At 42.9% G+C, this 144,179-nt stretch overlaps 3 protein-coding genes across 4 annotated transcripts; 2 read left to right on the top strand and 1 right to left on the bottom strand.

The window, feature by feature from the left end:
* The first annotated feature begins 52,857 nt into the window (after positions 1–52,857).
* irak4 (interleukin-1 receptor-associated kinase 4) lies at positions 52,858–58,349 on the top strand. Of its 2 annotated transcripts, none has more exons than XM_020456912.2 (12): positions 52,858–53,010; positions 53,109–53,270; positions 53,397–53,542; positions 53,691–53,876; positions 54,209–54,369; positions 54,501–54,565; positions 54,912–55,026; positions 55,159–55,268; positions 55,404–55,590; positions 57,427–57,489; positions 57,805–57,963; positions 58,152–58,349. In XM_020456912.2, the coding sequence occupies exons 2-12, from the start codon at positions 53,110–53,112 to the stop codon at positions 58,221–58,223; spliced, it is 1,425 nt and encodes a 474-aa protein (XP_020312501.1). In that variant the 5' UTR covers positions 52,858–53,010; position 53,109; the 3' UTR covers positions 58,224–58,349. The 2 variants fall into 2 exon arrangements, with proteins under 2 accessions (XP_020312501.1, XP_020312503.1); XM_020456914.2 differs by having other exon boundaries at positions 52,879–52,997.
* An 83-nt stretch (positions 58,350–58,432) lies between these two features.
* On the bottom strand, positions 58,433–69,600 carry LOC109867658 (twinfilin-1-like). Its single transcript, XM_020456915.2, has 9 exons — positions 69,466–69,600; positions 68,001–68,081; positions 67,613–67,791; positions 63,576–63,671; positions 63,154–63,258; positions 60,741–60,866; positions 60,183–60,333; positions 59,859–59,980; positions 58,433–59,547 (listed from the first exon to the last, which is right to left on the bottom strand). The coding sequence occupies exons 1-9, from the start codon at positions 69,488–69,490 to the stop codon at positions 59,383–59,385; spliced, it is 1,050 nt and encodes a 349-aa protein (XP_020312504.1). The 5' UTR covers positions 69,491–69,600; the 3' UTR covers positions 58,433–59,382.
* An 812-nt stretch (positions 69,601–70,412) lies between these two features.
* tmem117 (transmembrane protein 117) lies at positions 70,413–136,395 on the top strand. The gene is made up of 8 exons (XM_020456762.2): positions 70,413–70,857; positions 72,328–72,634; positions 100,414–100,546; positions 112,402–112,501; positions 113,652–113,749; positions 119,427–119,586; positions 128,487–128,616; positions 132,778–136,395. The coding sequence occupies exons 2-8, from the start codon at positions 72,355–72,357 to the stop codon at positions 133,452–133,454; spliced, it is 1,578 nt and encodes a 525-aa protein (XP_020312351.1). The 5' UTR covers positions 70,413–70,857; positions 72,328–72,354; the 3' UTR covers positions 133,455–136,395.
* Positions 136,396–144,179: the final 7,784 nt, after the last annotated feature.

Genomic DNA, 144,179 nt, shown 5'->3' with positions numbered 1-144,179 from the left:
CCAAGCAAAGTCAGCCTCTGAATGTCAAAGAAACAAAACAATGATATGCCATATTTAAAAAAAAAACTTTATTTAAGTCTGTTAAGAACAAATTCTTATTTTCAATGACATCCTGAGAACAGTGGGTTGTTCAATGCACATGGCAGAGCAACAGATTTGTACCTTGTCAGCTCGGGGATTCGATATTGCAACATTTCAGTTACTAGTCCAATGCTCTAACCACTAGGCTACCCTGCTGTCCCATAATATGCATGGGATGCACGTCTTTCCAAGGTATTTGAACGCTTGTTTCTAGCATAAAGCATTGCGGACCAAAGCACTGTCATAGCTGAGCAACAAGGCACAAGGGGTTGTGGTATATGGCAAATATACCATGGCTAAGGGCTGTTCTTAAGCACGACACAACGCAGAGTGCCTGGATACAGCCCTTAGACGTGGTATATTGGCAATATACCACAAATCCATGAGGTGCCTTATTTTTTATTATAAACTGGTCACCAATGTATAATAAATGTTTTGTCATACCTGTGGTATACGGTCTGATATACCATGGCTTTCAGACAATCAGCATTCAGGGCTCGAACCACCCAGTTTATAAATCACTTTATATAATCCATTTTTTTTTTCTAAATCTAAAACTAACAAGGGGTAGGCATGTGCTTTTTGTCATTTTCTTTAATAATAGGCCAGTGGCATACCCTTTCAAACCCCCTCAATTCGAGTTTTAATTTAATTGCCCTTCACTGACACGCAGGTAGGCTATTTAAAGAGTGCATGGTGGGTGGAGGAATATGGATATAGCAGCCTATAGCCTCATTTCATCAGTCAAACAGGTAGGCCTACCTCTTATTTCATAAATAGGAAGAAATAGGCTCCAACACACACAAATGTTTTGGTCTAGGCCTAATCAAAATATATTGATTTATTGACACCTTAGCCATAGACACCACAGCAACAGCCAAGCAGCACACAAAAATATTTTTTGGATCAGCAAGAGCAGAGCAGGCCAGGGCTCAGCTTGGAATATCCATTGCAGTGTGTAAAGCAGTCTAGTTGAACTTACACCATCCTGCAGCTATCTTAGAAATGTAAGTTGGCTATGTGCTTCTCCAAGCATGCACTTCGTAGCATATAGCCTGTATAGCCTATGGCCAAACTCAACTCTGGACCTCAAAGCCAGTTCCACTGCTTTCTTCAAATGTCTCTCTAATCAGGAACTGATTTGTGGGTGCCATTAATTATCAGGTAGAACAGAAAACCAGCAGGTTCCGCACCTCGTAGGGTAAGAGTTGAGTACCTCTGGCCTATACTCTATGGATTATTTGATTGAGACCACACTAAATAGCCTATAGGCTATGGATCATTTGATTGAGACCACACTAAATAGCCTATAGGCGCATGTGATATTGCGTGCCAAGCGGAGAATCAGAGAGGAGGGGCGGCATCGGGCACACATCGATACATTGCCTAGTAAGCAACTAACTCTAAAACACTGAGAAATGTTGAAATTTCATTGATTTACAAATGACATGACCCTCCCCTGGATTAGATGGAAAAAAATATGAAACACTCCCCCTGACTGAAATTGGCAACGTATGACCCTCCCCATTTCCCTTTGTTGAACGGACTGTCACTCTGGATAAGAGTGTCTGCTAAATGACCAAAATGTATATGTGAAAATGAACAACTGCAAAGCACACTGGGTATTGTCATTGGCCTTGTTTTACTCAACATGCTATGAAAATGTACATTTTTACACATACGTTTACATTTCGGTCGTTTAGCAGGCGCTTTTATCACACCATCGTGCCATCAGACCTTTGATACCAATGTAGGGTGAAAGGGGGTCACAAAATTCTGAACTGCAATTAAGAAATGGTATAGAAAAGTGTTTTTTATTTTGAAAATACTAATTACAGCTTTAGAAAGTATAATACATTGGAGTGTAGTTCAGCCCAGTGTAATACAAAATACCAAATACTAAAATGCATATTTCATATACATGTAACAGAAATACTGCCCATCTGGTCATAGCTCAATAACCCAACTAAGCGGCCAAACTATTGGGTCAAAAATAACCCAATGTGTCTTCTGTCCACTGTTTACCCAGTGCTGGGTTGCTTTTGAACCTTGTTAGAGTGTGGGTAGTTAACCTTACTTGCTGCCTCTGTTTTGCAACGTTCGGTCTCTGTGACCTGCATTTGCACCTTTTAGAATACAAGACAATTATACTCTATTGATCCCCAAGGGGATTTTAAGGTGTCACAGGTTTAAGAGGTTTCCTTATAAGGCTGAGACAACACTGAGTATATGAAATGTAATAGATTATACTAATTGTTTAATGCAATTGAGATGCACACAAATATGTACTGTTATAAATATGTATAAATATAAATATGTCTTGTTAACCACTTTATGTTTTATTTTGTTTGTTATTTTATGGAGCCATCTCTGGTATCATTTTCTAGGCCTCCCAAGTATTTGCATTGAAAGTAATATATATATATATATGATTACTGCTGCTAGGGGGAACTGTGACGTCAATTGGGAGCGTTAGTGGGACCGTCAGGTCTTGGATGAAACTTCAATCTTCGAGAATGCCTAATACTAACTTTTCTCCATCTCATCATTCCACCCTGTTAATTCAGGTATGTGATGCGCAAAAGTACAAAATGACAAAATATTGAGAACATGGTTTATTACATAGTCCATTAGTTTGTTGATGTTTGAAGGCAATTGAAGGGAGTTTTAACCGAGTGAAAAACTGGTTGGTATATTCCCCATTATAAGTAATGGAGGTCCGCTCAGTTGCTAGCTAATGATTTATATGCAAGAAAATAAGATGGTGTCCTAACTTTAAAAAAAACCTTTTTCTCAACAATGTTTTTTAGCTCCTATTTGTTTTATTTTCTATGAGCAAAGGCTCAGTTTACTTCAGGTAATATATGAAAATATGCAATGTGATGATAAAATGTGTTGAAAGTGTCTACATTTGTAAGAAAATAGCATTGAACAGTTTGTTAGCTTTATGCTAACCGAATTTAGCTTTGGTAAGTGCTAGCTAGCTAGCTAGCTCTAGGTGAATTTACATGACAAATAGCTTTTGTTGCTAGATGCTAAATACTACTGATTGAATAGACTAAGATTAAATGCACTATTCATTTGACTATTGGTGAGAGGTCATAGGTGAATGTGTTTGAATGTGTGGATGTATAGAGATAGCTTTTTGAACTTGAGACCTTTATTTTTGAAAATATTTCATACAACAATGCAGTTGTAATGTATAATTCATTTTGACAACAAAAATATGGAGAATTTTTATATTTTAATATTCTTGGTGAATGCCTAATACTGAACACTACTAACTTTTCTCTGTCTCATCATTCCACCCTGTTAATTCAGGCCTATTATCTGCTGACCACGTCTCAGTCCGAGGCGTGTAACACAATACTGCTGAGTATGAAACTGAACATTATAATACTGCTACTACAGTATTACTACTTGTAGTAGGCGTACAATACTGACATTCATTCTTAAATTAACCTAACAAGATATTCATGCTTCAAATTTCTCTTGCTTTCTGTCAATGCACATAGTTGTACATAGTTACATCAGTTTAAAGTATGCTGAGGAGAATGAGAAGGCAGTGGGGTGTGGAAGGAGGGTTACTGTGTCACACAGGGAGTTACCATAACAAGGTGACCAGACCGTGTCTTCCCTGCCTCTTTCACTCCCCTCTCCTCACCCCCGCCCTTCAAACCTCCCCTCTCCTCCCCCACTGCTTCCCATTTCAGGTGGTTCTCATGGTGGATGATCAAGGAGCTGCACAGCCAGCCACCTGAGACCTGTGTTGGCTTGCACTCCAGATTAAGGCCCCCTGAAGAAGTGGAGCTTTTCCGCCCCCAACGAGGCACTGCTGCGCTGAGCAGAGCCCAACTTCATAAGCTGTGAATTCCAAGGCCTTTTAAACACAGTGGTCTGTCAGCTTCTGCCCATTGAGTGGAGCATTGTTAGTCTTAGCCCTGGAGACAGCTTTAAAACACTGTCAAAACAGCTCTTTCTCTCCTAGTACTAAACCCAACTCTTTTCATGCATTGTATTGTCTTCCCCAATGACTCATCATATTATAGGAGAACGCCAGAAAGGAAAACTAAAAACAAACAAACCCTTTAGGTTTGGTTAGATTTCCATGAACAAAAACGGCATCACTGATAGACAATATAGGGCTTTTACAGAATAGAGTTCAGGTTTCATACTATGTTGTGATGATTGTAATTGAAAACAGTAATGTTCTCACATGATTGAATGGCGCTTTTCAGAAATGTATGTCTTGTATTTTGAAATCCCCACACATCTTGACAGGAGTCAGGACCAGTGTTTACTCTTGAGAGAGTGTTGAATGGCTGTGGGAGAAGGGGGAAGAAAAGCTGTTGATCAATATTGTGGTGCTGGACCTATTGCATCACAGGCGACAACTTGTTGAGCAAGCCTGCAAAGAAAAGCTCAATTAAATTAAGCTTGCCCTCTCTAAATATGCCCTGATACAAACCCCCGTCTCCAGGCTGGGATTTCTACGCTGATCCCTTCTCGGGGCAAACACCTACTTAGCTCTGTTTTCCATAGGCCACCACCACCACAATGCACTGTATGGATTCTCTGAGCTTAATGGGGAGCAGGGGGAGAGAGCACTGGGAATGTTCCAGTTAAAGATTGATGCATTATATATTATATAGTCACACTGATTAGCCCACTGCTGATTGCGATACGTTAAAGTGGAAGAAAAAACGGACCACACAGCACATGCAAACCACTTTAAATTCTATCAGATTTCATTTAAATCAATTGTGAACAATGACTGAAAGTCCCCCTTTAATAGAAATTGAATGGCGTTGGAGTGAAGCTTGAGGTAGGAATATAAACTTTATGCGAAGCTTGCAGAATACCCAAAACAGGAGCCATGGCTGGTCTGCAGTATATTAACCCTGAACATAGCCTGTCTCTCCACCCAGTGTGATGCCTCTGCTACATGACGCATGTGAATGTCTCAGAGTTATCGGGTTTCATTGAGAAAACATATTCCTTGCAGCAGCTGTCTGATTTGTTGGCAATCACGTTTCTATTTCCCCTACAAGGCATAGGGACCTAAACAGTCACATGAGGAACGGACACTGGCGTGCCAGTCCTCTTACTCTCTACTCACAACGCATGCTTGCCAAGAGATGTTTGTTTGGCCTGGATATGCAATTATTTGATGGGTGTGGGAAATATCTTTGATATTGTGTATCTAACCATCATTTAATGCATATTGTCTGCATTATCGACTGTCCCTAAAACTCATCATTTTTTGGGTCAAAGTATGACAAAATATGAAACACTGACAAATTCATTTGGAGAGCTTTACATTTTCTAGTGTCACATAGAGCACTAACACGCTGGTGATAAGTGCCATGGTCCATGCCAGAGACAGCTGCCCAGTGTTTGGGTTATTTACAGCTGTGAACTTTCAGCTGTACTGTCTCATGAGATTTGATGACAGTCCAATAGGGGGTCCTCCATTTTCTTCCGCCTGTTTTTTTGTATACAATATCCTGAAAACAGTCCCTAGAAGATGACCTCATGGATAAAGACAGCCCTGGTCTCGGTTCTGTTTCTCAGTTCTCTCTGTGAGGTAGTTACGCAGGATATGATGAATACTACGCCTTAATGGTTCTACATCTGGTGAGGGGGCTATTATAAGTAAGTCCAGTACTAACAGTGGTCATGTTTTTCTCATCTCTACCACATCAAAATGTCTCACTTTCTGTCTCACTTCCTCTCTCTCTGTTTCCCCCCCACCCCATTTTCTAATTTCCCTTGCTAAATGTCTCGTTCTCCCATTTCTCCACTCTCTCCCTCAACCCCCACCCCCCTCCATACTCTCTCTCCCACATTCCTCCCTCTCTCACCCTCCCTCGCTGTCTCTCTCTCAGTAAGTTAGGATCAACAGGTGATGTTTAGATATCCCAGAGAGCAAAGCTCAGGGGAAATGAGCTTGCTGTGTGTACTTCCTACTGCCCATGGCCTGGTGCTTACAGACGACTTCCACCGCTCTCACATTCATATCCTTAAATCTCCTCTTCTCCTACCTACCCTATGAGTTACCCCCATCCCATGGGTATTGGTGTCCTGCAGAGGAGGCTGGTGGGAGGAGCTATAGGAGGATGGGCTCATTGTAATGGCTGAAATGGAATCAATGTAACTGAGTCAAATACGTTGTTTCTGTGAGTTTGATGTGTTTGGTGCCATTCCATTGATTCCATTCCAGCCATTACAATGAGCCCGTCCTCCTATAGCTCCCCCCACCAGCCTCCTCTGGTGTCCCGTCCACTCAGGCAAGGGTCAGTTCTGATGTCCACATAGATGAAGGTAAGAGCAGGACAAAATGTAAGCCTATCCCAGTATGTTCAAATACGTGTAAAATTTGCATACACCCATATGAAAATATAGACCTAATCTCTGAATGAGCCCAGAGCATGGACATGGATAGTGGCTGGTGTATGTTGTCTTGCTGACCGGTCTTGTTTTCAACTGGTAAGAGACGGGAAAGCAGAGCAATGCAGGTTGAAAGCATGAAGCCCACCGGCGAGACAACTTCTGCACTATTTGTGAACTGAAACCAAAATAATAGGGGAGCATATTGGGTGGGAATGGATCTGAGTACCCATTAAGAGGCCCTATGGATTGCCAGTTTATACTGGGAGAATTAATGAATGCCCCCTGGGCCTAGTGTCTGCAGCTCCTCCTGCATATTGCCACACTGGGGAGAGGCTGGCTGGCTCAGAGACTCTCATCATGTCCTAACAGTCATAGACAGAAACATGACGGCAAGTGCATTTTGCCTTCATACCGGTGGAGGGTGTCCAAATTACTGTAGGTTTTCATAATCATACTAAAAGTTGACTGGCCCAGAAGGGAAATTTATAGTTATTCTGCAAGGAGAAATTCACTGACAATAACATAAATGCAAAGCAGTTATGTCTACGTTTTAGATTTTTTACTAGTACATTGGTCGAGATTATTCCAGAAAACAATAATTATTTTATCGTCCTTTATCGAAAGCAAGGTAATTCTTGGCACAGCAAAATAGACACAGCCACACAGGTGAGAACGCAAGCCAGTCCTGTAACCCTTTAAAAGAAAACACTGACACTTTAGATTTGAACTTACATGAAATCCATTAGTCCTCAGCGCCATCGACCTACTCCTCTATCATTCTGCCTCTTAACGCTGATGGGATTCATAATAAAAGTGGGTGTTTATATTTCAAATCAAATCAAATCAAATTTATTTATATAGCCCTTCGTACATCAGCTGATATCTCAAAGTGCTGTACAGAAACCCAGCCTAAAACCCCAAACAGCAAGCAATGCAGGTGTAGAAGCACGGTGGCTAGGAAAAACTCCCTAGAAAGGCCAATACCTAGGAAGAAACCTAGAGAGGAACCAGGCTATGTGGGGTGGCCAGTCCTCTTCTGGCTGTGCCGGGTGGATATTATAACAGAACATGGCCAAGATGTTCAAATGTTCATAAATGACCAGCATGGTCGAATAATAATAAGGCAGAACAGTTGAAACTGGAGCAGCAGCACAGTCAGGTGGAAGTTGAAACTGGAGCAGCAGCATGGCCAGGTGGACTGGGGACAGCAAGGAGTCATCATGTCAGGTAGTCCTGGGGCATGGTCCTAGGGCTCAGGTCAGTTGAAACTGGAACAGCAGCATGGCCAGGTGGACTGGGGACAGCAAGGAGTCATCATGTCAGGTAGTCCTGGGGCATGGTCCTAGGGCTCCGGTCCTCCGAGAGAGAGAAAGAAAGAGAGAAGGAGAGAATTAGAGAACGCACACTTAGATTCACACAGGACACCGAATAGGACAGGAGAAGTACTCCAGATATAACAAACTGACCCCAGCCCCCCGACACATAAACTACTGCAGCATAAATACTGGAGGCTGAGACAGCAGGGGTCAGGAGACACTATATTTGTCCTGTTCCACACGTGAATGATACGCATGCATAAATTGGAAAATATTTTTTGGCATAACCCAACTCCCCCTAAGACACCCTCGGCGAGTGGGGTTACGGCCAAGGTCTGCCGTTATCAACGGTGAAACCCTGGAGCAATTAGGGCTAACTCCCTTGCTCAAGGGCACATCGGCAGATTTTTCACCTTGTCGGCTCTGTGACTAAACTAGCAACCTTTCGGGTTACTGGCCTAACCGCAAGGCTACCTGCTGCCCCTATGGTAAAGCATTTAATGCAAACCACATCAAGGGTTGCCTCTATGTTTATTATGTTCGCTTAGCATTGTCCAGACGCTGTAAGAAGTGAAGCAGTCATCAGCTGCTTCTTTACATTAGGCTTTGAGAGGACTGAGTCATGGCACGCTGTGTCTGGACCATGTAGCCGTGGGGCAAGTTAGAAACCAACCAGGTGGACTAATTAGGAAAAGTAACATAAACAGGTGTGTGTGGGTGTATCGTTAGTGTGATGATGCATAATTTTAAATGAGAGTCTTTGAATCATTTCAGTCAGACAAAAGAAAGTTAATGGACCAATCGGACTGCTTTGAATTACAGTGTTTCCCAGTTGTTTACACACTAAAATTGGAACTTGAAACACAGTAACCGAAACCTGAAACTCATGTACCAAATCCCTAAACCAAGACTGCAAAATTGCAAGCACAATTCCTGCTTTACACTCAGTTTTAAATTCTATATCACACTTTTTGAAAAACACTATACCCAGTTCTCTACATTAGGCACAGCATTCAAAATTAAAATCTTGTTAGTCCCTTTGGAAAGCAACGCCAATCACAATGCCAGGCTCTATACACCAATTGGCAACACTCACTCCTCACAGGTGTAAACACTAGTTGCTGAAGTGTTCACTTAGAAATCAGAGGTTTAGTGCTATAAAAGGCTACAGATGGGCTCTCCTGTTTTGGAGTAAAATGGAAGTCAATGGTGAAGCAAGAGCTAGAGGTGAAGGAGTTAGAGGAGGACGAGGAAGGACAAACAAACAGACAGTTGGCTCAGATGAGATCAGGGCCACATTGGTTGACCATGTTTTCAACCATGGATTGAGTATGAGGGAGGCTGGGCAGAGAGTTCAGTCCAACCTGAGCTGGTTGCATCTATCATCCGTTCATTCAAAAATGACAACCGCTAAGTTACCTACCATCTACATTATAATCTTTATGTATGTCTACTGCAGTCTGACATATCACTAGGCTTATGTTACTCAGTGATTGTTGGCGAATGTTACAGTTATGTAATTTCATATTGAAAGAAAATAGATTATTTTAGCTTACTGTAACCAATCATATCATATTTGTGGATCTTCAGCAGAACTGAGATACGTCCAGGCCATGGTGGAAGACACCGGCTGTTGGGAACATGGTGGTGGCAAACAATACCATTAGACTACAAAAAATCCAGAACCACATAATTGCAGAATACAATAACATTCACCAGGTGGGCTTGTCTACACTGGACCGTGTATTACAGCGCAACCAAATCCGGATGAAACAGGTTTACAGGGTGCCATTTGAGCGAAACTCAGAGGGTTAAAGAACAGTGTTATGAATATGTGCAAGTACTATACTGTGAATGTACTATCATATCAGCACTGTATAGACACATTACAGTACTGTAATCCAGTATATTGTGCCTCACCATATTGACTGCTCTAGGTCTATGCCACATATTGTCTTGTTGTCTGTTTCAGAGAGTCTTGGAGCTGGATGCCACTGCAATTCAGCACATTTATGTTTACATTGATGAGGCTGGCTTCAACCTAGCCAAAAGAAGGGGACGGAACATTATTGGCGATTGTGAATGTCCCTGGACAACATGGAGGGAATATCACCATGTGCGCAGCCGTTAGCCAGCAAGGCGTCCTCCATCACCATGCCAACCTTGGTCCCTACAACACCACCCTTCTCATCACATTCCTGGACACACGACATGGCATCCTCATTCCAGCCGAGCAGAGGGTGGACCAGAGCAGCCCAGGTATTTTTTCATCTGGGACGATGTGAGTTTCTACCGGGCTGCAAAGGTCCGCAACTGGTTCATCTACCACCCACAATATATTCTATACCTCCCACCATGTTCCCCTAAACCCAATTGAAGAGTTTTTTTCGGCATGGCGACGGAAGGTGTATTTATTTTACCTTTATTTAACCAGGTAGGCAAGTTGAGAACAAGTTCTCATTTAGAGAAGTTCGACACATACAACGACACAGAGTTCCACATGGAGTAAAACAAACATACAGTCAATAATACAGTATAAATAAGTCTATTTACGATGTGAGCAAATGACCGCCATGCGGAGTATGACCGCCATCCCTTCACACGCATGCCTCTATTCCAGGCAATGGAGGATGCATGTGGTGAAGGTGATGTGGGGGCTTTCGGTGGCTGGATCCGTCACTCCAGAAGATTCTTTCCCCGCTGTTTAGCCAGGGAGAACATGGCTTGTGATGTAGATGAGGTGCTGTTTAGCCAGGGAGAACATGGCTTGTGATGTAGATGAGGTGCTGTTTAGCCAGGGAGAACATGGCTTGTGATGTAGATGAGGTGCTGTTTAGCCAGGGAGAACATGGCTTGTGATGTAGATGAGGTGCTGTTTAGCCAGGGAGAACATGGCTTGTGATGTAGATGAGGTGCTGTGGCCAGAACAAAATAGGAGGCAGGATGCAGCCTAATGTCTTTCATTTTACATGTGTTTTTGTCTTTTTGTGTTTAGAATTTGAAAGTTTGAGCCACTTTCATTTTAAATTTTTGTACAGAAAACCCTTTATCTTACTGAATGTTTTTCCTGGTTTTCTCCTGTTGGGTATGGAAAGTGTTACATACAAAACACAAGTGTTAAAAAATACTGCATTTTGGAAATAAATGACAGATTTTGCTACTGTATTGCACTTGTGTGTGTTTATTTATGTATATTTGAGTAGTTATACATTTAGGTAACAATATTTTACAACCGGCTACAGTGTAACACTGAAAATGTAAAAGGCATAAACCTACTGATGGGATTTTCACAGTAGTGTTTTGCATTGAGCACATCAGTGTGTTGGTTGGTAGAAAGATCATTGTCATTTTGATGCAAAAAAAAATATTTTGGAAAGAGAACCGTTTTGAATGCAGTGTTGGCTTTTGCTGGAGGTTTGATTTTTGGGAAACCAGCCCAAAGATTGAGCAAACGTGTGGAAACTGTAAGAACCTTACACCTCAGTCAAGACCACCAGCCAGTGGTTGGGTATACATCCACCTGACAGAACTGTTCTAGGTATTACCAGTATCAGTCCATATAACCCAGAGCTCATCCCTTTACACACACTCAGAGTGAACCGTGCTCATCCCAAAGCCTATCCATCCCTTCACAAAGGATCCGTCAGCTCGGAAGCTCATCCCTTCCCCTGATGGCAGGATTACAGCTGTAAACCCCCTTCGAGGTGTTGGGCATTCCTCCTCTCACTGGCCCCTGTCACTCTCAGACAGGTCTTCAGTCTATCAGACCTTGGTTCAAATACTTTTTGAAATCATTTAAATTACTGTGGTTGAGCTTTCATGTTACATTGAGAGCAAAACAAATTTCCTAAAAGTGCAAACCCTGCCCACCTGGAACTTGAACCCCGCCCACCTAGAACTTGAACCCCGCCCACCTGGAACTTGGACCCTGGCCAGGTCTTTAATTTCCCAGGGTGTCTCTTGATGAAGACCTGGTGGCAGCCCGTCTCAGTGGACGTGACAGTTCTAAGAACCTCCTGGGAGATAACGCCCTGCTCCCAACTCACCAGATACTATAGTGCTAAAATTAGTTGTCAGAAATGCTAAGGAGATAAAGATGTTGGAGATTTCACGCTGTATCGTGGTAGTCACTTTGTTCAATTCCCAGAGCCAGTGTGATATCTTTTTCCTGGATGGCATTTTGACAGATGATATTACCTTTTACATTATTGGACAGCATCCAGGTTTTTTCATTTTACAGTCCCAGAACCACAGCAAAGCAAATCAATTTTCTACACTCGTTGAATCAAGCTCATTCGGAGGACACGGGGGCTTTTATGTTTTTTTGTTTTCTCTTTTGGTACATGGACTGCCTGTGGCCAGAGGAAATTGGTGCCACACCTGTTAATATTAATACTCTGCCCAGTTTTACCAGCTCTGCCAGACATTGGTAGACAACCAGTCCCTATGGACTATTTGATCACATATTTTGTGTGTGTGTGTGTGTGTCGCAGATCTATGTCATTTTAATTTGGTGAAACAAAGTAAAAGGAAAACCGATATTATCATTGCCATTACTGTACTGTGTCAGCAAATCTTATCTGCATTAAATGCAATAAAGCACAGGCATTGGAAACAGCTGACCTGTGCAAAGAACAAATTTGAGAGAAGAAACAAACATTGTATAATGCTTAGGGCCAGGAGTTTTTCCTGACCGCTTGACCTTCCTAGGTAAAACTCCTGGCCATAATAATGACCACCAAGAGGTGGGACCAAGTAATTGTTTTACAAGTCACAAGTAAGTCTCAAGTCTTAGCACTCAAGTCCCAAGTCAAGACAGGCAAGTCCGAGTCAAGTCTCAAGTCAAGACCATAAAGTCTCAAGTCCTGAACTTTGAGTTTCGAGTCCTAAACAAGTCATAATGTGCTCTTTACCAAATGTAATACCATTTCATATTTTTAACAAGAGTAATAGTTAGTATATTACGTTTACGCAAATCATGAATGCTTTTAAAAATATATTTAAAAAAAATATTACTTTACTAATAAACATTATATTTCCATGTAAATACATGGGTAGCCATGAGAAAGATACCCCGCCCAATAGTGATTGACTATCGAGGATCGCTATGGGGTGCAATCGGGCGATGTAGGCTTGTACACAATCGCCCAACCCTAACACACACACACACACACACACACTGTCTCTCTCTAGCCAGTTGTAGTGCAATCTTGGGTGCAACGATCATGTTCCCGCACTGACTGACTGTGTGGAGGCTCATTGATTTAACGTTATGTTGCCTACATGCTACACTTGTACAGTTATAAATTATATAGCTGTCGGCTATATTAGCCACAAATTAGCGTTCTTTGTGCAGCTTCAAATGTCAAACAAAGTTGGAAATTGTTGCGCTTCCGTCTGTAATTTTCTTCCCGGATGTTTTGTAAGGTGCAATCCGTTTTTTGTTGATACAGCGTCGTCTTTATATCCGAAAATAATAATTTTGGGTATCATCTTTCCAAGGGCTCCATCTGAATTCCCCCTCCAACGTTCTTCTGCACTGCCTCACTACTTTTATAGCCTCGCTACCGTTTATAGCCTGTCTTTTTACTGTTGTTTTATTTCTTTACTTACCTATTGTTCACCTAACACCTTTTTGCGGTTAGGTGAACGGTTAGAGGCGGTTAGAGCCTGTAAGTAAGCATTTCACTGTAAGGTCTACACACCTGTATTGTGACAAATAAACTTTGATTTGATTTGATCCGTTAAATTAAGAGTTTTTTAATAGCAGAATTTTTTATATTTGGGCTTGGGGAGGGTATCAAGTCAGGTCGAGTCAAAAGGCTCAAGTCCAAGTCAAGTCACGAGTCATTGGTGTTAAAGTCAAAGTCGAATTGCAAGTCATCCTATTTGTGACACGAGTCTGACTCGAGTCCAAGTCATGTGACTCGAGTCCAAACCTCTGATGACCACTATTCCCAAAAGGAATGTAAACATCCAATTCAGATGTTCGTATACACTGAGTCTACAAAACATTATGAGTGTACAAAACATCTTTCCATGACATAGACTGACCAGGTGAATCCCGGTGAAAGCTGTGATCCCTTATTGATGTCACTTGTTAAATTTACTTCAATTAGTATATATGAGGGGGAGGAAACAGGTTAAAGAAGGATTTTTAAGCCTTGAAACAATTGAGACATTGATTGTGTATGTGTGCCATTCAGAAAGTGAATGGGTAAGACAAAAGATTAAAGTGCCTTTGAACGGGGTATGGTAGTAGGTGCCAGGCTCACCGGTTTGTGTCAAGAATTGCAATGCTGCTGGGTTTTTCACACTCAACAGTTTCCTGTGTGTATCAAGAATGGTCCACCACCCAAGGGATATCCAGTCCACTTGACAACTGTGGGAAGTATTAGAGTCAACTTGGGCCAGCATCCCCTGTGGTACTCTAAGAAAACCAATGGTCCAGACTTCATGTCTCTATCATAATCTGTTGAAATGTTATTGGAGTTGGTACCCTTGTAGGATAGACAATATTAGGGTGACTAAATCAATGGAGGCAAGAGGAAAAAAAGGAAAATTGCACGGCATTGCTTCAGCTAGGCTGGATGCTGTGTGAGAGTGAAGGACGCCTGACAGGCTCACTTTCCCGTTGAACTCATTATCTTTCTTCTCGAATCATTAAACAATATATTCAAATCAGATCCAATAACAACATTAGAGGATTAGAAATCCAAGGCTTAAAAACAAAGGTGTCCATGTATGCCGATGACTCAAGTTTTATGTTAAGTCCGCAAGTTAGATCCCTGCAACATCTCATTAAAGATTTAGATAACTTTTCTGTACTCTCTGGACTAAAACCTAATTATGATAAGTGTACAATATTGCGCATTGGATCCTTAAAAAAAACAACTTTTACATGACCCTGCAGTTTACCTATAAAATGGTCTGATGGTGAAGTAGACGTACTCGGTATTCATATCACAAAATATATAAATAAGCTCTCCACAATGAATTTCAATAGAAAACTTGTAAAAATAGACTGTAACCATGGAGAGGTAAATACCTGTCTATTTATGGAAAAATTGCCCTGATTAACTCCTTAGTCATATCTCAGTTTACTCACTTACTTATGGCGCTGCCTACTCCTGATGATTCATTTTTCAAATCATATGAGCCCAAAAAGATTTAGCTTTATCTGGGACGCTAAACCAGACAAAATAAAACGTGCCTATCTATATAATGAATATGAATTGGGTGGGTTGAGATGATTAAATATAAAAACACTAAACCTCTAAAAGCTTCACTCATTCAAAAGTTTTATCTGAATCCTAAATGATTCTCAAGTAGATTACTAAGAAAAGCTCATCCATTGTTTAAAAATGGCCTTTTTGCCTTTGTGCAGATTGCCATGTCTCATTTTCGATTAATTGAAAATGATACTTTTTTCAAAGTGTCTGTCTTTTTCAAACAAGCAATTGCAGAGCTGGCTACAATTTCAATTTCATCCCCCAGAAAAGATAGAACAAATATTACAACAAATATTATGGCTGAACTCAAATGTGCTGCTTGATAAAATACCTGTATTTATGGGAAAGGTGTTTGAAAAGGGTATTTTGTTCTTAAAAATTGTAATGGTATTATTATGAGTTATGTCCTTCATGCAGTTCAGAATTGTACGGTAAAGTCTGCTCAATCCAAGAGTACAACCAATTGATTACAGCTTTGCCCCAAAAATAGAGGAGGCTGGTGGCAGCAGGAGGAGGTAGGGAACTGGTCTGTCTGCCCAATATAAAGGATCAAAACTAGTGGAGGAATAAAAATAGCATAAATAGGATAGTATACCAGTTTCATTTGAGGACCAGGATGTTGACAATTGTGCCATACAGATTGTAAAATAGCTGGGAAGAGATTTCTGATGTACCGATTCCATGGTACAGAGTGTATGAGTTCATATATAAAACAACGCAAGATTCAAGACTTCGTGCTATTCAGCAAAAATTATATAGAATTCTTGCCACCAACAAAATATAAGAATATTTGGGGCATAAAATCATCGAAGCTCTGCAGATTTTGTTGTGAGGATACAGAATCAATAGACAATTTATTTTGGTATTGCCCTCAGGTAGCCTGTTTCTGGTCTCAGGTTCAGGAATGGCTGAAAATGCATAGCATTGATCTAAAATAGACCCTATAAATAGTACTGTTAGGAGATCTGGAGAGACCGGGTCAGTCAATTACTAATATACTAATACTCTTAGTAAAAGTATTTATCTTCAACACGCAATCTGTAGATTCTATTCGATTAGATTGATTGAAATTGTACGCTAAACATCATAGCATAGTTGACAGATACAGTACGTGTTGCGTAGAAACACAAAGTGGGTGGCCAGCAGAGATGTATGGGATGGGCTGAGAGAAGCTGAGGGTTGGGATGGGATGGGCTGAGGGTTGGTATGGGATGGGCTGAGGGAAGCTGAGGGTTGGGATGGGATGGGCTGAGGGTTGGTATGGGATGGGCTGAGGGAAGCTGAGGGTTGGGATGGGATGGGCTGAGGGAAGCTGAGGGTTGGGATGGGATGGGCTGAGGGAAGCTGAGGGTTGGGATGGGATGGGCTGAGGAAAGTTGAGGGTTGGGATGGGCTGAGGGAAGCTGAGGGTTGGGATGGACTGAGGGAAGCTGAGGGTTGGTATGTGGAATTGGAGACAAGTGGGAGTGGAGTTGCTGTGTGAGAGAGAGAATGATGGGATGGACTGAGGGAAGCTGAGGGTTGGTATGTGGAATTGGAGACAAGTGGGAGTGGAGTTGCTGTGTGAGAGAGAGAATGATGGGATGGACTGAGGGAAGCTGAGGGTTGGGATGTGGAATTGGAGACAAGTGGGAGTGGAGTTGCTGTGTGAGAGAGAGAATGATGGGATGGACTGAGGGAAGCTGAGGGTTGGGATGTGGAATTGGAGACAAGTGGGAGTGGAGTTGCTGTGTGAGAGAGAGAATGATGGGATGGACTGAGGGAAGCTGAGGGTTGGTATGTGGAATTGGAGACAAGTGGGAGTGGAGTTGCTGTGTGAGAGAGAGAATGATGGGATGGACTGAGGGAAGCTGAGGGTTGGGATGTGGAATTGGAGACAAGTGGGAGTGGAGTTGCTGTGTGAGAGAGAGAATGATGGGATGGACTGAGGGAAGCTGAGGGTTGGGATGTGGAATTGGAGACAAGTGGGAGTGGAGTTGCTGTGTGAGAGAGAGAATGATGGGATGGACTGAGGGAAGCTGAGGGTTGGGATGTGGAATTGGAGACAAGTGGGAGTGGAGTTGCTGTGTGAGAGAGAGAATGATGGTCAAAAGTCCAAATGAAACATAATGAAAGTACATTTGATTGACACTAACTGGCAGTGTTTTTACAACTAATGCCGGTTTGCCTGAGGCTGATGCCGTGCAGGTGTTTGTACACATGCATATACACACACTCTCATTCAAATAAACATATACAAGAACACACACATACATGTAATAGTGCCGGACATGAACACGAACATATACAGTTGGCATTGCTGTTATGATTGTCCTTTGTTTTAAATGTCTTTATTATTATTTATTTTTTGGCATTGTTGTTTGCTGTTTTCTTCTGTCTTTTCCTTTTTTCTCTTTAGTTCATTCTCTTGGTTGTTGTTGCATTGGGGGGTTCTTGGGGGAATGGAATTCATTGTATTTTTTCTTTTTTTTCTTCGGGGGGGGGGACTGTGGGAGGGGTCTCGAATGGTTGAGGGACAGCTATTGGGGAACTGTGGGGGGGATCTTGGAGGGTTCGGGATTCACAAGATTGTGATCATGAAAAAGGAAACTATGACATATTTTATGTCACTATCATGAATACGCACCCTCACACACAAGGATGGCTCTGTTGCGGAAAGACTGATACATGTTTGATAGTGTCTTGATGCTGTATTGTTTGTCCTTCATGTTCTAATACTTTAATGTTACTCCTTCCTTGTGTTTTTTGTAATAAATTATGAAACAAATAATTTAAAAAACTATATAGAGGTAAGACATTTTCCACTTTCCTATTTTCCTATCATTTTCCCATCCGCTCTTCATATGAGTTTTTTTTACAATCTCTTCCACACTTAAAGTGGTACTTGACGCACTCTCAGTGAAACCATTAACTCATGTACCTCATCTTCAGACCAAGTCTGCAAACTGCAAGCACATTATCTGCTTTACACTCAGTTTGCAATTGTAAAACACACTTATCGCAAAACACTAAACACAGTTCTCTACATTAGACACATTCAAAACTAACAGGTCTTGTGTTTCATTTGGAAAACACTGCCATTCAAAATGCCTCACTCATTTATTGATTACCTAAACCCAGTGCTCACGGGTGAAAACACTTATAGCTCATTTCTTCACTTAGAAATCAGAGCTTGAGCACTATAAATAGGCTTCAGGTTGGCTTTCTGGACAACAATGGAGACCAATTGTGGAGAGAGAGGTAGAGGAAGAGGAGTGAGAGTAAGAGGGGGACGAGGACAAGGAGGAGGATGAGGACAAGGATGAGGACGAGGAGGGGGATGAGGATGAGAAGTGGGACAAGGAAGAGGAGGACGGAGAACAGTCACAGATGAGATCCGGGCCACTTTGATTGACCATTTGGTCAACCTTGATTTGAGTTTCAGAGAGGCTGGGCAGAGGGTCCAGCCTAACTTGAGCCGCTACACTGCAGCAAGTGTCATCCGGACATTTCAAAATGAGATCAGGTAAGTAAACCTACTTACCATGCTACTGTACGTACAGCACTACAGCACTTACAGCACTACAGTAACATTTCATACTGAAAGAAATCTTGCACCGTAACCATTCACATCATGTTTTTGCAGAATTGCTAGACGACCCTTCAATGGAGGAAGAAACCAGCTGTTCACAGCAGAGCAGGAACAACACATAGTGAATATGGTCATTTCAAACAACATCATATGTTTACGACAACTGCAACACCACATCATGACTGACAACACAACATTCAGTAACATAAATAGGGTGAGTTTATCCACGCTAGGCCATCTCCTGAAACGCCATCAGATTCGTATGCAGCAGCTCTACAGAGTACCATTTGAGCCAAATTCTGGCCGAGTGAAACAACTGCGCTATGAATACGTACAAGTAAGCTATACTATTCTGTCATTGGTACTGTATTCCAGTGTATTGTGCTACATATTGAATGCTATATGTCTATTCATACTACAATAATGTTTTGTCTTGCAGAGCATCATGATTTTGTCTATGTTGATGAGGTCGGCTTTAACCTAGCCAAAACAAGACGCAGGGGAAGAAACCTCATAGGACACCGCGCCATCGTCAATGTCCCTGAACAGCATGGTGGCAACATCACAATGTGTGCAGCCATTAGTCAGAACGGTGTCCTTCATCATCATGCCACTCTTGGTCCTTACAATACTGCCCACATTATCACCTCATTGACACCCTGCCTAATATCCTCATTCCCAATGACCAGAGGAATGGGCTAGAGCAGTCCTGGTTTGTTGTCATCTGGGACAGCGTAAGTTTCCACCGGGCTGCTCTGGTCTGCAATTGGTTCATTGACCATCCGCAAGTTTTGATGCTCAACCTGCCACCATATTCTCCATTTCTAAACCCAATAGAAGAGTTATTTTCAGCATGGCGTTGGAAGGTATTCGATCGCCAACCCCACCAACGCATACCCCTTCTCCAGACGATGGAGGAGGCCTGTGGTGACATACATGAGGGGGCGTGCCAGGGCTGGATACACCACTCCAGACGCTACTTCCCCCGCTGTTAAACCAGAGAACATCGCTTGTCAAGCTTTTCATTTTCAAAGCCTTTCACATTTAATTCAGGTCGTGTCATGCTAATTTATCTTTTTTGTGATCCGTGGAAACAACTCTGAATATGACCACCATAACATGTAAAATCCTCAAGTTGCAGCGAGAAAGCTGCACCACCCTGTCAACAGAGCTCAGTGCTTATTATCAGATGTATTAGGTTACCAAATCCCACTTTTTATATATACTGTTACGGTAATGTTAGAGACAATCCCCACCGAAGACGATTCAGAAATGTCATCACCGAAGACGATTCAGAAAAGGCATCACCGAAGATGATTCAGAAATGGCATCACCGAAGACGATTCAGAAATGGCATCACCGAAGACGACTCAGAAATGGCATCACCGAAGCCAACTCAGAAATGGCATCACCGAAGACGATTCAGAAATGGCATCACCGAAGACGATTCAGAAATGGCATCACCGAAGACGACTCAGAAATGGCATCACCAAAGACGACTCAGAAAGGGCATCACCGAAGACGACTCAGAAATGGCATCACCGCAGACGATTCAGAAATGGCATCACCAAAGACGACTCAGAAATGGCATCACCGAAGACGATTCAGAAATGGCATCAACAAAGCGTGTTTTCACCCATTCTGGGCAGAGTGGGGAAAACACATATCCCATATATCTTGAGTAATACATCAACCAGTAGATTCTCCCTAGGAGCTGATTCGGTAACTGACTGTACAGCATACATAAACTATGGCCTAACCCAGTTTCATGTGTGCCGTGCGCCCTTTCCCATCAAACCAAAACAATTCCCAGGTCTGTTTCAAATCCCAAACTGTGTAAATCTGATGGCATGAGGTGTCATAGGGGATGGTGTCGGGGGAATTAGCCCTGTTCCAGGTGGTCATCGTTTAGATCCCCTCCCCCCTCCATCTGGAGGAGGGGTGCGTGGTTGCATGCTGCAGCATCACAGCTCCACCTGGCCTGTGCACCCAGTACAACCGTGGCTTAATTTCCCCATTCACTCTCCACCTGCCCTTGAGAGTTAGGAGTACAGTGTGCTGTCTGTGAATTGATGCCTGACTGTACAGTACAGTACTTTAGTTTCATAGCATCTTCTATTAGGCTACTTCAGGGACTGATACTGGCATGCATATGATGATGCTGAGGATGATTTTGAACTTTTATTTTGTGTCCTGCGTTAACATGTTTAAATTCACTGCAAATAAAATAAGCTTTCCCACATGCAATCCCAATCTCACCCCTCCCTTTGCACACCCCTTTTAGTTGGGGGAATCCAGGTATTGTGGAGTGTAGTTGTGTAAACACCTCTAAATGGCAGAGGAGCTGAAGAAGATCTGAGCCTGAGAGTGATTAAAGCCTGCTTACCTGCAGCCGGTGTCAGGATCTTTGTGTGTGTGTGTGTGCTCTGCAGTGGGATGATGACAGACAAGGATCTCTGCTCTGTGACACCTCCCCGGGGCCCCGGGGCCCACTGCATCCCGATTGTTTCCACAACACAAAACCAGGGAGCAGGCAGGGAGACAGGCTCCACCAGAACCAGGCCCTGGCCTGAACACTGCACCCAGGATCCTTCACGAGGATCTCCATCAGACTCAGGAGACCAGACCACCATGACGGAGATTATGATAGATCTACATAAGCTAACTTAAACAAGATTCCATGACTGGCAAGAACTTTAGGCGTAAGTGCGATATATTTCTCATGTTGTTATTTTACATTTTTGTAATTCAGCAGACACTCTTATCCAGAGCAACATAAAATTAGTGCATTCATCATCTAACCACATATCACAGTCATAGCGCCGCAGGATTAATTGAAGATACTCTTTGAAGAGGTAGGGTTTCAGATATTTTCGGAAGACGTGTAGGGACTCTTCTGTCCTAGCTTCAGGGGGTGCCAGGTCAGAGAAGAGCTTTGACTGGGCTGAGTGGGAGCTGACCCCCCATAGGGTTGGGAGGGCCAAAAGACCAAAGGTGGCAGAGTGGAGTGCTCAGGTTGGGGTGTAGGGTTTGAGCATAGCCTGAAGGTAGGGAGGGGCAGTTCCCCTTGCTGCTCTGTAGGCTAGAACCATGGTCTTGTTGAGGATGCGTTCTTCGACTGGAAGCCAGTGGAGTGTGCGGAGGAGCGGGTGACATGGGATAACTTGGGAAGGTTGAACACCAGGAGGGCTGCAGCGTTTTGGATAGGTTGCAGGGGTTTGATGGCACAAGCATGGAGCCCAGCCAACAGCGAGTTGCAGCCGTCTAGATGGGAGATGATAAGAGCCTGGATTAGGATGCGCGCCGCTTCCTGTGTGAGGAAGGGTCATACTCTACGGATGTTGTAGAGCATGAACCTGCATAAATGAGTCACTGCGTTGATGATTGCAGAGATTGACAGGGTGTTGTCCAGGGTCACGCCAAGGTTTTTGCATGAGGAGGGGGACACTGCAGAGTTGTCAACAGTGATGGAATGGTCTTGGAGTGGACAGGCCTTCCCCGGGAGGAAGAGCAGCTCTGTCTTCTCGAGGCTTTGTGGATATTTGTATCATCAAGACACATTTTTCTTGATAGATCAAACAAACATAGAGAGAGACTCTCTAGGAAAACGTTTCTGCTCGGAGAGAGAGAAAGAGGGGTGGCTTTACAAATCAGACTACAAAGAGTGAAGGCAAAGTGAAAGTGTTTTCAGGAAGTCTAGAACTAAGAAATTTCAACGGATTATTGTCTTGGGTGACATTGCTTGAGAAAGAGAGAGTTCATTTGGCTGTGCTACTGCCATACAGCAGTCCATTCCTGACATCCAGAGACCACCCATTAGTCCTTTCTGACTAGATGCCTATTCAGGCTTCACGCCTATTCACAGACCTGTCTGTCTGTCTCTCTGCTCTGCTCTGCTCTGCTCTGGTCGGTAGGGCGGAGGGCTTTGTGTTGTGCTGTGCTGTGGGGATCTGGGCTGGGAATTGAGGAAAGCTGGGCTGGCTGTCCGCTGCGGGCTGCCTGTTCTCAGGCCAGAGCAGGCTGGAGTCAGGGGGGGGACTCCTGCAGAGAGAGAGTAGGCCTTTGGTTCACCACTCCACTCCACGGCCGTGTAACAGAACAATCACTGGAGGAACGGGAGACAGCCTCAGTGAGAAGAGAGGAGAGGAGGGCCTGAGGTGGGTTTGGCCTGGATGGGAACACGCATGAAGGTGATGGTGACATTAACATTGATGTGGGGACAATGTGGCAGGGGCTGCAGTATCGATGTAGGATGGTAATTTGAGCCAGTTTGCTACAGCAGGTAAGTAATCCAGTAGCAACAAGAAATGTGAATTATTATGTGTTTTATAATTAAGGGACATTTTTAAAGTGTTACATTTGTTTGTTAGGGAAAATCAAGTCTGACATTTCAAAGTGGAAATGACCAACTTTAGAAGTCTTTTAAAACCTTGAATACACTACAAGTTTGCATTCCTTAATGTCAATATGTCTTGTCCATTTCTGTTCTGGTTAGTGTTTATTGGCTTATTTCACTGTAGAGCCTCTAGTCCTGCTCACTATACCTTATCCAACCTATTAGTTCCACCACCCACACATGCAATGACATCTCCTGGTTTCAACGATGTTTCTAGAGACGATATCTCTCTCTTCATCACTCAATACCTAGGTTTACCTCCACTGTATTCACATCCTACCATACATTTGTCTGTACATTATACCTTGATGCTATTTTATCGCCCCCAGAAACCTCCTTTTACTCTATGTTCCAGACGTTCTAGACGACCAATTCTCATAGCTTTTAGCCGTACCCTTATTCTACTCCTCCTATGTTCCTCTGGCGATGTAGAGGTGAATCCAGGCCCTGCAGTGCCTAGCTCCACTCCTATTCCCCAGGCGCTCTCTTTTGACGACTTCTGTAACCGTAATAGCCTTGGTTTCATGCATGTTAACATTAGAAGCCTCCTCCCTAAGTTTGTTCTATTCACTGCTTTAGCACACTCTGCCAACCCGGATGTTCTAGCTGTGTCTGAATCCTGGCTTAGGAAGACCACCAAAAATTCTGAAGTTTTAATTCCAAACTACAACATTTTCAGACAAGATAGAACTGCCAAAGGGGGCGGTGTTGCAATTTACTGCAAAGATAGCCTGCAGAGTTCTGTCCTACTATCCAGGTCTGTACCCAAACAATTTGAACTTCTACTTTTAAAAATCCACCTCTCTAAAAACAAGTCTCTCACCGTTGCCGCCTGCTATAGACCACCCTCTGCCCCCAGCTGTGCTCTGGACACCATATGTGAACTGATTGCCCCCCATCTATCTTCAGAGTTCGTGCTGCTAGGCGACCTAAACTGGAACATGCTTAACACCCCAGCCATCCTACAATCTAAACTTGATGCCCTCAATCTCACACAAATAATCAATGAACCTACCAGGTACCTCCCCAAAACCTTAAACACGGGCACCCTCATAGATATCATCCTAACCAACTTCCCCTCTAAATACACCTCTGCTGTCTTCAACCAAGATCTCAGCGATCACTGCCTCATTGCCTGCATCCGTAATGGGTCAGCGGTCAAACGACCTCCACTCATCACTGTAAAACGCTCCCTGAAACACTTCTGCGAGCAGGCCTTTCTAATCGACCTGGCCGGGGTATCCTGGAAGGATATTGATCTCATCCCGTCAGTAGAGGATGCCTGGATATTTTTTTTAAAATGCCTTCCTAACCATCTTAAATAAACATGCCCCATTCAAGAAATTTAGAACCAGGAACAGATATAGCCCTTGGTTCTCCCCAGACCTGACTGCCCTTAACCAACACAAAAACATCCTATGGCGTTCTGCATTAGCATCGAACAGCCCCCGTGATATGCAGCTGTTCAGGGAAGCTAGAAATCATTATACACAGGCAGTTAGAAAAGCCAAGGCTAGCTTTTTCAAGCAGAAATTTGCTTCCTGCAACACTAACTCAAAAAAGTTCTGGGACACTGTAAAGTCCATGGAGAATAAGAACACCTCCTCCCAGCTGCCCACTGCACTGAAGATAGGAAACACTGTCACCACTGATAAATCCACCATAATTGAGAATTTCAATAAGCATTTTTCTACGGCTGGCCATGCTTTCCACCTGGCTACTCCTACCCCGGACAACAGCACTGCACCCCCAACAGCAACTCGCCCAAGCCTTCCCCATTTCTCCTTCTCCCAAATCCATTCAGCTGATGTTCTGAAAGAGCTGCAAAATCTGGACCCCTACAAATCAGCCGGGCTAGACAATCTGGACCCTTTCTTTCTAAAATTATCTGCCGAAATTGTTGCCACCCCTATTACTAGCCTGTTCAACCTCTCTTTCGTGTCGTCTGAGATTCCCAAAGATTGGAAAGCAGCTGCGGTCATCCCCCTCTTCAAAGGGGGGGACACTCTTGACCCAAACTGCTACAGACCTATATCTATCCTACCGTGCCTTTCTAAGGTCTTCGAAAGCCAAGTCAACAAACAGATTACCGACCATTTCGAATCTCACCATACCTTCTCTGCTATGCAATCTGGTTTCAGAGCTGGTCATGGGTGCACCTCAGCCACGCTCAAGGTCCTAAACGATATCTTAACCGCCATCGATAAGAAACATTACTGTGCAGCCGTATTCATTGATCTGGCCAAGGCTTTCGACTCTGTCAATCACCATATCCTCATCGGCAGACTCGACAGCCTTGGTTTCTCAAATGATTGCCTCGCCTGGTTCACCAACTACTTCTCTGATAGAGTTCAGTGTGTCAAATCGGAGGGTCTGCTGTCCGGACCTCTGGCAGTCTCTATGGGGGTGCCACAGGGTTCAATTCTTGGACCGACTCTCTTCTCTGTATACATCAATGAGGTCGCTCTTGCTGCTGGTGAGTCCCTGATCCACCTCTACGCAGACGACACCATTCTGTATACTTCCGGCCCTTCTTTGGACACTGTGTTAACAACCCTCCAGGCAAGCTTCAATGCCATACAACTCTCCTTCCGTGGCCTCCAATTGCTCTTAAATACAAGTAAAACTAAATGCATGCTCTTCAACCGATCGCTACCTGCACCTACCCGCCTGTCCAACATCACTACTCTGGACGGCTCTGACTTAGAATACGTGGACAACTACAAATACTTAGGTGTCTGGTTAGACTGTAAACTCTCCTTCCAGACCCATATCAAACATCTCCAATCCAAAGTTAAATCTAGAATTGGCTTCCTATTTCGCAACAAAGCATCCTTCACTCATGCTGCCAAACATGCCCTTGTAAAACTGACCATCCTACCAATCCTCGACTTTGGCGATGTCATTTACAAAATAGCCTCCAATACCCTACTCAACAAATTGGATGCAGTCTATCACAGTGCAATCCGTTTTATCACCAAAGCCCCATATACTACCCACCATTGCGACCTGTACGCTCTCGTTGGCTGGCCCTCGCTTCATACTCGTCGCCAAACCCACTGGCTCCATGTCATCTACAAGACCCTGCTAGGTAAAGTCCCCCCTTATCTCAGCTCGCTGGTCACCATAGCATCTCCCACCTGTAGCACACGCTCCAGCAGGTATATCTCTCTAGTCACCCCCAAAACCAATTCTTTCTTTGGCCGCCTCTCCTTCCAGTTCTCTGCTGCCAATGACTGGAACGAACTACAAAAATCTCTGAAACTGGAAACACTTATCTCCCTCACTAGCTTTAAGCACCAACTGTCAGAGCAGCTCACAGATTACTGCACCTGTACATAGCCCACCTATAATTTAGCCCAAACAACTACCTCTTTCCCAACTGTATTTAATTTTTATTTATTTATTTATTTTGCTCCTTTGCACCCCATTATCTTTTTATTTCTACTTTGCACATTCGTCCATTGCAAAACTACCATTCCAGTATTTTACTTGCTATATTGTATTTACTTTGCCATCATGGCCTTTTTTGCCTTTACCTCCCTTCTCACCTCATTTGCTCACATTGTATATAGACTTGTTTATACTGCATTATTGACTGTATGTTTGTTTTTACTCCATGTGTAACTCTGTGTCGTTTTATCTGTCGAACTGCTTTGCTTTATCTTGGCCAGGTCGCAATTGTAAATGAGAACTTGTTCTCAACTTGCCTACCTGGTTAAATAAAGGTAAAATAAAAAAAATAAAAAAATTCCCTGCTGTGCAGGAACATCCTCAGCATAAAAAGTGACACAATTAAGATCCTACATCTGTATGTGGGGTTGTGAGGTGACAGAGGGGTATGTCGGGGAGACGGCACTCATGAGGTTCTCTGGTTCTCTGTGGGGCAAGGCCAAGGGTGACTTGAATCAGGAGACTGGAGTGATAATTATTTGTGGGAGGTGGGAGGGGAGACTGGGCTGCATTTGTGAGGAGGTGGCAGCAAGTTTGAGTGCAGGGTGAGCATATGAGGATTGCGGGTGACAATGAGTGCCTACGTGTATATTACTGACAATGGGACAAACGCATCTCTCAAAGTGTTTATTTTGAGTGTGGGTGAATACATGATAGGGCTGAGAGAGTTTGTTCTCAACGACAGATGTTGTGCATTCAGATTTGCGACATGAGTGCACTGTATGATTGACCGTTATGTGTGGGAGTGGGGAGCCCAAGCTGGGCCCTCATGGCCCTTCCAGATGGGAGCAGGGCCCACCTGAGAGGAGCTTCACGTGTCTGCTTCAAATCACTGCTCAAAATGGCTGCCAATGTGGCTCGCATTACATGAAACGTGCTGCAGCTAGATTGGACATTGATTCAGATAGTGTGCATCGAGGAGGATGACCTAATTACATGGACATCTGCCTGTGACAGCACCCTCCACCACCACCCTGATCTAAAAAGTATTTGCAAATAGACCCTTAATTATTTCATTACATTTTATGGGGCGATCCCTCAAAACAAATTCATTTCCTCCCTCGGATTAAAGGCCTTTGTGATGTTTCCTGCAGTACCTGACATCAAGCCAGGGAGTTACAGAGAGTCCTGTATGACGGGTTCATGTTTCAGTGCAACTTCAACTCAAGGTGAAGCAGACGAAGCAGAACAGACCATCAAATCAGTCAGTCATAGAAGCTAACTCTAATGTCTAATGCTCCTCCAGAAACAGCCCTTCAGTTACTACAGTTACTGTAGAAGTAGTCTTCAGTTTAAGATGACATTGGCAGAGTCCAGATGCAACAATGACAATCATGTTCAGGAAGGAAGGGTAAACTTGAAAACGGTCAGCATGTATTGCTTGGAACCATTTCAACATCCTGTAACCGAGTCTTACAGGAGGATTTTGCTGGCCGCTCTTCCTCGCTCTCCATTCCATTGCATGCATCCATACTAGAAAGACAGTGATGCGTTGCCAAACATCTTGAACGACCTGTATGGACTGTCTGTAGAAGGCAATAAACAGGTTCATGTTCACTCAGCAGTCATTATTTCTGTAGTTTATGTGGATCCTTTTCATGTAACACTTTGAATCACAACAGTGATGGATATTTGGTGTGTCATTGTGCCGTGAGAAAGACTGAATGAAGAAAAGGCTGTCCTTTCCTTCTGTGGACAGACCAAGGGTAAGAAGAGTGACCCAGATCTTATCTGGGATCACCGGAAGGCGGAAGGAACAAAGCATTGCCTACAGTAATAACATTTACTATTGGCCCCGAATACACAGACACAAACCTAGACACACAGGAAGGAAGAAAGGAAGCATTCATGCAATCACACACACACACACACATACAGTGCATTCAGAAAGTATTCAGACCCCTTGACTTTTTCCACATTTTGTTACGTTACAGCCTTACTCTAAAATGGATTCAATTGTTTGCCCCTCATCAATCTACACACAATACCCCATAATGAAAGTAAAAACAAGATTTTAGAAATTTTAGCCAATGTATTAAAAATACTCAACTTAAATATCATATTTACATAAGTATTCAGACCCTTTACTCAGTACTTTGTTGAAGCACCTTTGGTAGCGATTACAGCCTCGTGTTCTTGGGTATGACGTTACAAACTTGGCACATCTGTATTTGGGGAGTTTCTCATATTCTTCTCTGCAGATCCTCTAAAGCTCTGTTAGGTTGGAAGGGAGTGTCACTGCACAGCTATTTTCATGTTACTGCCATACAGCAGTCCATTCCTGACATCCAGAGATGTTTGATCGGGTTCAAGTCCGGGCTCTGGCTGGGCCACTCAAGGACATTCAGAGACTTGTCCCGAAGCCACTCATGCATTGTCTTGGCTGTGTGCTTAGTGTTGTTGTCCTGTTGAAAGGTGAACCTTCACCCCAGTCTGAGGTCTTGAGCATTCTGGAGCTGATTTTCATTAAGTATCTCTCTGTACTTTGCTCTGTTCATCTTTCCCTCGATCTTGACTAGTCTGCCAGTTCCTAACGCTGAAAAACATCCCCACAGCATGATACTGCCACCACCATGCTTCACTGTAGGGACCAGGTTTCCTCCAGATGTGACACTTGGCATTCAGGCCAAAGAGTTCAATCTTGGTTTCATCAGACCAGAGAATCTTATTTCCCATGACCTTAGAGTCTTTTAGGTGCCTTCTGGCAAACTCCAAGTGGGCATTCATGTGCCTTTTACTGAGGAGTGGCTTCCGTCTGGCCACTACCATATAAATGCCTGATTGGTGGAGTGCTGCAGAGATGGTTGTCCTTCTGGAAGGTTCTCCCATCTCCACAGAGGAACTCTGGAGCTCTGTCAAAGTGACTATCTGGTTCTTGGTCACCTCCCTGACCAAGGCCCTTCTCCCCCGATTGCTCATTTTGGCCGGGCGGCCAACTCTAGAAAGAATCTTGGTGTTTCCAAACTTCATCCATTTAAGAGTGATGGAGGCCACTGCATTCTTGGGGACCTTCAATGCTACATAAATTCACTGTCAACTGTGGGACCTTATAAAGACAGGTGTGTGCCTTTCCAAATCATGTCCAAACAATTGAATTTACCACAGGTGGACTCCAATCAAGTTGTAGAAGCATCTCAAGGATGATCAATGGAAACAGGATGCACCTGATCACACTGACTGGACCAGGCAAGTAAGTGATTCCTTCCAAGGTGCACCACAGAGCAAAGACATGCTAAGTCAGTGGAGGAGGAGAGAGTGTGTCTGCTGGTTATGGGCAGGAAACTTTTATGTAGTTAGCTTTAGCTAACCAGCTTGATAGGTTCCCAATCTTCCAACCTCATATAACCAAGCCATTTGAGGATGTCAATCAAGTTAGAGTATCTTGTCTAACTGTCTTAGCTGGCACGCCACTTGGCAAAAGTGCTATACTTTTCTAAATACTAAAATGCTTTCATTCTTAGGTTATGATATACCAGTGTGGCAGTCGTACTAAACTCCTGTGGCATAAAAGTCTTTAAAGAATCAATGTGCTTCATTAATTAAAATGACAATTGAACAGGTTAAGAGGTACGCTTAGACAACCTATGCATAGACGTAGAATTAGGAATAATGACTATGGCTCCAGATTCAGGGGTTTGAAAAATGGTCACAAAAAAATGCAAGCCCCCCTGCAGACCACCCTCCATCCTCACGTCCTTCGTGCCCCCTCTAAAATAATGGGTGCATGATGCCCCTGAAGGAGTGCATGTGAATTTTGTCCAGTGTGGCGTGTCTAAGCCATACTTAGGCAGGGACACTATACACATTTGCACCAGAAATACAATCTTTAAAAAAGCCTGTCACTCAGTCCCACCCCAGGAGAGAGAGACCCCCCAAAACAGCTAGCTACCCTCTCTCTCCCTGAGCCTCTTTTAATGGGCCTGGCTCAGTCCGGGAGAAACTACCCCCAGAATGCTGATAAGTCCACCATTCAACCCGGTTGGTTCATATTTATGTGGAGGGTCCATTGACTTTCTCCTAGTCAGGTTCACTTTAATCCGTGTGTCTGTGTCCTCGGTGGCTCTCCACAGAAGACCTATTATTCAGGGACTTATTACTGCGCCCCTCGCGGCTTATCTCCTTCCTGGTGACAGTCTTTTCAAGCCCTTTTCCTAATGACCTGGGGAAGTTCACATGCTCAACTTCCCAGGGCTGCGGGGCCCTGGTGATGTCAGAGGGGGCGGCCCCTGCGCCGGGGCTCCTGGGGTAAGAAAGGAAAGAGGCACGGAGGGGTCCCGCAGCGTCACACGTTCACACATTCCACCCTTCTCTCTCTCTCTCTCTCTCTCTCTCTCTCTCTCTCTCTCTCTCTCTCTCTCTCTCTCTCTCTCTCTCTCTCTCTCTCTCTCTCTCTCCATTGCTCTCCATAAAGGCAGGGACCGGGAATGGTGCTGCCTAGTCGACCAAGGCTCAGGGGAACAGGTCACATTATGATTCAAATGAGCCCAGAGATTCAACTCCTCCAAGGTGGCTGGGTTGTCACGTGACGTGGGTAAATGTATTTCCATGGTTTGGTGTTCACTCATGGAATGGAAAGGAGTCCAGTATGTTAGTTACCACTACAATATTTGAACTGTTATTCAACATTGCTCATACTGTCCTCGTTTAACTCCCTGATAAATAAAATAAGGTAATTCCTTAAAGGTTACAGGCACTGCTTGACATTGAAATTCTGGAGCTTTCCGTGATGCACGTAGTATCTTTATGTCTCGATCAAGTCTCTCAGCAATCCATATATCTTAGTTTGTATGAGTGAACGCTTTTCATTCTAATTACATGGAATTCTGTGTTCCAGTAAATGAAAAGAACAGTAGATTACTCCCTTGAACAACTCAGTACACTACACTCCATTACTAATAGCCTCTACTTCAAATGCTTTGAAGTTACCAGTGAATAACTGGCAACTGTCTTTACCCATTTGATATTATTGGTTGTACATTCAATTACATGATCAAAGATGAATCAGTGAACGGGAACAAAAGGTGATTCAATGTTGATTGTGAGTTTTTAACACGAGCTCCAACGGGTGCTTGTTGTGCTCTTACTCATTATCATCACAATCTCCCAGTCAGCTACCTCGCTGCCAGGGGCCATACAGAGTTTGGGTTGAGCAGAGCTCCTCTATTATCCACTCACTCTGGGCTGGGCCCCTGGAGAACATACTTACAGACCTGTGTTCAGACCTGTGTTTAGGACATACTGACAGACCTGTGTTTAGACAATCATGGCCTGGGCAAGCCACCGCTAGCAGCTTCTCCACAGGAACCTAATGTGGTGCAGGTGTCTGTCTCTCTCTCTCTCTCTCTCTCTCTCTCTCGCTCTCTCTCTCTCTCTCTCTCTCTCCTCTCTTCTACACTCTTAGAAAAAAAGGAACTATGTAGAACTTAAAAGGGTTCTTCGGCTGTCGTTTGAAGAACCCTTTTGGTTCCAGGTAGAACCCTTTTGGGTTCCATGTAGAACCCATTCCACAGAGGGAACTACCAGGAACCAAAAAGGGTTCTCCTATGGGGACAGCCAAAGAACCCTTTTGGAACCCTTTTATCTAAGAGTGTATCTCTCTCTCTCTCTCTCTCTCTCTCTCTGTCTCTGTCTCTCTCTCTCAGATGGCACACAGACCCAGTCCCTCCCTGGGTGACTAAAATGGTGACTAAAACACACTGTACCGTAGTGCTACTCTACTGTACTGTAAAAACATACAGGGGGAGAATACAGGACGATAGCAAATATTAATTTCTCACTCTTAGCTGACAAAAGCCAAGGTTATTTGATTTTGTTACGTTTGGAAGGTTGCTAGGGAGCTTTTCTATAGCTAGGGGAAAGCAAGTAATATATGTTGCTGGAGAATACTGAGACATGAGCCTGTAAGTAAGTACATTATATATACAAAAGTATGTGGACACCCTTTCAAATGAGTGGATTTGGCTATTTCAGCCACACCTGTTGCTGACAGGTGTATAAAATGACATTCTAGACCATTCTGTGCTTCTACCTTTGTGGCAACAGTTTGGGAAAGACCCTTTCCTGTTTCAGCATGACAATGCCCCCGTGCATAAAGCGAGTCCATACAGAAATGGAGATTGGTGTGGAAGAACTTGACTGGTTTGCACAGATGAATGGGATGAATTGGAACATCGACTGGGAGCCCGGCCTAATCCCCCAACATCAGTGCCCGACCCCACTAATGCTCGTGTCTGAATGGAAGCAAGTCCCCACAGCAATGTTTCAACATCTAGTGGAAAGCCTTCCCAGGAGAGTGGAGGCTGTTATAGCATTAATGCCCATGACTTTGGAAGGAGATGTTCGACGAGCTAGTGTTCCACTCTTAATTACCCCCAAACACTGACCTCTCCATCAGCAAGGGTGCCGAGGGGACAAAAGAATGCTCCGCTACAAAATGGTAATGTCCACACCAGATCTGTGTGACTAGAACTAACCCATCGTTTAAACCCCAATCAATGGTGGCTGAAACCACACACCCAAGACCTCAACAAAACACCTTGACATTAGCGAAAAGAGAAGGATTATGCTTAAAAAGTACTAATAGGCTATTTGAATTTGGTGACACTCCATTACTGGTGGGAATCATTGGGGCCTTGTACAAACAAGTAACTTCTCTTAGAATTGGTAAGTGCCACATTTACTATTAGTTCAGCCATGTGCATCACTGGCTGTACTTAAAAGAGGCACAAGACAGTTAAAGACTTAAATGTTGAATTAGCTCTCTAAAGCCTGAGGGGATTTCCCACCACTTAGAATGACAGTTACAAAAATAAACACTAAACATTGCTTTGCATTTATTACAAAAACAAGGTTCTCATCACAAAAATACAACACAACCCCAATAAGTTAGGTTCGTTTACTTATGTTTGTTTCTTTCACAGTCACTGCGTTGCATATTTTCAAGCTCCTTACAGAGTGCAATCGCTCTACATATCACTCAGTAATTCACAATGGATTTCTTGGCACGTTTAACCAACGTGGCAAATAATCTGCCTCTGAAACACTTGATTATGCATTAATTAAACGTACATACGGTACACAGTTACAGAAATATTACCAAGTAAGCAATCTATCCCGAGATCAGAGACATATTGGTCTATCCCTTGGGTTGGATTTAACGGCTATGGCTATGAATCAAGTGAGTTTAGCTAACAGAGGCCTCTGGAGTGTGTTCCTGCACTGAGTAATCAAACAAAAGTGGAGTGAGAAGAATGGAAACTGTTTCCACATCCAGGTTGTAATTATTGTATTTAGATAAGAGGGGAATTCCATCCGGTGCGAGCTAAAACAAACAAAACAGGGGATTGCATTTTATTCCACAGGCAGAAGTCCCCCCCCTCTAGCCTCTAGCCAGGGATGTTACATGTTAAGATTACATCATGTACTAACGTGGTCTCAAGGAAATTCGTATTATTCTCTACGTAAATCTGTGACTCTCCATTTAGTATGATATATTACGTTATGTTAGGTTACATTATGAATGGATGCGTGGTCGTGCAATGTCATACAAATTATAGGACGTATAATTACAATATCATACGTCATACTCCAGTCGTACAATATCCCATCACACTAAAAAACAATGGAAACTTGCATGTACATCCTTGTAGTCTGTCTGAAAGGTCAGCAATAGAAGACGAGATAAGCTCTCAGATATGTCCTACACGAGTGAAATACATCTCTAATATGCAAGAGTAACTTTTACAACAGTAGGTCTAGTTTGGACCAGCACCTCTGAGATGTTTGTGAGTGAACAAGACGCTGTACTTTTTTTTTTTGCCTGTCTGGCTGTGCCCTTCCCTTCCCTGCAGTACTGTCTTTTTGATACACAACCAACTCTGACTCATCTTATTCCATATCCTCCACCCATTATGTGTTCTCTAATTAAGAATCTTAGATCGAAAATATTAAACAGCAACGTATCATTATCGACCTGTGAGCCATTTGTCTATTTTCACATAACTTTCAGAGGTGGAGACAAACGTGCCCGCCCCCGCAGAGAAATAACTACAGAGCTGTGCTTAGTATTGACAGAAACCTAATCTAAATCAGAGCCATGCATTTATCTACAGTTGAAGTCGGAAGTTTACATACACTTAGGTTGGAGTCAACCACTCCACAAATTTCATGTTAACAAACTATGGTTTTGGCAAGTCGGTTAGGACATCTACTTTGTGCATGACACAAGTCATTTTTCTCACAATTGTTTACAGACAGATTATTTCACTTATAATTCACTGTATCACAATTCCAGGCGATCTGAAGTTTACATACAATAAGTTGACTGTGCCTTTAAACAGCTTGGAAAATTCCAGAAAATGAGTCAATTGGAGGGGTACCTGTGGATGTATTTCAAGGCCTACCTTCAAACTTAGTGCCTCTTTGTTTGACATCATGGAAAATCAAAAGAAATCATCCAATTCCTTGGGAAAAAAATGGTAAACCTCCACAAGTCTGGTTCATCCTCGGGAGCCATTTCCAAACGAAGGTACCACGTTAATCTGTATAAACAATAGTATGCAAGTATAAACACCATGGGACCACGCAGCCGTCATATCGCTCAGGAAGGAGACGCTCTCCGTCTCCTAGAGATGAACGTACTTTGGTGCGAAATTGACAAATCAATCCCAGAACAACAGCAAAGGACATTGTGAAAATGCAGGAGGAAACAGGTACAAAGTATCTATATACACAGTAAAACTAGTCCTATATCAACATAACCTGAAAGGCCACTCAGCAAGGAAGAAGCCACTGCTCCAAAACCGCCATAAAAAAAGCCAGACTATGGATTGCAACTGCACATGGGGACAAAGATCGTACTTTTTGGAGAAATGTCCTCTGGTCTGATGAAACAAAAATATAACTGTTTGTCCATAATGACCATTGTTATGTTTGGAGGGAAAAGGGGCTTGCAAGCCAAAGAACACCATCCCAACCGTGAAGCACGGGGGTGGCAGCATCACGTTGTGGGGGTGCTTTGCTGCAGGGGGACTGGTGCACTTCACAAAATAGATGGCTTCATGAGGAAGGAAAATTATGTGGATATATTGAAGCAACATCTCAAGACATCAGTCACGAAGTTAAAGCTTGGTCGCAAACGGGTCTTCCAAATGGACCCTGGGGCGGCAGGGTAGACTAGTGGTTAGAGCGTTGGACTAGTAACCGGAAGGTTGCAAGCTCAAGTCCCCGAGCTGACAAGGTACAAATCTGTCTTTCTGCCCCTGAACAGGCAGTTAACCCACTGTTCCTAGGCTGTCAATGAAAATAATAATTTGTTCTTAACTGACTTGCCTAGTTAAATAAAGGTAAAAAATGACCCCATGCATACTTCCAAAGTTGTGGCAAAATGGCTTAAGGACAGCAAAGTCAAGGTATTGGAGTGGCCAACACAAAACCCTGACCTCAATCCTATAAAATACTTGTGGGCAGAACTTAAAAAGTGTCTGCGAGTAAGGAGGCCTACAAACCTGACTCGGTTACACCAGCTCTGTCAGGAGGAATGGGCCAAATTTCACCCAACTTATTGTGGGAAGCTTGTGGAAGGCTACCCGAAACATTTGACCCAAGTTAAACAATTTAAAGTCAATGCTACCAAATACTAATTGAGTGTACGTAAACTTCTGACTCACTTGGAATGTGATGAAAGAAATTAAAGCTGAAATAAATCATTCTCTCTACTATTATTATGACATTTCACATTCTTAAAATAAAGTGGTGATCCTAACTGACCTAAGACAGGGAATGTTTACTCGGATTAAATGTCAGGAATTGTGAAAAACTGAGTTTAAATGTATTTGGTTAAAAGTGTATGTAAACTTACGGCTTCAGCTGTATATGGATCTGATCTATTATGTATAAAGAACAAACAACATCATGATAGTCATAATTAATCACGTGCAATCTTGACACCAGACATGAGATATTGCTCCGTTTGATTCTCCTCAGAGTTCACTGAGGTCTAAATGAGGTCAATAACGTTATAAAGAACAAACAATGTGAAACAACGAGGATAACCAAAGTGGCAAGAAACTTGATAGTCATATTATAGTCATAATCAATAATGTAAAGGACTTTGATGTCTCTGTAGGATATCTAGACTGGCCCATTTGTTTTGCACACAGAGTTCACTGAGGTCTGCATTGCATTACGATTCAGCGCCAGTGCTGGAATGCTCCCTCAAACAAACAGACAGACCGACAGACATACCGACAGACAGACCGACAGACAGACAGACAGACAGACAGACAGACAAGGCATATGTGACCCAAACAAAGATCTGAGTCACTTAGTAAACAAACACATGCAGGAAGCAGTCTGCAACAGTTTGTTGCTCGAACGCAACAATCCTTAAAGTCTCTGGTCTGTAAATTTAGTTCAAATGTCTTGAACAAATGACTGCTTTTCCTCAAGAATAAGTGGACAACCATCACTGAGAGGTCTGTGTTTGATGCTCTCTCTGCTCTCTCTCACTGAAACTGGGTGCTGTCGTTCTCTGTCTGTACTGTCAGGACTGCCTTGTTCTGGCCTGCTATACCTGCTCTCTGCTCTGCTGCTCGGCTGTCTGGGAGCAAATCTGTCCAACTCCAGCCTGTCTAGCACAGCACAAAGTGTATACTATATGCCCTCTGACTGACCTCATTGCCCAGCCTGGTCTTATAGACTAGATGTAACATAGTAAATGTAAATCTGGGACACTCAAATTAGTATGACATGTTACATTTGGTATAACCTTAACCCTTTTAGCTAACCTGTCCCCTAACCCTAATCTTAACCCTTTAACCTTACCCCTAAACTTAACCTTAACCTTAACCCTTAGCCTAGCTAACGTTAGCCACCTAGCTAGAATTCATAATATATCATATGTTTTGCTCATTTGTAACATGTTGTACATTTGCACCAAATTCGTAATGTATTGTACGTTTTACAAATTCGTAACATGAAATAAGAACAAGTTACGAACATACTGTTTGTAACATCATACGAAATGAGTAATGTACATCCACAAATTAATACATACCATACGAAACGTAACATATCATACTAAATGGAGTGTCTCAGATTTACATACAGAATAATAGGAAATGCTCTGAGACCAGGTTGCATTGCCAACTGAGAGGACATCAGAGGTAATGGGTTAATGACATATTCCCAGCAGGCATCAAGAGAGATCGCTTTGTTACCTGCAGACATTACCCTTCACATACTGAATTACTTTACAGACTTAAGTCTCCTCGCTCCAACCCACCTTCAGCAACACACATTTGATCAAACACACTGACCCACTCCATCCCTACACTGTGAGGAAGGCACGCAGCATCATCAAAGACCCCACACACCCCAGGCACGAGCTGTACTGTCCCTTACCATCAAGCAGACGGTATCGGAGCATGAGGTCTAATACCAACAGACTCAGAGATAGTTTCTATCTACAATCCATCAGACTGCTGAACACTTGAACTGGACTGACCACCTGTTTATTCTCTGCACCTTAGCACACATGCACTCACTCATGCACACACACACACACACACACACACACACACACACACACACACACACACACACACACACACACACACACACACACACACACACACACACACACACACACACACACACACACACACACACCTCACAACCGCTGCTACCAGACTCTTATTATACTGCTCAGCACTGCCCCTCATCTCCAATACACGTGTAAATATTGGACTATAGATTGTGCATTCCTGTATTATACTTATGCAACAAAATAATATATATTCTTAAGCCATTTACTTTATGTCGGTATTCTTATCTTTTCTTATTTCTTATCGTTGTTACGTTGTAGAGAAGGGACCTGCAAGTAAGCATTTCATTGGACAATGTATACCATGCGTATTCCGTACGTACGACTAATACAACTTTAGACTAGATATACAGTATGACCCTGTGATGCCCTAGTAAGTATCCATGTTAGTTAAAGCACAACTGATACATTACATCTCTCCAGTCCACAGCACCTCAATTTGTCTTCCTGATCCCCGAGGACAAGTGTAAACCATGTCTCTATAGAGGGGATATGATGTGTTTACAACAGAGAATTATCTGCTTTGCTAGGACTTTAGGGGTGGCAGGTAGCCTAGTGGTTAGAGTGTTGGGCCCGTAACCAAAAGGTTGCTGGATTGAATCCTTGAGCTGACAATGTAAAAAATCTGTTGTTCTGCCCCTGAACAAGGCTGTAAACCCACTGTTCCCCGGTAGGCCGTCATTTATTAAATAAATAAATATGTATTTGTCCCTCACCTCTTCTCTAATTGAGGAAGAACAAAGTTTAGGCTGCAGTTGTGAGAGATGTTGTCTGAGGATGAGGAATACACCTGTACCACCATATGGAATCTTGGTATGTATCAGATGTTTCCTCTGACTTCTGCTGGTGGTCCAGAGGCCTGGTTGTAATGTTCTGACACACTCTGTTATCTGGGGGTCAGATCTGGAGCCCTCCCCTGTCTCTAACAGCCAGAAAAGGAGAGGCGTTGTCACGCCCTGACCTTAGAGAGCCTTTTTATTTCTCTATTTGGTTAGGTCGGGGTGTGATTAGGGTGGGCATTCTAGTTTTTCTATTTCTTTGTTGGCCGGGTATGGTTCCCTATCAGAGGCAGCTGTCTATCGTTGTCTCTGGTTGGGGATCATACTTAGGCAGCCTTTTGCCACCTTTAGTTTGTGGGATCTTGTTTTTGCATTGTTGCTGTCTAGCCCTGCAGAACTTTTACATTCGTGTTTTGTATTTTGTTGTTTTGTCGGAGTTCAATATTAAAAATCATGAACACTTTCCACGCTGCGCTCTGGTCTCATTCATCTAACGACGGACGTAACAGGCGTCCAATGCAGCGGGGAGCAGACAACAAATAAAACCCCTGTCCTGTCCAGCAGTGTGGCGGCAAGACATCCCTGATACTGATAGGATCTGTACACTCTCACAGCCAGGAACAATAAGAGACAGGGTGTGTCCACAACCTCAGACATATCAGAGGGTCTAAAGGGCTGAAGGACTAACTGGAGGGTCTACAGTCAGACTAGAACAAGACAGTCCACTCAAGGTGATCCGTCTCCAGTCTACTGCTCTCAGGAAAGTGGCCCACCGACCATAACTTACATTTACATGCACTTTGAAGTGGTTGTGAATGGCACCATTGACATTTTTGTGACCACGTGTGTAAACAACCTCTAAGCTTCTGGGAAACGGTAAAACACAGACCATGGTAGTTTCACGTGATGACCATAAAATATAATGGAGGTGAATCTCCAGTTGATTGCCTCTTGACCATAATGACAGGAACGGAGACACACAGATGTACAGATAAACTCAGATGTTCTTTTTTTGGGGACCAAATCTTTATTCATATTGGCATTTTCAGTCGTATGTAAAGGGAAAAAACAACAAAAATAATTGAGCCTCCACCTCCCACCCTATTCCCCCAACCTTACCCATCCAACATCCAACCACCCACCTCCATTAGTCATATTCATGAAACTGGAGCTAAGTCCCATGTTTTCCAAAACTGACCAACGATACAGTAAGACCATACTAGTCTAACAAAATCCTCCGGAGACAGTTTATCTGAGGATAATAGTTTTTAACAAACCCGCGTTGGTCCAGATGTACCAATTTGAGTGTGTATGTTTTCGAGAAGGGACAACATAATTTTCCGAAAATAGTGTAATATCTATTCATCAAACATAGTGAGAACACTGGGTGACACTTTTGTAGAAATATGTACTGTATACTGTGCATTCGGAAAGTGGATTGTTTTTCAAACTACACACAATACCCCATAATGAAAAGCAAAAACAGATTTGTAGAATTTTTGGCTGAAATATCATATTTACCTAATAAGCATTCAGACCCTTTACTCAGTACTTTGTTGAAGCACCTTTGGCAGCAATTACTGCCTTGAGTCTTCTTGGGTATGACACTGCAAGCTTGGCACACCTGTATTTGGGGAGTTTCTCCCATTCTTCTCTGCAGATCCTCTCAAGCTCTGTCAGGTTGGAAGGGAGCGTCGCTGCACAGCTATTTTCAGGTCTCTCCAGAGATGTTTGATCGGATTCAAGTCCGTGCTCTGGCTGGGCCACTCAAGGACATTCAGAGACTTGTCCTGAAGCCACTCCTGCGTTGTCTTGGCTGTGTGCTTAGGGTTGTGGTCCTGTTGGAGGGTGAACCTTCACCCCAGTCTGAGGTCCTGAGTGCTCTGGAGCTGGTTTTACATCAAGGATCTCTCTGTATATTGCTCCGTTTATCTTTCCCTTGATCCTGACTAATCTCCCAGTCCCTGCTGCTGAAAAACATCCACACAATATGATGCTGCCACCACCATGCTTCACCGTAGGGACGGTGCCAGGTTTCCTCCAGATGTGACGCTTGACATTCAGGACAAAGAGTTCAATCTTGGTTATATCAGACCAGATAATCTTATTTCTCATGGTCTGAGGGTCCTTTAGGTGCCTTTTGGCAAACTCCAAGCGGGTTGTCATGGAGATTTTACTGAAGAGTGGCTTCCGTCTGGCCACTCTACCATAAAGGCCTGATTAGTGGAGTGCTGCAGAGATGGTTGTCCTTCTGGAAGGTTTTCCCATTTCCACAGAGGAGCTCTGGAGCTCTGTCAAAGTGACCTCCCTGACCAAGGCCATTATTGCTCAGTTTGGCCGGCTCTAGGAAGAATCTTGGTGTTTCCAAACTTCTTCCATTTAAGAATTATGGAGGACATTCAATGCTCCAGAAATGTTTTGGTACCCTTCCCAAGATCTGTGCCTCCACACAATCCTGTCTCCGGAGCTCTACGGACAATTTCTTCGACCTCATTGGCTTGGTTTTTGCTCCAATCAAGTTGCAGAAACATCTCCAGGATGATCAATGGAAACAAGATTCACCTGAGCTCAATTTCGAGTCTCATAGCAAAGGGTCTGAATACTCATGTAAATAAGGTATTTCTGTATTTTTTTGTCTAAAAAACGTTTTTCTTTGTCATTATGAGGTATTGTGTGTAGATTGATGAGGATAAAAAAAAAATCTATTTTAGAATAAGGCTGTAACGTAACAAAATGTGGAAAAATTGAGTTAAGTTCCCTTTTGAGTTCATGGTGAGAGATTTGGGCTCCTAGCAAGACGGCTTTCTCAGTTAAAGAGAAGAGGAGTTCTTATATCTTTTAAAAAGGACTCAGTCTGCCCTGGTGTGGATTTACAATCAGAGGTGTACAATTCTTTATAGAAACGGGAGAATCTTTAGCTGATTAATCTGGGTTCTGATAGTAATTCACCTGATTCAGATTCAATAGTTGCAATATACTGTACACTAATTGATCATTACTGCGAAGCTTATAGTAATGGTTGACTTAACTTAATGGATGGCAAATTCTGCTCTCTGTTTTATCAATAGATTTAGTTCTGTTTTGACTTTGGAGAGAGTAGTCGCTACCTAGTATGAAAAGAGTGTGTGTTGAATAGGATTTTCTGAAGACATTCACAACATACCTTTAGTCCTCCCAGAGGTTTTCTCCTAACACTTCTACAGATTGGCCCCGGTTAGAGGAGGATTTGATTCCCATTCGGCTACAGTAGCAATGATAATCTGAGGCCTATAATCTCCTGAACACAGGTACGTTCCTCAGCAGTGCTTCCTGTGTACAGGGCTGGCTGACACTTCTGGGACCACTGCTATCTGTGCTTTTGATCTACTCCTCAATCATCTTTCCATGCCAACGATGGTGATTGAAGCTAAAAGGATCCACACGGATAAATTAGCAGCACACTATGCTATTTGAAAACATCTTACCTGTCAACTCTTGGGTTTTGGTTATTTCTCTGAAGTATAAGAGGAACATTATACTACAGCTTTACAGAATGGATAAAATGGGCAGAAGAAGTGTACAAAGCCGCAGGATAACAGTCCAAAAATAAAGGTACAATGCGATCAAGCACGTTCCAGTCCAACACCCAGGGTGTGCCTCAAAACATGGGAAGATTCAACCGCAGTCAATACATGTTAGAAGCACCTTTGGCAGCGATTACAGCTGTGAGTCTTATTGGGTGAGTCTCTAAGAGTTTTGCACACCTGGATTGTGCAATATTTGCCCATTATTATTTTCTTCAAGTTCTGTCAAGGTGTTGGGGATCATGCCTAGGCAGCTATGTTCAAGTATTGCCATAGATTTTTAAGTCAAAATTGTAACTTGGCCACTCAGAAACATTCACTGTCTTCTTGGTAAGCAACTTCAATCTGGATTTGGCCTTGTGTTGTATGTTAGGAAGGGGAGGGGATACCTAGTCAGTTGTGCAACCGATTGCATTCAACTGAAATGTGTATTCTGCATTTAACCCAGCCCCTCTGAATCAGAGAGGTGCCGGGGGGGCTGCCTTAATCGACAACCACGTCTGTGGTGCCCGCTTATTGTCCTGCTGAAAGGTGAATTCCTCTTTCAGTGTCTGGTGTAAAGCAGACTGAAGCAGGTTTTCCTCTAGGATTTTGCCTGTGCTTAGATCCATCCCATTACTTTTTATCCTGAAAAACTACACAGTCTTTGCTGATGTCAAGCATAACCATAACACGATGCAGCCATCACCATGCATGAAAATAAAGAGTTAGTTACTCAGTGATATGTTGTGTTGGATTTGCCACAACCCTTACAGAAAAAACACCAGTCTCGACGTCAACAGTGAAGAGGCGACAACAGGATGCTGGCCTTCTAGGCAGAGTTGCAAAGAAAAAGTCAGGCTGTCCAATAAAAAGTCTCGGGCTGTCCAATAAAAAGAAAACATTAAGATGGGCAAAAGAACATAGACACTGGACAGAGGAACCATGCCTAGAAGGACAGCATCCCGGAGTCGCCTCTTCACTGTTGACGTTGACACTGTTGTTTTGCGGGTACTATTTAACTAAGCTGCCAGTTGAGGATTGTGAGGCGTCTGTTTCTCAAACTAGACACTCTAATGTACTTGTCCTCTTGCTCAGTTGAGCACCGGGGCCTCCCACTCCTCTTTCTATTCTGGTTAGAGCCAGTTTGCACTGTTCTGTGAAGGGAGTAGTACACAGCGTTATACGAGATCTTCAGTTTCTTGGCAATTTCTCGCATGGAATAGCCTTCATTTCTCAGAACAAGAAAACACTGACGAGTTTCAGAAGAAAGTTATTTTAAAATGATAAACTTGGATTAGCTAACACAATATGCCATTGGAACACGAGTGATGGTTACTGATAATGGGCCTCTGTACGCCTATGTAGATATTCCATAAAAAATCTGCCGTTTCCATCTACAATAGTCATTTACAACATTAAAAATCTCTACACTGTATTTCTGATCAATTTGATGTTATTTTAATGGACCAAAAATTAGCTTTTCTTTCTAAAACAAGGACATTTCTAAGTGACCCCAAACTTTTGAACGGTTGTGTATATATACAGTGGGGTATTTAGTCAGCCACCAAATATTTATTTTCCACCATAATTTGCAAATAAATTCATAAAAAATCCTACAATGTGATTTTCTGGATTTATTTTTCTCATTTTGTCTGTCATAGTTGAAGTGTACCTATGATGAAAATTACAGGCCTCTCTCATCTTTTTAAGTGGGAGAACTTGCACAATTGGTGGCTGACTAAATACTTTTTTGCCCCACTGTATATATATATATATATATATATATATATATATATATATATATATATACATACAGTGGGGCAAAAAAGGTTTAGTTATATATATATATATATATATGACAAAAAATTATGATTACATCTATTTAGACCCCACATTGTACCCCCCCAAAAAATGAAATCCAAGGGGCGTGAAAATGTATGATACCCACTGTATATCTTCATAAACACTCGGACACGGCTAAGCGTAATATCCTTGATGGTACATAGAAAGTCATGCCACATGTTGGCCTAGAGTTTCAGGCTTGCATGGCTGTAGTCCTATGACATGTATGTAAATGTAAATGTAAATCATGTGATTTATGTTGCTCTACATGAGTTTGACATTAGTTCAGTGCGCTTCTCTACATCTGTGTCAAGTATCTTTTAAACATGAACAATACACGAGACAAGAACATTTGACAGAGAAATGCCGAACTCTATAAACTCTATGACGTTTCAACACAATATTTTATGTGAAACCATTTTTCTTCAGGAAACTCAGTTACGGATCATTGGAATGATTGTTTAGAAACAGGATATCATGAACGCATTAATAACGTTCAACCAATTCATTCTAACTATATTTTTAAGGTGTTCAAAGAGACCATTAACTAAGCTAAATCCATTTACAGGTTCTGACAAGTTTTCAAGGGAAAGTAAGGATATTACGATACATTGTTTTACAGTTTGAGCCTCTCTTTTGTCTGTAAGCCCGTCATATTCCTAAGACTGAGGGGATTCTTCTGCTTTGAAGTCTCAGTCAGAGCCCTATACGCTTATGGAGGGTAAAGCAGTCCAATTCTCCCAGGGATATTTACTCAAGGAAAGAGAAGTAACCATCTCCTTTCAAAATGCTACAACTGAGGTGACAATGAAAAGGATGGTGAACCGCAGGAACAATAGCTGCAAGGGTAATGTCAACAAAAGAGGAAGATAGCAATTTATGCTTTAGCTAGTTGTTTGGACGAAGCGGAAATGTATTTCTACACCACATTATATACTGAACTTCATTTCAACTCTCCTGGCTCATTGTGCAACAGGGAGATGGAGAAACCAACTCAGACATCACAGACTTGACCCCTGACCTCTAACAGGGCATGGGCGCCCAACCAGAGTGTGGTCTAGTCTTCAGGGAACTAGCTAAATGTTTTCTCTGTGTCTCTTCTCTGCTTAACCAAACAGTCAGCAACATACTAATTGGGTTTTGAAGTTTCCCCCTTGTGCATGCGCAAGAGTGTGTGTGTGTGTGTGTGTGTGTGTGTGTGTGTGTGTGTGTGTGTGTGTGTGTGTGTGTGTGTGTGCATGTGTGTGTGTGTGTGTGTGTGCGTGTGCGTGTGCATGTGTGTGAATGCATAAGCAAGTGTATGTGTGCATGCATGTATACTAGCCTACGTGCATGTGCAGATTTGTTTGGGAATCAATGGGAATGTTGTGTTAGGATAAATGTATTCCGATTCCCATTGCGACTGTGATCATGATTAGTATTGATTAGCCCCTGAATTACAGGGTGTCTGTTGAGATATCAAAGGGCCACGTAGTCCTGAGGCATGGTCCTAGGACCTGAGACCTGAGACCTAGGACCTGAGACCTAGGACCTGAGACCTAGGACCTGAGACCTAGGACCATGCCTCAGGACTACCTGGCCTGATGACTCCTGGCTGTCCCCAGTCCACCTTGTCATGCTGCTGCTCCAGTTTCAACTGTTCTGCCTGCGGCTGTGGAACGCTTACCTGTTCACCGGACGTGTTACCTTGTCCCAGACCTGCTTTTTCGACTCTCTCTCTCTCTACCGCACCTGCTGTCTCTAACTCTGAATGATCGGCTATGAAAAGCCAACTGATATTTACTCCTGAGGTGCTGACCTGTTGCACCCTCTACAACCACTGTGATTATTATTATTTGACCCTGCTGGTCATCTATGAACGTTTGAACATCTTGGTCATGTACTGTTATAATCTCCACCCAGCACAGCCAGAAGAGGACTGACCACCCCTCAGAGCTTGGTTCCTCTCTAGGTTTCTTCCTAGGTTCCTGCCTTTCTAGGGAGTTGTTCCTAGCCACCGTGCTTCTACAGCTGCATTGCTTGGGGTTTTAGGTTTTAGGCTGGGTTTCTGTATAGCACTTTGTGACATTGGCTGATGTTAAAATGGATTGATTGATTGATTGATTGACGTAGGCTCCTTTCCCCTCCGCCCTCTGGGGAGGAAAGCTCCACTGCCAGGGGTTACGTACCATCACCCTTAAAACAAAGATTGCAGTCAGAGTGCAGTATAACTGCAGTTAGAGTGCAGTATAATTTCTGTCAGGTCTATTTCCTGTCAGGTCCTCCTAACTACTAATCAGGAGCTCCACAAAAGGACCCCAAACAAATCTGTCCCTCACAATGGCGGTTATAAACTCAACCCCGAAGACCATAATGCACTTCTATGGAGCTGACCGTCAGGAAGTGGGATATTGTGGTGGAACAAAGGGAACTGGCAACTTTCATTGTAAAGTATTTGCAGGAGTATAACTGAAGCCATTGTTCTATCACTTCTTATCTGTAGCTGTTTATGTTGTTGCTCTTGGCCTTTTGACTGATTGACATGAGATAAATACTAAAAGGCCTTGTGTGTCAGTTTCAAGTTTTTTCAACCGATTTGCCTAGCCTTCTCTATGGCTAGTTTGTGCCCTCAGAGTAGTGAGTGTGTCAGCCAGGGAGTGTGTTCTTTTTTTCATGGTGACTCGCTTCAATGGACAGCTAATTTGGGATCTGAGCCAGAGGTTTTGGGGGAAATATGAGAGGCCAACCTCCCGCAATCATGCAGTGTCGGTGACCGCTCGACCGCAAGACACCAGCGAGCTGCCATTCAAGACCCGGCTGGCTCAGAGCCATATATTTGGAGAGTTAGGTAAACTTTTAGAATTTTGAATATTGTTCTAATTCAGTTTGTTTAAATATTCCCCATGTAGTGTTAATGGGGACCTAACATGGCTGCCAAAGAATGTTGTAGTGTCATGTACTATAAATTCATCATAATGCAGAAACTGCATTGGCATTGCATGGGTTTGGGCCGGGTAGATCATTCCTGGGATCATGCTGATGAGGTGTGTGTGTGTTCGTGCTTATATGTATCCTATTTCACACATGCACAGGTATGTACTAATATGCATATATGAATTGGAAATGTGTTTTTTGCATATCCCATCTTGTCCTGAGACAAGCCCGGAGAGTGGGGTCACGGCCAGTGTCTGCCATTATCAACGGCAACCATGGAGAAATGAGGGTTAAGTGCCTTGCCTTGCACATCAACAGATTTCTTACCTTGTTGGTTCAAGCTAGCGACCTTTCGGTTACGTTTTAACCCCTAAGCTACCTGCTCTTTGTCTGTGTGTGTGTGTGTGTGTGTGTGTGTGTGTGTGTGTGTGTGTGTGTGTGTGTGTGTGTGTGTGTGTGTGTGTGTGTGTGTGTGTGTGTGTGTGTGTGTGTGTGTGTGTGTGTGTGTGTGTGTGTGTGTGTGCGTGTAGCGTAGGGGAGGAGGCACATTCACCGAAACAGCTGTTCCAGATGTTGCCCTGGACATGTCACAATCCAGGGCAGAGGAATGGGCCTGGGCTAGTGAGTTAACCTGTCCCTGCTACCTTCCCAGGTAGTGTAGTGTTGCACAAAAACAGACTAGATGGTCCTTTGGGGTCATGTCAGACTGTGTGCTCAGCCAGTCACAGCCATACAGAAAGGGCTGAGCAACTACACGAGCTGTCAGAACGCTTTGGCTGCTTTGAGCTGGTCAACTATTCCGATGTCATTCTCTGTTCTCTGTCTGCGGATCTAAATATGTGAAGGCCTTGTTCTTTTTGGTCAGCCAATGTTGCAGTACGGGTAGCATTTATGCAGGCCACTACTGCCCTCTATGTTTCCCCTTACTACTACAACAAGTAACACACTGAAGCTCTGCTAATAGGAACACGACCTGTGTTACTCAAGGGCGTGTACAGTGTCATAGAATTATACAAAATCGACAACAAACTTTGATGGCGAACTAATAAAACATGTTTTAAATGCACGGACACATTAAACAAAATTTCAGTACTTAAGACAAGGAAATGTAAAGTTTTCCTAACGGGCTTCCGAGTCCCTTTGCATTAAGAGAGTAGTAAAAGCCACGATCAAAACAAGACAACTGAATGGTCTTCAGGTCATATATGGCAAATCATGTGTGTTACAGTATGTTGGTGCTTGTAGTTGAGACATAGAGAGAGGGAGAGAGAGAGAGCGAAAGAAAGGAGGGAGAGAGAGACACAGAGAAAAGGAGAGCGAGACCAAGAGAGAGCCTGAGAAGCCCCCCTTTACGGAGGACGTGAAATGTCTGTCAGTGGTCTGCCAAGCCGTTCATATAGCCAGACAGTCTTCATACAGACACACTGAGGCTCCTCTGTGGTTCTGACACTGTGCCCTATCCCCTGTCGCTCCTCTGTTGCTCCCCTGTCCCTCCTCTGTTGCTCCTCTCTCTGAACAAGTGAGTCATCCCATTGAGTTGGCTCATTTACATTCTAAGATAAAGGACTTCTGATCTAGCCTATTAAACTGTTACATCGCCTGACAAGACTGCTGATTTCCCTACATAAGTAGGCAGCCTATGCAGTATATGAAAGCCGTTCGATTTCTCGTAAATGTATCTTTAAATCCCATGTTCTTAAAGGGATAGTTAGGGATTTTAACAATAAAGCCCTTTATCCACTTCCCCAGAGTCAGTTGATGTCATGTACACCATTTTTTATGTCTCTGTGTCCAGTGTGAAGAAAGTTAGAAGTAGTTTCGCGAGCCAATGCTAACTAGCGCTAGTAGCTATACGACAGAGTACAGTATTATGGCTCTTCATTATTTTGTTCTATGCACTCTGCATGCTCTGTTCAAAGGGAGTGAGGTACCAGAAAAGGACTGATATCACAAGGTCTGTGTATGTGACAACATGTGCTCTCTAACCGTAACCTAGCAACCCTGGCAATGTGGTCCTGCACTGCCCCAGCACCGAAACAACCCACTTGTTTTCACTCACGGAGGTCCTTCCATCACATGACTTATTATGACCACTTCCTACACCCACTGGGGTTCTCCCTGCTGATTTAACCTGCTCTGGCACTTCTCTCCTCTGCCCTTGTTCCTAATCAGCAGGGGGTTCCCCCAGTCTCTCTCCTCTCTCCCTAGAGTTCCCCCAGTCTCTCTCCTCTCTCCCTAGAGTTTCCCCTGTCTCTCTCCTCTCTCCCTAGAGTTTCCCCAGTCTCTCTCCTCTCTCCCTAGAGTTTCCCCAGTCTCTCTCCTCTCTCCCTAGAGTTCCCCCAGTCTCTCTCCTCTCTCCCTAGAGTTTCCCCTGTCTCCTCCTCAGGCTTTTGGTCACTGTGCATTAGAACCCAGCTCTGGACCGATACTGAGTCCTCCTTCTCCCTCTCTGTTTCTTCCTCTCTCTCGCTCTCTCTCACTCTTGTTTTTCTATTCTTCTCTTTCTCTTTCCCTCTTTCTCCCTCCCTCTTACCTTCCCTGTCTCCCTCTCCCTCTCTCATTCTGCACAAAGGAGAAACCAGAGCTGGCCTTGCTCCCTGCATCTGTGACTCTGCGTGTGAACCGTGTGTGCGGTGGTGAGATCGTCCCAGTGAGTTTGGGGAGGAACGCAGGAGACAATTAGGGACTTCAAAGGAGCCCTGTGTGCAGGTGTGAGGGCCGTCTGACACAGTGCTCTAATCTGAGGGCTGCTTGTCAGTTGCACGCCCCTGTCAAACATGGAACTCCTTTGAAGGTCTCTCAGGCACAATGCAGTATCTTTACGTTACAAACATTGCATATACATGCTTGCAACCCCAGGCATGTGCACATGCAAGCAGGGCATGCAACCAGGCACCAATCTCTGTGCCATAAGAAAACACACACACACACACTTGAATAACTACACAGCGACAAGTGTTTCTTTTTTTCAGGATAGTAAAAATTGTATTTTTACTGGGGTAAACAAACACAGAACAATGAGCTGATAAACATATATTTTGTCAATGCCTCTATGAAAGAGATATTTTTGGCCGCCGCTGATTAGTTAACGATTCTAATTTATGTTCTTCTTCTTTTTTTTTATAGAAAAGCACATCAGTCTCCACATCGGTCTCCACATCAGTCTCCACATCAGTCTCCACATCGGTCTCCACATCGGTCTCCACATCAGTCTCCACATCAGTCTCCACATCGGTCTCCACATCAGTCTCCGCATCGGTCTCCACATCAGTCTCCACATCGGTCTCCACATCGGTCTCCACATCGGTCTCCATTGTTAATTCAGTCATCATGTGTGTTATAGTCGGTAGACATAATAAGTGAATTAGTAGTCTCTCTGAGTTGTCATAGAGATACTTATGGCCCCTATGGGAACAGAGACAAATATACAGTGTTTATAACTGAGTGTCAATTGGTCCCTTACGCAGGCTTAGGAAACAGAGCCGAGCTTGCTGGTATTCCTCTGTCCTGGTAGAATGGGTGCATCTCGGTAGCCTAGTGGTTAGAGCGTTTTGCCAGTTCAGTTGAAGGCACCCCCCTTTCCCCTTCCCTTACATATACAGGGTGGACCCTGGGCCTCTCCTTCCCTCTCAACCACACACCCAAACCAACCCACCCACAATCCCAGCCAGCCAGGCCACCAGCAGCATGTGGAACTGATCATAGATCCTCATCAAACACCCAGAGCAAATAGCAACTAGCAGGTCATAAACAGATCAGGTACTGCTTATATATATATATATATATATATATATATATATATATATATATATATATATATATATATATATATATATATATATATACAGTGGGGAGAACAAGTATTTCATACACTGCCGACTTTGCAGGTTTTCCTACTTACAAAGCATGTAGAGGAAGGTAATTTTTATCATAGGTACACTTCAACTGTGGGAGATGGAATCTAAAACATAAATCCAGAAAATCACATTCTATGATTTTTAAGTAATTACTTTGCATTTTATTGCATGACATAAGTATTTGATCACCTACCAACCAGTAAGAATTCCGGCTCTCACAGACCTGTTAGTTTTTCTTTAAGAAGCCCTCCTGTTCTCCACTCATTACCTGTATTAACTGCACCTGTTTGAACTCGTTACCTGTATAAAAGACACCTGTCCACACACTCAATCAAACAGACTCCAACCTCTCCACAATGGCCAAGACCAGAGAGCTGTGTGAGGACATCAGGGACAAAATTGTTGACCTGCACAAGGCTGGGATGGGCTAGAGGACAATAGGCAAGCAGCTTGGTGAGAAGGCAACAACTTTTGGCGCAATTATTAGAAAATGGAAGAAGTTCAAGATGACGGTCAATCCCCCTCGGTCTGGGGCTCCATGCAAGATCTCACCTCGTGGGGCATCAATGATCATGAGGAAGGTGAGGGATCAGCCCAGAACTACACGGCAGGACCTGGTCAATGACCTGAAGAGAGCTGGGACCACAGTCTCAAAGAAAACCATTAGTAACACACTACGCCATCATGGATTAAAATCCTACAGCGCACGCAAGGTCCCCCTGCTCAAGCCAGCGCATGTCCAGGCCCATCTGAAGTTTGCCAATGACCATCTGGATGAACCAGAAGTGGAATGGGAGAAGGTCATGTGGTCTGACGAGAAAAAAATAGAGCCTTTTGGTCTAAACTCCACTCGCTGTGTTTGGAGGAAGAAGAAGGATGAGTACAACCCCAAGAACACCATCCCAACCGTGAAGCATGGAGGTGGAAACATCATTCTTTGGGGATGCTTTTCTGCAAAGGGGACAGGACGACTGCACCGTATTGAGGGGATGATGGATGGGGCCATGTATCGCGAGATCTTGGCCAACAACCTCCTTCCCACAGTAAGAGCTTTGAAGATGGGTTGTGGCTGGGTCTTCCAGCATGACAACGACCCGAAACACACATCCAGGGCAACTAAGGAGTGGCTCCGTAAGAAGCATCTCCAGACCTGAACCCAATAGAACATCTTGGGAGGGAGCTGAAAGTCCTTATTGCCCAGCGACAGCCCCGAAACCTGAAGGATCTGGAGAAGGTCTGTATGGAGAAGTGGGCCAAAATCCCCGCTACAGTGTGTGCAAACCTGGTCAAGAACTACAGGAAACGTATGATCTCTGTAATTGCAAACAAAGGTTTCTGTTCCAAATATTAAGTTCTGCTTTTCTGATGTATCAAAATACTTATGTCATGCAATAAAATGCTAATTAATTACTTAAAAATCATACAATGTGATTTTCTGGATTTTTGTTTTAGATTCCATCTCCCAGAGTTGAAGTGTACCTATGATAAAAATGACAGAACTCTACATGCTTTGTAAATAGGAAAACCTGCAAAATCAGCAGTGTATCAAATACTTGTTCTCCCCACTGTATATATATATGATTATTCTCACTGACTCCGGAAGAGCAATTAAATATCTGGCTGCCAAAGCGTGCACAGCATTCTGTCCTGGTTAATTCATTATAACTGTTGATGTATATGCGCCAGACCTCTAGACTTAATCACAACAGCATCTCGACTTGCATGCTTCCAAGGGTATTCTCAGATATAGGAATGGGGAAGACTACTATTTGGTGGAGAAGAATAACAGAGCTTTTAAACTCATTGGCAGATATAATTGTGTCTCCAACATTTCCCACAAGAGGGCACTGTTGTTAATCTACAATACATGCTACAGCGATGACAAAAGCGGAACCATGTCACGTGGTACATTTTTTACACTAGGGAAGTTGCTCAATCTCCGGAACAAAAAAAAACATTTTTTTATGGTACTTCAATGAACAAGGAACTAGATATATAAAAAAACGATATCTAGGTACGTTACCGAGGTAAGCGCCATGGATGACAATTGTAACGCTTGCCTTTTAAGTGTTTCCTCATGATGGAAAAACACGACTGTAGAACATGTGTGATCGTTCTTTTTCAGGATGAGCAACACAATAACATCGGCTACATTTATTCGAAACCTCAACTATGGGGTTCGACGAAAACTGTCTGACTTATTGGACCCTCAAGACAGCTGGAAAGACGTTATTGTTTCAATACATAAACCCACAGGGGAGCCGAGGTACTCTCAGCAACATCTAAGGTAATGTGCCAATCAGCTACTTCTCTGACGGCAGTGACACCGTCGCCATCATAACAAGTTGTTACCTTCTGTCAAGCATGCATGATATTTTGTAACAATGTTCTTGAACTAACCTTCATATAACAGGCGTTTTGAAGCAGTAGTTTTACAGGGAAGAAGTCCTACCATGGAGCTACTGAATGACTGGGGGACATCTAACAGCACCGTGGGAGAGTTAGTGGACATTCTGATGAGCCACAGGTTAATGGCTGCAGCCAGTATTATTCTACCAGGTTGGGTACTACAGTAGGCAATATGCATTAGATCAAGGACTTTCTAATATTTTGACTGCCTGTTCATCTCTGGTCTGGCCTTCATGTGTATATTTATTTCAACAGTGCCCCGTCATTATTTGTATCTAAATTCTTATGTTTTACCCAGATGCAATCAACAACCCCCGTCCAGCAGTCCCCCAGCCACCTGATTCTCCCAGAGACAAAGAGATGGTAGGCAACAGCGATGCTGCAACAAGACCCCTGGGGAGGACAGAGGCACAGACAAAGGAACAGCCACCACCAGACAGCACCTCGGAGCCACAGGAGGACCCGGAACCCAATGGCACTGCAGGTGACCTGCATATAAATGTGTTATAATCACTGGAGGTGTACTGAGTGTCCAGAACATAGTGATACATGTGGTTATAGATTCTATATAGATTAGCTTTATAGGTTATTTTACTTGCGGTTTAATGAGACACATATGGTGACAGGATACTGTTATAGATTGTGTTTAGTGAGATGAAATGTGTAAACTAGGCCTATTAGATTGAACCTGTTCAGTCGTGTGTGTCACAGTGCACACAACACCCAGTAGGTGGCAGCATATGTGCAGTGCTCAATAAACTATGATAACTGCACTAAGAATGATCCTCATAAACAGGTTTGTCTGTTGATCCTTAGGTTTTCTCAGGCTTTCTTTCCACGAGCTGAAGAAGATAACTGGTAATTTTGACGAGAGGCCAGTGAGTGACGGTGGGAGCAGACTTGGTGAGGGCGGCTTTGGAACGGTCTACAAAGGCCTCATCAATGGCAAACCTGTGGCAGTGAAGAAACTACACTCAGTAGGTGTTAATTGTTCTCTCTGGCACTAACGCCTCATTGTTTGTTCCGTGTGCGAGTCGAGTTGTTGTCCATAGTTGATTATCCAGCACATTCTCAATGGTGACTAAAACTTCTGTCACCTTCTTTTTAGATGGAAGACATCTCACTTGAAGAGCTGAGCGTTCAGTTCATTCAAGAGGTCCAAACTCTTATGGTGTAGGTGTTTCTTTTCTGCTCATCCGTTGTTGTTTTGTGAGGAGTCCTTGTACGCTAGCTGACCTGCTGTGCGACCACGTCATTACACCTCTATTCCATTAATGGAATCAATAGCTTGCGTGTGCTCAATATCTCAATCAGACAACACATCTACCTCCTATGTCTCCGCTAACAAAAAATCAACAGAGAAATGTCCCGAGCGACCTATATCTTAGAGCGGGACTTTACTTAGGAACTCTCCAGAGATCGTTTTTTAGATTGAGTAGATATGATTTACCTTCGACTCTCTTTAACGTTGAAAGAACAGGCCACTGTTTGTCTGATAAGAGCCCTCTTATTTTCACAGGTTGAAACACGAAAACCTAGTAGACATGGTTGGCTTTTCCCGTGATGGCCATCACCCCTGTTTGGTGTATGCTTACATGTCCAATGGTTCATTGCTAGATCGTCTGGCTTGCTTGGTAAGCATACATATCCGCCTGGCATCTCCCTTCACTTTATTTATACAGAACCGTTGAGATAAAAATAGATTTTTAGCAAGAGAGACCTTTTACATGTACTTTGTCTTTGTGACTATATTTATTTCATTGTAGGATGGTAGCCCTCCTCTTTCCTGGCACAGGAGATGTTTGATCGCTGTGGGAACGGCCAGAGGCTTAGATTATCTGCACAGCAACCACCATGTCCACAGAGATGTCAAGAGGTAACTGTGGACATTTTCTATAATGCATTTCCCATGGTACTTTATCATATTTTAGACATTTTAATCATGGACGGACAACCTTGTCATATCAGTCTCAATGTTATTAATGAGTGCTAAATCATTTCTATCTGGCAGTGGTAATATTTTGCTGGATGAATTGCTTGTGCCGAAGATCTCCGATTTTGGGCTGACCCGAGCCTCAGCCACGCGATCGTCAGCGACAGTGATGACAGAGAGGATTGTGGGTACAACAGCATACATGGCAAATGAGGCACTCAGGGGCGAGATCACTCCTAAATCTGACATCTACAGTTTTGGAGTGGTGAGTTGTTCTTTACAGCTACACAAATGTATGGAACTAACACAATGCACAGACGTTATACAAAACAATGTGAAATCCACACCGCATTGATTTGATGATTAGCAACACCACATGACAAGTGGAATTTACCCTTTGCTAAGCCCCGCCCCAGAATATTGGGCAACCAATGGATAGCAACTGTCACCAAGTTCGACACCTTGCATGAAAGCCAGTGAGGGCTATGGAAAAATAGTTTTCTAAAAAAAAATGTATGTTTAAATGGAGTGTTTTTCAAATCCGAAATTATACTTTTGTTACATTGTTTGCTGGCTCAGTTGGTTAGCTAGCTCTGTCTCAAAGAATCCTCCATGTGCAGCTATTACAGCCTTGCAGACCTTTGGCATTCTAGTTGTATTTTTTTTAAGGTAATCTGAAGAGATTTCATCCCATGCTTCCTGAAGCACCTCCCTCCCATAAATTGGATTGACTTGATGGGCACTTCTTACGGTCAAGCTGCTCCCACAACAGCTCAATAGGGTTGAGATCCGGTGATTGTGATGGCCTCTCCATTATAGACAGAATACCAGCTGACTGCTTCTTCCCTAAATAGTTCTTGCATAGTTGGGAGCTGTTCTTTGGGTCATTGTCCTGTTGTAGGAGGAAATTGGCTCCAATTAAGCGCCGTCCACAGGGTATGGCATGGCGTTGCAAAATGGAGTGATTTCCTTCCTTCTGCAAGATCCCTTTTACCCTGTACAAATCTCCCACTTTACCACCACCAAAGCACCCCCAGACCATCACATAGCCTCCAACATGCTTGACAGATAGCGTCAATCACTCCTCCAGTGTCTTTTCATTTGATCTACATCTCACAAATGTTCTTCTTTGTGATCCGAACACCTCAAACTTAGATTTGTCTGTCCATAACACTTTTTTCCAATCTTCCTCTGTCCAGTGTCTGTGTTCTTTTGCCCCTCTTAATCTTTTCTGTTTATTGGACAGTTTATTGGCCAATTATAATGACAGTCCACCATAACATACCCAAGAGTTTCCTGATTAGCAAGGGGTAGTCTGTGTTTCATTTCATTGTGTATTAGAAACACAGTTTGAGATCATTGTTAGGGGATTTCGCGAGTGTTTGAATGGGGAATTGGGCTGCCCAGGAAAATGTTGTCCGAGGTTGTAACAGTAACCAAGAGGGGCTTATAGCGAAGGGTCAATTTTGGCAGCACCTCATGTGGCTACACCACACCATTATGACAAACAGGTCAAGTGTTAGAGTTTTTCCTTTCTCACCATCACTTTAAAGACCTAAATAGAGCCTAGAAGATACAGCGACAAGAATATTGAATTTATTGAGAAACTGCAACGTAAGTAAAACTCATGAAACGGAATTGTCAGTTCAGCAGTTTACCTCAGTGCCAGACTCCAAAAACTACTGACACACACATAATTATCAGACCCGTAAGTCAGAATCATGCACCTTTGCCAGTCTACCAGCCAATCAATTTCACAATGAAATATCATTAAAGGTTGCACCACAATGATACATAAAAAAAACATGTTGGCAAATGTTTATTTAGGCTAATAATGGAAAGTGTGGGAACAGTACTGTATGACATAAATGACCTTCTCTAATGTCAGCAGTCTAATATGAGGTCAGGTCATCTGTGTGTTGAACTGGTTGAACCTGGTCATAAACCAACAGCTACTGTCTTGTGTTCAGCCTGACAGCCCTGGGAACAGTATCTTCCATATAGCATACTTTATTATTAGTGGACAGTTAGATATATAATATATAGAGGCCTGTTGTTAGCTGGAGCCAAGTGGTTCATCTTAAGGTTTCTGTCACTACAGGTGTTGCTAGAAATATTGTCTGGACTCCCGCCAGTCGATGAAAACCGCGATCCCAAGTTCCTGGTGAGCAAAGCAGCACAATGGAATCTTTCTCTATACTCTTCAGACTTCACCATCCCCCCAATACAGTACACATGAATGCATGTTATCTAAAGAAAACTATTTACTATACAGTATCAATCAAAAAGGCAGTTATTTGTGCAGCAAATACTTACTAACCTTCTACTCTTTGCTCCCGGTGGAACATAAGGCCACATTTGTAGATTATAGATGGCAGTGCTCTACTTCTCTTGTCTGCCAGTGTAGTTACCACTGCAGGCAGTGGCTGATGGCTGTGTGTGTTTCAGCGGTTTGTTACGACTGTTATGGCTGTTATAGATGGAGATGAAAGATGAGATTGATGAGGAGGAGATGGCCCTGGAGGACTTTGTGGACAAGAAGATGACAGACTGGGACCTACCATTGGTGGAGAGGACCTACTTCTTAGCGAGCGACTGTCTCAGTGACAAGAAGAACAAACGGCCACTGATGGAAGAGGTGTGTGATGCCATTACAGTTGGTAGCTCTTTGGTTTACGGTACCGTTTCCACTGGTATGCACTAGCAATGGGTACTTTGTGGTACTTAGCTGTTAGTGATCAACACAATCGTTTACTAGCTGGGAACTAATGCTTACTACTAGCTGCTTATGGTCTATATCACACTGAAATGTCAATATTTGAATAGGTCCTGACAGAGCTTGAAGATGTTGTCAAAAGCATTTCACTGGAACAGCTGGGACCCCAGAGTGAAACATAGACAACCTGAAGAACAACTATCCCTCACTCATTTTCCTTAAGTTTACTTTGCTGAAGAAAAGGACCAAATATGTTACACCAGTCTTTTGTATTTTTTGCCAAAATAATAAATATATTTTCCATCTTTGTTGAATTGCTTGATATGTACTGTAAGTATATCATTGGACAAGTAGATGTAATTTTAAAAATAAATATAGGCCATTCAGTCTGTATGATTTAAATATTTTTATTTTCCTTTTTAAAAATTAACAACTTAAGACCAAACATGACACTTCTCATGAGAAGGTATTCCCTTGTCCAAATATGAGGTGTTAAACTAGTGGTTTGCCTTACAATAATCAGTAGACAAGTGACTGTGGCAGAAACAAATTCCATTTGATATCCCCATCCCAGTCTCTGGGACTCTCACCTTGCATGCACACAATATGCAACTTAGCTTCCTCTGAAGGAGTAATCTGAGATGCATCAATAATGTGAAATACTGGAAGCCCCTGTTGTCACTTGACCCTCATTGACACTAGATAGATGACCAGTACAAAACAAGGCCTTTAAATCACATGTATGTACAGCACTTGCATAGAAAAGTACATTTCACAGCAGATGTGTTTTATGTAAACCACAATTATATCAAAAAGAATTTCCAATATAAAAAATAAACCACTATTAAAATGAAGAATGATGTGAGCAAATATGATTTTTTTTTTTGGGGGGGGGGTTAGACCTCTTCATAGCTGTGCACACATAGATGGAGACGTTTGTCTCAACTTTGGGGACAGGAAACGCATAACAAATGGACCTACTGTAAGAGGAATGCAAGCATGTGAACAACTCATGGAGGGTTCGTCACATTGGCACAAATTCACATTAGTTGCACTAGCATATTTTTGTCTCAGCAACAACAGTGTAACAACCTTTCCTAGTCAACTTGTTCTAACCTCTGAATAGCTCAGTAAAATACTTTGCGAATGAATGCAGTTACGCCCTCATAGAACCTTCAATTTGACAGGCTACAAAGGGATATTCTCAAGTGTGTGTCTCAGCTAAGTTGTCCTTTGGCGTGCATAGTTCAGTCTCTGGATGGGCTTTAAGGTTGTGTCAAATAAGCTTTCCCTCCATGATCACTTGGAATGTTCCATTATGGAGCGTGTGTGTGTGTTCGTTTAGTTCTCTTCTCCATCTCCAGGTGGTCTGGTGATGCGGTGTCCGCCCCTCTTCCCGGCAGGTCCCTTGGGCTTGGCGAAGGCCTGCTTGTGTGCATGCTGCTTGGGATGGACCTCCTCATACAGGAAGTCACCAGTCAGCTCATCCCCATTGTCTATCTCCAGCTGTGGACAGTCAAACACATGAATAGTGCAGAGTTGGACTGTTAACAAAACCAGGGTTGAAGTCAATTCAGGAAGTAAACTGAAATTTCAATTCCAAATTGAAACACTGAGGAAAATTGGAATAGGAGTGTCAATATACTTCATGAATTTAAATGTAATTATCCCAAAAAACCTGAACCTACTGATACTTTCCTGAACCCTAAGAAAGACCCTCTCCAAATAAACACAGAGAACACTTAAATGTTACTAACAACACTTTGTATTGGTTATGTTACAATTCTAATAAAATAGCTTGGCCTTTTGGTCCTTACCTTCTTCAAAATGTCAATTTGCATGTTATTTTCAACCAAGTCCACCAGGGGATTTTTACAGCTAGAATAGAGCATCCTCTCTTTGATGCTACACTTGTACCCCGGCATGGAATAAATGAACACTGCAGAAGAGAAAACAACAATGGAAGATGTCCCATCACAATCAAGAGATATAGAACTTTGTGAAATATAAAAATAAAAAGATTAACTTCAGTGAAATATGAAAGATTTAAGTCATGACCGCTTGGGTGTGTTAAGTTGCTTACAATTCTGTTGTGTTTCTCTGAAAAGAAATGACGTAACATAAAAAAATTAAAAAATTACCAGCGGACTCCAGGTAGTCTCCCTCGTGGGAATGTTTGTAGCGGAAGAAGTGATAGCGTGCCGACTCAGTGGGGATCCTCTTGGGCAGATCTTTCACCTCGGTCGGTTCAGTGTTAGACAACCTAATGAGCTCGTTGGGAAAGTCGATTTCCTATTGAAATGAAACCATTATGAATTAACCAGATATGACAGTTGGAAAATTGCCCTCTAATAAAGTGTCATTTCAGTTTTGTGTGATTTATCGAATAGCTCTTTTGAGAACCTGCTCATTATGACTTTAGAGAAAGAGGAGCGAGAACCAGGCAGTGCCAGCTCAAAGTGTCACAATTATGCCTTTGTCCCCAAATCTGATCTTGTGACACCAGCCCTTGAATTTCAATGAGGAGAGTTGACAATGACGCTTTGGTCAAAAAGAGAACCACATTGTACTGTTCAATAAAACTCCCGACTCCAAAATTCCTTGGTCATTCTGAAGGGAATCCTGAGTATAAAGAAGGAACAGAACTTGTTCTCAACGGACTCACCTGGAAAAGCGACAGAGGGGGAAGAAGGACTTACAAGTTGTACGTAGTTGACTCGTTTGTCCTTGAATCTTTCGAGCGCCTCGACAGCGTCTCCATGTATGGGGAAGGCCACTCCCTGCAGTGTCTGCTGCTTGGTGTCCACACTGATGTCAGTCTGCACCTGAACACACAGCAGAGAAAACTTTACAGTTCTGTTCAATTGCTTTGGTGCAATTTTCACAACTCTTAGTACAAAACTCAAAACAAGACAATCAAAAAGTAGTTTAAAAACTCTATGCACATTTTCAATTGACTAAGTACAACACACAAAATCATAGTCACTTTGTGTTATCTATAAACATGTTTCACATCGCAAAGCTTGTTCATATAAAGTAATTGCCTTTCACAATGCAATGCTCACTATTGACATGATTCTCTTCGCATTTGTTAAAATTCGTTTTACTATTACTTAATCTGACTACTATAGATTTTAAACTGGTCTACTACAGATTTTGAGAACTACATCATGAAAATGTCTGTAAAGTAGAAACAAAGTATGATATATACTGAACTACTATAATGATGACTAGACAGATTTGACTTCAAAGCTAATTTAAAAAATCTGAGATGGTCACTGTCCAATGAATTATGGTGCTCACTGGATCTTGCTTCTTTTGCTATTGGATTAACTGGTTGAAAACAACAAACACATTCAGAAGATGTTGTGTTTTGGTGATTAAATCAATGTTCATGGTATTTCCCGGTAAACGTATATTTTGGATCAATGGTTATGTGGTGAAAGACATCTTCAAACACTGTACTAAGAGTTTAGAAAATTCACCACACTTGTCAAGACAGCACGAAATTGACTGAAAAAACTAAAACAACATTACCTTTACCATAGTCAACACGCAGCCCACTAGTGGTAGCGCAAGTGGTTCAATCAATATTATCATTTAACCAGGAAGTCCCTTAGAGATCATAAGATCTCTTTCCTAAGGAATATGAGGCCACCTTAAAATTAATATCAAGCAAATACCAGGCAAAAATAATATAGAACATTCATCCCCTCTCAAATTCTCCACATCGGGGATAATGACTCATGTGTCTGATATTTCTATATCTGGGCGGGAGAGACTGGAGGGATGAGGCACTTCCTCTAAATCACCTGAAAGACTGGAAATGGATCATACTGATGGATGGCCTCCATTTTTAGTGCTCTGTTTGTTCTCTTTGAATGAACAGCTGTCAGTTGTATACACATGATTGAGCAGCACATGCGGTGCACCCACCTCATGTACCATAAGGATTGTGGGTTTTATCCAACTACTTAGTCAAGGCAGTCTCTCTCTCTCCAGGCACATTTCAAAGCCACTTTCCTCCCACACAGATTAATGTTGGTATTATCTTCCTTCAACAACTGGGAGAAATACTACCCTTGCTTCCTGTTTTCTCCCTTCTAGCTTTTTACTGGCTGTATTTAGGAGCGTAACGGACTGCTTCTCAGACTAATTCCTTTTATGGAGTTGGAGACAAGTCTTGTGACAGACAGGGTGAACTCTGCACAGCAATAATGTTGTTTCCTCTTTAAAGAACACTCGCCGTGGTTGGAGTTGAGGCCAAGCTTTTCAAAATAGACGCATAGGTTACTATGTGTTACTTATTTTTGGTTAATCACATTTTATAATCGAAACACCAGACAAAAGCGCACTTAACTAGCATCGTCATCATTAGTGGCAAGTAAAGCATCGGGCTATCACATAGCAGTGTAACCCCCAATCTTATCAGTGGGGCCAAGCACAGGCACAGTGGTGTGACCTTGACCAAGTGCTCTCCCATGCAGAATCAATACAAAGTATTGAATGATCATTCATCATCAACATTCAAGGGTGGCCCCTCATATAGGCTGACGAACGACATTTTAGTGCAAGACCTGTGCTTCAGTGAGACAACATCTATGCTTACAATGCATCATGACATTTCTGTCAAAAACAACCCATTTATAAACCTGAGTCTCGACCCATACGGGACTAATAGTCATATCTGCCAACATCCTGCAGTTCCAACGCATCAGCACCTTTCCAGTGACTCTTCGCGCCAGGTCGGCATTATGCACCGCTGTATTGCTGACATTGTGGTCTACGGGAAGGGAGGGGTATCACCAGCCGTCATTAATATTCAACACGGTGTCTTTTGGATTGAACACAATGAAAAGCAGATGCTATGGGTTTATTGTGCAGGGGCTCTTTCTGTGAATTGTCCTGAGTGGTCAGAACCACTCATTTAATAAGTTTTAACTTCCTTCCATATTAAGGCAGGTTTGCCTACAATGTCTTAGTTGAAAGAAAAGGTTTGAATCCACACCCATTTAACACTTTAAACCAACAAAACAACTTTTACACAGAATGACTTTTAAACATCACAGGAAGTGTGAATACCGTTCTCTCTGCGTGAGTGTGTGTGCGTACCTCACTGAGTTTGATCCGCCTCAGTTCCTCCTCGGCAGCAGTGAGTGGTAGCGGTGCTGCCTCGGCCACCAGGTACTTCTTGTAGCCCCTCAAAGACATATCCTCCTGGGGGAGCGGGGAGAGTGGACCACATACCAGTTAGCCATCTACATACACAACTACTATTCATGTACAATACATATTTAACAATACTCAACCCTCCATCTTATACATGTGTGATAATGTGAATGCCAAATTACTGACGAGCTTTTTAAAGCAATCTCACTGGAACGTTCTTCAATGTTTATGCCCCCGCTTGAGCAGGAAAAAAAAAAAAGACACCTCCGATTACAATAACCGTTGAATGGCAAAGCAGACGGCAAATCAGCTCCTCGGAGTAAGAGGATTTCACAAGCCAATCTCACACAGATAATCTAACCAACCTTTGTGGTGCCGAAGAGCTCATCTTTGATTAGTCCTCCGCCAAATTCTTTCTTCACCGTGGCCCTGGTAGCAGCGTATAACATCTTATGTCGCACCTGTTTGAAATAGAATGTGTTAGCGAACACACCAAAGGGTACTGGAAAAGCAGCCTCTTAACATGCATCTATTCCATCCCCTTTCTATTTCATCAATGAATTGCAGTGATTTTACTCTTGTTGTTCAAACACAATTCTTTATTATTTTCTTGCTAACTCAACACATGCTTCCATTCTTTTTCCATGGGATAGCTAACTGTGCCTGGATCAGCACCAGATGAACACAGCCCATTTGGGATGTTCCAGTCTTAGAACATGTGCTGTGTGTGTTTTGAAACCTCTGCAGATTTCCAGACACGCCTGGACCCGTGGCACGCCGCCTCCGGATAGTGGGTAGGAATGTCGAGCCCTGCCCGGTCTGTTAGAATAGGATGCTATGCTAGTCTATACACTCTCTCTACCACAGCATTTATCCTCCTGTCCCTGTAACATTCCTCAGTCTTAATTGAACCACTTCATTCAATCAGGTAGAGCTCAATTTCTTTCATTCTCTGTTGTTGGGTTCTGAGAATATGAAATGTACTTATTCATGTCACTAAGGGAGTGCTGAGGTTTAGAGGGTTTACACCAGAAGTGAATGGTTATAGAAGGAAGGTATATAGTGTGTGCAACTAATTGAATGCAGCTGTATTGACCGTCTAGGAAGACGCTTTCAAAGTGTCCGTTGAGTTTATTACTCTGAGAATGAGAACCAAGTCATTACATCAATTTGCAACAGTTGTGATGTTACCTGCATAAAGAGCAGGCCAAAAGCTAAAATGTCCCATTTGCACTACACTACAGCTAAACTACACATAGGCTAACAAATAGTTGAGCACTAATGGCTGGAATGACCAATTATGCTATTTTGTGTGGTTTAAAAAAAACATTTTATAGCTGATTTTAACCACCATTTCCTATGACCAAAAATAACTTCTGGACATCAGAACAGCGATCACTAACCTCAATTTGATTGAAGTTTTCTACTCACAACGAGTCAGCGACACAGGACATACTGCTCACTCCGGTCCAAACCCTAATCCCAGAGACTCGGAAGAGAAGGAGACGGCACCGTGACAAAGCTACGTTGGCGAGTAGATAAACCGCCTCTACCCTCGGTTCTATTGGCAAACGTACAATCACTGGAGAACAAACTGGACGAGCTCCGTTCGAGACTATCCTATCGACGGGACCTAATGTAATATCCTATGTTTATTTGAGTCGTGGCTGAACAGTGACATGGATAACATACGTCTAGCTGGTTTTACTATGCATCGGCAGGATAAAACGGCAGTGTCGGGTAAGCTCAAAGGGGACGTGCGTGTCTCTTTCATGACAACAGCTGTAATATTAAGGAAGTCTCAAGGTTCTGCTCACCTGAGTTAGAACACCTCATGATAAACTGTAGACCATACTTTTTACTAAGAGTTTAATCTATATTTTTCGTAGCTGTCCATTTACCGCCACAAACCGAGGCCGGGAAACTAATACCGCACTCAACGAGCTGTATAGGGCCATAAGCAAACAAGAAAATGCTCATCCAGAGGCGGCGCTCCTAGTGGCCAGAGATTTTAATGCAGGAAACTGAAATCCAGCATGTCATCTGTGCAACTAGAGGTGAAAAAAACTCTAAATCATCTTTAATCCACACACAGAAACGCATACAAAGCTCTCCCTCGCCGTCCATTTGGAAAATCTAACCACAACTATATCCTAACTCCCGACAGGAAATACCGATGACACGACCAATAAGGAAGTGGTCAAATGAAGCATATGCTAAGCTACTGTTTCGCTAGCAGACTCAAATATGTTCCTGATTCATCCGATGCACTGAGTTCACCACGTCAGTCACCGGCTTCATTAATAAGTGCATTAAGGAGGTGCCAGAAGGATTACAGGGACGTGTAGTCCGAGCATGCGCTGACCAACTGGCAAGCGTCTTTACTGACATTTTCAACCTGTCCCTGACCAAGTCTGTAATACCTACATGTTTGAAGCAGACCAAGGACACTAAGATAACCTGCCTAAATGATTACCGACCCGTAAAACTCACGTCTGCAGTCATGAAGTGCTTTGAAAGGCTGGTCATGGCTCACAACACCTTTATCCCAGAAACTCTAGACCCACTCCATTTTGCATACCACCCCAACAGATCCACAGATGACGCAATCTCCAATGCACGCCACACTGCCCTTTCCCACCTGGACAAAAGGAACACCTACATGAGAACGCTATTCATTAACTACAGCTCAGCATTCAACACCATAGTGCCCACAAATCTCATCACTAAGCTAAGGAACCTGGGACTAAACACCTCCCTCTGCAACTGGATCCTGGACTTCCTGACAGACCGCCCCCAGGTGGTAAGGGTAGGCAAAAACAAATCTGCCATGCTGATCCTTAAGACGGGGGCCCCTCAGGGGTGCGTGCTCAGTTCCCTCCTGTACTCCTCGTTCACCCATGACTGCATGGCCAAGCATGACTCCAACACCATCATTAGGTTTGTTAAGGAAATAACAGTGGTAGGCCTGATAACCGACAACAAGATAGCCTATAGGGAGGTCAGAGAACTGGCCCTGTGTGGTGCCAGGATAACAACCTCTCCCTCAATGTGATCAAGACAAAGGAGCGATCGTGGACTACAGGTAAGGGAGGGACAAGCACACCCCCATTCTCATCGACGGGGCTGTAGTTGAACAGGTTGAGAGTTTCAAGTTCCTTGATGTCACCAACGAACTGTCATGGTCCTAAACACACCAAGACAGTCATGAAGCGTGCACGACAATGCCTATTCCCCCACAGGAATAGGTCCTCAGAAAATGTTACACAGCTGCACCATCGAGAGTATGCTGACTGGTTGCATCCGCAAGGCACTACAGAGGGTAGTGCGTAAATCCCAGTACATTACTGGGGCCAAGCTTCCTGCCATCTAGGACCTCTATACGAGGCGGTGTCAGAGGGAGGCCCTAAAAATTGCCAAACACTCCAGCCACCCTAGTCATAGACTGTTCTCTCTGCTACCGCACGGCAAGCGGTAACAGAGTGCCAAGTCTAGGACCAAAAGGCTTCTTAACAGCTTCTACCCCTAAGCCATAAGACTCCTGAACAGCTAACCAAATGGCTACCCGGACTACTTCCATATATTTTTTTTTACCCCCTTTTTCTCCCCAATTTCGTGGGATCCAATTGTTAGTAGCTACTATCTTGTCTCATCGCTACAACTCCCGTACGGGCTCGGGAGAGACGAATGTTGAAAGTCATGCGACCTCCGATACACAACCCAACCGCACTGCTTCTTAACACAGCACGCATCCAACCCGGAAGCCAGCCGCACCAATGTGTCGGAGGAAACACTGTGCACCTGGCAACCTTGGTTAGCGTGCACTGCGCCCGGCCCGCCACAGGAGTCGCTGGTGCGCGATGAGACAAGGATATCCCCACCGGCCAAACCCTCCCTAACCCGGACGACGCTATGCCAATTGTGCGTCGCCCCACGGACCTCCCGGTCGCGGCCGGTTACGACAGAGCCTGGGCGCGAACCCAGAGTCTCTGGTGGTACAGCTGGCGCTGCAGTACAGCGTCCTTAACTACTGCGTCACCCGGGAGGCCCTAGTAAATACTTTCTTAACACTTATTTTTTCTTAAAACTGCATTGTTGGAAAAGGGCTTGTAAGTAAGAATTTCACTGTAAGGTCTACTACACCTGCTGTATTCGGCGCATGTGACAAATACAATTTGATTTGGTCTTGGAATGGCAACTGATTGGCATCTGACCGCAAGGTGCTACAGAGGGTAGTGTGTAAGGCCCAATACATTACTGGGGCCAAGCTCTCTGCCATCTAGGACCTCTATACCAGGCGGTGTCAGAGGAAGGCCCTACAAGACTCCAGCCACCCAAGACGGTTCTCTCTTCTACCGCACGGCAAGCAGTACCAATACACCAAGTCAGGTGAGTTGCTTACAGGAGAATGGTCAGGTGACCAGGCCAGGAAGATCCACTCGTAGCCCTGGTTGTTGGAGGAGTCCAGTCGGTACAGGATATAAGATGGCAGGTGGTCCTCTAGTAAAGGCAGGACTAACGAGTCGTACTCTTGGTCCCATGTCTTTGATGCTTGCCTGGTCACACCCAAAGCAAGTTGCTCTGCAACACAAATTCAGTAGTTGCGCATTCAAAGTCAAAACGTAATATTGGTGTATTAAATCTGTTGGGCTTTCCTAAATCATGGTAACTGTTTTTTCTTCTAAAAATTGTCTGAAATATAGGCCTACCCTTGAAAGAAACAACCTTCGCGGCAAACTTTAGATCTGTTTATTTATGATCAAAATGGTGGAAAAATAAACACTTCTTACCATCCTCAATCACAATCTTTAGGAGTCGATATTGGTTTCCACTCCTTGCACTGGCAAAGACATCCTTCACATCGTTACCAGCTGGAAAAACAGATGTTAAGTGAGTTTGTTTCTTGCATTATGGGAAGAAGCCTCTACTGAAATCTAGGAAACCATCCTAGTACTGGCCTATCCCTCACATAAGACCATACAGAGAGCATAGGATGCAACGTAGGATGAATGCATACGACCTAAAACAATCTCCTTCCCCAAAGAGTTAAGCCGATCACAGACTGGATCACACCACTAATATTTAGATGGACATGGTCAAGGTTACCATATACACCTGTTTTGTGAATAGGATCCTCAGGCACCAATGTTGTGAAAACTACATTAACGTCACATACAACACCATCTAACGTTACCTGTTTAAGTAGCCTATCACTTGCATAAATAATTCAATACCTGTGCAAATGAAAAAATATTGATACACTATATATACAAAAGTATGTGGACACCCCTTCAAATGAGTGGATTGGGCTGTTTCAGCCACACCTGTTGCTGACAGATGTATAAAATCGAGAACCCTGCCATGCAATCTCCATAGACAAACATTTGCAGTAGAAAGGCTTTACTGAAGAGCTCAGTGAATTTCAACGTGGCACCGTCATAGGATGTTCGTCAAATGTCTGCTGTTATTGTGAAGTGGAAACATCTAGGAGCAACAACAGCTCAGCCGTGAATAGGTAGGCCACACAAGCTCACAGAAAAGGTCCTCTGAGTGCTGAAGTGGTAAAAATCGTCACTTTTGGGATGAAATGAAATGCCGACTGCGAGCCAGGCCTAATTGCCCAACATCAGTAATACTTGTGGCTGAATGGAAGCAAGTCCCAGCAGCAATGTTCCAACATCTAGTGTAAAGCCTTCCCAGAAGAGTGGAGGTTGTTATAGCAGCAAAAGGAGGAACAACTCCATATTAATGCCCATGATTTTGGAATCAGATGTGTGATGAGCAGGTGTCCACATGCACTACATGACCAAAAGCATCTTTCATTGGGTTGAAAGCATTCAGATAATTTGGTGTAGGCTGTGAGTGAGCTCATTTTCTATGTGAAAGTGCGTCTGATAGGTTCAGGTTACGGCTGTCTGGACCATTTTACATTTCAACGCCAACTGTTTCAATGAAGGCGTTGCCCGAGCCAAAATGACCAGCTTGAAAAACATGTTTATTTTTCGCTTGAGCAGAGGCTGGAGCAGATATGGCTGGCCATTGTTTTTGGACATATTGCTACTTCTTAGCAGAGAATCAAATCAATAATCACAGATAGCTCGCTTACGTTAACTGGCTAGCTACAGTCGCTACTTACAGGAATCCGCACTTCAAATGAGCTTGCTCTAACATCGATTAAAAACAGATTTTCAATTGAGATATATACAGTTCAAACATGCCAAGAAAGCAACAACAGAATGTAACTGAAATAGGTACCCTGTATGCCCGTTTGGTGGGACATTTTGTCTTTTTATCGTAAGAAAGGAAGATGAAGGAGAGAACCAAGCCAGGGTAAGGAAGTAGGAAGCTGACTAAAGTAACTTCATATGTCGTCATCATCAGCATGGTCACGTGGTTCAACATGTCACGATAAGACTTAAAACACACGAATTTATTTATTACGTTCCTGCATGATTCAAATGACAACAAAACAAACATATATATATATATATATATATATATATATATATATACGATACTTTTACCTCATGATTCAGGAAGTCGGATCGTTTTCTATACACTCTGGAACGGAGGAGCTAGTTATTTTATAGGCTATATGCTACAGTCTAGTTTGAGGGGCATGTCACATTTGTTACATTGTATCCTAGTAGCTGTAGATACGAGTCTACACATTTGGCCTATAATCAGTATCAGTAGGCTATTTCTTGGCAGTGGACAATAACTTTAACTATAAGCTACATTCAATTCAATTAGATGTAGGCTATATGAAGATGTATCACACATTGCAATGACTAAGAACTTTGTTACAGGCCCACATCTGTGATTTCCATATTTTTTTTGTAGGCTCAGTTATCTCATCCTAAAGCCTTCGCAGGGGACTGTAATATGTAGATGGATTCAATTGTTTAGCCTAAAGTTGCCTTTGGAATTAAAAAGCATTATGCAATATTCAATATAATTGTGTTTTACTCCAATAGGCTATTGCAAATATTTGCCTTCTGTTGTGCAAATGATGTTTTGATTAATTCAAGTTGCGTCCTAGTGTAAACCTAGGAAATATTTTTCCTCTTTCGGTGATGTGAGGACATAGCTGTGAAAGCCTGCTTAACACAACATCTGGAATGGTACAGTACCACGATACTTTTTTTCAAATGCTTCCTGTCTGCTGATTTCATCCCCTCCCCTCCTGATATAAATACAGATTTCATAAGGAAATAAATAAATATCGCATTAGGGAAATCACCCTGCCACCAGTGGAAGCTCAATGTGTTTGTTACATTGCAACTCACTGATGGTTTGCGCCCGTCGTTCGGATAGAAGCATATATCCACAGCGCGCCTCTCCAGCGTCATCACCACAGACAGAGACCAGTGCTGACAAAGCAGCGCCTCGCTGCCCTGCCCCGCCGCTGCATGGACAGCCAGCACAATGGCAGAGGATTTGGGGGGTGCCTCTGTTTTAGCAACAACAGGTCGCATAGATAATCCCGCCACAGCCGAGCCAGCCGTGTTTACCCCTCTCGTAGTTACGACGATTAGAGCGCCGCTGTCGGCTCGCAGGGCTTGATGAGGCAGGAGAGAGAGCCGAGCGGGGCTTCTCGTCCTTACAATACCGATTGAGAGGTAAACGCAAAGCAGCGTGGAACGGGTAAGTGCGTGGCGTACGTGTGCGTGGCGTGCATGTAGACTATCCATATCAAAGTACAGGGGATGCTTTCTCATGAAATCTATATGTAGATGGCTTGCGCACACCATTATTGTGCAAGGTTTAGGTTTCAGTTGTGTAATCAGATAATTCCATTCGGGGTTGCTAAAGCATAGGGATCTAGTGTTATCTGAGATGGACTAGATCTGCCGTGACATTAGCAGACACACCACAGCATCGTTGTTGTTGTGACGATGTGGAGATGCATGTGTTCATCGACTTAATGATTGAGCTCACATGAGAACCAGAAATAGCTAGAACGAGGGAGAGAAGGGGACACTTCAGTTATGGATCTCGTGTACTGAATTTCCTGTAGTTTTTTATGTACATCCTTCTTATTGGTCAGTACAGCAGCAAGCATATTTCTTAAGGTGGTCCAGAAGAAAAACATGCTGCGAGGAAGGGGTGTGGATTTATTTGATTTATTCAGTGAGCAATCTACATCATCACATAGATGATGAATCATATCTCAGTCCTAATGATTGATAGAGGGATGCTTCACTCTGCCTCTTCTGATTAAAAGACCATCCACTGTGAGCTGAGCCATATAACACCAACAGCACCTGAGCCATATAACACCAACAGCACCTAAGGTAGCACATTACAGCAAGACAAACATGATGCTGGTGAAATGTAATATCCACATAGCCCAGTTTGACACTGCTCTTAATCAGGGGCCTTACATGATCATACACATTCCCAGTGTGGATATTTGAGGAAACAGGGTCGGAGGCAGAAGAGGACAGATTTGGGAGCGCCCAGAAAAGGCAAGGCAGTCAAGGGGTGGATTAGTGGGTGAGTAAGAGATGAGGTGGAGTCCTGGAATGAATAATAGGCGACAGATTTATAAATACAGAGGGTTTACTGTCCTGCTGGGAACTGACCCAAGCGCTGCCCGGCAGTGGAACCAAAATATCAGCATGATGGTGCTAAATCTGAGGGATGTGCAACTAAGCATTTAATGTGAGCTCCAAGAGACTTCCTTGTGTGACACTGTATTTTTACATGATCTAATTGATTGAGGGAAGGGTCTCTGGAGAACCTCTGAAATCAAAGGGTATCCCTGGCAAATTAATGGATTAGAAGAGAAATCTAAAATAAATGCAAATGGACACCATTTTGAGGAGTAGACGACCATGACGAAGCTCTGAGGCTGCACTGTTGAGCAGACTGATAGATGGGAGTTAGGACCTCTCCCTGACATTTTTCTCAGATAATCTTCTGGATGATGGACTGCTTGTCTGTCCTGCTCTTGGTATGATGATCACAGTACAGAATATTCTGAGTAGTCTGAATTTAGAATAATACCAATCTGGACAGATTTATCTGTTATTTCCTCTATAATCTCAGAAATGTTTCCATTGTAATCCACTGTGGATTTCACTCAGGCAATGATCTTCTCTCCCTCTTCAGGTGGACTGTGGCTTGGTGTCCTTCAAGATGGATATAGATCCCTGCTTCCGCTATTATTTCCAGCACCCATGGTCCCGTCTGTTCGTGGCCTACCTCGTCACCTTCTGCAACTTCCTCATCTTCGCCGAGGACCCTGTCTCCCACAGCCAGACGGAGGCTCACATGATCGTGGTGGGAAACTGCTTCTCCTTCATAGTGAACAAGTACCCTGGTGGAGGATGGAGCGTCCTGAAAGTCATGTCGTGGCTGATGGCCATTGTCACCGGAATGTTTGCCGGGAAGTTCATATTCCACCGCAGGCTCTTTGGTAAGTCATGCGCGCCTTAATGAAGAATGCAGCCCTACAAACTAGGGCTGTCCCAGACTAAAAACAAATCTTGGTCGACCGAGAGTTGTCTGTTCTTTCGACCAAACAGATTGGTTGAAATTTGAAAACGTGTATTTTTCCATATATAGACACACCCTATGTTTGATTCTGCCATTAAGCTCCTGAAGTTGCCGGTAATAGGCTACACCAGAGGTCAGCAACCTTTTCCATTTGGAGTGCCACGTTATCCTACTATTTCTACTGATCTGGTTCATCTACTGATGATTGCACATTTTGTAATATGCCCATTTTTTTGTGGAACAGTTTCATTTGATTTATAATAAAGTCTTCATATCTTGAAATCAATGTCATGTGGTTAATCAAAATTATATCTAAAGGAAAATTATACAAATCTAAAAGTCACTTCTATTGCCTTTGCCAATATGTAAAAATAGCTCAAATAAAAACATTTAAAAAAAAATTCCTGATAAAAAATAAATATCCTATACATCACATTGGCTACATCTAACTTGCAACATTGTATAAAATATTCCGGGCCCTCAGAGTTTCCGTAAACTATTTGCGCAAGGGATAAGAAGTAATCAGGAAGACCTTTTTTTTAATGACGGTTCCACTGGATCAGAGTATGACATTTCCCCCCTTTTCATGCTGAGTCGTTATCTAAAGAGAGAGAGCTGGAAATATTTTTCAAATAGGCTACTTTGAGGAACTATTGTCATTCTCAATGGATGCAAAACAGACTTTGTTTACTTGCTGTTTGAGGCGAAGAAAAAATGACTTTGAGAAGCTCCACAGTGGTGGTGAGTGATGACAATCAGAAATGGTATCAGATCCCCAAATGGGTACATTTATAGGTCTACATTTGCGTGCAGGCCAGGTAGACTAGGCCCCCTTCTATGCGTGTCCTTACTAAACATTGACAGGAGCACTCCAACCAAAAGACAATGAATAAATTGACAAATGTTTAAGTGTAGCCTAGGTTTAGCCTAGGTTGTGCGCTCTGCAAACAACGCGTCCACACCTACAATGACAACGGTAAGACTGTAATAGTATATTGAATGCATTAACAGAAATGACCGTAACCAAACAAACATTGTAGATGATAAATGATGGTATTTAACAGTAAATGTACTACTGGTGATACTGGTGTGCCATCCCTGCGGTCTCCGCAATGGTTTAGTCCACTGAGACAGGAGTGAATCATGTGTCATAACATTTTTTTTAAATATATTTGCCACTGATCGACTAAAACAATCTTGGTTGACCAACAGCCTATAGATCAAACAATCGTCCAGTCAACTAAATGGGGTCAGCCCTACTACAAACACAACTGAAAAGTCCATCCATTCTCATGAGATGTTTTTGTGATGTGGGAAAGAAACACCTGCTATCCTAAACACTGACACACATTATACCACCACTTCTCTACCTTCTACTGCATTTGATCAGCCTCAACTCCTCCATCCTCTTGTCCTCTTCTACTGCATTTGATCAGCCTCAACTCCTCCATCCTCTTCTACTGCATTTGATCAGCCTCAACTCCTCCATCCTCTTCTACTGCATTTGATCAGCCTCAACTCCTCCATCCTCCTGTCCTCTTCTACTGCATTTGATCAGCCTCAACTCCTCCATCCTCCTGTCCTCTTCTACTGCATTTGATCAGCCTCAACTCCTCCATTCTTCTGTCACCTCACACATTCTGTCTCACTCCCACACCACCCCCTATCTCCTCACTCCCATGCCACCTATACCTCCACCCCTTCCACATGTTTTTTACACTTTACATTTTTGTCATTTAGCCAATGCTCTTATCCAGTGCAACTTACAGTTGTGAATGCATACATTTTTGTACTGCTCCCCCATGGGAATCGAACCCACAACCCTGGCATTGCACGTGCCATGCTTTGCCAACTGAGAGACACAGTACAGCAGCACTCTGTTACCTCTCTCCTCCCTTTTCAGACTACATACACCTCCCCCCTCCACTTCTCCCTTCTCACCCACCCACCCAACCCCCTCCCTCCTTTGCATATCACAGACCTGCCACTGACTGTGACCCTTCCTTGGCACTTCCTCTGTTTACCCTGTGAAAGGGCTCAGATGACTTCCTGTAACTCACTGCTTCCATTTCCCGCTCACTTAACCCGGGATATTGTCCGGGCCTTCTTCCTCAGATGAGATGTTAATGCCTATAATTAGTGGGGTCACAGCATGGATGATCTTTCTACAGTCTCTCCGGTCTCTGACTGTCTCCACAGAGCATAAATAGAATCCGAGGGGACCATGACTATTCCATGTGCTGCTGCTCGGTAAATATAGAATTGTAGTCTTCACTAAAGTCGGGAAAGGGAAAATTCCCATTATGCTTCCTCTATGCTAATGAATGGGTATATTTCTGATAGCTGCTCTGTCCTTCCACATCTTCCAATCCTTAATCTATTGAATTATCCTCAATTACTTTTTTAAATGTTTATACCTAGATGCCTCCACTGTTAATTTTCATATGAACTAAATGTGAGAGTTTGAATCCACTTAGCTTTTTTACTCTTATACAAAAGCAGGCATCTTTGAATGCTTTTACAGCCCTGCAGTTCTGTTGATCTTTCATAATTGCTAGGAATCTTGTCACGTGGTCTTCAATCGGTACCCAGCGTGGCTTTCCTCTGAGGGCAGTGTATTCAGGTCAGCGCTCTACACTTAAAGCCCAGGGCTTCAGGGTATACAGAAAGAACAGAAAGAAAAGTAGACTGTCTGCTCCTTTCCCAGCTAGCACATAACGTTCTGAGAACCATATGTCCAATCAAAAACTAATATTTTGACCAATGGGTAAGATAATATGTTAATTGTGTAGATAATCCTCTGAGAAAGCCAATGGTCCAAACCACAGGAGTTTGCTGAGGGGAGGACGGCTCATAATAACGTCTAGAATGGAGTGAATGGAATGGGTTCGATATCATTCCATTGATTCTGTTTCAGCCATTACAATGAGCCCATCCTCCACAATTAAGGTGCCACCAACCTCCTGTGGTCCAAACCTCATGTCTCTATTATAATCCTTTCAAACCCAGCTGGCACATAATGTTCTGAGAACCATATATTTTTTATAGCTTGGTGAGAGCGTGGTTGTCCTATAGTTATTTTGCATACAACCTTACCACAATGTTCTAGGAATGGTGTGGGATACCCAGCTAGCACATAACATTCTGAGAACATGTTGCAATAAGACTTTTAATAATACTGCTAGCTAGGGGCCTCTCAAGTGGCGCAGCGATCTAAGGCACTGCAGTGTTTGAGGCGTCACTACAGATCTGGGTTCAATCCTGGGCTGTGTCAAAGCTGGCTGTGACCGGGAGACCCATGAGGCAACTCACAATTGGCCCAGTGTCGTCCGGATTAGGGGAGGGCTTGGCCAGCTGGCCGGGATGTCCCTGTCACCTTGCGCACACGGGCCAGCGTATGTACGCTGACACAGTTGTACGGTGTTTCCTCTGACACATTGGTGCGGCTGACTTCCAAGTTAAGCAATCAGTGTGGCTTGGCAGGGTCGTGTTTCAGAGGATGCATGGCTCGACCTTTCGAGTCCATACGGGAGTTACAGTGATGGGACAAGACAAACTACTGATTAGGGGGAGAAAAAAAACAAGGTCAAGAGTTTTGAACTCCAAGCACCGATAGGACACATGGAAATTCATTTGATTAGGCATTAATCATGCAGACACATTTGTTTTTGTTGTGGCATTGTGATTTAAACCTATGATCTTCTGCTCTCTATCCATGGGATTAGTCCAGTGGCACTACCAGGATGGAGCTAGTATGCCTTGTTTTTTTTTTTACTCATACAAAACAGTTCATTTTAGTCTATTCAAACAGACCCTATTTCAAAGGAACAAGCACTCATTAAGATCAGGTGTGGCCAATTAGTGGGTGTCACCACACCTGAACACACTTAAGATAGAGGATAGAGATAGTTTTGTTGATGCTGAGAATGGAACACATATTTTTATAAATAACATTCTTAGATTTTTTTTGTTGACTGTTACTAATTTCTTGTGGTTGTGGAATGTTGTCTTAATGTACTGAGAACATAACTTTACATTGAACCATGCAGAAAAGTATAGAAATTCTCACAGGAGAACATTATTTCTTAACATTCTCTGAATGTTCTGATAACATGGCTTTAAATAGAACCATGAGGAAAACATTGTACTGAAATTCCCACAGAAGAACGTTGTTTCTCAAAGTTCTCTGAACAATTTGAGAACAATTGAAATAAAACCACAAGAAAACATGTAGGAAATGTTATGGGAAGGTTGTATACAAAATAGCCATAGGACAACCACACTCACCAACCTCTAAGAAACATATGGTTCTCAGAATGTTGTGTGTTTGTTACGGTTTTCTTCCGTCGAAAGAGTCGGACCAAAATGCAGCGTGGTTAATACGATACATGTTTAATGACGAGATAAACACGACAATACAAAAACAACAAACGGAACATGAAAACCTATACAGCCTATCTGGTGACAACTAACACAAAGACAGGAACAATCACCCACGAAACACTCAAAGAATATGGCTGCCTAAATATGGTTCCCAATCAGAGACAACGAGAATCACCTGCCTCTGATTGAGAACCGCCTCAGGCAACCATAGACTTTGCTAGAACACCCCACTAAGCCACAATCCCAAAACCTACGAAAAACCCCCATACATAAACACAACACAAGATAAACCCATGTCACACCCTGGCCTGACCAAATAAATATAGAAAACACAAAATACCAGGGCGTGACAGTGTTAGCTGGGTATGGCTCTCTTTTTTAAAATTTAGTTCTGGGAATGTTCAAAACAATTGAAATCTTCACAATAACATAAATTAGCTCTTAAATTCCGAAGAAAACGTTCCATAAAAACCACAAGAAAACTTTAGTAACCGTCAGAGAACGTTCTCAGAATATTATTTAAAAACATAAACATTCTGTACTCAGTGTCAACAAAACTCTATCTTGGAAAGTGTGTTCATGTGTGATGGCCACGACCACTAATTGGCCACACCTAATCTTAATGAGTGCTTGTTTCCTTTGAAATGGGGTCTGTTTGATTAGACAAAAAGGAACAGCTTTGTAACCCAAACTTAGCTAGCAGTGTTATTAAAAGTCTTCTTGAAACATTCAGTGAACGTTTTAAGGAAGATATCCAAAAACCTCCAAATAGCCTTAAAATGTGGTTTTTAGTGTTAAGTAATTGTTCAATAATAACCATAACAAAACTTTCACAACATTTAGAGAATGTTCTCAGAATGTTGTTTAACTACCTTCAAATAACCTATAATTTTAATTATCAGACCGTTAATTAAACCTCCCAGGAAAACTTGTTCTGAGAAACCCCCTGCAACCTAAAAACAAACGTTCCCAGAACAGGTGAAATGTTCACTCCTGTTATCATAATGTTTTACTGGTCAGGAAACACATGGCTTCGTTCCCACGACCAATGTGAAACCAAAAACATACGCTCCCACAACTTCCAAGGAACCAAATGTGCTAGCTGGGCTCTCTCTTTTTAGAGCTGGAGCCAGGTAGGACTAATGCACTTCACAGGCCACAGAGCAGAGCAGCACAGAGCACAGAGTGCAGAGGGAACAGATGGTGTATGTGTGGGATTGAGTGAGTGTGCGATAGAGAGAAGCAGGGAGAGATAGAAATTGAAAATGAAGAGCAATGGCGAGGGACAAAGGGGCGTTCAGCACAACAAATTTGCAATGCTGTTATGTAATCCTAAAAATCAGTGACGAGCAGAGCACAGAGAAGAGCCACTGATGCCCACGGTGACTTTGTGTGAAGAGATATCATCCATGATGTATCATTAACACAGGCACATGATGTGTAGCCATGCACACCTACTTCACTACATGTACAGTAATATCTTATTTATGAAGAATAAATAGGACAAAAGTGTTCTATAGTAATGAGAGTCTTTGTACAGTAAATGCCAAGCTCTTTATCTGAGCACTGGTATTTCCTTTTTCCAAATGAAGCTCCTTGTCTTTCTTGCATAATAGATGGCGTTACTCATGCTGATATTAGCTAGCTACATATCAATTTGTAACTAAAAGGAAAACAGACATTATTCTGCTTGCTGACACATTCCGCTGCATCATTTATCATTATGATGGCCTAGAAAAATCAGGATATCACAACCACTCATTTTACGGTGAATTACACCACCTCCCACTGGCGATATGGCTTCTTCACAGAGGACTATACGCGACTTAACCGGAACACACTCATACATGAATGCATTTGTGACACAATACTTTGTTCCCATTCCAAATATTCACGGCTTTTGTTGTGTTAGCAATAACGTCAAATGCTATCTAGAGGAATGAGAGGAGGTGGTGAGAGCAGAGGGGGTTTGGGTTTTTATTCTCCGATAGCACAGCCAGCCACGCTGCACACAGCGCAAGGTGATGGATGGTTCGTGACAGACTATGCGGGTTAAGACTACCTCCCAGACACATGGACAACCTATGCTCTTTCACCCAGCCACTCAAGGCTATGTGCTCTCCCATTGAGTGGCATGTCTTCTGGCCATTCAGTGAGATCTTGGCTGCCTCTGTACCTTTTTAAAAATTCAAACGAGGACACCATGTGAGGTTGTATTAGATTTGGTATTCTGCCTCGTCTGTGTTGTTAACCAGTAGGCAATAAAAAGCATGAGCTGGCGCACACCCAGATAAAATGATTTAGTGTAGAGGTGCTGACTAAGGGATAATAAACTGTAAACTATAAAATCAAAGAGAGTCACACACTCCATATGTGTAACCTCCCAGTCATTTATAGGGTAAAAAAACCACCAACATTTTGGCATCACTGTGCTTCTTCAGGGTGACCAGTAGTTGTACAGTACATCCAGCATACTTGTTCCCCGTCTTCCCTGATCCAGCACAGCACTCAGTATTTAATGCTTCCAGCTTTCATCGTAAAACAAGGCACCTATTCATCAAGATAATGCAAATAGAAGCCGCTTCTCATTCTTTGTTGTGCCGCACCAGTTTCAGATGAACATAATGTCTGCCACTTTGTTTCCTGTGCGTTTTCCAAGGCTTACGTTCCCAGGGAATGTTTAGCGTTGTAAATTGAGCAGAGTAATGGTCCTGGTTTAGGATTAGTCCCGTCATCCTATCAGGAGTAAGCCTATCCCACCGACCATGGAAGTACCTTTCACTGTGTCAAACCAAGATCATTCATCTTTCATTCAGTACTATGGGAACAGGGCTTCTTTGATATGAGTCATCGTGGTGGATTTTCCAGCTCAAACCGCCAATCAGAACAGTATAAACCGCTTGAGAAAAGACTAAAATGGGAGACCCAGTTTCTTGTTGTTGTTAGACTTTGACAATTTAGGATAAAAAAAAAAATCAAAGTTAACGTCAATGACCTGGTGTGAGTGGTGCCTGTGGTTGTTCTGTTGTTAAAACAAAGCGCCCTCGCCTTTGAAACAGGCGTGTGTGTGCGCGCCTCTGTGAAATATAATGTATATAACCCTATGCCTCCTCATTGTATCCTCTATTTAATATATAGAAACAGTTCAGTTCAGACCTCCCTCTATTAGTTGCCCTCAGATGCTGGCCTTTCACACTAAATACCAGAGGATTGTACCAGTGCCAGGACTGAACAATGCCCTTATGATTTTAATGTGGTTTACAGCAGTGCATTTAAGACATGGACCGGCAGACTGCAGCTGTGTTGAGACTGATGGGTTGTAAATGTAATATTGATGTGTGTAGCAGAGCATTGAGCCAGAGGGGAATGTGCCACTATCTGAGACAGTAGCGCTTTCTACATAGGCATGTTGTTGTTTTAGAGCGAATCGTTTTTTTGATGCATTTTGCTCGGACATTTTCTACCACATTATCTTTCTCCGAATATTTAATGTCCAAGATCAATTGTAAATAGTGAAGATGTTCATCCACAGTGCAACATGAATAGGTAACCCCCGCTTTCACCAAATGTTGATCTTTACGTAACAACATTAGTACTGTATTCTGACAATGAAAAGCAAAAATAAAAAAAAGGTGTTCTTTTTCATAGAGTAAACTCCTTCGAAACATCCATTTGCTTTGAATGAAAGATTCAAACGGTCCAGGTGTTTGTGTGTGTGTGAGAGAGAGAGCGAGCGAGAGAGAGAGAGAGAGAGGAGGCAAACAAATGAAATGGGCAAAGGAAATTGCTTGGTTACTTAGGATGATTGAAGTCTCTTATCCTTGCCATAAATGACTGGGGAAATGATTTAACAAGCCTCTCTGACAGTAGCTTAGCTCGGCCAGTCAGCCGTCTCTGAAGCAGCCTCAGCCAGGCTCTGGAAGTGCTGCCTTCCATCTCTCAGTGGAGGGAGGGATAGAGAGAGGGAGGAAGGAGGGAGAGAGAGATGGAAGGGGGGAGAACGGGAAGGTGAGAGAGAGGAGGGCGAGTTGCCACATCTGTCCGCCTGTGTCTGATTTATTGGGAAGACTTGTAGTTACCGTGGGCTGTAGCTCTGGGGACCCTGGCGCTGTTGTCATGGTAATTCCCGTGGCGAGTGTAACACAGCTGGCGGTGTGATGGATGACGGGGCTGCAGTGTGAACTCAGATATCCAGGCGGAGTGAAGCAGGGCTCTCTCTCTCTCCTAATCCAGCCATTGTGGGATTGTGTTAAAGGGAAGTTATCTGTTTTATGGTCTCTAAGGAGGGCAGTAATGGTTGTTCTGGATGTGTTTGAGTGGACAAACAACCACTTGATGGTGCAATACCACAAAACAGGACACACAGTTATAGACCCAACAGTAAGTAAATGAATTGGGTTGTTTATATCGTATGTGGGATGGAAAAGGTGGAGCTGTGGTAGGTCGGCTATCTGAAGGCTGTATGTCGGCCATAGATAGATTAATAAAGATATCAGGACTTAATTTAATCAAAGGTTGTTTTTTTCAAAGCTCAATATTTGATCTCATGCCTGGATTGATTCCATGTCCAGCTCGGTGCCCTGTCACTGGCAGCTAAATATTTGATCAGTTGGTGTTTTTATTCCTCTGGAACACTGTGACAATAACAGTCTGTGACTGCAGTAGCCTACAGTGCTTTCAGAAAGTATTCACACCCCTTGGCTTTTTTCATATTTTGTTGTGTTACAGCCTTAATATAAAATGGATTAAATATAGATTTCTGTCACTGGCCTACCCACAATACCCCATAATGCCATATGAGTTGGGCTCCCGAGTAGCGCAGCGGTCTATAAGGCACTGCATCTCAGTATTAGAGGTGTCACTACAGACCCTGGTTCGATTCCATTCTAACTTTACTTATCCAGTTGCGACCCACTTCTTGGAGGCAGGCCACTCAATTTCGTCTCTGCGTTATATTGGCATTGAACATGTCACCCTCCCTAGGAGAGGGGGTGACCTTGATAATTTATTGTTAAAACGAGAGGCTGCCTGGATCTTTAATTTAAAGACCCTTGCGCCCTTCGGTCTCAACGTAGACTTTGATCTGAAGCCATTCTTGTGATTATTGTGACTTTGTCATTGTAATTGTGTGTAAACTTGTATAGTCAAATTAATCTATGATCGTATGCTATCCATTTGTTTGTATGCTGTTCTTTGTATGACATTTTAATATTTGATTATTAACCAATGATATTAGGCCACTCCTGGCCATGATTACAGACACCTGTGTCTTTTGACACTATATAAACGAGTCATCCCGCAGTGTTTGTGATTATACCCTGATGAAGACAGCTTGGCTGTCGAAACGTTGGTATTACATTTTTGCATCTGAGCTCCTAGAGTGTGCGGCTCTCTTTTATTTTCTACTCCGCTAGCCAGCACCTCGTCTTAATAGGTGTGCGTTTCTTTTTCTTCTAGATCGATTCCAGGCTGTATCATAACCGTCTGGGATTGGGAGTCCCGGGTTAGGGCGGTGCACAATTGGCCCAGGGTCATCTGGGTTAGGGGATGGTTTGGCTGGTGTAGGCCGTCATTGTATACAAGAATCTGACTTGCCTAGTTAAAGGTTAAATAAAAGTATTCAACCCCTTTGTTATGGCAAGCCACAATAAGTTCAGGAGTAACAAGTTGCATAATAAGTTGCATGGACTCACTGCTTGCAATAATAGTGTTTACTGTGATTTTTGAATGACCACCTCATCTTGTACCCTACACATACAGTGGAAAAAAATATGTGAACCCAGCAATAATTGGCAGCAATAACCTCAACCAAATGTTCTCTGTAGTTGGGCATCAGACCTGCACAACGGTTAGGCGGAATTTTGGACCATTCCTCTATACAAAACTGTTTCAGTTCAGCAATATTCTTGGGATGTCTGGTGTGAACTGTTCTCTTGAGATCATGCCACAGCATCTCAAACGGTTGAGGTCAGGACTCTGATTGGACCACTCCAGAAGGCGTATTTTCTTCAGTTGAAGCCATTCTGTTGTTGATTTAGTTCTGTGTTTTGGGTGGTTGTCCTGTTGCATCACCCAACTTCTGTTGAGCTTCAATTGGGGGACAGATAGCCTAACATTCTCCTGCAAAATGTCTTGATAAACTTGGGAATTTATTTTTCCGTCGCTGATAGCAAGCTGCCCAGGCAGTAAAGCAGCCCCTAACCATGATGCTCCCTCCACCATACTGGTTTTGATGTTGGTGTGCTGTGCCTTTTTTTCTCCACACATAGTGTTGTTTGTTCCTTCCAAACAACTCAACTGTAATTTCATCTGTTCACAGACTATTTTGCCAGTAGCGCTGTGGAAAATCCAGGTGCACTTTTGCCATCTTTAGATGAGCGGCAATGTTTTTTTTGGGACAGCAGTGGCTTCTTCCGTGGTGTCCTTCCATGAACACCAATCTGGTTTAGTGTTTTACGTATCGTAGGTTCTTCAACAGAGATGTTAGTATGTTCCAGAGATTTCTGTAAGTCTTTAGCTGACACTCTAGGATTCTTCTTAACATTGAGCATTCTGCGCTGTGCTTTTGCAGTCATCTTTGCAGGAGAGTAGCAACAGTGCTGAACTTTCTCCATTTATAGACAATTTGCCTTACTGTGGACTGATGAACATCAAGGCTTTCAGAGATACTTTTGTAACCCTTTCCAGCTTTATGCAAGTCAAAAATTCTTTAATCTTAGGTCTTCTGAGATCTCTTTTGTTTGAGGCATGGTTCACATCATGCAATGCTTCTTGTGAATAGCAAACTCATAATTTTGTGAGTGTTTTGCTGCAAGGCAGCTCTAACCAACATCTCCAATCTCGTCTCATTGATTGGACTCCAGGTTAGCTGACTCCTGACTCCAATTAGCTTTTGGAGAAGTCATTAGCCTAGGGGTTCACATACTTTTTCCAACCTACACTGTGAATGTTTAAATGATCTATTCAGTATAGACAAGAAAAATACAATAATTTATGTGTTATTGGTTTAATCACACTATGTTTGTCTATTGTTGTGACTTAGATGGAGATCAGATCAAATTTGATGACCAATTTATGCAGAAATCCAGGTAATTCCAAAGGGTTCACATACTTTTTCTTGACACTGTACAACTAGCTGTAAGGTCCCTCAGTCGAGCAGTGCATTTCAATTACAGATTCAACCACAAAGATCAGGGAGGTTTTCCAATGCCTCGCAAAGAAGGGCACCTATTGGTAGATGGGTAAAAAAACAAACAGACATTGGAATATACCTTTTAAGCATGGTGAATACACCCAATCACTACAAAGATACAGGCGTCCTTCCTAACTCAGTTGCCGGAGAGGACAGAACCTGCTTAGGGATTTCACCATGAGGCCAATGACTTTTAACAGTTACCGAGTTGAAGGGCTGTGATAGGAGAAAACTGAGGATGGATCAACAACATTGTAGTTACTCCACAATATTAACCTAATTGACAGATTATAAATAAGGAAGCCTGTACAGATTACAAATATTCCAAAACATGCATCCTATTTGCAACAAAGCATTGAAGTAATATTGGAAGAAATGTGGCAAAGTAATGCATTTTTTGTCCTCAGTACAAAGTGTTATGTTTGGGGAAAATCCATTACAACAAATACAGTGCATTCGGAAAGTATTCAGGCCCCTTGACTTTTTCCACATTTTGTTACGTTACAGCCTTATTCTAAAATGGATTACATTGTGTTTATTCCCCTCATCAATCTAAACACAATAACCCATAATGACAAAGCAAAAACAGGTTTTTATCAAAAATGAAATTACATTTACATAAGTATTCAGAACCTTTACTCAGAACCTTGTTGAAGCACCTTTGGCAGCGATTGCATCCTTCAGTGTTTTTGGGTATGACGCTACAAGCTTGGCACACCTGTATTTGGGGAGTTTCTCCCATTCTTCTCTGCAGATCCTCTCAAGCTCTGTCAGGTTGGATGGAGAGCGTCGCTGCACAGCTATTTTCAGGACACTCCAGAGATGTTAGATCGGGTTCAAGTCCAGGCTCTGTTGGGCCACTCATGGACATTCAGAGACTTGTCCCAAAGCCACTCATGCGTTGTCTAGGCTGTGCTTAGGGTTGTCGTCCTGTTGGAAACTGAACCTTAGCCACAGTCTGAGGTCCTGAGCGCTCTGAAGCAGGTTTTCATCAATGAGCTCTCTGTACATTGCTCTGTTCATCTTTCCCTCGATCCTGACTAGTTTCCCAGTCCCTGCCGCTGAAAAACATCCACACAGAAGATGCTGCCACCCCCATGATTCATCTGGTCCATCTGGTCATTCTACCATAAAGGCCCGATTGATGAAGTCCTGCAGAGATGGTTGTCCTTCTGGAAGGTTCTCCGATCTCCACAGAGGAACTCTGGAGCTCTGTCAGAGTGACCATCGGGTTCTTGGTCACCTCCCTCCCCCGATTGCTCAGTTTGACCAGGCTGCCAGCTCTAGGAAGAGTCTTGGTGTTTCCAAACTTCTTCCATTTAAGAATGATGGAGGCCACTGTGTTCTTGGGGACCTTCAATGCTGCAGAAATGTTTTGGTACCCTTCCCCAGATCTGTGCCTCGACATAATCCTGTCTCAGAGCGCTACGGAAAATTCCTTCAACCTCATGGCTTGGTTTTTGCTCTGACGTGCACTGTCAACTGTGGGACCTTATATAGACAGGTGTGTGCCTTTCCAAGTCATGTCCAATCAATTAAATTGACCACAGGTGGACTCCAATCAAGTTGTAGAAACATTTCAAGGATGATCAATGGAAACAGGATGCACCTGAGCTCAATTTTGAGTCTCAAAGCAAAGGGTCTGAATACTTATGTAAATAAAGTATTTCGGTTTTTTATATTTAATAAATGTGCAAAAATGTCAAAAATTTGTTTTCACTTTGTCATTATGGGGTATTGTGTGTGTATATTGAGTACAAAATAATATTGAATAATTTTTAGAATGAGGCTGTAATGTAAGAAAATGTGGAAAATGTAAAGGATCTGAACACTTTCCGAATGTACTGTAACCACTCTCCATATTTCCAAACATAATGGTGGGTGCATCATGTTATGGGAATGCTTGTAATCGTTAAGGACTGGAGTTTTTCAGGATAAAAAAGAAAAGGAATGGAGCTAAATACTGACAAAATCCTAGTGAAAAACCTGGGTTAGTCAGCTTTCCATGAGACTGTGAGATTAATTCACCTTTCATCAGGACAATAACCTGAACACAAGACCAAATCTACATAAGAGCTGTTTACCAAGAAGACAGTGAATGTTCCTGAGTGGCCAAGTTACCGTTTTGACGTAAATCTGCTTGAAAATCTATGGCAAGACCTGAAAATGGTTGTCTAGCAATGATCAACAACCAATTTGACAGAGCTTGAATAATTTTGAAAAGATTCATGGGCAAATGTTGCACAATCCAGGTGTGGAAAGCTCTTATAGACTTACCCAGAAAGACTCACAGCTGTGATCGCTGCCAAAGGTGATTCTAACATGGATTGACTCAGGGGGTTGAATACTTATCTAATCAAGATATATTCGTTTTATTTTTCCATTTTTGTTCCACTTTGATATTACAGAGTATCTTGTGTAGATTAGAGGTTGACCGATTTATGATTTTTCAACGCCAATACCGATACCGATTATTGGAGGCCCAAAAAAGCTGATACCGATTAATCTGCCGATTCTTATTTATTTATTTGTAATAATGACAATTACAACAATACTGAATGAACACTTATTTTAACTTAATATAATACATCAATAAAATCAATTAATGAAACATGTTCAATTTGGTTTAAATAATGCAAAAACAAAGTGTTGGAGAAGAATGTAAAAGTGCAACATGTAAGAAAACTAACGTCTATGTTCCTTGCTCAGAACATGAGAACATATGAAAGCTGGTGGTTCCTTTTAACATGAGACTTCAATATTCCACGGTAAGAGGTTTTAGGTTGTAGTTAATATAGTATTTATAGGACTATTTCTCTCTATACCATTTGTATTTCATATACCTTTGACTATTGGATGTTCTTATAGGAACTTTAGTATTGCCAGTGTAACAGTATAGCTTCCGTCCCTCTCCTCGCTCCTACCTGGGCTCGAACCAGGAACCCACCCTCGAAGCAGTGTTACCCATCGCTCCACAAAAGCCCTTGCAGAGTAAGGGGAACAACTACTTCAAGTCTCAGAGCGAGTGACGTTTGAAACGCTATTAGCACGCACCCCGCTAACTAGCTAGCCATTCCACATCGGTTACACCAGCCTCATCTCGGGAGTTGATAGGCTTGAAGTCATAAACAGCTCAATGCTTGAAGCATTGCGAAGAGCTGCTGGCAAAACGCACAAAAGTGCTGTTTGAATGAATGCTTACGAGCCTGCTGGTGCCTACCATTGCTCAGTCAGACTGCTCTATCAAATCATAGCCTTAATTATAACATAACACACAGAAATACGAGCCTTAGGTCATTAATATGGTCGAATCCGGAAACTATCATTTCGAAAACAAACGTTTATTATTTCAGTGAAATACGGAACCGTTCCTTATTTTATCTAACATGTGGCATCCATAAGTCTAAATATTCCTGTTACATTGCACAACCTTCAATGTTATGTCATAATTACGTACAATTCTGGCAAATTAGTTCGCAAAGAGCCAGGCAGCCCAAACTGTTGCATATACCCTGACTCTGCGTGCAATGAACGCAAGAGAAGTGACACAATTTCACCTGGTTAATATTGCCTGCTAACCTGGATTTATTTTAGCTAAATATGCAGGTTTAAAAATATTTACTCTGTGTATTGATTTTAAGAAAGGCATTGGTATTTATGGTTAGGTACAGTCGTGCAACAATTGTGCTTTTTTCGCAAATGCACTTTTGTTAAATCATCCCCGTTTGGCGAAGTTGGCTGTCTTTGTTAGGAAGAAATAGTCTTCACACAGTTCGCAACGAGCCAGGCGGCCCAACTGCTGCATATACCCAGACTCTGTTGCAAGAGAAGTGACACAACTTACCTAGTTAAAATAAATTCATGTTAGCAGGCAATATTAACTAAATATGCAGGTTTAAAAATATATACTTGTGTATTGATTTTAAGAAAGGCATTCATGTTTATGGTTAGGTTCACGTTGGAGCAACGACAGTCCTTTTTCACGAATGCTCACCGCATCGATTATATGCAACGCAGGACACGCTAGATAAACTAGTAATATCATCAACCATTTGTAGTTAACTAGTGATTATGATTGATTGATTGTTTTTCATAAGATAAGTTTAATGCTAGCTAGCAACTTACCTTGGCTTACTGCATTCGCGTAACAGGCAGTCTCCTCGTGGAGTGCAACAAGAGGCAGGTGGTTAGAGCGTTGGACTAGTTAACTGTAAGGTTGCAAGATTGAATCCCCGAGCTGACAAGGTAGAAATCTGTCGTTCTGCCCCTGAACAAGGCAGTTAACCCCCCTAGGCTGTCATTAGGCTGTCATTGAAAATAAGAATGTGTTCTTAACTGACTTGGCTAGTTAAATACAGATTAAATCAAAAGAAAATGGCCAAATCAGTGTCCAAAAATACAGATTTCCAATTGTTATGAAACCTTGAAATCGGCCCTAATTAATCGGCCATTCTGATAAATCGGTCGACCTCTAGTGTAGATCGTTGAAGAAAGATGGCAATTAAATCCATTTTAATCACACTTTATAAAACAATGTGGAAAAAGTCAAGGGATGTGAATGCTTTCTGAAGGCACTGTGTTCTGTGTCAGTGCATCTCTGATGTCAGAGGATATTGAGTTCCCCAACCGCAACATTTCCTCTCATTACCGTTTCTGTTTTATCTTGAACATGTTCAATTCTGGCAAAGGCCCCATTTTTTCAGCCCTTTTTTCTGGCTCTTTAGATGAACACAGACACTTGGTTGGCATATCTGTTGTGAGAGGCAATCTCTCAGAGACATGTCAATATGTGTATTTTTAGATCATCATTTTTTTATTTTTAGATTTAATGAATTCATTTAATTGAATAAGGATAACTAACTATGGTAGGAGACTCTATCCTTCGTCAGCCCTCCACCGCTACCCTCCTGCTACGCCTACAGCACAGTCCCCTATATTGGCCCCTCCTGAGGGCCTGCAGTCTCTTCTGGAACCTGTCACTGGCCAGGATGTACAGCACTGGGTCCAGGCAGCTGCTCACACTACACATGGCCTCAAAGAACTCATAGGAGGCATAGAGGACGTGCACGTTGGCCGGAGTCACCTGGTCGTTGATCCTCATAAACACAAGGGTCATCATCATAACGTGGTAGGGCACGAAGGACACCACAAACACCAGCAGAGCGGCGGTGATGAGCATCAGGGGCTTCCCCACCCACTGACCCCCACCACCTCTCCTCTTCCCCCGAGGGAGGCCCCGTAAAACCTGCACCGTCATCCCGTAGAAGACCAGCATGACACTGAACGGCAAGGCGAAGCCCACCAGAGTCTTGATGATGGACATGGTTTTGAATAAGACGAACGGACCCTGGATGTGGTCCATGCACACGGTCACGTTCCCCGGTCTCTGCAAGGCGAAGGTCACAAAGAGCTCTGGGATGCAGCCCAGGAAGAGGAAGATCCAGACGCAGGCGCAGCAGAGCTTGGCTTTACAAGCGTCCCACCACCTGAGGGAGCTGATGGGGTGCACGGTGCCGGCGTAGCGGTCGAAGCTGATCAGAGTGAGGAAGAAGATACTCCCGTAGATGTTGATGTTGAAGAAGATCTTCTTGAGCTGGCAGAAGATCTGGATGTCCCTGTGGAAGGACCTCTGGAGGCTGAAGTAGATGGTGAAGGGCAGGGTGAGGGTCCAGGCTGAGTCACACAGGGCCAGGTTGAGTAGGAACACGTTGCTGGTGGACAGACTGCTGGTCCTCCTGAAGCAGGTATAGTTTAGCACCGCTGCCACGTTACCCAGGATGCCCAGGGGCAGGGCAAAGGTAAAGAGGACCAAGATGACGTAGCAGTACCACTGGCCATTCTCAAACCGACTGCAGAACGCCTCCGACTGGTTCAGGGGCAGGAATGGCACTGTGTGGGCTGAGGAAAGACAATAGATGGCCATTTTAAAAAACATGTTATGGGATGGGGCATTTTACAAGATCACTTAACATATTTTGTTTTTATACTGTATTAAGTAGTATCAAGGGTTGTCTTTCATGCCATATATAATTACATGCATTTCAATTTATACACATCAAGGTTATTCTAGCCAAGGTTCAGCGAGGATATACCATTATCATAAATAGATGAATGTAGAGTCGCCTGCCTGTCTGTCTCTAAACACTCTCAGCCCCGTCCACCCCCTCAGTCCTGTGCCCAGTCACCAGGAAGTGACAGCCTGGCTGTTGTACTGCATGTGCTGGGAATAATTAACCCTGGATTCCACTCCAATATGGAAACACATTGTTTGCCTTCAATCAGAGACTGGCTATTGAAGGGTAGTGTCACCAATTCGGTGCCTTTTGAGAAGTTTAACTTGGTCCAAAAAACGTTTGATTTCACCTAATTTTAACATTATTTTGTAAAGAGCACATGTTCAACTTCATAAACACGTTTTTCCCATCTCTAGAGGTTAAATAAAAAAATGACTATAGTAATTGCCTATAAACTAACGGTTGACCATAACAGGGTTGACGATTTAATCTTGAATCAATTCCCCCTTTTGACAGCTTGTTGTGTGGGAGTATCAATTGAATGTAAGCTTCACAAAAAAAGTGCAATTGTGAAAAATGTCTAGCCTGACTATCTATTGGTAACAGAGTTGACATGTTATGCTCGACCCACTCAGTGTTCTACTCCAAAACACCCGAAAATGGCCGAACAGAGTAGAACCAGCTCACCTGCTTTTACACTATGATTTCACTATTAGATGTTCAATGTTTCTTTTGATAGAAAAAAGGAATAGTTTCACCATCTTAAAAAGAGAGTTCAGTTCATGTAACAGGGATGACTTTAAAATGAGGAACAGACAGTAAATGAACCATTAACCACATAAATCACACAAAGAAATAATAATCTTCTTGAATGACTTTGTCAAAGCAACCAAATAACTTTGGCTTTACAATGATAGTGAAAACTGTTGAGCTTCATTAAGTGGATTCAATTCCTCCTTAAAGTCACAGAGGGAATCTTTGCACTTTAGAAAGTTTATTGATTTATTGAGTTCCCCATGTGGTGTATAATAAAGGGCACTTCATTTGATATAATAATGTAACGCTTTTAAAATTAAATAGTGGTGCATAACTTCTACTTAAAATATCAGGAGGCACTCTTTTTGCGGAATGACCCTTGTGTTGACCACACAAGCAGAAGGTGACAATTACTTTGATCACATTTTAAAAAAGACTGCCAGAAGAGTTTTCTATTTTCAGAGTTGCAAAGACAAGTTCTGATCTTCACGTGGCATACCCTAAAGGTTTTCACTATTGTGAGGTTTTTAAGTAATTTTTTTGTTATGTGGACATTTAAAAAAATGTATGGGGTCTTTCACACAAACTAAAAACTTTCCAAACATACAGAAAAACATTTGATAGAAAATGAAGATTCAAAAGAGCACATTAAACCATAAATACTGTTTTGGTGGCCACAAACTACAGTCATATTGGGGAGAAAATACATGGTGTATGTAGTATCCTTACATGTATTCATCATTATGTATCTGAATCATAAAGTGAGTGTGAAATAATGAGAGTTCTTACCCTGTTTAATAAGCAGAGAGTTATTGATGATTGGTATCATGATGACAGGAGAGACGGTGCTTGGGTCTCAGGCCTCCTTCAGTCAGTCAGTCAGAACACCTCCACCAGCTGTGTCCTTTTCATCAGTCTGGGGCTGTGACTCCCACTGTGTGTCTGTGTGTGTTTGATTGATTGCCTGCTCCAGTTTGTCACGGTGTGTTTGTATTTTAGCTGTCTGGCACCGACGTGCCTGCTTGTTAACCGACCGGATTGGAGTGGTTTTTTTCTTCTCTCGCGTCTTTTCAAATCGTGTTTTGGTGCCATGACCTTTGTTTAATGTCAAATTATAATTCATTATTCCACTGGTCTGCTAGATTTAAACAGTGGAAACCACCGTGGTCATGCGCATATCACATTTAACGATTTCCACATCACATTTAGATGGTGGTCAGTATGAATCCTGTGTAATTGAAGAAGGAGACCTTTTTTTCTACAATTCAGCATCAGTTCTGTCAGTTCTGTGGTACTATCACTATATCACCACTAGATGGAGACAACCACACATATTTGAATTTTGATAGGCGACCAACATCTGGAGAAATGGAAGTGTGTGCGTGCCAGTGTGCATGCCTGTGTGCATGCCTGTGTGCATGTTTGTGTGTCCAGCCTAGCTGAACAGTGTAGAAGTGGCTCATGAATCACTCGTTATCGGGCCTCTCTAAGGAGAGGAGGTGTGGTGACTCAAGGCAGTCCGCTGAATAATCTTGAATCACCCCTAGTTAAATCCTACACTGATTGGCTCCGAGAAGGGAGCTCGCCACCGTGCTAGCTGGCTGCGCTGGCGACTTTAAGAGTCAGATCTGCCGGTACACACGCTGCAGAGCTGGGGTTCATTGGCACTACAGGCAATTAAGTTCATCCGTGCAAACCAATTCAATTATGGAGCTGTGATGAACCTCGAAATACCACAAACCACACTAGCTAGGCACCTGCACATCGATGCATCTACCACTTCACAACTGTTTGAATGGGGTTAAACACAATTTGGTTACAGGGAATGTAGCCAATTTAATCTCTTTGTTCTGTATGTAAATGGTACTCCACCTCCATCTTATACAGTACATGGTGCTTTATGTAGTGGAGACCTTAATTTGTCTGCTGTATCAACGGCTGTATACGAATGCATTGCAGTATGAAAACCCAGGGCAACGCCTGAAGAGACAGAAGTGTCATTCATTATGGTCGTAAAACAGCATTCGGGGACTCCACCTCTCTGAGGCAGTCGCAGCGGCTTTGGTTTTATGGGGAGAATGAGGTGAGCGAGCTGAGATTGAACAGCATGTAAGACGTTCAGAGAGAGGGAGCATGGCCTTGTGGTAATGGGGAAATAAATGGAGCAGTGGTGTCCTGTCTCGAACGTCTGAGTATTGACACAACAAAACACTACCCCCAGGGGCTGTATCTCTAAAATAGCCTGACTGACTGGGGGAGACCAAAACAAAGAGTTGTGCCTGAGAGCATGGTGCTGCTATGCTGGTATCGGCACTGGCTGAGCTTTCTGAGGGGAAATCAGAAGGAGCGAAAGCCTGCTGCTTGTGTTAGCAACAGTACGGCCTCCCTGTGGGGAAAGAGGACTTGGGGTCAGGGCCAATGACACGGGACAGACTGGCATTGTACTGTATGAGCACCGAGCAGCAGGAGGGAGATAGAACATTCTGTTATACACACTAGCTTCAGTTTGATTATACATATCCAATGAATTATCATTTTCTGTTTTGCAGTGACATTGGTTTAAGCCACTACTTGCAACATGTGTATGATTAGTGTTGTGTTGTCATATGGATTAAGTTGCTTGGTTGACATCTATTCCTATTATTGCCACAAATAACATTTCATCTGATGTAGATGGCGGTCAAAATGATACGAACTGTGCACTTAGTTGATCATTTTGTGAGCAACGCAGTCCCTCCTTGCATTAGCTAAACCGATCGATTCATTCAAATCCAGAAGAACAGTGGTTGTAATGGAATTTCATCAACTGTATAGAGGATCTCTGGCACCAGAGGCCTGCTGTGATTATGTATTCAGGGCAGAAGGTGGACTATCTGAATCAATCTCATGCTCTAGCAGAGAGATCTTTCCTAGTAATTTGATTCCCAACCAGAAGAATGGAAAAACACCACAGGTCATAAATGTCTGCATAATCAATCTAATCATGCTGAACTGTCCTCGTGGAACACAAGCCAGCCAGCCAGCCAGAACACAACAGGGTCTCAGTCAGATTGCTGAAAAGAGTTTGTGGAAAACATGATGTGGTCTGTGATATACCAAAGAGCACCGACCAGTGATATTCTCTGACTTTATGTACTAAATAGGTACCATTTTAGAACACTCAAGTTCATTTGGCAAGGCTTAGTTCATCACCAAAATAAATTGCAGTGAAAATCTTTTTGAAAGGAGGACATGGCGCTTCAGAATGGTCTTTAATCAACTGTTGAATTTGAAACAGGGGAATTACTATCAGAATCCAAATGAATCAATCAAAGATTAAAAAATGTCAATCCCTCAGCCATAGTCATAACAGGCAGTATCTGCACTGCTCTGTTCAGAATCACTGGAAGCAGCACATAAGGAGATTCAATTCTATTATCCATGGAACCTCTGGCCCAGGAAATGCATCAATCGAAGGAAATAACACCAATATCTCTCAAGTCTACTGACAATTTCATTTCATTATACACAGACAATATTTTACTCTATCTAGTCAATGTATCTCAATCGCTCGCAAATGCATTGAAGATCATATATACATTTAGCTTAATCTCAAATTCTAAAATGAATCTAACCAAGTTAGCCCTACTGCCTCTCAAGACCCCGATGGAGGACGGACTCCATCTCTACTCATGGAACCCCAATCGTTTCCCATTGTAAATATTTGGGAGTATATATATTTCCTTAATTAAATAAAACCATTAGCAGAAACTTTTAACAGAACGCTCAAGTCAGACGGGCACATTGCGCACTTCTCCCGAGCATACTCCCGCCAATGTCCAGACAAGAAGGTAGACGAAATCCGAGCAAGGGTTGCCTTCCAGAGAGACATCAGAGATTGTAACGTTCTTTGTTTCACGGAAACATGGCTCACTCGAGACACGCTATCTGAGTCGGTACAGCCACCTGGTTTCTTCACGCATCGCGCCGACAGAAACGAGCATCTCTCTGGTAAGAAGAATGGCGGGGGTGTATGCCTTATGATTAACGAGACGTGGTGTGATCATAACAACATACAGGAACTCAAGTCCTTTTGTTCACCTGACTTAGAATTCCTCACAATCAAATGTCGACCCTGAAAGAACTTCATTGGACTGGAAACCACATATCCTGAGGCTGCATTTATTGTAGCCGGGGATTTTAACAAGGCTAATCTGAAAACAAGGCTCCCCAAATTCTATCAGCATATCGATTGTGCTACCAGGGCTGGCAAAACCCTAGACCACTGTTATTCTAACTTCCGCGATGCATATAAGGCCCTCCACCGCCCTCCCTTCGGAAAAGCTGACCACAACTCCATTTTGTTGCTCGAGACCCTGGGTCTCGACCCCGCCCTGTGCAACTGGGTCCTGGACTTCCTGATGGGCCGCCCCAGGTGATGAGGGTAGGTAACAGCATCTCCACCCTGCTGTTCCTCAACACTGGGGCCCCACAAGGGTGCATTCTCAGCCCTCTCCTGTAATCCCTGTTCACCCACGACTGCGTGGCCATGCACGCCTCCAACTTAATCATCAAGTTTGCAGACGACACGACAGTGGTAGGCTTGATTACCAACAACGACGAGGCGGCCTACAGGGAGGAGGTGAGGGCCCTCGGAGTGTGGTGTCAGGAAAATAACCTCACACTCAACATCAACAAAACTAAGGAGATGATCATGGACTTCAGGAAACAGCAGAGGGAACAGCCCCCAATCTACATTGACGGGACAGTAGTGGAGAGGGTGGAGAGTTTTAAGTTCCTCGGCGTACACATCACGAACAAACTTAAATGGTCCACCCACACAGACAGCGTGGTGAAGAAGTCACAGCAGCGCCTCTTCAACCTCAGGAGGCTGAAGAAATTTGGCTTGTCACCAAAACACTCACAAACTTTTACAGATGCACTTTCGAGAGCATCCTGTCGGGCTGTATCACCGCCTGGTACGGCAGCTGCTCCCATAACCGGAAGGCTATCCAGAGGGTAGGGAGGTCTGCACAACGCATCACCGGGGGCAAACTACCTGCCCTCCAGGACACCTACACCACCCGATGTCACAGGAAGGCCATAAAGATCATCAAGGACAACAACCACCCGAGCCACTGCCTGTTATCACCCCGCTATCATCCAGAAGGCGAGGTCAGTACAGGTGCATCAAAGCGGGGACAGAGAGGCTGAAAAACAGCTTCTATCTCAAGGCCATCAGACTGTTAAACAGCCATCACTAACATTGAGTGGCTGCTGCCAACATACTGAATCAACTCCAGCCACTTTAATAATGGGAATATTTATGTAATCAATTTATCACTAGCCACTTTATATTATATAATGTTTACTAACCCTACATTACTCATCTCATATGTACAGTGCCTTGCGAAAGTATTCGGCCCCCTTGAACTTTGCGACCTTTTGCCACATTTCAGGCTTCAAACATAAAGATATAAAACTGTATTTTTTTTTGTGAAGAATCAACAACAAGTGGGACACAATCATGAAGTGGAACGTTTTTAACAAATCAAAAACTGAAAAATTGGGCGTGCAAAATTATTCAGCCCCTTTACTTTCAGTGCAGCAAACTCTCTCCAGAAGTTCAGTGAGGATCTCTGAATGATCCAATGTTAACCTAAATGACTAATGATGATAAATACAATCCACCTGTGTGTAATCAAGTCTGTGTGATAGGCTCAGAGGTCCGTTAAAAGCGCAGAGAGCATCATGAAGAACAAGGAACACACCAGGCAGGTCCGAGATACTGTTGTGAAGAAGTTTAAAGCCGGATTTGGATACAAAAAGATTTCCCAAGCTTTAAACATACCAAGGAGCACTGTGCAAGCGATAATATTGAAATGGAAGGAGTATCAGACCACTGCAAATCTACCAACACCTGGCCGTCCCTCTAAACTTTCAGCTCATACAAGGAGAAGACTGATCAGAGATGCAGCCAAGAGGCCCATGATCACTCTGGATGAACTGCAGTGATCTACAGCTGAGGTGGGAGACTCTGTCCATAGGACAACAATCAGTCGTATATTGCACAAATCTGGCCTTTATGGAAGAGTGGCAAGAAGAAAGCCATTTCTTAAAGATATCCATAAAAAGTGTCGTTTAAAGTTTGCCACAAGCCACCTGGGAGACACACCAAACATGTGGAAGAAGGTGCTCTGGTCAGATGAAACCAAAATTGAACTTTTTGGCAACACTGCAAAACGTTATGTTTTGCGTAAAAGCAACACAGCTCATCACCCTGAACACACCATCCCCACTGTCAAACATGGTGGTGGCAGCATCATGGTTTGGGCCTGCTTTTCTTCAGCAGGGACAGGGAAGATGGTTAAAATGTATGGGAAGATGGATGGAGCCAAATACAGGACCATTCTGGAAGAAAACCTGATGGAGTCTGCAAAAGACCTGAGACTGGGATGGAGATTTGTCTTCCAACAAGCCAATGATCCAAAACATAAAGCAAAATCTACAATGGAATGGTTCAAAAATAAACATATCCAGGTGTTAGAATGGCCAAGTCAAAGTCCAGACCTGAATCCAATCGAGAATCTGTGGAAAGAACTGAAAACTGCTGTTCACAAATGCTCTCCATCCAACCTCACTGAGCTCGAGCTGTTTTGCAAGGAGGAATGGGAAAACATTTCAGTCTCTCGATGTGCAAAACTGATAGAGACATACCCCAAGCGACTTACAGCTGTAATCGCAGCAAAAGGTGGCGCTACAAAGTATTAACTTAAGGGGGCTGAATAATTTTGCACGCCCAATTTTTCAGTTTTTGATTTGTTAAAAAAGTTTGAAATATCCAATAAATGTCATTCCACTTCATGATTGTGTCCCACTTGTTGTTGATTCTTCACAAAAAAATACAGTTTTATATCTTTATGTTTGAAGCCTGAAATGTGGCAAAAGGTCGCAAAGTTCAAGGGGGCCGAATACTTTCGCAAGGCACTGTATATACTGTACACTATACCATCTACTGCATCTTGCCATCTTGTTGTAATTAAATGTATCACTAGCCACTTTAAACAATGACACTTTATATAATGTTCGCATACCCTACATTACTCATCTAATATGTAGATACTGTATGCTATACCATCTACTGCATCTTGCCATCTTGATCTAATGTATCTTGATGTAACACTTGCATTAACACCTGCTAACCATGTGTATGTGACAAATACATTTGATTTGATTTTGATTTGATTTCAATCTGAACTCAATAGATGGAAAAATATCCCAGTTACTTTAACCTGAAGAATATCTATTGTCAAAATGAATATTGCCACGGCTGAATTTCTGTAGGTCAATTCTTCCAATGGCTCCCCCTTCTGGCTATTGAGATAAAATTCATAGTGCAATTTTAAAATGTACAGTTAAAGTCGGAAGTTTACATACACTTTTGTTGGAGTCATTAAAACTCGTTTTTCAACCACTCCACAAATGTCTTGTTAACAAACTATAGTTTTGGCAAGTCAGTTAGGACATCTACTTTGTGCATGACACCAAGTAGTTTTTCCAACAATTGTTTACAGACAGATTATTTAACTTGTAATTCACTGTATCACAATTGTGCGAGCAAGGAGGCCTACAAATCTGACTCGGTTACACCAGCTCTTGTCAGGAGGAATGGGCCAAAATTCACCCAAATTATTGTGGGAAGCTTGTGGAAGACTACCTGATATGTTTGACCCAAGTTAAACAATTTAAAGGCAGTGCTACCAAATACTAAATGAGTATATGTAAACTTCTGACCCACTGGGAATGTGATGAAAGAAATAAAAGCTGAAATAAATAATTCTCTCTACTATTATTCTGACATTTCACATTCTTAAAATAAAGTGGTGATCCTAACTGACCTAAGACAGGGAATTCTTGCTAGGATTCAATGTCAGGAATTGTGAAAAACTGAGTTTAAATCTATTTGGCTAAGGTGTATGTGAACTTCCGACTCCAACTGTATATGGCAAGGTAAACGATCCCAGGAAAAATGAATAAGTATACAAAGAGGGAAAGACTAAAGAGGACTATCTGTACAACACTTTAAAGTGTATATTCAGGCTTTAGCGTTTCACGCCTTCCTGAATTGGTTTAGACATGACTCTTCTGGCTGAGTATTGAGCAAAATATTGTGTGTCCTATTACCCTGGAAGAGGTGGTCTTCACTGATATATCCCGTAAACAACTCTTTAATCCTATTATTGCTCACACTATTTCTGTTAGAAAAACAATGTAACTGGGAATCAAAATGGCATATCCATGCCTCGATATTTCACAATAATGCCTTGAGGCCTTTTGTATCCCTCTAATGGTCCAAATGCGGAATCCGTACCCTTATCAATAACATGGACAGTCATGGTTTTAGATTTGAAAGATACATACACATTACCAGGCAACAAATGTGTTATATTTACAATTTAGGTCAGCTATGCTGGCCTATGGAGTTCCTTGGGAAACCCAAATACAGAAACATCCAATGATGGGATGTATAAATAAATGATCTGGGCTCCCGAAAGCACTGATCTCTATAATATATAAACAACTTTAGAAAGCTCACATTCTGAGCTAACCATTAAAAAAAGTATGGCCCACAGATGAAATAAAAAAATATGACCTTGGTATCCTGTAATCCAGACTATCAATTGTCCAATTGTTCACAGACTGTATTTAACACTAGAAGAAAGTTTTAAGATCAAATTGGCCCCAACTGCTCACTGTGTCCCCTAAATCAGGTAGGCACAGGGAGTTCAGGTAGGCTTCTGGGGAAAAGTTACACAATTAATTTGGAAGTGCCTGAATTGAAATATTCAATGCTTTCCATCTATTATGTTACTTAACGTTGATAGTCCCTTGAATCTCAGAGAAGATTACTGCTGACAGGCAGCACTCCTGCAAAAAATATGTTGACTCTAAGATGACTATCTTTAAATGGATTTATTATATTTTTGAACCTGTAACTATGAAAAAAAGATAGAAAAATGACAAAACGAAACAAAAAGTTGGTCACAAAAAAGAATGATCTTTAATCATCATTACAATACTTAAAGGGTGAGTTTCTAACAGAAGGAATGGTTATTGATGTGTATGAACATAGCCCATACTTTCATCATATGTCCTGGTTCAGTGTTGCATCTAAAACGGTACCCTATTCCCAATTCCCTATATAGTGCACTTCTTTTGACCAGGGGCCCCGGTAAAAAGTACCCTGGTCAAAAGTAGTGCACTATATAGGGAACAGGGTGCCATTTGGGACATAGCCACTGACTGTCTGAGGGAATAGACTGCCCTGTGAATGGAGCCTGCCACTGAACAGGTGTCTTCTCCCCATGCCCATAGGTCGTTATCTGCGTCTGAAAATGTTCCGTGAGGATCACGGCTCCTGGATGACCATGTTCTTCAGCACCATCCTCTTCCTCTTCATCTTCTCACACATCTACAACCTGATCCTCCTGATGGCAGGAAGCATGGGGTAAGCCACTCAATGTCTCATCCTTCTCTCTCATTCTCTCACTGCTTTGATTTGTTAGAACCTCTCTCTCTCTCTCTTCGAGTTAACCGTGTGATGGATCCAAACGTCTCACCTGAGCGGAGGCTCAGTCTCAGTCTGATCAATCACGTCGAGACTTTGAGTCTTTGGAGGAGATGGAGTGAAGGGAGGGCACCTGAAAGCTCAACTTCAGTACCACCATAACACTTCAATGATGATTAGGTCGGCCATCTTGGTTTATTGATTATATCAGTCAAGAAGGCTTCCCCTTTACCTTCTACTCCACTGGTTTACCTACACTTATTGGGTAACCAGCTGCAGAGCTATGTCAGTCACACACATCAAGCCAGTGACAGGAATCCATTTGAGCATTTTGATGTGGCACTCAGTCTGAGATAGAAAATGTATCCTTTTATCCAGCCAGCTGCGAGGTCAAGGGCTTATGATTTACCATGGGTTTGTTTTGGTTGTATAACATTCACATGGCACAAGCTGTTGCTAACACAAGCTGTTGCTAACACAAGCTGTTGCTAAAACAAGCTGTTGCTAAAACAAGCTATTGCTAAAACAAGCTATTGCTAAAACAAGCTATTGCTAACACAAGCTGTGATTTGAAGTAGCCTGGCCATAATAAGATCAGTCATATAACACATTTCAATAAGCAACAAAAGCACTCCGCCATCCATAAGGTTGGACAAGCCGGTTAATATTGCCAGCGGTAAGGTGTTGTTGTTCTATACAGGGGAGGGGGATATTCTTGTATAATCAGGCTATCAGTCACACTGGCCAGAGCTGGGACAGTGACATCCATCATGTCTGCTCTTTCTGGTTGATTGAGGAAGGGAAACGCAGAGACTCATGGCTGAGCGGAGCAGCAAGTCCGATGATACGATAAATGTTGCCCGCTCAGGAAAAAAGTTACATTTACAGTCTCTCTGAGTGTGTCTGTCACAAAGATGATTTCTCTTTACCACTCTCCTATTTCATGCTTTCACATGTCCGATATAGTGCCTGTACTGCCTTGAGCAGTGACAGAAGTGTGTGTCTGTGCATGTCTATGGGAGGGCTGGGCGATATTCCCTTTTATTTAATAGTATGCTGGTATTGGTTTGTTTTATGTTTCTGAATAATACAAGTTCTAAATATCTTTTATGAGTAGTGCATGAGCCTTGAATGGCAACAAATGAATGAATTCTATGTGATTTTAATGAGCTTTCTCCATTCTGATGGTTTTAAAACAGTGAACTAGTGCAATTTGTTTTAATTTAATTTAGCACTGTATCTTAATATTGTTATAGACTGTATTGTAAAAATCCAGTAAACACTGAGTGTACAAAACATTTAGAACATAATATTGAGTTGCATGACCCTGGTCAGTCCATGTCATGGAAAGAGCAGGTGTTCATAATCATTTGTACACTCAGTGTATATCACCCAGCCTTTGTCTATTGGATGTGTGTTCTAATAGCTGCAGTCTTGAGACCTTTACCGTATTTTGGTGGCCATCTTTCTGTTGGAGTCTGAGAGCATGTCATCCTACTACACCATGGGAATAATCACTTAGTCCTCACTGTGAGTGATGGAGCCTAAGCACTGAAAGAACAGGGATACGGTGCAGACATAACGAGCTAGGCACTTTCAATTGGTCATGTCAACTAGACATAACAATGAATAGTCCTTCAGACATTTCAAAGTGCCTCTGAAATGAGAGTTCCAATGACATTACCTAGCCATTTCAGGCTGTAAGCGTCTAATTAGAAAGATAGATGGTGCTGTTGTAAAGCAAGTGAACGCATCCAGCCAGCAGCCCGCTAAGAGGTAGTAGGAGCCATCAGCCCGCCAAGAGGCAGTAGGAGCCATCAGCCCGCCAAGAGGCAGTAGGAGCCATCAGCCCGCCAAGAGGGAGTAGAAGCCATCAGCCCGCCAAGAGGCTTTAGGGGCCATCAGCCCGCCAAGAGACTTTAGGGGCCATCAGCCCGCCAAGAGGCAGTAGGGGCCATCAGCCCGCCAAGAGGCAGTAGGTGCCATCAGCCCGCCAAGAGGCAGTAGGGGCCATCAGCCCACCAAGAGGCAGTAGGGGCCATCAGCCCGCCAAGAGGCAGTAGGGGCCATCAGCCCGCCAAGAGGCAGTAGGGGCCATCAGCTCGCCAAGAGGCAGTAGGGGCCATCAGCCTGCCAAGAGGCAGTAGGGGCCATCAGCCCGCCAAGAGGCAGTAGGAGCCATCAGCTCGCAAGAGGCAGTAGGAGCCATCAGCTCGCCAAGAGGCAGTAGGAGCCATCAGCTCGCCAAGAGGCAGTAGGAGCCATCAGCTCGCCAAGAGGCAGTAGGAGCCATCAGCTCGCCAAGAGGCAGTAGGAGCAATCAGCTCGCCAAGAGGCAGTAGGAGCCATCAGCTCGCCAAGAGGCAGTAGGAGCCATCAGCTCGCCAAGAGGCAGTAGGAGCCATCAGCTCGCCAAGAGGCAGTAGGAGCCAGCCCGCCAAGAGACAGTAGGAGCCATCAGCTTGCCAAGAGGCAGTAGGAGCCATCAGCTCGCCAAGAGGCAGTAGGAGCCATCAGCTCGCCAAGAGGCAGTAGGAGCAATCAGCCCGCCAAGAGGCAGTAGGAGCAATCAGCCCGCAAAGAGGCAGTAGGAGCCATCAGCTCGCCAAGAGGCAGTAGGAGCCATCAGCTCGCCAAGAGGCAGTAGGAGCCATCAGCTCGCCAAGAGGCAGTAGGAGCCAACCCGCCCTTTCTCTGCTCTACTCCTCTACTTTTTCTCCTGACTGTTCTGTTCCCTGCTCCTCCTCTGTGTCTTCTGAAGGCCAGGGCTCTGCCAGAGACGATTAGTGTTTACATCTCTGTTGAAGACGGACCTGTAAGAGCAGTGTTTTCACACTCTGCCAGGCAGGACCAGGATGCACCTCAGATGAGATGGGCTCGAGGCTCTGAATGGAGCCAATGCAGCAATTATCCGAGAGGGGAGGGAAGGAGAGAAGGAGGAGGAAGGATGGTGCAGTAAAACTTAAGTCTTTTGATCCATGTCCAAATCTTTTCTGCATCCATCTTTCCCATTCCTTCACTCAATAGGAGGTCGTTGTAATTTTACTGAGGCAAAGCATAAAAGAGAAGTACTATAACATCCCTCTGTGGTGTTTAGGATAGGAAGCCTCTGGGTGGGAATGAATGCTATTTTCCCTTTTCTTTTTTGTTCAGAGAGGACAAGGCACAGTTATTGCCAAGACTGTGTTAAGTCTATCTGCTGGCATTGGTCTACCTCAGAATAATTATGTCTTTGAGAAAACACACCATGATGCCTTGCGCTCTGCAGCCAACCGCGATGGAGCGCTGTGGGAGACGTTGCTCGGCTGGTCTGCCCCCACATACCACATATTGTTCCCATCTCACACCCATCTGAAGAAGTCTGTGTGTGTGGCTGTGGGGGAGGTGTGTCTGTCTCCTGCTATCTCTCTGACCTGTCACTGTGTGCTGTCCCTGACCCCAAGCTCATTGAGATGCTTTCATTTCTTGGACCTTTCAGACTGCACTGAGTTTGATTCAACGGCAGGAATATATTCACTCGAAATGACCTATTGTTACTTATTCAAATCGAGTAATAAAAAAGATGCTAAATGATGAGAGCGACATGTCTTTACCTCGATGTTAAATGTGTCCATCAGGATTTAGAGCTGTCCAGACTAGGGATTAACATGGGTAACCAGGATCAGGATTTAGAGCTGTCCAGACTAGGGATTAACATGGGTAACCAGGATCAGGATTTAGAGCTGTCCAGACTAGGGATTAACATGGGTAACCAGGATCAGGATTTAGAGCTGTCCAGACTAGGGATTAACATGGGTAACCAGGATCAGGATTTAGAGCTGTCCAGACTAGGGATTAACATGGGTAACCAGGATCAGGATTTAGAGCTGTCCAGACTAGGGATTAACATGGGTAACCAGGATCCCGGAACTGTCGTGGGAACACTTCACATTTCCCGAAAAAATGTAATAACAAGAGCCGGGAAATTACAACATCTTCTTCCAATGTCGGCACTAATGCAGACCCTACACAACATGTGCACCATAAGATTAGCAGAAAATTCAATAGCACATTATCCAAACAGGTTGTCGAATGGAAGCGTAGCGTATTTAGTTCACACAAAGCGCACGCATAATTGACACTGCCGGACTGCACACATGACCAGATTGCAGTTACAGTTTTTCTCAATTGCTAAAACACATTTTCTGAAACCTTGCTCCATTTCCTGAACACATTAACAAAACCTCATCTTCAAGCACTATTTACATAACCTCTGACTCCTCTTGCAAAATGAAACATTTGCCTCAAAACAGTTTTACCTGTGTTCAAAATCAAACACTGCTCTCAAATCATAAACAAAGTGATCAAAATGATATACACTCTCAAGCAGTCAGTAAACAATACGCCGAAAACTAGAAAACACATTGTTCAAAACATACAATTCTCAGGGAGAAGTACATTTTTAATCGAAATTGTTTAAGGTATTGACAACAGACTGCATAATTAGCTAAATGAGTCCAGGCAACTGAGAACTTTGTACAGCCAATGGGTTTGAGTGTTTTAGCAATTTAGAAAAACTGTAATAAATACCCTACAGGACACCCTACAGTAGGCCTATAGCTTATAAAATAATATGTGCCTCTGAACTGTCATTGTGACTCTTCAGACAGTCACAAATTTGATAGGCCTATGCACAATTCACAGACATTAAGGAGAGGCATGAGGGTCAATTATATCTTCTCCTGTCTTAGAGCCTAGGCTATTTTCCTATCAAGACCCAATCGTATTGAAACCCACAACCGTGACTCCTGTCACGCATGAGAATTCCTAACTAGGTTGTAATCTTTAATATTTGCATCATGTTTTTGAGGGAGGGAGGGAGGGAGGGAGAGGGAGAGAGAGGGAGAGAGAGGGAGAGAGAGAGAGAGAGAGAGAGAGAGAGAGAGAGAGAGAGAGAGAGAGAGAGAGAGAGAGAGAGAGAGAGAGAGAGAGAGAGAGAGAGAGAGAGAGAGAGAGAGAGAGAGAGAGAGAGAGAGAGAGAGAGAGAGAGAGAGAGAGAGAGAGAGAGAGAGAGAGAGAGAGAGAGAGAGAGAGAGAGAGAGAGAATAAAAACAAAAACAAAAACATAGACCTACCAAACATTAGAACACCTGCTCTTTCCATGACACAGACTGACCAGCTGAAAGCTATGATCCCTTTTGATGTCACTTAAATCCACTTCAATCAGTGTAGATGAAGGGGAGGAGATTTTTAAACCATGAGACAATTGAGACATGGATTGTGTATGTGTGCCATTCAGAGGGTGAATGGGCAAGTCATAAGATTTAAGTGCTTTTGAACAGGGTATGTTAGAAGGTTTGTGTCACCAGTTTGTGACAAGAACTGCAAAGTGGTTGAGTTTTTCACGCTCAACAGTTTCCTGTGTGTATCAAGAATGGTCAAGCACCCAAAGGACATCCAGCCAACTTGACACAACTGTGGGAAAGATTGAAGTCAACATGGGCCAGCATCCCTGTGGAACTCTTTCGACACCTTGTTAGAGGCCATGCCACAACGTTTGAGGCTGTGCAACTCAATATTAGGAAGGTTTCTAATGTTTTGTACACTCAGTGTATATTAGGCCTCTGCAAATCAACAAATGCCTTCATGGTCCTCTTCCTCAACATCCTGATCTGCTATGAGCCTGACCTTATCAGAGCTGTCAGCGGCCTCCTCTGTAGGGAATCCAGTAAGCGTACCTGCTTTTGTCTCCATCCATCTTTACCTATACAAAATATATAACGTTATATCGTACTTAGCTGCCTTGTTTCATAAATCCATAACGAGTACAATAAAAAAAACTATGTTTTGAGTCGCTAAAGGGCTGTAGACTAACCAGAATGACCTTATTTGACTTGCACCAAACACCTTCACAATTTGCTCGTGTCTAGATAGGCTCATCCATCACATGGGATGTGTTTCTGCAGAGTTGTGTCAATGAGGTGGTTGGTTTTCAATTGGCTAAAACCGATCACGTGGTTTGTGCAGGCTGAAATATGGTGCGTTGGGATGCTGTCGGAGACTTTTGAACTTCTTGTAGCAAGCAGTCGTTGTTACACCCCTATAATTACGGACTGCAGTTACCACCAGTTACATGTTGTTACAGTGTAACTATGAATGATTACAATTAAACACAATACAGTTGTATTGAATAATTAACATATGTAATTGCACTGTAATAACGACCCCTTGAAATGAAGCGTTACCTTTTTTAATGTAACTTTCAGATTAGGGAGCTGTTTGCATGAAAGCACAGGAGTGTGACCGCCCAGGGAGTTTGATGCCCTTCACCGGCGCTCGGTCACGCCGCCCAATCCCATTCTGACATCTTACGCCACCATTACCGGCAGAGAGCAGGCTCTAATTAGGCAGTGTTATTGGATTAAGACAGCCCAGTGTGTGGCTCCTCTCACATTAATCATGCCTAATGTGGATGAGCGGGGACCCTGCTGGAGCCAGGCGACACCACTGCATGGGACGGAAGGAGGGGGTGGCTCTTTTTCTCCTCACCCTTTAGAGGGAGGGGGAGGGGGATGAAGGGACTAGAGGCAGATGACTGCAGCCACCCACTTGACTGAGCAGGGTTATAGCGACACATAAGAGGCTTGTCTCTGTTCACCACCATCATTCTGTGTTCCTCTGTGCAAGTCCCTGTCTGTCTGTCTGTCTGTCTGTCTGTCTGTCTGTCTGTCTGTCTAGCTGAGCGGGCGTAATGCCAGAGTCTTATTTAAAAGGCAGAATAAATGGCATGTAATGTTATTTATGTTCCCTCCTGTTGATCGCACTGAGAGAGATGGGAGAGATTCCCGGAGTACTGGCGGCGTGACCGTGCAAACATGACCATGACCAGGGGGTGGCGAGACCTCGATGCTAAGTGTGCACCATGAACTGCTGCTCATGTTGTTGTGGTAAATAAAACACACAAACTCTCACTATTACTCTCTTTCTCTCTTTCTCACATACACCTATAAAACAGATTTTGTTTGTAGTAGCACAGGTGTAGTATTGTCTAGTGTTTATTATTTTAGCTGAGGGTATATATATATATATATATATATATATTTAACTAGCAAGTCAGTTAAGAGCAAATTCTTATTTACAATGACGGCCCAGGAACAGTGGGTTAACTGCCTTGTTCAGAACGACAGATTTTTACCTGGTCAGCTCGGGGTTTTGACCTTTCGGTTACTGGCCCAACGCTCTAACCGCTACCTACTTTACCCCTGCCTACATGTACATATTGCCTCAATTACCTGGACAAACCTGTGCCCCCGCACATTGACTCTGTACCGGCACCTCCTGTATAAAGCCTCACTACTGTTATTTTATTGTTGCTCTTTTCTTTGTTTTTTACTTTAGTTTATTTAGTAAAACATTTTCTTAACTCCTATTTGTCTTAAAACTGCATTGTTGGTTAAGGGCTTGTAAGTAAGCATTTCACGGTAAGTTCTACACCTGGTGTATTCGGCGCGTGTGACAAATAAAATTTGATTTGATTTGAAAGAGGTTACAGATTCTACCACAGAGACAGACAGTTCTGGCATTACCTCAGCATTATCAGCTCAGCTTCTCCTGCTGTTATCTGGGACAGAGGGATGGGCCTCACTGGGAGTTGGCTTCTAACAGGTCATCCTCATTCAGAGACATACAGACAGCTACTGTCAACAGAACAACGCAGTAACCTTGACAACTGTGTCAGGACGTCCATTGGGAATTGCAAATGGGAAAAGCCTAACACAGTGTCAGTTTGTGTCTGTGCAGTTTTGCAAGGACTGTGCCATAAATTCTTTGACAATTTTGCCTAAAATATTATTTAAAAAAAACTTTCACTAAAATGTCTAAATTCCACACACAGAACCAATATTCCCTTGAGGGACATCAAACAACTTGAAACTTTTTTATCAACATTTGAAACATTTTAATGCATCGACAAGCAATCATTTTTCATCAAATCTTTCACAGTTGATTTTGTGTGTATGCGTGTGTGTGTGTGTGTGTGTGTGTTTTACCACTTCTAACCATGTAAAGGCCAAGTCAAGTGGATGCATTGCTTCTGGGACTAGCAGACTTGATTTAGGACTAGTGTAATGGAAAACTGATACAGTGGACAGATACTGGTGGTGGCCTGCAAAGTGCCTGCTGGTAATTCACTCCCACTGTATGAGCCAGTGCAGGGATAAGAGACTAGATAACTCTATCTGGAGGAAGTTTAATATGTGGGCTCATGTCGCTCTGACTAAAAAAAAGAGGGTGATGGATTCTTTTGATTTAGTGATAGGAGAGGCCATACATGACAGCTTTATGTTCTTCTGTTAACTATTAGGTTTACCATTCTCCAGACCCCAACGATGTGTACTGTGTGCTCTTATGTACTGTACACACAGAGGACACAAGAAAACATCTCAATGTGGATGACATGGGATTCAATGCCATATCTGTGTACTGGAGAAGGCTAGACACCCCCAAGGCTTTCAGAGGCTACACACCTGCCAGCTTCCTAAAGGGTCACTAGCCATGAGATTTAGAACACAAGCAGAAGAACCAAGCTGGGAAACTGGTGGATAGAAGGAGCGGGGAAGAGAGAGGAAATGCCAGGCGATATTTGATGACTCAGTGGAGTACAAGCTATCACAGTGATGTCTTAGAAACCCAATTGCATTCGATAGAAAGGGTAGATTGAGACGTAACTGGTGCACTGCTTTGAGCCATAGAAGCCATTTTGGATCAGATTATTCACGGAACTACTGTGCTGATGTTTCACGTGGAGCCATTTTGGATCTGATTATTCATGGTAGCTACAGTACTGATGCTCTACCAGGAGGGAGCCATTTCGGATCTGATCAGTCAAGTCTAGTCAATTCAAGTTTACGGCGTATACAGTACAATGAAATGCTTACTTGCAGGTTCCCCCTCGAATGTGACAACTATAATAAAAAGAAAACATTCAGCTTAAAAGAATAGAATAATTACAGGCACTCAACAAATGTATAGTACAATATTTACATTTGTGTCAGGGAAGGGGGGGGGGGGGGGGGGGGGGGGGCTACGGCAGCTAGTGTACTGATATTCTACCTCTGCCGTGAACCCTCTCATTAGGTAATCTGTCTTGCAGGCCATCACATTTTCAGCGAGCATGAATAAGTCAGAAAGTGCTGCCTTTAATCACGCTGAGAGAAGATTCCCAAAACTCTTCCTGCGTGCTCTTCTGCTTACCAAAGAACAAATTTAAAGCATTGCTGCCTGGCAGAAGAGGTGCAAGGTCTGACCAATTAGATAACGGAGGAGGAGGTGGAGAGAGGTGGAGTGTTTTCTCTCAAAATGATTATCTAAATTTCATCCATTTTAAATTCAGGATGGGACACAACAAAATTTGGAAAAAGTCAATGGGTGTGAATACTTTGAATACTGAATATATATATTTCCACACTATCAGGTTGGAGTAATACTGTGAAAATGCTGACAATGCTTTTTTAGTGTAAGAGCAGTTTGAAAAGACTGCCTGAAATTTCAGCCTGTTTTGGTGGGATGGAGAGTTGGCCTGCCTGGTGACATCACCATGTGGTAAACTAGTTATTAGACCAATAAGAAAGAGAGTTACAAACCTCTCTGCCAATAGCCTAACAGCCAATTTTCCGTTTTCCCCTCCCCACTCGGAGCCCTCCCAGACAGTCCTAAAATTCTTGCTTGAGAAATTGCTTCTTGCTAAGAAGCCATTTTTGTTTCTTTTTGGCTATTTTAATTGAAAACATAGTAAGGTAGTTAATTGTTTCCGGGAAATGATTTGATATTGAGATAAAAACATCTGCAATGGCCCTTTAAGGCTAAGCTGGGGCTAGACAGCGTTTCCAGGTCAATCGATTATAATTTTGCGGCAGGTAAACAACTCCCTGTGGGATCTCCTAGGCAACTGGACCGGGGACAAGCTGCTGAGCATCTAACTAACTTAATCCAGGTATAAATTCCCATTCGAATCAAGTTTTTTTTTTCCCCAGGCAAAGCAAGGTGATAAGTCACCCATGCCCCTCACATTTCCATTAATGAAGCCCTGTCACAGAGGCCTAATGAATAGATTATTGATGCCATATGATTTATTTTATACCCTTAATACATCTGCTTAATTTTTTATTTTTTTTAACAAACTGCCTGTGCTCATGACTACAGAGACAGAGATGATCTATACAGGGCCAAGAAAACAGGTGCTATTTGGGGTCAGTGGTTTGTAATAGATTTACAGGAGACACTTAAAACAGGACAGTAGCATTTTCACTCTTGTCATCTCATTAAACTTCGGAAGACACCCGCCCAAGCTACACAGAGCATACGCAGTATGAAAAGTGTGACAAAGTCATGGCTAGGAAGACAGCCTATCATATTTTATACCGCTGCCTAACCGTATTTTTCAAAACCAGCTCGTTTTCATGACTTCAAAGAACAAGAAAACAGCAGAAGAAAACAAGTGCCATTTGGGTTTAGTGGTTTTTCCATAGCTAATAATGGCAGTTCTGCCCCAGGTCCATTTTCTGGTCTTTATTATGCTTTGTTAATAAGGGGAATTGTGAGTGAATGGGTGAGAAAAGGGAGGAACAATTATGATTACTTGGAAAGGAATGCCTATTAGCTTTCATTTAAAATTGCCTAAGCTCTGCCTAATAGGATATAATGGGATAATCCTATACCGGTTTGAGAGTTGGTTAAGTGTGGCCCGTTGTATTTTCATTCACAAAACCAATGTCTATGTACAGTCACTGTAAACACTGATAACATGTGAAATAAATGCACAGGAAAATAAAACAGGTGTGGTTGTCATTTTCCAGATGCCTCTGTCCACATAGCCTAAGAAATATTTAATGGGTACTACGTGGCAGGTTGGAAGCCAGCCACGGAGCCAAACAAGGGTGATTGGAGCTATTGACTACGACCCGTTGGAAAACCTACAGAGCCATATTCATGCCAGCCCATCTATTCTATTCATGAGGCAGTGACCTGTGTGGGGGGGTGGGGGGGGGGGGGGGGGGGGGGGGGGGGGGGGGCTCATCTGATCCACCGCCTCTAAGACGCTGCCAGGAGATCAAACACCCTCCCTCCCTCCCTCATCCCCCTTTTCTTCTCCTCTTTCAGGAGCAGCGGGTAGATGGTTGCATAGACAAGGTTTGTGACCCAGTTTCTCCCAGTGGAAGATGACTGAAGTCCCTGAACAAAAGCCTCCCATCCCGTCTTTACCTACAAGAGGAGATATAGGATGGATAACTAGGACTCTAGCAAATGCATGCCATCTTTTCCCTGCACCAAAGACTAACCGTATACCTTAAATGGCTTCCTCCGCGCCCTGTGTATCAGGGATGGTGCCGGTCGCCAAGTAAGGGTGTCCGTCTCATGCTTTTGGATAATGCTGATTTAAATTCACATAGACACTGGTACGAATTTACTAAATGGAAAGAAAAATCATAAAAATTAGGGAGGTAGATTAGGGCCAAATGAATGGTATTGCTGAATAAATTTCACAGCAGTTCAGTGTAAATTGTTTACAACCCTGAGGGCCCCTTGAAGGTAGAGCTGCCTGCCACACTGTTTTCACAGGGCCAGCTTGATATGGATGGGATCTGACAGTTAGCATCATGACACTTAGCAGCCACAGTGCCCATTTTCTGTTTCTCCTATTTTCTGTTGACTCTCCTCCATTTCCTCTCTCCCTCCTCTACCGCTCTCTTTTCTTCTCCTTTACCTCTCTGCCCCTGTCTCTATCTCCCCCCCCTCTATATATATCTCTCTCTTTCTAGGCCTCACATGGTGACAGAGTACATGGGTATCAGGAACGAGAGCTTCATGAAGATTGCAGCAGTGGGGACGTGGATGGGGGACTTTGTGACTGCGTGGATGGTGAGAGAACAATCTGTAGTAGCCCAACACTGATTAACAGCAAGTAGAATATAAGTACAAAGATAGTGGAATGTGTCTTTTATACCCTTAGCACCAGGAACAGAACAGAGAGAGTGCGAGGTCACAGGAAACACAGAGAGACATAGCGGGCACAGCGAGGAGTAGAGTAGAGTCGAGCAGAGGAGAGACAGTGAGGGGTGTCTCAACACCAGCCCATCCCTGTTCATTTGTCAACATAAAGAGGGGATGGAGCTCCACTGGGATCTGGGATAGGACTGCCTGTGGAGGAAGAGAAAGGAGTTTGACACAACACCCACGGGGAGAAAACTTGACAAGCTTCCTCAGAGTTTCCATTAGTATTCCACTGTACACACTGCGGAGAGAGGGAGGAGATATGGAGGAGAGGGGTAGAGGGAGAGAGGGGGGGAGGGAAGAGCGGGGGGGATATAGAAGGGGAAGAGGGAGTTAGAGCAAGGACGGGCTAGGCAAACTGCTGAATCCAGACATTACTCTCTGGGTTTTTACATTCGATTAATTCAACGAGGCACTTTCAAGACGACCTCTGTGTCTCCTTCTCCTCGACAGAACAGATATTTCAGAATGTGTCATCGCTAGATGAGTGAGCAGGAAATGGCTGTTTTTGCAACACTGCTCATGCCAGAAAGATTTACCTGATTTTTCTCAACCAAATCCTTCTCCAGTTTATCTGATAGAAGGAGATGTGGCCTATTCAAAATGTACCCTCGCCTCAATGAAGTACCTTTTCCGAAAGTCTGGATTTGCGTAGTTGTGCATACAATCCTCTAAAATGTAAATTGTCTTTGATCAAAGAAAATAACTTAGATTTACTTGTAATGATTGACTGTATGGAATAGGAATATAAACAATGCCATTTGAATTGATAATTGCCCATTCCATTGCAGCGTTCCATATGCAGAAGGGCAAATTCGAACCATCTATTTTGACACTGTAACACAATCTCATTCCATTCCTTGTCTACGAGTGTCAGAATTCTGTGATTTTAATATTTGAGCTTTATTCAGAGATCAATCCAAAAATTCAGGATTACTGAAAATGCCATCTCAGTTTGAGTTTAGTCTTAATGCTGTACTGGCAACCCACAGCATGTTCGTTTATGGGTCTTTCCCAGGTCACTGACATGATGCTCCAGGACCAGCACTACCCAGACTGGGGCAAAGCTGCCAGAAGGTTCTGGAAACAAGGCAATCACAGGATAATCCTCTTCTGGTAGGCTCTGTCTCCAGTCTAATGCATACAATATGCTGCTTCTGAGCACAAGCAGTGTGTGTATGTGTGTGTGTGTGGGTGCTAGGGTTTGTGTGTGTGGGTGCTAGGGTTTGTGTGTGTGTGTATGTGGGTGCTAGGGTTCATGTGTGTGTGGGTGCTAGGGTTTGTGTGTGTGTGGGTGCTAGGGTTCATGTGGGTGCTAGGGTTCATGTGTGTGTGTGTGGGTGCTAGGGTTCATGTGGGAGCTAGGGTTCATGTGTGTGTGTGGGTGCTAGGGTTCATGTGTGTGTGGGTGCTAGGGTTCATGTGTGTGTGGGTGCTAGGGTTCATGTGTGTGTGGGTGTTAGGGTTCATGTGTGTGTGGGTGCTAGGGTTCATGTGTGTGTGGGTGCTAGGGTTCATGTGTGTGTGGGTGCTCTTAACCTCTAGGGTTTACACACAGTCAATAGGGCTGTTTATCTTCCTCCGCTCAGTGTCAGCACCTTTAATTAGAAAAACAGGCAGAGGAAATCAATGGACATAACAAGGTCACAGGGCCAGCTATACCCCTGCCTTTACACACACACACACACACACACACACACACACACACACACACACACACACACACACACACACACACACACACACACACACACACACACACACACACACACACACACACCTCACTGAGCCAGAGCAAGGGATATGACCCGATCAAGCTGTTACACTGTATCCAATAATGCTCATCACAAGGGAGCGATCAATGGCCTAGATACAGTTGAAGTCGGAAGTTTACATACACTTAGGTTGGAATCATTATAACTTGTTTTTCAACCACTCCAAAAATGTATTGATAACAAACTATAGTTTTGGAAAGTCTACTTTGTGCATAACACAAGAAATGTTTCCAACAATTATTTACAGACAGATTGTTTCACTTATAACTCACTGTATCACGTTAATCTGTACAAACAATAGTACGCAAGTCTAAACACCATGGGACCACGTAGCCATCATATCGCTCAGGAAGGAGACGCATTCTGTCCCCTAGAGATTAACTTACTTTGGTGTGAAAAGTGCAAATCAATCCCAGAACAACAGCAAAGGACCTTGTGAAGATGCTGGAGGAAACAGGTACAAAAGGATCTATATCCACAGTAAAACGAGTCCCATATCGACATAATCTGTAAGGCCGCTCAGCAAGGAAGAAGCCACTGCTCCAAAACCACCATAAAAAAAAATTACGGTTTGCAACTGCACATGGGGACAAAGATCATACTTTTTGGAGAAATGTCCTCTGGTCTGATGAAACAAAAATAGAACTGTTTGGCCATAATGACCATCGTTATGTTTGGAGGAAAAAGGGGGAGGCTTGCAAGCCAAAGAACACCATCCCAACCGTGAAGCACGGGGGTGGCAGCATCATGTTGTGGGGGTGCTTTACTGCAGGAGGTACTGGTTCTCTTCACGAAATAGATGGCATCATGAGGAAGGAAAATTATGTGGATATATTGAAGCAACATCTCAACACATCAGTCAAGAAGTTAAAGCTTGGTTGCAAATGGGTCTTCCAAATGAACAATGACCCCAAACACTTCCACAGTTGTGTCAAAATGGCTTAAGGACAACAAAGTCAAGGTATTGGAGTGGCCATCACAAAGCCCTGACTTCAATCTTATAGAAAAGCTTGTGCAAGCAAGGAGGCCTACAAACCTGACTCAGTTACACCAGCTCTGTCAGGAGGAATGGGCCAAATTCACCCAACTGATTGTGGGAAGCTCGTGGAAGGCTACCCGAAACGTTTGACCCAAGTTAAACAATTTAAAGGCAATATTACCAAATACCAATTGAGTGTATGTAAACTTCTGACCCACTGGGAATGTGATAAAATAATAAAAGCTGAAATAAATAATTCTATTATTCTGACATTTCACATTCTTAAAATAAAGTGGTGATGCTAACTGACCTAAGATAGGGAGTTTTTACTAGGATTCAATGACATGAATTGTGAAAAACTGAGTTTAAATGTATTTGGCTAAGGTGTATGTAAACTTCCGACTTCAACTGTATATCACACGGTCACTCCACCAGGTCAACATGAATGTTGTTCGTTACTGCCAGTCAAACATTACAGCTTGATGCCCTTTTCTATGCCCCAAATGCTCTAGTGGTTATTGAACAGGCTAGAGGACACTAGGGTAATTTCAGGGACAGGGATATTTGAGCTTATGTTATGTAAAAACATCCACACTGTTGAAACAGTGTGGTATTGTCGGAGTGATTTTTAATTAATAGATTTTAGATGTGTAACATCTCTCGTCAGAATGAGGATCGGACCAAAGCGCAGCGCGGTAAGTGTTCATTTTATTTTTTTATTTTTTATTTTACCTTTATTTAACTAGGCAAGTCAGTTAAGAACAAATTCTTATTTTCAATGACGGCCTAGGAACAGTGGGTTAACTGCCTGTTCAAGGGCAGAACGACAGATTTTGTACCTTGTCAGCTCGGGGATTTGAACTTGCAACCTTTCGGTTACTAGTCCAATGCTCTAACCACTAGGCTTATTTATCAAAACACTCAAACAAAATAGCAAAGTGAAAAAACAAACAGTTCTGTAAGGCAAATAAACTATACAGAAAACAACTACCCACAAAACACAGGTGGGGAAAAGGCTACCTATGTATGGTTCCCACTCAGAGACAACGATAGACAGCTGCCTCTGATTGGGAACCACAAACACAAAGAAAAAAACTAAGAAATAGAAAATATAGAAATAAAGAAACTAGAATGCCCACCCTAGTCACACCTTGCCCTAACCAAAATAGAGAATAAAATACTCTCTATGGCCAGGGCGTGACAAGATGTGTATGATTTAATTTTTTTTTGCAAAACGCTATACAGTATATCCATTGTTTAGCTGGAATGGAATGCATGTATCCTGTATATTTCACTGTGATATGTGGTTCTCTCACCTACTTAAGATGAAGGCGCTAACTGTAATTCACTCTGGATATGAGCCTCTGCTAAATGACTCAAATGTAATGTAAGTGTAATGTAAATGTTTTACATATAGATTTCATATTACTGTATTTAATAATAAATAAATATATATTGATGTCACAAATGTATCATCTGTACATTTCTTTATTGTCACGTTCTGACCTTAGTTTCTTTTTATGTCTTTGTGTTAGGTTGGTCAGGGCGTGAGTTGGGGTGGGTAGTCTATGTTCTTTTTTCTATGTTATATTTCTATGTCTTGGCCTGGTATGGTTCTCAATCAGGGACAGCTGTCTATTGTTGTCTCTGATTGAGAACCATACCTAGGTACCCTTTTCCCCCACCTGTTTTGTGAGAAGTTAACTTTGACTTTGTTCAGGGCACATAGCCCAAAGCTTCACGGTTTGGTTTTTGTTCTTCGTTTTGTCGGCGTCATTTTTGAATAAAGAGAAAATGTACGCTTACCATGCTGCACCATGGTCCAGTCCTTCAGCCAGCCGTGACAGAACTTCCCACCACCAACGGAGCAAGCATGGTAAGGTGGACTCCTGGACATGGGAGGACGTTCCATGGGAACAGGTGTAGGCAGCTAGGAGAGCAGAGGCAGCTGGAGAAAGGAACCAGCGGTATGTGGGAACACGGCTGGCAAGGAAGCCTGAGAGGCAGCCCCCCAAAAATAATTTGGGGGAGTGTAGCAGAGTCAGGAAGCAGACCGTGGCTTACCGTGGCGAGCATGGGACTGGTCAGTCCCCGTGCTATGGGGTGATGCACATGGTACCGAGGCTGAGTATTCACAGGCCGGTATGCTCGGTGCCAGCGTCCCGCATTTGCCGGGGGGGAAGCTGGCATCCAGCCAGAACGGGTGGGGCCAGCTCTGCGCTCGAGACCTCCAGTGCGCCTCCATGGCCCAATGTATCCTGTGCCTCCTCCCCACACTCACCCTGAGGTGTGTGTCCCCAGCCCAGTGCCACCAGTGTCGGCACCACGCACGCATCAGTCAGGAGCTGCCAGAGCCGCCCGTCAGTCAGGAGCTGCCAGAGCCGCCCGTCAGTCAGGAGCTGCCAGAGCCGCCCGTCAGTCAGGAGCCGCCCTTCACTCTGGAGCTGCCAGAGCCGCCCTTCACTCCGGAGCTGCCGGAATCTCCCGTCCATTCGGGGCCCACTGCAGGGGTCCCCAGTCCGAGGTCGGCGGCGAGGGTCGCCGCGCCAAGGGCGCCGCTTAAGTGGGCCAAGACTATGGTGGAGTGGGGTCCACGTCCCGCACCAGAGCCGCCACCGCGGACAGACGCCCACCCAGACCCTCCCCTATAGGTTCAGGTTTTGCGGCCAGAGTCTGCACCTTCGGTGGGGGGGGGGGGGGGGGGGGGGTACTGTCACGTTCTGACCTTAATTTGTTTTAGTTTGGTCAGGGCGTGAGTTGGGGTAGGTAGTCTATGTTCTTTTTTCTATGTTGTGGTTTTGCGTTTGGCCTGGTATGGTTCTCAATCAGAGGCAGGTGTCGTTCGTTGTCTCTGATTGAGAATCATACTTAGGTAGCCTTTTCCCACCTGTGTTTTGTGGGTGATTATTTCCTGTTCAGTGTTTTCATTGACCTTACGGGACTGGTCGTTTTACTGTTTTGTTCAGTTATTTTATAAAAAATATGAACACTTACCACGCTGCGCTTTGGTCCTCACCTTCTTCCACCACAGACATTACATTTATACAAAATTTAGTTATTTGTTACATTTGACTGCAGTTCTACTTATTTCTCTGAGATGTAGGCGGATCTATAGCGTTTTGCAAAAACGCTGATAATTCACTGATAATTTGTCTCTCTGAAATCGAACCGTCAAGTGATAGATTTGAAACAAATACTGTACATGTCTGTCATTGAACAACCCCATGTCATGATTAGATAGTGAAAAACTCACCAATATCTTTCATCATTTCTTTAAACATTTATCAACATTTCTGAAAATGTATATATCGAGTTTTGGAATGAAACTCTTCATACGTATGAATGACTAATACGTTGAAGTTAAAAACCACACTCTTGAAGTGATTGTTCCTCTATTAGGATGCAAGGGAGATACCTGTAGTCTCAGTGGCTACTCTGGAAGCCTTTGTCTTGTTGATGGATGCCTCCAGTCTGACGGTCACAATCAATTTGTACTCTGACGAGCCATCATCTCAAATACTGAGGAGAAAGTATGATTGATGAATATGTTGAGGAATGTATCTTGAAATTGTTCAGCAATTAATCTTGGTAAATCACAATAATAGTGCCAAAAATAATCCACTTTAAAAAAACAATATTTGAAACATGATATGGCTTGGCGCTGCAATGCAATGCAGCCAGTTACCATGGGGATGGAACAACCCACACAACACCAACGTAATAATTACTGAATGACATTGAAACAAGTACAAAGAAGAGCAAAATATAGAGTTTTGCTAAATCCAAAGTCAATAACACACAGATAAACATAAAATGATACCTAAGAGAATTAGTAACCAATGTCAATATTTACATATACCTATGATGAGCTACTCTTATTATAGTGCTGATGTTGTGTACTTTAGAGAAATGAGCAGAAGACAAATGTATCGTTGTCCACTGTAACAAATGGACTAATAAAGTGGTAATTAGCAAATCTGTGGAGTGACCCACGTGACTAACAGGAAACTAATGCAGTTCTACTTCCTCACTCCTCCAGGACGGTCCTGATCACTCTGACGTCGGTGGTGTTGCTGGTCATCAGTACTGACTGGATCAGCTGGGACAACCTGAACCGCGGCTTTCTGCCTAGCGACGAGGTCTCCAGGGCCTTCCTGGCTTCCTTCATCCTGGTCTTTGACCTGCTCATTGTCATGCAGGTAGGGGCTCCCCCATGGCCAATTAAAAACTAGCTGGGCTCCATTACTCTCCCCCTCTTTTTTCCCTTTATCTCTCCCGTTCCTCACCCCTCCCTCAGTCACAGGGGCACTGCGGCACTGGGTTGAGAGAGCGAGAGAGGGAGACGTTTGATCAGTCAGAGCCTGCATGACTACACACCCACAGCTGCTTCTGATTTATATCTCTACCCCTCATCCACCCAGCCATCCCCCTAACCAGCCATCCCCCTATCTAGCCATCCCCCTAACCAGCCACCCCCCTAACCAGCCATCCCCCTATCCACCATCCCCGTAACCAGCCATCCCCCTATCCAGTCATCCCCCTATCCAGCCATCCCCCTATCCAGCCATCCCCCTATCCAGCCATCCCCCTATCCAGCCATTCCCCTATCCAGCCATCCACCTATCCAGCCATCCCCCTATCCAGCCATCCCCCTATCCAGCCATCCCCCTACCCAGCCACTCTCCTACCCAGCCATACCTCTACACAGCCATCCCCCTATCCAGTCATCCCCCTATCCAGCTATCCCCCTATCCAGCCATGCCTCTACCCAGCCATCCCCCTATCCAGCCATCCCCCTATCCAGATATCCCCCTATCCAGCCATCCCTCTATCCAGCCATCCCTCTACACAGCCATCCCCCTATCCAGCCATCCCCCTATCCAGCTATCCCCCTATCCAGCCATGCCTCTACCCAGCCATCCCCCTATCCAGCCATCCCCCTATCCAGATATCCCCCTATCCAGCCATCCTTCTATCCAGCCATCCCTCCATTCGGCCATCCCTCCATTCGGCCATCCCTCCATCCGGCCAGGCTTCAGCTAAGGACTTACCCGTGCTCTCCTCTTCTGTGAACCCAGGACTTTTCTAATGATGACTCATAACATTTAATGTTTTCTTTCCTTTTTTCCACTCAATGTCCTCCATCCCTCCATCCCACAGGAGCCTATACATCAATAAAGTGTTTGTCAGTGGCATACTCATGAATATGCAAATGTATTTGTCTGGGTAGAAAATGCATAGCGGTGTTTCAAGGAGAGAAGGCTTTCAACACAGTAGCCTCAAGCCAAATACAGACTGGGTGGTTTGGAACTCAAGCCTAAATCAGCCAGGCTTCTACTTATGTTTAATAGACATATTTTATCCGCTTTCTTATTGCTTAAAGGATTACATAGTCTAATATCTAGTAGCCCTTAATTGTCTGTTTCCATATGTTTTATGTAATAAATAATTAGTAGCTTCTCATGGATGACTGTACACATTATTGTCTAATAAATTCAGGCTGTGATGGGGAGTCCCATTGGGCAGCGCACAATTGGCCCCCAGCATCGTCGGGTTTGGCCGGGGTAGGCCGTCATTGTAAATAAGAATTTGTTCTTAACTGACTTGCCTAGTTAAATAAAGGTTCAATAAAAAAAATGAAATACCTCAGTTTCCCTTGCTCTTCAGAGTCGATACCTGTGGTTATGGCACAATTCTTGTTTTTACAGAGCTATGATGATTAGTAGACAATGATTTATATGTAGCATACAAGTTATTTCCTATTATTGCTCACCTCAGTCATTCAGTTGATATGTTTAAATAACGTATTACATAGTCAACTGTTGAATGACTTATTTCTGATTAACATGGCCGTTTTTCTCGTTGTTTCAAGTTTTATTCGTTGTATCATGTTTTGTCTTTGAATAGGCTTCACTTTTCACTGGTGTCTCCTCTGTTCTCAGAAACGGGCTAATGCGTAGTGACCAGTTGTTTCCGCCAGCTGTCAGTTAGAGCTCCCATCTCCTGCCTCAGACATCATCCCATATGACTACTGCAGTCTCCATAATGTGACTTCCTCATTTGACTCTCTAGTCCCAGCCAGTACCCAACTACTCACCAATCACACTCCTGTTTTTCACCGCTGGGCTGTATTTCACTCTCATTCAGATGCCTTTGTTTATGATAGCTAGCCCCCTCTCATTTTCTGCGCTGTGTACAGCACGCACGTTTACTAGGGTTATTTTATGGTTTCAATAAATAACCGTTAGCGCTCACAAGGACCTGAGGCCTGCTGTCATTGCACTCTATTGTGGCATAGTCAATAAAAACCTCTCTACTCCTCCTTCCGCCATTCCGACCCACATCATTCCAAATGGCTTCATTCACCTTCATGTATGCGTGCTGTGGCTGGTAGTTAATCTCGCACCTCCATGAGAAATTAACAGACACAATTAACGGACTGGGCTGGATTTACCTCCCAGCTGATGGAGATTTGCGAGGCTTTTATCTGGGTATTTGATAGTCTAGTATATTCTTCCGTTTTTTTCCCAGGTGTGTGTGTGTAACTTTGCAGACTTAAAGACTTGTGTGAGTGAGTGTGTGGTGTGTGCGTGCACGTCTGTGTGTGTGTTGCGTACATGCTCACTGTTTATGTCCTAGAGACTTATTATTTCATGTGAGGGGGCACATTGCTTAAATGTCATCCTTATTAGTGGGACTGTATCAGGAAACAAGTATACATGAGTAAGTGGAAGGCCTAATTAATATCTAGGGGGGGATATCTATATTCATATACTCACATATGAAAAGGTAATCCATTTGTAAGTATTGAAAATGGCTGCTGTTTAGTTAAATAACTATCACTAAAAAAGAACACCCACAAATCTAGTTGTTTCAAAAAAATATTATTAAGTAAGCAAACTGCTTCCACAGCCCTTTTTTAGTTTACTCACTTTTTGGTCCAAGGGTTACCTGAACAAACAAATAATGTGTTGCCCAAACTTAGCTACAACTTGAGAAAACTTTTGCAAAAATTCAGTCAATTTAATATGATGTGTTTGCTTAAGTTGTCTCATATGTTCATTCAACTGGAAATGATTATTTGTACATCTTAACTAAAAAGGCTGTGGAACTGGTTAAACACACACAAACCATGCTTTTAACATACAATGTTTTCAATATTTGACATACATGATTACATTGTGCACGTTCATTTATACAGTCATTATTATTCAACATGTCCCCACCTGGGATTTGAACTCACTACCTCTTGATTCATGGCATTCCAATCTTCCTGCTACACCACCATGTCTGTGCAATTATCAGTTAACAGGTTTGGGGGGTAATCTGTTACATGTAAGGGATTACAAAAAAGGGTAACTGTAATCGTTACCAACGAAAGTATTGTAATCAGATTACAGATACTTTTGAAAAACTAGATTACTTTGAGTATTACTTTTAAATTCAGTAAGGATGTTTGCAGGAAAACATATTTGACAGTTCTCTGTTTTCTCAATGACATTCAAATCAGCATTGAAAAAGGTGCATGTTTAAGTTTGTTCCACCTGAGGGAGTCTGACCAGAGACCACTATGATGACACATCAAATGGTTTGATGGATCGCAGGAAAAGAGCAGGAATAGGCTGTTGTAGGCTACAGTCAAACATTTCTTCCAATGGTGCGACTGCTGTCAACATCCAACGATTATCCAATTTGAATAAACGCTAGGAAGAAAGGACGACAGCAGTGGTGTAGTCTACGGCGATACAGATATCACTTACTACATAGCACATTGATGTAAATCACACATTTTCGCTTTATGGATTTTTTTGTTTTGTGGATGGCTGTTTACAAATCTAAATGTGTATTTGAACCAAATTATGGTTGAATTCAAGAAGTTTACATTACCAATCAATTATTGTTTTTGAATCCAGTGGACAGCCAGTGAAAAATGTGATCTTGCAAGAGCTGCATAGTGCGGATCCCAGCCTATGGAATAAATGTAGGGCTTTTATTGCTCAATCTAATCCATGCTGATAAAAAAGAAGTCCTATTCTTGAAGATCAAGGTGTATGACATTTATTGGAATGACTAGAATTCTGATCGACTTTTAAATGATATCTTTACATAAAAAATCAAACCAACACATAAAGTAAGATTTTACATCCATATATGGCCAGCTGTTTCCACTTTAACATTGATTTATCCTGCAATAGATGAATTATTCATTTGGTAACATATATACGTAATCTAAAAGTAACTGAATGTAATCAGATTATGTTACTGAGTTTGGGTAATCCAAAAGTTACATTACTGATTACAATTTTGGACAGTTGACTAGTAACTGTAACGGATTACATTTAGAATGTAACCTACCCAACCCTGTCAGTTAATCTGACTATTCTCTATTCATTGATTCAATTGACTTATTTAAGCAATACATTTTTTTTTTTATGTTACTCCTTAATCACTATGATAAAGAAAATAATTATTATTGGGTGTACTTTTAACAGAGCTGAGATTTTATTTGAAGTGCAAAGTGTAGCAATACAGGTCAAGTCAGATATGGACACATATGTGGTGGAGTAGGAGAAAGATTGGAATGCTGTGAACCACAAGGTTTTGAGTTCAAATCCCAGGTGAGGACAACTTTAATATTAATTTCTATATGTATATGAACATACACAATGTAATCATCTGTGTCAAATATGTAAGTTGAAAAGTTGTATGATAAAACCACTGTGTCTGTGTGTGTGTAACTAATTCCACAGCATTTTTTTGGTAAGATGCCCAAAATAATAATTTATAATTGAATGAACATATGAGACAATTTGAGCAAACGCATAATTTTAAGTAGACAGAACTTTGGGCCAACAAAAAATGATAAGTTCAGATAACACTTTGACCTAAAAGTTGAGTAAACAAAAAAAAGTCTGTGGAAGCAGTTAATTAAGAATATTTAGTTTAAACAACTCCATTAAGTTTTTCAGTGTAGGCTATACTGTCATGATCGAAGAATAGGTCGTTATGCATAAAAAGAAAGATCTGTGTGTGTCTTCGGGTTATCTAAGACGTACAGCATGTGTCTCTGTCTGTTCAACACACATATTCTTCCCAGACATTATCTTCGGCATATTTCATTGATCTTACATTGTAGAGTCTTTATTGACTTTTCCCAATCAGGGACTTAGGAGGCACAGAGTGGTTCGTGATGTCTGTATTGAGTGGTTTGTGATGTGTTTTGACATGAGGAACCCCCAATGCACAAAGGCACAGTACAGGGCCCTGTAAACACACTGTGCACTGCAGCTCTCAGTTAGACTTTTGACCTCTGTGGTACCTTACCCATCAATAGACAACTCTCCTGAATCCCTAGCAAGTATCATGAAAAGAAATCCCTGTTGTTCACTTTGGAACATAATGTATTGTTGTCTCTGATTTTATGCTTGGTCTTACATGATGTCTGTTGTTTACTTCAGTAAAAGCTGTCACTATGAAAGATTTCTGATCAGATGGACTCCTGGGATGGTTGTTGAAAATGAGCGGGAGCTAGACACAGTAGGGTGCAAAGCATTGGATGATTGTGTATCAAATCAAATGTGATTCGTCACATGCGCCGAATACAACCTTACAGTGAAATGCTTACTTACAAGCCCCTAACCAACAATGCAGTTTTAAAAAATATGAATAAGAATAAGAAATAAAAGGAACAAGTAATTAAAGAACAGCAGTAACATAACAGTAGCGAGGCTTATATACAGGGGGTACTGGTTTACATACACTAAGTTGACTGTGCCTTTAAACAGCTTGGAAAATTCCAGAAAATGATGTCATGGCTTTAGAAGCTTCTGATAGGCTAATTGACATCATTTGAGTCAATTGGAGGTGTACCTGTGGATGTATTTCAAGGCCTACCTTCAAACTCAGTGCCTCTTTGCTTGACATCATGGGGAAATCTAAAGAAATCAGCCAAGACCTCAGAAAAAAATAGTAGACCTCCACATGTCTGGTTCATCCTTGGGAGCAATTTCCATACGCCTGAAGGTACCACGTTCATCTGTACAAATAGTAGTATGCAAGTATAAACACCATGGGACCACGCAGCCGTCATACCGCTCAGGAAGGAGACGCGTTCTGTCTCCTAGAGATGAACGTACTTCGGTGCGAAAAGTGCAAGTCAATCCCAGAACAACAGCAAAGGACCTTGTGAAGATGCTGGAGGAAATAGGTACAAAAGTATCTATATCCACAGTAAAACAAGTCCTATATCGACATAACCTGAAATGCCACTCGGCAAGTAAGAAGCCACTGCTCCAAAACCGCCATAAAAAAGCCAGACTACAGTTTGCAACTGCACATAGGGACAAAGATCGTACTTTTGGGAGAAATGTCCTCTGTTCTGATGAAACAAAAATATAACTGTTTGGCCATAATGCCATCGTTATGTTTGGAGGAAAAAGGGGGAGGCTTGCAAGCCAATGAACACCATCCCAACCGTGAAGCACGAGTGTGGCAGCTTCATGTTGTGGGGGTGCTTTGCTGCAGAGATACTGGTGCACTTCACAAAATAAATGGCACCATGAGGCAGGAAAATTATGTGGATTTATTGAAGCAACATCTCAAGACATCAGTCAGGAAGTTAAAGCTTGGTTGCAAACGGGTCTTCCAAATGGAAGCATACTTCCAAAGTTGTGGCAAAATGCCTTAAGGACAACAAAGTCAAGGGATTGGTGTGGCCATAACAAAGCCCTGACTTCAATCCTATAGACATTTTGTGGGCAGAACTGACAAAGCATGTGCGAGCAAGGAGGCCTACAAACCTGACTCGGTTACACCAGCTCTGTCAGGAGGCCAGACTTCACCCAACTGATAGTTGGAAGCTTGTGGAAGGCTACCCGAATGGTTTGACCCAAGTTAAACCATTTAAAGGCAATGCTACAAAATACTAATTGAGTGCATGTAAACTAGAGGTCGACCGATTATGATTTTTCAACGCCTATACCGTTTATTGGAGGACCCAAAAAAGCCGATACCGATAAATTGGCCGATTTTAAAATAAATAAAAAAATTAATAATTTTTTTTTAAATTTGTATTTATAAAAAAAAAAATTACACAATTACAACAATACTGAATGAACACTTATTTTAACTTAATATAATACATCAATAAAATCAATTTAGCCTCAAATAAATAATGAAACATGTTCAATTTGGTTTAAATAATGCAAAAACAAAGTGTTGGAGAAGAAAGTAAAAGCGCAATATGTGCCATGTAAGAAAGCGTTTAAGTTCCTTTCTCAGAACATGAGAACATATGAAAGCTGGTGGTTCTTTTTAACATGAGTCTGCAATATTCCCAGGTAAGAAGTTTTAGGTTGTAGTTATTCTAGGAATTATAGGACTATTTCTCTCTATATGATTTGTATTTCATATACCTTTGACTATTGGATGTTCTTATAGGCACTTTAGTATTGCCAGTGTAACATTATAGCTTCCGTCCCTCTCCTCGCTCCTACCTGGGCTTGAACCAGGAACACATCAACAACAGCCACCTTCGAAGCAGCATTACCCATGCAGAGCAAGGGGAACAACTACTCCAAGTCTCTGTGCGAGTGAAGTTTGAAACGCTATTAGCGGTCACCTCGCTAACTAGCTAGCCATTTCACATCGGTTACAGCCTAATCTCGGGAGTTGATAGGCTTGAGGTCATAAACAGCGCAGTGCTTGAAGCATTGTGAAGAGCTGCTGGCAATATGCACGAAAGTGCTGTCTGAATGAATGCTAACGAGCCTGCTTTGCCTACCATCGCTCAGTCAGACTGCTCTATCAAATCATAGCCTTAATTATAACATAACACACAGAAATACGAGCCGTAGGTCATTAATATGGTCAAATCAGGAAATTATCATCTCGAAAACAAAACGTTTATTATTTCAGTGAAATACGGAACCGTTCTGTATTTTATCTAACAGGTGCCATCCATAAGTCTAAATATTGCTGTTACATTGTACAACCTTCAATGTTATGTCATAATTACGTAACATCCTGGCAAATTAGTTCGCAACGAGCCAGGCGGCCCAAACTGTTGCATATACACTGACTCTGCGTGCAATGAAAGCAAGAGAAGTGACACAATTTCACCTGGTTAATATTACCTGCTAACCTGGATTTCTTTTAGCTAAATATATAAGTTTAAAAATATATACTTCTGTGTATTGATTTTAAGAAAGACATTGATGTTTATGGTTAGGTACAGTCGTGCAACGATTGTGCTTTTGTTAAATCATCCCCCGTTTGGCGAAGTTGGCTGTCTTTGTTAGGAAATAATAGTCTTCACACAGTTCGCAACGAGCCAGGCGGCCCAAACTCCTGCATATCCCTGACTCTGTTGCAAGAGAAGTGACACCTTTTCCCTAGTTAAAAGAAATGTATGTATGTAAACTTCTGACTTCAACTGTACATGTAGGTAGAATTATTTAAGTGACTATGTATAGATAATGACAGAGAGTAGCAACGGAGTAAAAGAGGGGGTGGAGGGGCAGTGCAAATAGTCTAGGTATCCATTTGATTAGATGTTCAGGAGTCGTATGGCTTGGCAGAGAGACCTGTCTATGACTGGGGTGGCTGGAGTCTTTGACCATCTTTAGGGCCTTCATCTGACACCGCCTGGTATAGAGGTCCTGGATTGCAGGAAGCTTGGCCCCAGTGATGTACTGGGCCGTACGCACTACCCTCTGTAGCACCTTTGCTGTTTCGGAGGCCGAGCAGTTGCCATACCAGTCACTGATGCAACCAGTCAGATGCTCTCAATGGTGCAGCTGTAGAACCTTTTGAGGATCTGAGGACCCATGCCAAATCTTTTCAGTCTCCTGAGGGGGAATAGGTTTTGTCGTGCCCTCTTCACGACTGTCTTGGTGTGCTTGGACAATGTTAGTTAGTTGGTGAAGTGGACACCAAGGAACTTAAAGCTCTCAACCTGCTCCACTACAACCCCATCGATGAGAATGGGGGCGTGCTCGGTACTCCTTTTCCTGTAGTATGCAATGTGTTCATGTGTTTGTACCTGTCCCTATTCAAATAAACCATAAATAAAATATAGTCTATTGGGATGTGTTTTCAGGACTGGGAGTTCCCTCAGTTCATGGGCGACCTTGATATGAACCTGCCTGGCATGTCCACCACACAGCTCAAGTTCAAACTTCCTGTGTGCAAGAGCATCTTCAAAGAGGAGTACCACATTCATATCACAGGTACGGACATTACCAAGCAACATGTATTACATATAAAACATACTATACTTTTTCCACATTTTGTTACGTTACAGCCTTATTCTAAAATGTATAAAATAAAATACAGTTCTCGTCAATCTACACACAATATCCCATAATGACAAAGTGAAAATAGGTTTTTGGAAAATGTTGCTAATTTCTTAAATACAAAAAACTGAAAATTCACATTTATATAAGTATTCAGACCCTTTAGTCAGTACTTTGTTTTTTATTTATTTTTATTTAAACTTTATTTAGCTAGGCAAGTCAGTTAAGAACCAACTCTTATTTACAATGACAGCCTACCCCGGCCAAACCCTAACCCGGACGATGCTGGGCCAATTGTGCGCTGCCCTATGGGACCGGTTGTGATACAGCCTGGGATCAAACCAGGGTTTGTAGTGGCGCCTCTAGGACTGAGATGCAGTGCCTTGGACGACTGCACGACTCAGGAGTACCTTTGGCAGCGATTACCCCATAATGACAAAGCGAAAACAGGTTTTTAGAAATTTTGCAAATGTATTAAAAATAAAAACAAAAATAGTTTAAGTATTCAGACCCTTTTTTGCAATGAGACTCGAAATTGAGCTCAGGTGCCTCCCGTTTCCATTGATCATCCTTGAGATGTTTCTATAACTTGATTGGAGTCCACCTGGGATAAATTCAATTGATTGGACATGATTTGGAAAGGCACACACCTGTCTATATAAGGTCCCACAGCTGACAGTGCATGTCAGAGCAAAAACCAAGCCATGAGGTCGAAGGAATTTTCCGTAGAGCTCCGAGACAGGATTATGTGGAGGCACAGATCTGGGGAAGAGTACCAAAACATTTCTGCAGCATTGAAGGTCCCCAAGAACACAGTGGCCTCAATCATTCCTAAATGGAAGAAGTTTGGAACCACCAAGACTCTTCCTAGATCTGTCCACCCGGCCAAACTGAGCAATCGGGGGAGAAGGGACTTGGTCAGGGAGGTGACCAAGAACCCGATGGTCACTCTTGAGGAATCTCCAGAGTTTCTATGTGGAGAAGGACAACCATCTCTGCAGCACTCCACCAATCAGGCATTTATGGTAAAGTTGCCAGACGGAAGCTACTCCTCAGTAAAAGGCATATGACAGCCCACTTGGAGTTTGCCAAAAGGCACCTAAAGGAATCTCAGACCATGAGAAACAAGATTCTCTGGTCTGATGAAACCAAGATTGAACTCTTTGGCCAAGCATCACGTCCGCAGGAAACCATTTCATCAAGCTGTGGGCCTGTTTTTCGCTGTGGGCCTGTTTTTCAGCGGCAGGGACTGGGAGACTAGTCAGGATCGAGGGAAAGATGTACGGAGCAAAGTACAGAGAGATCCTTGATGAAAACCTGCTCCAGAGCACTCAGGACATTAGACGGGTACGAACATATCTGGAGAGACCTGAAAATGCAGAGGATCTGCAGAGAAGAATGAGAAAAACAAATACAGGTGTGCCTGTATACAGGTGTGCCAAACTTGTAGCGTCATACCCAATAAGACTTGAGACTGTAATTGCTGACAAAGGTGCTTCTACAAAGTACTGAGGAAAGGGTCTGAATACTTATGTAAATGTGAATTTTCAGTTTATTGTATTTAAGAAATTTGCTAAATTTACAACAACAACAACAAGAAATTCATTATGGGGCAATGTGTATAGATTGATGCAAAACAATTGAATGCATTTTAGAATAAGGCTGTAATGTTACAAAATGTGGAAAAAGTCAAAGGGTCTGAATACTTTCCCGAATGCACTATATCTGCCCAATTGATTTAGATGGTATAGAGGTATACCACTATTATTTAAATGTTTTCACTCTCCATCTGGCCAGCTGTGATGGTTGCACCATGACACTGGTCTAAGATGAAAAGAGATCAGATACACCTGTTGTAACATGTCTTTTTCATCCTACCAGCAGGTCTTGTTTCTGACATCCTCTTCCCCCTTGCTGAGGTGTAATGTGCCTCAATCAAATCAAATGTTATTTTTTGTATGCTTCGTAAACAACAGGTGTGGACTAACACAGTGAAATGCTTACTTATGGGCCCTTCCCAACAATGCAGAGAGAAAGAAAATAGAGAAATAATAGAAGAGTAAAACAGGTAATAATAAAAATACTAATAGTTGGATAATAGATCCAATGAGTAACAATAATTTGGCTATCCATATTACAAGGGGTACCAGTACCGAGTCCATGTACAGGGTTTGTAATTGAGTTCGATATGTGATGAGTCAAAAAAGGTAGTGCAAAAGAGTCAATGCAGATAGTCTATTTGGTGAACTATTTAACTAACTATTTAGCAGTCTTATGGCTAGAAGCTGTTCGGGGTCCTACTGTTGTTTCCAGACTTGGTGCATTGCCATGCGGTAGCAGAGAGAACAGTCTATGACTTGGGTGACTGGAGGCTTTGACAATATTTAGGGCCTTCCTCTGACACCGCCTGGTATAGAGGTCTTGGATGGCAGGGAGCTTGGCCCCAGTGATGTACGGGGCCGTCCGCACTACCCTGTCTAGCGCCTTGCGGTCGGATGTTGAGCAGCTGCCATACCAAATGGTGATGCAGCCAGTCTAGATGCTCTCAATGATGCAGTGGAAAGAACTGAAAACTGCTGTTCACAAATGCTCTCCATCCAACCTCACTGAGCTCGAGCTGTTTTGCAAGGAGGAATGGGAAAAAATGTCAGTCCCTCGATGTGCAAAACTGATAGAGACATACCCCAAGCGACTTACAGCTGTAATCGCAGCAAAAGGTGGCGCTACAAAGTATTAACTTAAGGGGGCTGAATAATTTTGCACGCCCAATTTTTCAGTTTTTGATTTGTTAAAAAAGTTTGAAATATCCAATAAATGTCGCTCCACTTCATGCTTGTGTCCCACTTGTTGTTGATTCTTCACAAAAAAATACAGTTTTATATCTTTATGTTTGAAGCCTGAAATGTGGCAAAAGGTCGCAAAGTTCAAGGGGGCCGAATACTTTCGCAAGGCACTGTATTCTCAGAGAGTACACTCTTCCATTTAAACCATCACCCATGTTTCATTACGTTTCACAGCATGCTCCCAGGGACAACCATCAAAGTGGAGAGAAACGAATGTTCCGGTGCTAAATGTTAAACTGTTCAAACGCTCCCTGATTTACACTAGGTTGTTAACCCTAATGCATCGCACACTCATTTAGCATTATGTTAAATGGTCTAACACTATGTGACTGCTTTGACTAAAAGCTTATCAACGGTGTTGCGTCTCAGGAAAGGGAGGGAATGGTGTCACATGTACCCAGGGAATCATCTGCCTTTAGATAAGTAAACCTGGAGATATTGCTACCATTACTGTAATGACCTCATTTCATTAAGAGTCCATGTTGGACCTATGTTAGAGGAATTTACATCCTATATGTTCATTAACCAATTCAATTGTGACAAAGAAAAATACTTTGTCCACTTATAAGAATTTGTTAGGTTCTTATTTGCATAAAATTGACAAAGATCAGTCTCAAAATTAATCTGTAGCGTTTATTCCCGAGAGCGCTGCCCATAATCACATGTACATTAGTTTACATATCACACATAACGTCATGTCTTACGAAAATGTCCCTCCTCCTCCTCCTGGATCATGACAAAGCTGCTTTTCAATGAAATTCCAACACATACACATTGCTTATCTTCTGCTACCATATGTTACACAATCTACTGCACTCCCAACGGTTTTTCCCCTCCCTGGTTGGGGACCAGACATCCTTCCTGTTGTTAGTTTCACTGTGGTCACGAGTTGTCTGTTGACCCTTCCTCTTGGCCTATGTACCAACATATTCTTTAACAGACAACAGCCCACTCTGTGAATTATAAGTCTATGCCAAATGTATACATTATTTAGTCATTATTGATAAAAAAAAATCCTTCAACAACCTAGTACCTGCAAGTGTAACACACATACTGTCTGTCTTTCTGTGAGTTGATTACCTTGAATGAATTAGATTCATAAAAGCTTTCTAATTTGTCCCAACAGTACAGCAATCAGTGAATGAAAGGACATGTCAAAGTCAGCTTGGACACAAAACAATATACAATTCATCTTGATTATTTTTCATAAAGAAGTTACTGTAACTGCCACACCGTTTCTTTCTCCCTGCAGGTAAGTGGTTCAACTACGGCATCATCTTCCTGGTGTTGATCCTGGACCTGAACATGTGGAAGAACCAGATCTTCTACAAGCCCTACGAGTATGGCCAGTACGTTGGTCCAGGGGAGAAGATCTTCACCGTGGAGGAGCCCCACACGCTGGGTGACTTCAACCGCAGCACGCTCACCTACAAGTGGCGCTCCAGCAACGTAGATCCGCTGACCAACCGTTCGTATGTCCATCGGGACATGTTCCTGCACAGCCGCTACGTGGGCGCCAGCCTGGACATCAAGTGCCTGGCCTTCATCCCCAGCCTGGCTGCCTTTGTCCTCTTTGGCTTCTTCATCTGGCTGCTGGGACGTTTCCAGGACAGCGAGACCTTCCCGGAGAGCCAGGTGGACAAGACGTACGAGAGGATTAAGAGGAAGTCTCCGTCGGAGTATAGTAAGGACATGGGGGTCACGCCAGAGGAGGTGCACATCTCTATGAGCGAGACGCTCAAACGTTCCGGAACCCCCATGCTGCTGTCAGTGGACGGGCACTTGGCTCCGCACACCGCCAGCTCCACCAACTCCATCTCGCCTGTTTCCATGGAGACCCAGGAGACGCACCCCAGCATAGTCATTGACAGCGCGGAGACGGGAGAACCAGCGGTTTCCTTTGAAGTCAGTAAACTGTCACCGCCCTGACCTTACTGCCCTTAGGGGAAATACTGCCACTGTCTGCTGCTGACAGACACATAGCCTGAAGGGAGGGCACGAGACCAGAGAATAGAGACTAAGACCAAACTGAAAGACAATTTCAGTCCAGATCTTTTCAGTCTGGGTGGATATTGAACACAACACTGATTGAGTGTTCCTACAGCAGAGGATGTAGCTACACTGGCCTCTTGGGTTCTTCTGGACTATTTGGTTTTGCGACCAGTCTTTTTGTAAGACCGTGTTTTTAAGATCTCTAAGGTGACACCAACACAATGACAAACAGGTTATTTTTAACCTCCCTCACTGCAAAGTCATATTGTCAACATGGTGCTATCGCTTGATTTGACGTTTTTCTAATAGCACGGTGTATTTTCTTATCGTGACGCATTTTGGTGCCTATGTGGGAGAACTACTTCTACAGTCGATCGTGACCTCGGGACTATAAGGCTCTATCGGCGCAAAGAATAGTTCTGAGATATTGAGCATGAAAGTTTTCACATTCCAGATCTCAGAACTGTTTTGTAGTTGAATTCTTCATTCATAACCTATTAAGGTCCTCACCTTAAAGGTACCTAAATTGCAGAGTACCAAAATCCTAAGACATTTGTAAATCTTTTTTTTTTTTTTTGGGGGGTGCAAACGCAGATAGAACCTTATGGTTCTGAGATGTCAATCTGGCTTCAGCCATAAGATTCTATCTGCCACAGAATGTTGCAATTATTTTAATTTCAAAAGAAAAGTACAATCATGTAAGGATTAAATAAAGAGAATACCCTTCTTTCCAATCACATCATCAAATATATGAATTAATGTTCATCACACATCTGATAAACTGATAGTTCACTAAAATGCCAAATACAATATATCCTAATAGCATCATTGGTCTGGATGAGTAAACGGACATATTTTTCTGGTCTCTGACACCCAAAGTCAGTAAACTACTTCCTAGTTATCAATCAAATGTGTTACTGTACGTTAGTAATTTTGGTAAAATACTCCTTCCATGGAGGTTTTTCGTATTGATATAGAACAAAATATAGACTGCAATGCCTCTCCAATGGGCCTTAAACATGGTCTAAGGCTCCTGTGTTTATTTTTATTTATTTTTTACCATAAAGGGCTTAAGTGATGGCCATTCTTCTGTAAAAGTGATGAAAAAAATCTGTCATTGCAAAAGAGGACCAGAACCTATGATATCAATAATCGGGGACTATAAGGTTCTATCTGCAAAATGTATGGTTTTGAGATAATAAGTATTTTTCAAGTCCCAGATTTCAAGACTGTTTTGTGATGTCTTCCTCTTTCATGACTCAAAAAGTATATCACCTTACTAACAATAGTTTTTGATTGACAACCCAGTCTTGTGTGATTGGATTGCAGATAGTACCTTACAGCGCCAAGTTCAAAGGTGTTTGCGCAGATAAAACCTTCAGATATTCTTTCCATGGTGAATGGACTTTTTCACAATTCAGACATATTTTACATGCGAAGGACCTAAAGTGCAACTCTTTTGTGAATAATTAATTTAAAACCTTATAGTCCCAAGGTCTCGCGATGCATGACACCCAATTGTCATGGCTAGTTTATTGTAATACTGCAGTTTTACAGCTGAAGAGGTGGCCTTGATATCCCACATCCACTAAAGGACCCACGTCCAAAATACAGTATTATAGCTTACAGTCTATAGCTGCAGCAAAACAAATGATGTCTGATAGTATGTGTCTGTCTTGTTCATTTTCAGTGTTTCACTTGACTACGTTTACCTTTTCAGACTTCATGACTGATTTATCAATTCATTTGTCATCCTTGATAATTCTCACATATCCCATCTTCATGCGTTTATTTTCTTGTAGTCAGAGAAATGACTGGATTGCTAAGCCTCATGATGATGATGATGATGATAATAATGCTATCATGATGACCTATTTATTTTCTGGATGTAAGATAGCTCCTAGGCATCATCTATTTTCAAATAACAAACAAAAGTCACCTCATGGTCGCTTATCTATCTGGTAATTATACTCAAACAAATGCAAATTAATGAAAGGTCATTTGCCCTTGGCCTGGTAAATGTGCTTTTGTTATACAAGGGGGGAGAAGTTCACCAAATCTAACTGCTGCACCTAATTGCTGCACCCATATCATATACCCCAGCAGTATACTGTATGTACCACAATTACGACCCTGGTTCAAAGCCAGTATTGGGGTCATGGTTTGGTTTGAGAAGGACACATGGAGACCTATTTACTTACAGCTGACAAGCAAAAGATAGTGGGAGATTTTCTGAGTTGTGAAAGTTGTTATATCACATACGTTAGGTGTGTGACTACTGTATACCAATGCTCTGTTATTGAAGTGTTTTCTAACAATGCCTTTGTGTGTGTGTGTGTGTGTGTGTGTGTGTGTGTGTGTGTGTGTGTGTGTGTGTGTGTGTGTGTGTGTGTGTGTGTGTGTGTGTGTGTGTGTGTGTGTGTGTGTGTGTGTGTGTCAGAGAGGGTGAGGATGGCCAATTCTGTGAAGAGGTCAATGTAGTCAACATAAGTGGTGTATGACCCTTGGTTCAGTGATCCCCCTCTACACTTTACAGATCAAAGTCCTCCATTACAGCTCAACTTATTTCATTTTGGAGATATGGCTGTGCAACAGGCAACATATTGCTAAGTGTGTGGGGCAATGGCTAAATGAGTGTGTTTATCTCACTTTAAGTAATCTAGTGATATATTTGTAATGTATTGTGCTTCGGGTGAAACTGAATGTTCCCCCTGCTGTTATACATGGTATTGTATTGCATAACTGACAGATAGTTTGCATCCTTGTGTGTGTGATTGTGTGTTTTTTAATAAAGAAAGGATATCTCTTTTTAACATGTTGGCTACAATAAATGTCCGTTGAATAATGCTATCAATAAAATGAATACATTTTGCTACAGGCTAGTGTGACGTGCCCTTAATTATACTTTGTGGGGTTGACAAAGTATGTCCATGTGAGATGCACTACATGACCAAAAGTGCTTGTCGAACATTTCATTCCAAAATCATGGGCATTAATATGGAGTTGGTCCCCCCTTTGCTGCTATAACAGCCCCCAGTCTTCTGGGAAGGCTTTCCACTAGATGTTGGAACATTTTTGTGGAGACTTGCTTCCATTCAGCCACAAGAGCATTAGTGAGGTCGGGCACTGATGTTGGGCGATTAGGCCTGGATCGCAGTCGGCGTTCCAATTCATCCCAAAGGTGTTAGATGGGGTTGAAGTCAAGTTCTTCCACACTGATCTCGCCAAAGAGCTCTAGAGTTCCTCTGTGGAGATGGGAGAACCTTCCAGAAGGACAACCGTCTCTGCAGCACTCCACCAATTAGGCATTTATGGTAAAGTGGCCAGACGGAAGCCACTCCTCAGTAAAAGGTGCATGAAGGCCCACTTGGAGTTTGCCAAAAGTCACCTAAAGACTCTCAGACCATGAGAAACAAGATTCTCTAGTCTGATGAAGCCAAGATTGAACTCTTTGGCCTGAATGTCAAGTGACACGTCTGGAGGAAACCTGGCACCATCCCTACGGTGAAGCATGGTGGTGGCAGCGTCCAGAGCTTGAGAAGATCTGCAGAGAAGAATGGGAGAAACTCCCCAAATACAGGTGTGCCAAGCTTGTAGCGTCATACCCAAGAAGACTCAATACTGTAATTGCTGCCAAAGGTGCTTCAACAAAGTACTGAGTAAAGGGTCTGAATACTTGTGTAAATTTCATATTAAAACTATTTAAACCATTTTAGAATAAGGCTGTAAAGGAACAAAATGTGGAAAAAGTTAAGGGATCTGAATACTTTCCAAAGGCATTGTATAGTGTAGAATGAGGTTGTGTATCTGTTACAATGCTGAAACTAGTTTACATTTTACATACAGTAGTGTAGATATAATGCATAGTGACACTGCTGCCATGCAACTCCTCAGGTCAACTCCATGCAGGTGCTGACCCAATTACATGTAATATGTAAGATATGAGTTAATATATTAGTATTAGTACTGTATCTACACAAGGTATGATGAGAGATACTGTAATGGTAGTATCTACACAGACATACATTTAACACAGCCCTGTGCATGACATTAGGTCTAGATGTGCCTTTTTCTCGCTAAGGACAGGTTTAATTCTACATGAGTACATGTATTATTGTATAGTTTCCAAAGATACAGACAATGTCAAACCTTGGGGGTGACTGAGGTGTATCATAATGCATCTAAAAGGCAAACTGGGCAGTCAAACCATCAACAAGGCACTCTACAGTGTAGGTCGTTGGATAAGGGAAACTGCTAGAGGGCTAGGTCTTACGCTGAAGCCTTTCCCAGTCTGCCACTGCGGTGAGAAAGGAGACATTGATTTTTCAGAGTATGCAGTAAGTGAAGGAACACAGTAATGTTTGGGGTAAGAAAAGTGGGACGTCTGTGCCCAAGTTGTGTACTCCCAAAATGAGATTGTTACTGCAATGGGTAAAGTAGGCCCTTCTGTAAATGATGAATAGTCACCGACTTTGCACGGAATTGCTGCTAACACATTTGTGTTCAACTTTAGGTGTGTTAACAGGGAGTCTCCTGTGAATCTATCAGTGGGAACCAGGGACAGTTTCTCCTGAGATTGACTGGCCTAAAGACAGTTTCAGTCTGTCAGCTATGTCTGCCGCTGTGGGTGATGTTATCCCTGCCTGATTCCTACTGTGCCTCAGATGCTTAACAGTGGGACGGGAGGCTCAGACTAGTCCCTGAGTAGCCAACATCCAGTCACTTGTTCGGAAAAGAGATTTACAGACAAAAAAAGTATTACACCGATTTATTTCTTCTTGCTTCCTTTTCTTTGAAACGGAGAGGCGGCAAGAGTTCATTTTTATCAGCTAGGCCTGAGGGATTTGTGTTAAGCAATGGTGGTGGCATACCGTGGAACGAATACCTTATACTTATGTAGCAGAGGTAGTTTCCCAGCTAGTATAGCTTTGAGCAATATTGGCACTACTGTAACTACTTAGTGACAACACCTGCTGGGAAAATCCAAAATGAGTGATTTCAGCTTTAGTGTACTCAACCATCTGCCAAATAGTCACATCCTTACAGTACATACTGTATATAATATCTAGTTAATGGAGGCTGGAGCCGGACATGTTAGTGCTAATTGGTGGATTTGCTACACATAGCAGAGTCAGCACTGTGTTGGATTTACATAAGAACAAATTTGCCAATGAATAATTAAAGAGTTGAGGTTGAGACTCTGCCGCTCCTTCTGACACACAGAGAATATTAACCAGGTCCCCTACAGAGAGGAGTCAAGCTACTTGTAGCATTCTACACTGTACGTCCTAGACCTATGAAATGGTTCAATAATGCCGGATGACTGACCTGCAATACATTACCCTTCGGATGCACTGAGAGTTGTCAATGTCAACTAACACGCATGTCGTAAACGAATGGTTTACAAAGGCTACAGTGTTTACAGATCTCCGTGTACAACTATTGCGCCTCTCCACTGCCTTAGTCCTCCTGCCTTTACCAAACCCAATGACATGAGTGTCCATTAATAATGAACACAGGACAGGCAGTAATGTGGCCACCCTGTGGGTGGAGACATCTGTTGCGGTGGGTTTAACCCCGCCATGGAAAATTGGACATTTAGGAACCAGCTGGACAACCACTCTGCCCCGCTGTGCTACTACCCCTGTGCCCCTGGCAAGGAGCCACCACCGGCTAGGAGTCACTGGACCAAAGCCTGCCAGATGGTGCCCTTGCCAATGTGCTACCAGCCCCTCCAGACAACCCATGCACACACACGTAGACGCACATATAGTGGCAAGAAAATGTATATGAACCCTTTGGAAATACCTGGATTTCTACATAAATTGGTCATCAAATTTGATCTGATCTTCATCTAGGTCACAACAATAGACAAACATAGTGTGGTTAAACTAATAACACACAGATTATTGTATTTGTCTTTTCTATATTGAATATATACAGTGCCTTGCGAAAGTATTCGGCCCCCTTGAACTTTGCGACCTTTTGACACATTTCAGGCTTCAAACATAAAGATATAAAACTGTATTTTTTTGTGAAGAATCAACAACAAGTGGGACACAATCATGAAGTGGAACGACATTTATTGGATATTTCAAACTTTTTTAACAAATCAAAAACTGATAAATTGGGCGTGCAAAATTATTCAGCCCCTTTACTTTCAGTGCAGCAAACTCTCTCCAGAAGTTCAGTGAGGAAATCTGAATGATCCAATGTTGACCTAAATGACTAATGATGATAAATACAATCCACCTGTGTGTAATCAAGTCTCCGTATAAATGCACCTGCACTGTGATAGTCTCAGAGGTCCGTTAAAAGCGCAGAGAGCATCATGAAGAACAAGGAACACACCAGGCAGGTCCGAGATACTGTTGTGAAGAAGTTTAAAGTCGGATTTGGATACAAAAAGATTTCCCAAGCTTTAAACATCCCAAGGAGCACTGTGCAAGCAATAATATTGAAATGGAAGGAGTATCAGACCACTGCAAATCTACCAAGACCTGGCCGTCCCTCTAAACTTTCAGCTCATACAAGGAGAAGACTGATCAGAGATGCAGCCAAGAGGCCCATGATCACTCTGGATGAACTGCAAAGATCTACAGCTGAGATGGGAGACTCTGTCCATAGGACAACAATCAGTCGTATATTGCACAAATCTGGCCTTTATGGAAGAGTGGCAAGAAGAAAGCCATTTCTTAAAGATATCCATAAAAAGTGTTGTTTAAAGTTTGCCACAAGCCACCTGGGAGACACACCAAACATGTGGAAGAAGGTGCTCTGGTCAGATGAAACCAAAATGGAACTTTCTGGCAACAATGCAAAACGTTATGTTTGGCGTAAAAGCAACACAGCTCATCACCCTGAACACACCATCCCCACTGTCAAACATGGTGGTGGCAGCATCATGGTTTGGGCCTGCTTTTCTTCAGCAGGGACAGGGAAGATGGTTAAAATTGATGGGAAGATGGATGGAGCCAAATACAGGACCATTCTGGAAGAAAACCTGATGGAGTCTGCAAAAGACCTGAGACTGGGATGGAGATTTGTCTTCCAACAAGACAATGATCCAAAACATAAAGCAAAATCTACAATGGAATGGTTCAAAAATAAACATATCCAGGTGTTAGAATGGCCAAGTCAAAGTCCAGACCTGAATCCAATCGAGAATCTGTGGAAAGAACTGAAAACTGCTGTTCACAAATGCTCTCCATCCAACCTCACTGAGCTCGAGCTGTTTTGCAAGGAGGAATGGGAAAAAATGTCAGTCTCTTGATGTGCAAAACTGATAGAGACATACCCCAAGCGACTTACAGCTGTAATCGCAGCAAAAGGTGGCGCTACAAAGTAATAACTTAAGGGGGCTGAATAATTTTTCACGCCCAATTTATCAGTTTTTGATTTGTTAAAAAAGTTTGAAATATCCAATAAATGTCGTTCCACTTCATGATTGTGTCCCACTTGTTGTTGATTCTTCACAAAAAAATACAGTCTTATATCTTTATGTTTTATGTTTTTCCCCTCGTCCTCCTGGTTTTGACCCTTGCCTGTCCTGAATCTGATCCCACCTGCCTGACCACTCTGCCTGAGCCTGCCCGACATCCTGTACCTTTGCCGCCACTCTGGATTATCGACCGCTGCTGGCTTTGACCTGTCGTTTGCCTGCCCCTGTTGCTGCAATAAACATTGTCACTTCAACACAGTCTGCACGGGGCGGCAGGGTAGCCTAGTGGTTAGAACATTGGACTAGTAAATGGAAGTTGGCAAGTTCAAATCCCCGAGCTGACAAGGTACAAATCTGCCGTTCTGCCCCTGAACAGGCAGTTAACCCACTGTTCCAAGGCCGTCATTGAAAATAAGAACGTGTTCTTAACTTCTTGGATATAAGGGGCGCTCTTTTAATCTATGGATTTTGTCACAAAAAGATGCTCGACTATGCATATAATTGACATCTTTGGAAAGAAAACACTCTGACGTTTCCAAAACTGCGAAGATATTATCTGTGAGTGCCACAGAACTGATGCTACAGGCGAAACCAAGATCAAACTTCAAACACGAAATGAGCAAACATTTTGAGGCAATGTTTTCCATTGTCTCCTTATATGGCTGTGAATGCGCCCTGAACAAGCATACACGTTCTGCTGTTTCCCTAAGGTGTCTGCAGCATTGTGACGTGTTTGTAGGCATATCATTGGAAGATTGGCCATAAGAGACTACATTTACCAGGTGTCCGCCCGGTGTCCTTTGTCGAAATTGGTGCGTAATTTTCAGCTGCACGCTTTCAGCCATGTGATTCAGAGGAGAGAGGAGACTTCCACGAACGATATATCATCGAAGAGATATGTGAAAAACACCTTGAGGATTGATTCTAAACAACGTCTACCATGTTTCAGTCGATATTATGGAGTTAATTTGGAAAAAAGTTTGGCGTTTTGATGACTGAATTTTCGTTTTTTTTTGGTAGCCAAACGTGACGAACCAAACGGAGCGATTTCTCCTACACAAAGAATCTTTCAGGAAAAACTGAACATTTGCTATCTAACTGAGAGTCTCCTCATTGAAAACATCCGAAGTTCTTCAAAGGTAAATGATTTTATTTGAATGCTTTTCTTGTTTTTGTGAAAATGTTGCCCGCTGAATGCTAACGCTAAATGCTACGCTAGCTATCAATACTGTTACACAAATGCTTGTTTTGCTATGGTTGAAAAGCATATTTTGAAAATCTGAGATGACAGTGTTGTTAACAAAAGGCTAAGCTTGAGAGCTAGCATATTTATTTCATTTCATTTGCGATTTTCATGAATAGTTAACGTTATGTTGCGTTATGGTAATGAGCTTGAGGCTGTATTCACGATCCCGGATCCGGGATGGCTAGAATTAACTGACTTGCCTAGTTAAATAAAGATAAAAAAATTAAACTTTGGTTTTACCTGAAACCTGATAAGTTCACATACTTTTCTTCCCACTGTATATGGGTGCTACACACACAAGTATACAGAAGGCTGTATTAATCTTTTGACATGTCAAAGGGGGAGAGAGAGAGAGGTGTTAATGTAAGTAGCTGCAGCTTGAGAAACTCAGGGAATTAGCTGGTTAGACAGAGGCTACTCCCACTGGAGGAATATATAGTCTCTTTAGGCACAACTCATTCCTCCCAGCCAGCCCGTAAATTGATATGCTAATTATATAAGGGGTTTTAAGTGGCGTACTCTGAATCATACAAGTGTTACCATTACCTCCGGAGATACAGGAAACACCCGGAACAATACAAATGAGATGTGTATTGAACAAATGAGAAATGAGAGCTCTCCATCAAATCCAGTACTGCGTGTGTATTAGCAGAGTTAAGAAAGTCCTAAACTTCAAACACCACTCAAAATCAGACCAATGTTGATGGTCCTTGATCCCGGGGTTGACTACTGAACTGCACTATATATTATTTGTAAGTGTTTTTATTGAGTTTTATTGCATAGATCTGGTTGTTTTGACCCACAGATTTGCAGATGGACTCTTTTAGGCTTGGCTAGCTAGCTGTCTAATAGTTTTTGTTTGAAAGCTGCATCTGAGCTTTTTTGTTTCACCTGACTGCTAGTTCCTGATCTTTTGAAAACAGTAATTATTTTTGAACATTTAACCCTTATTTAACTAAGCGAGTCAGTTAAGAACAAATTATTATTTACAATGACGGCCTACCCCAGCCAAACCCAGACAACACTGGGCCAATTGTGCACCGCCCTATGCAACTTCCAATCAGGCCTTAGACCGCTGTGCCACTCGGGAGACGTGGTCAATTGATGAGTCACCTGAAGTTTGAGAGGAATGTGAGATGCAGTAAAGGAATGCAGTGCTGAGGCAGAGGGCTCATAGGGAGGATGACTGGCTATTACACTGAGCTATGTGGGGTGAGCTTTCTGGCCCAGAGTTGCTGAGGCATCACCCAAGTGGGTGCTATACATTGTGAAGGAGAAGTCCAGTAGCTACACGACTCAGGCTGGTTCCCAGATTATCCCTCTACACGATCGTCAATAGAATCTTCCTCAACCATCTCCCTGACCACCTTCTGATCAAGCCATGAACTGCACCTCTCCATCTTTGGAGGATAAACTCAAAGACGGCCTCTATTGGTTGATCTAACTATAGCTAGGCTACGCATGATGGTGTATTGCTTATTAGTTTGATACGTTCGAAGCGCTTTGAAATTCTTATGAAAAGCGCAATAGAAATGTAATACATTATTATTATTACTAATCTTGAATCCAAGATGGCGTAGCAGTCAGACGTCTTTTGTCCTCGTCTTGTCGCGTCCCATGTGTATATCTTTTTTCTATGCAAATATATATTTTTTCTTTTTCTTTACCTCTTCAACATACTCTCCTGTAATCCGCCTCACCCAATGTGGTATAGATCAACTATTTTTTTTAAACTTTTGACCGGGAACCCCAACTGCAGCTAGCCAGCTAACTAGCTACTAGTCAGCTAGCCACTGCTAGCAATCATCAGGTACCTTTAGCCCAGACAACTCTCGCCGGTTTTTTATTTATTTTTATTTTACCTTTATTTAACTAGGCAAGTCAGTTAAGAACAAATTCTTATTTTCAATGACGGCCTAGGAACAGTGGGTTAACTGCCTGTTCACGGGCAGAACGACAGATTTGTACCTTGTCA

This window comes from Oncorhynchus kisutch, linkage group LG22, assembly GCF_002021735.2.
Source record: "Oncorhynchus kisutch isolate 150728-3 linkage group LG22, Okis_V2, whole genome shotgun sequence".
Classification (NCBI taxonomy): domain Eukaryota; kingdom Metazoa; phylum Chordata; class Actinopteri; order Salmoniformes; family Salmonidae; genus Oncorhynchus; species Oncorhynchus kisutch.
This window is presented reverse-complemented; position numbering and strand designations above follow the sequence as displayed.

Excerpts from the sequence above, each read along its gene's own strand:
- LOC109867658 (XM_020456915.2), bottom strand. The coding sequence starts at position 69,490 with ATGTCCCACCAAACGGGCATACAGG. Across the intron at positions 60,867-63,153 it reads GGCGGATCAAACTCAGTGAG|GTGCAGACTGACATCAGTGT; the intron begins GTACGCACACAC and ends CTGTGTGTTCAG. Across the intron at positions 59,548-59,858 it reads AAATTGACATTTTGAAGAAG|CTGGAGATAGACAATGGGGA; the intron begins GTAAGGACCAAA and ends GACTGTCCACAG.
- tmem117 (XM_020456762.2), top strand. The coding sequence starts at position 72,355 with ATGGATATAGATCCCTGCTTCCGCTATTATTTCCAGCACCCATGGTCC. Across the intron at positions 100,547-112,401 it reads CTGATGGCAGGAAGCATGGG|GCCTCACATGGTGACAGAGT; the intron begins GTAAGCCACTCA and ends CTCTCTTTCTAG. Across the intron at positions 113,750-119,426 it reads CACAGGATAATCCTCTTCTG|GACGGTCCTGATCACTCTGA; the intron begins GTAGGCTCTGTC and ends TCACTCCTCCAG.
- irak4 (XM_020456912.2), top strand. The coding sequence starts at position 53,110 with ATGAGCAACACAATAACATCGGCTACATTTATTCGAAACCTCAACTAT. Across the intron at positions 53,271-53,396 it reads TACTCTCAGCAACATCTAAG|GCGTTTTGAAGCAGTAGTTT; the intron begins GTAATGTGCCAA and ends TTCATATAACAG. Across the intron at positions 53,877-54,208 it reads GGAACCCAATGGCACTGCAG|GTTTTCTCAGGCTTTCTTTC; the intron begins GTGACCTGCATA and ends GTTGATCCTTAG.